The following is a 141,927-nucleotide window of genomic DNA, read 5'->3' as shown; positions in this document are numbered from 1 at the left end:
CTGTTTGCTTCAGAGAGAACCTGTGACCTCACTGAGGAGTTTCTGTCTCTCTTTAGGGCTGGGTTACAAGCTCCTCTTGGAGGCAGGGGAAGGGTTGACTCAGTAGATGCTGGATGCCATTGCTCAGTGGGGACAAGGCAGGATTTGCTTTTGTGTCCTGGTTTTGCCACTCATATGTTACAGAGCATGGGGCCAGTCACTTGAGACCCTGGTTTCCTTTTGCATGCACTGGTGGCGCTATTATAAGATTAAGTGGAAGAACCATGTGAGCCTAGCATTGTTCTTTCTCCTCCCCACCTCCTCCCAACCTGGTGGGCACCATCTGCCAGGGATAACAATGGAAGCAGAGGCCTTTTGAGCACAGCAGTGAGGAGGGGATGCTGCTAGTCTGGGCAGGGCAAACTCATCTCGCAGCACACTGTCATGGGTGGGCAACGGAGCCACCTTTGTCCACAGTCCTCTCCACCCCACGGCACCCTACTGCAGAGATGCAAGAGCCTAGAAAGTATGTCTCTGTAGCTTGTAAGTCTCGGTCTCTTGAGATCTTGGAGGGCTGAGAAGTCAAGAAGGTGAGCGGACCTGCAATGAGAAGGGTCCTGGAGGTTGGGATGGTGAAGGGCCACTCCTGAAACTCCAGTTCCTCTCAGGGGCTCTGTGCCCATTAGAAGGGTCACTTGAACCTGAAGTCCAAGGCACATCTATGCATCCTTCCAGATGTAGATGGAAGACCTTTTATGACCTTGAAGCAAGGGCTGTGCTGCCCCTTCCTCTGCAGTAGAGGGACTGTGGGTGTCAATGCTTCCATAGAAGGACTCAGCATAGTGCTCCATGCTTGCTGGTGGTTACTGGAGAAGGAAACTTGGAGAATAAATTTGAGGCTCCAGTTTTACCAATTGCTCAGGGAGCAGTAGGCAAGGAAAAGAAAGTTCTTGCCATTTTCTTTTTTAAACTTTTTAAAAATTTATGCATACAAGAATTGGGGTGTAGGCATGAGGTGTGGGGGTGAGAGGATTCAGCAGAGACAGAGTGGGGAGCAGAACAGGAGGATCTACTGAAATACACTGCTGAGGGGAGCAGCGGCTGAGACAGAAGAGGTCTGCTGTGGGTCAGCTGACCATGTGGGTCAGCTCCCTGGCCAGGGATTAAACTCGTGCTGCAGTGGTTAGCAATAGCTTGATAGCACTGAGACTTTAACCCCTGTGCCACCAGATAGGCCCAGTTCTTGCCATTTTCAGTGACTTCTAGCATCTTCATCTGTGATTGCTTTGGAGAGTGATTGAATCCCTACAGTGGACTGCCCCAACCGAGGAGTCTCCTCCTGTCCTTGAGGATTCCCCTTGGCCCACACTCTTCCAGCTCTACCTCTGGCCCCTGCTTGTGGGACCCAACCTCAGGCATGATAGACAGTTTCCCCAGCCCAGCCTGACCACTGGGCTCCAAGCAGCAGCAGCACTTCTGAGCTTGAGAAGGGTTGGGTAGCAACTCTGCTAAAGCCAATGCTTGACCTGGAGCCCCAACTGCACTAACATGAAGCCTTGGGCAAGGGACTTAAAACTCTGAGCTCATTTTCCTCATCTGTAGAGTGATGGGCAATGATAGTGTTTTCCTTGTAAGTACTATTCTTTCCAGTCCCTCTTAATTTGAAATTGTAAGCAAGAATAAACTAAATACCACCTGTACCCCCAGACCCCCCAAAATCCAAATATCAGTACCCAGAAAGAAAGCAGGTAGAATCTAGATTTTTAATCTTCCAACCAGCCTCTCGGAGCTTGAGGTGGTAGAAACAGCCCAGGGTGGGGGCAGAGCTGTGCAGATGGTGGTGTGACACTGCATGCTGCCCACTGTGCCTCTTGGGCCCTTAGGCTTCCCGGAACAGTGCAAGGACTGAGGTGGGTGATCTCTAAGGTCAGCCTCACACCCTCTGAGGTTCCCAGCCCCAGAGCCTGAGCCTTGTTCTTTGGGAGGCAACCACAGCACCTACAAGGGCTGCACTTGCTGGGCTCTGGTTCAATTCCCAGAGGAGGTCACTGCCCCAGAGGAGCCCCTCGTTTGCTGGTTTGGATGCTGAGAAGGGCCTGAAGCAGGAATTTTTGGCCTCTTAATTCCAGCCAGCGTTAGATGGAAGGGCTAGGACAGCAAAAGGGCTGGCAGAAGCAGTGGAAATCCAGCCTGGAGATCACCTTCTGTGGCCTTTCTTGGAAATCCACAACCTCAGCCCCCTGGGAAGTGATGGGTACCTGAAAGGAAGCAATGACCAGGGGCCCAGGGAAGCTTCCTATTTGAAACCAGGTAAGGAAGGGATGAATTCCATGTGGGGGAAAGTATGGTAGGAGGAGGCCCCGCAAAGGCAAAAAAGCAAGGCCAAATGTACCTATCACTGACTCAGTCAGTCAATAAACAGTGATTCAGCGTGTCCTCTGTGTGTGGCACTGGGTAATAGCCGTGGGGGTGTCACCAGAGGGGTCAGACGGGGCTGGATCAGAGGACTTTATGATTCATGAGTAGTGTGCATGGTGTTGACCTCAAACAAGAGGGCAGTATGGAGCTCAGTCCTGGGGTTTACCAGGGCTCCCAGGAGGTGGTCTGCAGCTGGCTGCTCTCCTTGTCAGGCAGGAGGTATGTCACTTCATCCTTGGGCAGTGAACTGTCCCCAATATCCATGTCATCATTCCACAAGTCTGAATGCTGGTACACTGGCTGACTCTGTAGTGTGCCCCAGGCGTTGACTCTCAGCTCAAATGATGGTTTTCTGGAATCCTTGAACGATGGTGTGGTTGTGATCCTCCCTGTCTGCAGACAAGCAAACTGAAGACCATTTGGAAGTGCCTCACCTGGGTCACCAGCTTCAGAGTCTGGGAGCTGGGATCTGAATCCTGTGTCTATCCCAGTAGGATGGCAGCCCCCAGTGTCCTCCTAGAGTCTTGGACACAGATGTACAATCCCCACGCTCTTTTCCATGCAGACTGAGCATGTAGACATTTTCCAAAAGGTAGACAATTGCAGGGAAAAGCAATTGTGCTGGTTGCCTGTCTCCACTTACTCGGGAAAACCCTCAGTGTTTGCGGCATCACCAGGAGCACACACACCGGCCTCTCCTTCCCCGGATGCTTCTCCTTGGCCCCTGATATCCTCCGATGTCCTCCTGGATCTCGACACCTCCATTTCCACCGAGTGACTCCACTCCAGGACTTCTTGGTGACTCATGCAGAGGAAAAAGCGAGGCCCTGCCGAGCCAGGCAGAGCCCAAGGAGTCCTGGTAAAGGCCTCTCAGTAACCAGATGACCTTGAGCTCATTTCAAACCCCCTGAGCCTGGGCTCCCTCGCCTGCTAAAGCAATGACAACCAACTATTCCAAACACAACTTACAGGTTGGTCCTGAGAATTGAAGGAGATAAGCCACGTGAAGCACCTGACTCTAAGCAGGTATTCAGTAAATATGATCCTTCATGGGGGAAGGACGGGGGACTTTTGGGCACCTAAAACCTGCCATGACTATGCTTCATCCTTCACTTGAGCTGTATTATCTCCATCAATGCAGTCCAACCAACACTCCTAGGAGGTATTTTTTAGATAAATTGTTTGGTGACTTCCCCAAGGTCAAGGTAATCAGGAATCTGACCCAGAACCCCCAAGTGCAGACCATCTAAGACACCCGGTAACGATCGCACTTAACTAGGGTGACTGGAAGATCCTTCTCTAAAATGTACTCTCGGGCCTCCCCGGTGGTGCAGCGGTTGAGCGCTGGGTTGCGAAGCTGCCCGCGGCTTCTGCAGCGCCGGTTCGATCCCTGGCTGCTCCCCGGCCACCAGAGGAGGGTCCCACATGGTGCGCAGACCTCTCCTGCCGCCCGCTGCTCCCCTCAGCAGTGTACTTCGGTCCTTCTGCCTGCTCTGCTCCCCGCTCTGGCTCTGGTGAATTCTCTCGCCCTCCCGTGCTTCTGACTGTACCCAGTGCTTGTATAAACAAAACAAACAAACAAATAAACAAACAAATAAATAAATAAATAAAACATGCCTCTATTAAAAAAATAAATAAAATAAAATGTACTTTCATTCCCTCTTTCAGTACTTCCTCAGAGTAAGCAGACCCTTCTGAAGGGGGCTTCCAGCCCTCATGTTTGCATTTCCACCTTCTCCTCAGCATTCAGAACACGGCATTGTGTTTGTGCCTCATGGTTTCCATGTGTTACGTGTGTTTGCACATCTATCTCTGGCACGAAGCAATGCTCTTTGAGGGCATGGACAGAATCTTGTTATATTTCTTCCTTCATGATTCCTCTCCAAGTAACTATTACCACAGTTCTCTGCACACCATAGACTTTGATAAATGTTTGTTGACTTGAGATGTGTGTTTGGCGGAGGGAGTCGAGAGACCACTGGCCACCTGGCCCCGGGGAAGTCACTGAACCTCTTTGGGCTCCCCCAGTTTCCTCAGCTCTAAAAGGGAATAATAGCCTCGATATCACCATGCAATGCTGTGAGGAGGAAATAGAAAAACCAGATACAACATCCACACAGCAGCTACACATGTTACGTACTTAGCATTACAGCACCCAAGGGTGAGGGCTGACAAGGTAGAGGGTGGGGATGAGGAAAAGGGTAGCCCCAGGAGATAAGCAGAATCAAGGAGGCTGCTAAGGAACAAACTTGCTTACTTTTTAGGGCATGAGAGAGAAAAAGGAAGGAGATATTTTAAGGAAAGTTCAGTAAAATGGAGAGGCGCCAAAGAAACGAGTAAGGCTTCTGGGACAAAGGAGGAAAGGAATTGGTAAGACGAGAGGGGAGCCAGGACCAGGGTCCCAGGGACTCGGTCCAGAGGGAAAGAAGGGCCCCCCGGTGGGTGAGGCACCCACCCAACCAAAATAAGGGAAAAGACCGGAGTGTGTGTATGTGTTGGGGGGTGGCTGGGAGGGTGACATTACAAACTAAGGTGGCTGGGGAAGGAGCAGTTTCTGTCTGCATCCAAACGGAGGCTCTGAAAGCCAAAACGAATGAATAATCCAGGCGCTGGGCTCAAGGTGGGAGGCAGCTGTTCATTTATGGCTTGAAGAACACTTGACTAAGCCTCTTCAGCTAGTTGAAGAAACTCTTCCGAACTCAGTTTGGACTGAAATGTGTTCAGCTGGCCTACGTTCCTCACCAAAGACCCCACCCAGGGGCAGGCGGAGAGCAGTAGAAGCTGAAAGCTTCTACTACTCAGATTCATGGATGCAGTCTGTGGAGACTGCACCCCCTCTGGGTCCTGGGGTGAGGGAGCAGCAGAAAGTTGTCAGAGACAGACCTTTGGCAGTGATCCGGGCCTGTTTCTCAAATCAAAAGGCCTTTTTGAGCTTCCAATATAGTCTCTGCAGTGGAAATCCAGATTTGCTCATGAGGGCATCTCCCTGCCAGAGGTGGGGGGTGATGGAGGAGGATGATCAAAGTTGGGGCTTCTTCTTTTTATAACCTAGAAACAGAGGGCCGCTTGCAACCTTGTTTCCTCCTCTGGACATCACTCAGCGCTTTCCCCACAGTGAGAGAGGAAGGAGCTTGCCAAGCGGCAGGAGCCAAGTCATCAACCAGCCTGAAGGGGCAGAAACGGTCTTTCTGGCCTTGGGACCCAAGCGAGATTGTCCAAAGCAATTTGCAGGCTGACTTGAAAGGTGACAGGGCATGGAGGTGACTGGGGAAGCAGAAGCTCCTTCATCCACAGAACCTGAAGCAGACACGCTGCCTGTTAACCAGAAATAGGACTGGGAGCTGGGAGGAGCAGCTCCTGTCACAGATAAGAGAGGCCATGGACAGATGTGCAGATGTCCGTATGTCCCTCTCACAGCAGTGCAGGCCCAGGTGGTGGGGTGGGGTTTGCTTTACTTGGCTATTCAGGGACCTGCGAGGCCTTGGCTTTGCCATCTTCCACACAAGGCTGCCCCACACTCCCACATCCTGCTGACAGGGAAAAAGCATGGAGACGTCTTTATGGTCAGGCTCAGAAGCCACACTCACCAGCTCACATGACCCGGGTCAGAACAAATTCCCAAGTACACAACTACACTGCAAGGGAGGCTGGGAAATAAAACCTAGTTGTGCGCCCAGGAAGGAGATGACATGGATGTGGTGGTCTCTCAGCAATCCCTGCCACATGCCCCCAATCACGCAGGACATTCATTGAGGGAGGGCTGGGAAGAGGCCCCTGAGAAATGAAGAGAGCAAAGACTTGGAACAATATCCCACCTTGGGGAGATGTAGCTTAATCGGTGCCCCCTTCCTTAGTATTAGGAGTGAGGGGCCTTGAGGGGAAGGCATTTGGTAGGACTCAGGAAAGAATGGACTCTGCATGCTAGGAGACCTGAGCTCTTGGTCTAAAGCTTGTTTTGAAGAGAGGACAAGGGCCTGGTCACTCGGGATTGAGCCCTGGGCCCAGAAGAGGCAAGTGCAGGAGCTGAAGGTGCAGCCCAGATTATCGGTGTTGTGAAGAAGACTGGGAGCCGAGACTCACCGTCCTCACTGCAGCCCCATGTGCAGCCCCAGAGCCATGAAAGACAGCTGGGGTGCCAGACCTAGGAGGAGGAGTACCCCTAGAGGTCAGCAGGTCCCCTGCTCAGGAAGGCCAGGCTGAATGCTAGAGCAGGGAGCCTCTGGCCTCTGAGGAAGAGGAGCATAGAGCAAGGAGTGGGGACAAGGAAGGGCACCCCAAGAGAACAGGGAAATGGAGCCAAATCACTTTCTTTTGCACATGGTCTAAGACACGTGACTCTTGATTTTAGTGCCGATACTATTACTTCGGGTGTCATGGGCTATGTATCCAAAAGAACTTTCTACAACGGTGGACATTTTTCTCTATCTGAACTGTCCAGTACCATAAATACCAGGCACATTTGGCTATGGAGCACTTGAAGTGTGGCTAGTGTGAAAGCGAACAAACACTTAAATTGTATTCAGTTTGAATTAATGTTAATTTAAAATGGCCACATGTGGTGAGCAGCTCGAATACCGGCCAGCGTAGAGGTTGTTTTAGTCCCGAGGAAGATGGATGTGGGTTACCAGTCATTTCAGCTGCACCGCCCCACTGTCTGCCCGTTACGATGCCTGGGTCCTCAGCTCCATCCCGGCTTTGCCCTTCAGGTTTTGGTAGATTTGAATCCCTGAGGGTTTCTCTTGCTTTCATCTCAGAGGGACTGAAACAACCAGCATAGTGGGGGGAAGAGGGAGTAGCCAGAGCGTCAGGCAGCAGAAAGGCACCACAGCATCTTGGATGTCCTAGTTCTGGGGCTCCAGAAGGGGCCTGGCGCTGTGTTCTCGCCCTGGGTCTCAGGCTTTGGACTTTGGTCACTGCTGCTCCATCAGAAGGAGGGTCTGAGCACCGACCCTGGTGCTGCTTTCTGCAGATATTCAAGAAGGTGTCGCAACTCAAGGGTGGGAAATGTCATTGCAGCTGCCACTCACCTGCTCTGGACCTGGACTGTCTAAATCATAGACTGATGCTAGCTATTCCCTGCCTTACTCTCCAGCCTCCCCCCGGCTTCACTTTGAACCATCAGCACTTTATTCCTTTCTAGCATATTCTGCCCTGGTTCCCAAACCAGCTGAACTATCTCTGCCTCAAAATTTATTGTCACCATCGTCCACTCATTACTTCAAAATCTTGAAGGAGAACATAATCCACAGACATGGCTACCTGTCTCTGTCCTGGAGGATCCCCAGAGCCCAGAGCAGCCTTGCCAGTGCTTAAAGCTATACCTGAGTGCCCAGAGCCTGCTCTGCCCTTAGGACCCCTCCTGCCCACCTCTTGGCCCAGATACAAAGCCAGAGGGATGGGGCCTACTTTGATTTCAGCATAGTTTTCAACATAGTTTTTTCTCCTCTCTCTCCTTCCCTCCCTTATATTCCTCACTGGATTTCATCCTCTTTCCAAGATATAAGATGGTCTGGTCCCAAATTTTATTTGAAGTTGGTAAGAGGGAGTTTCCGAGAGAGAGAGATGGAACACAGTGTGGCTGCAGGATGGTCCAGAGTTCTGAGTGGGGTCTATTCTGCTTCCTGCTACTTTTTCTCCCGCCTTGAAGTCTGCCTCCCCACCCCTGTCATGTGCCTGAACGAACGTCATCCTCAAGTCCTGGCTCCAGCCCTGCCTGGGCCCCTGCCCCTGATTTTAATAGATTGCCCAGACCTTCTCAGAATGGGCACCAGAAAGCTCTTTCTAAAGGCAACACTAAGGTGTCGTGTCCTGTGTAACATCTTCCAAGAGACCCTCAGTGTTTCCCCAATGATGACTGGACTCCGTGGTGTGACTTAGAAGGTGCGTCATCATCCATTCCTCTTCCCCAGCCCCACACTCTAACCAAACCAGGGGACCCACCCTTCTTTTCCCTCCAGTTCATGCATGAGGTGGGATGGTCCACGGAAGCCTTATTCCTTTGGGCACAGCCCAGGTTATTCCCAGTTCCCTGTGACCAGCCCTGAGTTTCCTCATTTCTGCTCAACAAATGCCCTCCCTCTACACCTGCTTTCAGCTCAGCTCAGGTATACAGAGCCTCTGGAAAATATTCCTTGTCTCCCTAACACCAGACAGGGGTCCTTCCCAGTTCTGTCAAAGCGCCTATGTCAAGTTTTGTAGTTTTGATTTCCTCATCTATCCCCACACCTACCCCTAGCACCCAGCACCCACTTGCACTCGTTCATATCAGCAGTTGAGTGAGATGGGCCACTCTGCCCACTGGCCTGAGAGGCTTCTCCCTGCCTGAAGCCAGATTGCAGATCCTGACTCATGCCAGACGAGAGGACAAGCGCAGGGCCTACGGTTGATGTGGTTTATCAAGTGCTCTTCATGGACTGTCTGGTATTGAAAGCTGTTGTTTCCCATGTGTGGCCTCGACCCCCAGCTCCCTCCTCTCTTGAAGGATAGAGACCCAGGTGGGTCTGGCATTATCTCTTTCACAGCGCAGATGCTCCATAAATATTTATTGGATGATTAACTCCCAGTGCTCAGCTCTCAGGATGAAGCTGAGCTCAGATTAAGTTTTGTTGTTATTTTATTCTTTGTTGTGTGCTGGTCTACCGGGTAGTGTCAAGGACGGTCTCAGGGACAACTGGTGTAAACCACTTCTCCTTACCCCACCCCCTTTCATGAACCTAGTGTCAGAGATTTCAAAGCTGGGGCCAGCAAGCTGTCCCTGTCCCTGGACTGCTCTCTTGGGGCCAGCTTCCCACAGCCTCCCCCATCCCGGGGAGCAGCCAAGACGTCTTATTCATGGATGCTCCTTCTGTGCAGGGCTGTGGTGGTGGCTGTGCTTCCACTCTGTGACTCGCTCAGCCAGGGCCTGCCAAGTTTCCTCCTCCACACCTGATGGTGTACCTGGCCGGGTTCTCAGCCCCACTCTGGATTGCTTTCTTTGGTTCCAAGTCAGGCTGCCTTTCCTCTTCTTGGAAGGAACATCCATGCTCCTGGGCCACCATCAATTTGTTACCCAACTCCTCTGCTCTCCCCTGGCCTCCTCCCAAGGTGCATCTCCCAGGGCCCACGCGGGCCCTCCTTACACCATCTTTAGCACTAAACCAACTCTTGGCCTCATTGGGCCTCAGTGGCGTGGGCAGGCTTTGCAATACTGCTGTGGATTCCTTGAGAGCAGTCTCCGGGGCAAGTGCAGCGTTATAGTCTCCCCCATTCTCCACATTCTCCCACAGGACCTTGCACATGGTGAGCTTTAATGCCTCTTTATTGATTCTTCGGGAGTGGAGGCTTATTACAGGTTTGCAAAACTTGGGTTCTCTTCCATTAGGACAATAGAGCTTGGAATTTCTTCCCTTAGGATAATTTGCCAAGGTATATTCTGTCGGTCGCAGAATATGAATAGGTCTTGTAGGATAAAGAGAGCCACGATCAACTAAAACACCTTGCTTAGAGCCCTTATTATGTTAATGTACTGTGGGATTTTCCAAGAAGAAAGATGTGGGACCCTAAGACACCGCCCTCCACTCCCCCAATTCCCCAGGTTAGGACTTGCCACACAGGACTCTGAGATAGGTACTTAGGATGAGAGAGGACATCTACCTACCTTGGGCCAGAAGGCAACTGGTTAGGGCAAAGATGAGCATAAGATCAGCAAGTAGGATCTCCCTGGTGGCGCAGGCGGTTGAGCGCAGCGCTGTGAAGCTGTCTACAGCCTCTGCAGTGCCGGTTCGATCCCAGCTGGCCGTGGAAATACCCACATGGCATGGCAGACCTCTCCTGTCTTGCCCACTGCTCCCCTCAGCAGTGTATTTCTTTCTTTCTTTTTTTTTTTTTTTTTTTCTGTGGGACCCTCACCGGTGGCCAGGGATTGAACAGGCAGCCTCGCAACCCAGCGCTCAACCGCTGCGCCACCAGGGGAGGCCCGTCAGCAGTGTATTTCTGTCAGTCTGCCTGTTCTATTCCCCGCTCTGTCTCTGGTGAATCCTCTCACCCTTCTGCACATTTGGCCTGTACCCTGGCTCTTGTATGCATAAATAAATAAAGCTTTAAAAAAAAAAAGATCAGCAAGTAAAGCCAACCTCACAGAGGTGCACTGGGGGTCACAGGGCTCTCACACAGCAAACACCTGTTGGGGGTTTCACTAGGTGAGGAGCATATAAGTCTCCTCCCTCTTCTATCTCCTCTCAACACCAGGATGGCTGTGGGCTCTCATCAATAGTTTAACTAACGACCCTTCATCAAACTATCGTCCGCTGGGCCACAATGATCCAATTCCAGATACATAAATTCTCAATAAGCCAAAGACCTAGGGATTTTCTAAGCCAGGGCTTAAAAGCAAAACTGGGGGCTTTCTATGAGGCAGGCCTGGCTATGGCCAAACAAACTTGGCTGAGAAATTTTTTTGTATTTCCTAAAACAGCTCCTGAGATTGATGTATCTGGGAACATGTGTTGTTATGTGCCTGGAGGCACTGCTTGTCTTTCTCCTCCAGGGGGACCCCGCTAGGGTCACCCCTGGGCTGGTGTGGTCTCTGAGCGTCTGCCCCATTATGTGACTCTTCCAACCTTCCCTTGGCTGTTGAGACACACATGACCATTGTCCCCTCTGGACTGATAACAGAAGGTGGAGAGGGCACTGAGACATGCATTTGAGATTCTGCTCTGGCAGGTGCTATTTATGGGACATCTGTCTCTGAAATTGGAACATCTATTTCATAATGTTGCCGACAGGAAGAAATGAAAGGTGTGCTAGAGCATTACATCACAACCGTGACTCCAATGTACAGGTATTGGCTCCGTGGCCCTGCCTAAAGAATGGCTGTGGTTTCCCAGGAGCTTCCTGGAACCACACACAGTTCTCAACACTTTCTGTAGGCTAATTAGTGTGCTCACCATGATAGTCTTGTAGGATTGGTTATTCTAAAGATCCATTTTTATTTATTTATGCATATAAGAAATCAAGACCAGAGGTGTGAGGGGTGAGAGGATTCACCAGAGACAGAGTGGGGAGCAGAACAGGCAAATCTACTGAAATACACTGCTGAGGGAAGCTGATGGGGAGACAGGAGAGGTCTGCTGCACCATTTGGGTAGTTCCCTGGCTGGGGATCAAACTCATGAACTCATGCTGGAGGTAGCTTGATAGTGCTGAAACTTAACCCCTGAGCCACCAGGCAGGCCCAGGATTGGTTATTCTACTCCTCATTGTATAGATGAGGAAATTGAGGGACGGAGCACTAAGATTTACTTAAGTTCCCATACCTAGAGTGATCAAAACTGGAACTCAGACAAATCTAAAGCCCACATTCTTTGTTTTTTAATGTCAGGGATTAAAATGAAGATTCTAGTTCTAAACAAATTTAACAATAAAGCATACTTCACATGCAAAGACACATTCTATGCAGTTCTAATGAATGAAGATTGACAGTATTCATGGTAATCTTTAAAATTCAAAGCAGTGAGTTGGTGTTAAAAGAAGTGTAGCTTAGTTCTTGGTGTATCAAGTCTTTTTTCTCTCTGCCTCCCATTTACCTCCTCTGGAAAACAGGGGAAATTGCCATTATTTCTCAAGGCTCTTGCAAGAAGTAAATTGACCTAGAATATGCCGAAAGCAGCTACAGCAGTGTCTGGCTCTTGGCAGACACTCCATAAGTGTAGCTAAATGAGATTCTTTGTAGCTTATAATCTAGCTATGACACGCAGGAACATGCTGTAGATAGACGGATTTTTAACAATGAACATAAGAAGGGTGGATGCATCAGTGCTAGTTTTTATAACTGTGTTTTAACCATTGGGTTGGAAGACATGACAGCATGTCATGACCCAGGGGTGAGGGCATACACAGGCCAGTCACATCCACTTACCAGCTTTGGGCCCTTTGGAAAATTTACTCAGCCTGTCCACGCTGATTTCCTCATCTGTAAAATGACAGGGTGTTTGTGAAGATTAAAAGAATGAATATAAGAAAAAACACTTAGAATGTTGATTGGCACAGGCTAAAAGCCATGGAAGCACTGTCCCCCTGCCAGCTCTCTCTCACTCCTCGGAACCCTTGCTTTTCTCATAAATGCCCCAGACAGGTTTGGATAAATTTTGGATTGATTGATTGATTGGCTGATTGACAGATGGGCACATGTTTTATCCCTCTAAGCAATTTGAGGGCAGAATGCTGATGCAGCCTGCACAGCACTCTCATCAAAGCAAGCTCTTTGTAGAATCAGTGAAGAAAGCAGTGAATAAGAACACAGCCCTGGGGCCCAGTCCTGAGGGGTTGCGAGCTTCCGAATCCATACAGCTCCCAGCTGGGCCCCTTCACTAGGCCAGCACCCCTGGGTCTCGGTGATTCTCTTTTCTTGTCCTGGCTCCAGAGGTCCCAGGAAGAGCACCTGTTCTCTGAAGAGGGTGATGGAGGCCAGAGGGTTTCATCTCCCTGCCTCCCCCGCCAATTCTTTGGCCAGTAGCCAGCATGGGAGGCCACAGATGCACTTGTGTGACAGCAGATAAAGGTTCAAAAGCACCTGTGCTTTTTGATGTGAGAAAGTGCTCTCCCCTCATTCACCGTCTGAAAGTCCATTACTACCTTCTGGGCCACACCTCAAGGGAATTAGCACCCCAAGTCATTAGTCACAATGCTCCCTGCAGCTCAGGGAGGAAGAGTAGGCAAGGCCTTCAGGGACCTGGATGAGGTGGAGGAAAGTAAGCACATGTCTGGGGCCTGGGAATGAGGATTGTTCTCTCTTCTCTCCAGGGTCCTGGTAGTCAAAGTCTAGTTCACAGGGTGACAGAGGAGAAGGTGCCCCAAAGATCCTCAGAATCTAACTCTCATAGGGGATGACCAGAGGTAGCAGACAATGCTGTTGTCATATCTGTCCAAGTCCATCCCTCATTCCTGTCTTCCCAGGCTCCCTCCACTGAGGTGCACCACAGGGGCCTTTCTGAGGGGTGCAAGGAGGCTGGCGTGGCTGTCCCAGCTCGGGTTTTGGGAACAATGAGACTCGATTTCAAATGTGAACTCTGCCAATCACTGTCCGTGTGCTGCCAGCCAATTTCCCTAACCTCTCTGGGCTTCAACTTCTAATATTACTAATGGTACTATTACAGTATTCCTGATTTCACACTATTGTTGAAATTGAAGAGATCTAATTACATTAAGTCTTCACTGAAAATAGTGTTCAGCAAATTGTTATTGGGGGCAAATAGTTCCAGGTCTAGGCATACTGTGCAGTCCTTGCCTCCTGTTACCACGTAACTGAAAGTCAGCTAGAGGCACAAGGAGGACCCCGAGGTGGGGATAGAAAAGCAGGAGAGGAGTCCATCCTGTTTGGGTGACCTGGTAGAGGGCCAGGCAGAGCTGTTTCCAGGGACTCAACTGACCCTCAGGTCTGTGCATATGTGTTGGGGGAGGGTGTTTGCAGGCCAGGCGGAGCCACCCTCCTGCTGAATAGGGCCCCTGTGGATAGCAGTTTCCCTCCTGCCTCCCCCATTCAGTAGCTGCCTTTCTCCAGAAAAGAATTTGGAAATAGCCAGGTGGGATGTTTCACTGGGGGAAAGAAACACAAGAAACCCTGGAAGGCTGACAACAGTAACAATCAATAACAATAGTGAACTTTTGAGGGCTGATTCTTTGCCTGGCACTTTGCCATTATTTTCTTTCATTGTCAGAACCAGAAAAGAAAGGTGCTTTTATCACTCCCATTTTAGAGACAAAGAAACTGAGGCACAAAGAGATCCAAAAACTTATTATCCAAGGTTACATAATTAGCAAGTAGTGGTGTGGGGTTTGAATTAGTCTGACTCTTAAGCTGGCCTACCATGAGTTCCATATTTTACTGACTTAACTTGAATTTCTGATGCTCAAAACAACCTTATTGGTGAGATATTCCCCCTTAACTATAAAGAAACAAAGTTAGAGATGATAAGTGACTTGTCCAAGGTCATGCAGCTGGTAGATGTGGAACCAGCGTCCAGATCTGGAGCCAGTGTGTTTCCTCCCTTCCCCTCCAACCAGTGACTCCAATTCAGCAGCACTTGGAAGGGGCACTCCGAAAAGAAGGGAAACTGACCTAGATAAGATAAGGTGGTTGGCACTTTACGTAAGGCCCCTCATTTAATCTTCACATCTGTTTCACTAAGAGGGTATAATCTTTAAAAAAAAAAAAAAAAAAAAAAAGGGTATAATTCATCCCAAGAAAAAAATCAGACTCAGAGAGGTGCAGTGTTTTACCCAAGATCACACAGCCACAAGCAGTAAAATCAGGATTCAAATTGTAGATGGGGTGTACTACCCATAACACTCCCTCTCCTGGCTTTGTGATTTTGCTTTGCTCCTAATCCAAGACCCATTTCTCTACCTGCTCCCTGCTTCAGGGGACTATGAATGGTATCACAGAGCTCTTCTGCCCTCTGCCTGTCAGTTTTGGCTAATTAACAGCAAACTGGCAGGAGATCAAAAGCCATGAGGGAGGGAGGTCAGGGTATTTGTTCTGATTACTCCTTCCCTGCCTTGTTTTGATTTTCTGACCATAGCCTCTTCTGAGAGCTATGGCATCTGCTACAGAAGCAGCAGAGAACATAGAACATTCTATAACTACAGCATCCCTATGCAAGGCTTCAGCTTTGCAAATACATTTGGTCAAGTACTTCAGGTCTAGGCCTGCAAATAGCTTGCTGGTCTCTAGCTGCTTCAACATTCCTGGGTGACTCTCTTAATCTTGTGGTACCTTTGCAAGTGCTCCCTTCGTTCAGTCACCTTTATAATCCCAGCTGAGCGTCCTGACCTGGACGCTGTGTCCTGACCTGGACGCTGTGAGCTTCCTGACCCTACTGTGTCCTGACCTGGGATAATGGGCCCAACCAAGCCTCTCAAGGATGTTCCTCTGGAGGCTGCTTGCAAGGAAGATAATAGTTTCCTTCCTGGTCAGATCAGCCCAGGGCTTTCCCAGACTAATGAGCGAATCGACAGGACAGTGGGTAGGGTCTGGAGGCGACTCCTGGCGCTGTCCTACCTCTGTCCGTCTGACAATGCCTCTTGGGGCAGCTTAGCCTCTCCATGCCTCATCTTTAATATGTGGGGTTCAGCTGGAGGTCCTCTCTGCCTCCTCCCAATCCTAACAGCAGAAGGGGAAAGGGACTTGCTGACCCAGCTCCGCAAGGCCACGGTGTGTGGACTTGAGTGTCTGCTCTTGATCCTGATATTAAATCAGTTGCTGGGCCGCTGCTTTACTCTGGAGTGTTTTCCTTCACAGCTCAATAAATATTTCATCAGTGGTGACTCAAAAAACCACCCCCCTCCATGCCATTCCAGACAGCTTCTAACCTAGAAACTGTCACTGCTTTTTGACATATTCCGTCACTTTTCCGCCCCATCTTCTCACCCGCCTCTGGCTTTTCTCACATGAAAGAGCTGGTGGAGAGGCACCGTGCCCCAATATTCATGGGGAGAACTTAGAAGGAAGCAGGCCCATTACAGGTGGAGGAGGGCAAGTGAGGTTGGCTCTCGCCACCTGTGCAAGCCCCACACGGTGCTCCGGAGGTCAGGCTGTCTGCTAGGATACAAGCACTTTCGCTGGTTCAATCCGGAATCCATTCTGGAAACTGGGCCCCAGAATAGCTCTTAGCTGGGCCTTGCGCTGGCCTGAGAAAGGCAAGGTGCTTCTGCCTCACCCACCCCCAACACCCCTCCCTGAAGGTGGACTTGGAGGCAAAGGTGAGGGAGGGAGGGGTAGCAGTCAGGCCCAGGAGATGAGAGTGGGCTGGAGACAAAGCCTGCAGGTGCATGGTTAGGGGGTGATGCCCTGACAATCTTGGGGAGGGGGGCCAACAAAAAGAGCCCGAGGGTGGGCCTCCCCGGTGGCGCAGCGGTTGAGCGCTGGGTTGTGAAGCTGCCCGCAGCCTCTGCGGCGCCGGTTTGATCCCCGGGTGCTCCCCGGCCACCGGAGGAGGGTCCCGCATGGCGCGCAGACCTCTCCTGCTGCCCGCTGCTCCCCTCAGCAGTGTACTTCGGTCCTTCTGCCTGCTCTGCTCCCTGCTCTGACTCTGGTGAATTCTCTCACCCTCCCACGCTTCTGACTGTACCCAGTGCATGTATAAACCAAAAACAAAACAAACAAATAAATAAAATAAATAAGACATGCCTCTAGAAAATTAAAAAAAAAAGAGCCCGAGGGGGACTTCTCTGAAGAATGGCGCTCGCCCAAAGCTCTCTCAGCCCCAGGACCATTATGAGAGGAAATGTAGCTTCTTCCTTTCTTCTCCATCCCTCCCTGGACACATACATTCTTCCTGTCTCAGTGTTGGGAGGCCTTGGCTTGAGGAGGTGGGGGGGAGGCCCCCTATCCCAGGGGCTCAGCCAGGCAACTCTGAGGAAGGAGTGATGGGAGAGAGCCTGGGCGAGCGCCAGAGAGGAGCCTGAGGAGCAAAGGCGAACGGGGCTCTGCCATCGGGATGGAGCATGTGCTGCAGCTGGATGTGACGGAGGCTGTTCTGAGGGTAAGGCCTGGAGGAGAGGCTGCTGCAAGGGCTCCCAGGGATAGGTGAGCGGGGCAGCTGAGCTTCAGGTGAAAACAGACAGACACGACTCCTCCAATTCCCCTTGGTTTTTTGTTGTTTAATTGAGTAATTCCTGGCCATGGGGCAACTCAGAGAATTTCTCTGGCTCACACTGCAGATTGTCACTTAATTGCCTTAAGGTTCTGCTTGGTGTTTTTCCTTCTGAATTCCCTGAGATGGCCCCGCTTTACCCTGACTGCCATGGGGTTGTGTCTTGTTTTCTCTGCACCCAGTGTTCCAGAGATCCCCAGAAATGCACACCTTTCTGAAAACCCTCTGGGGTTTTCAGGCCAGACCTAGGAAAACTGATTCCTGGGCTGTGACTCCAGCACTGAGCCTGCCTCCCATGTGCCCCCCAACACAAATTCTCACGCCGTGTCTGAAAAGGCACCGAAATAGAGCGTGCTAATGGAAACTCCTTAGAAAAACATGCAGGTTCTTCTTTAGGCCTTGAATTTAAAACGCAGGCTCAAGGGAGGGTGAAATCCTTGCCAATTTAGGATGAATGTTTATCAGGTAGTTTTCATCCTCCAAGAGACTGATCTGACAGACACTGTAACAGCCTGGAGCTGCTCCACCAATGAAACCTTAATATCAAACATGCCACTCTGAGCACAAATCTCCACCCTTTCAGCTTTTCCCTAAACCTGACACTCTTCCTCAGCCCTTAGGTCACAACCCCCTGAACCTGTCAGTTCCTCCTGAGCTCACTCCCTTTTCCTCAATAGGTCTCCACAACCTGGTTAACCTTTTTTTTTTTTTTTTTTTTTTTTTAGTATTGTGAATGTTTTTTTAAAGATTTATTAATTTACACATACAAGAACTAGGGTACAGGCCAGAGGTGGGGGGTGGTGGTGAGAGGATTCACCAGAGCCAGAGTGGGGAACAGAACAGGCAGATCTACTGAAATACACTGCTGAGGGGAGCAGTGGGCGAGTCAGGAGAGGTCTGCTGCGCCATGTGGGTATCTCCCTGGCTGGGGATCCATCTCGTGCTGCAGAGGCTGTGGATAGCTTCATAGTGCTGTGTCTTAATCCTTGAGCCACCAGGGATTGACCATTTGACCCAACCTTCACCAGCCTCTTGTGATCTGACCCTGGATTACTTTTCAAGGGTTGTTGCACCAAAGTGCTGTAAGCTGGGGAGCTTAAAACAGTGGCAAATATATTGTCTCACAGTTCTGGAAGCCAGAACTCCAAAATCAAGGTGCTAGCAGTGAGATTCCCTGTGATGCCTCTGGGGAGAGCCTTCCTTGCCTCTTCTAGCTCCTGGTGACCCCTGGTGTCCTGGCTGGTGACAGCATGACTCCGGACCTGCCTCTGCCATCACATCACCTTCCTCCCTCCACATCTGTTTCTTTTTTCTGTCTTAATATGACACCAGTCATTGGGTTTAGGACCTATCCTAACCCAGTACGATCTCATCTCAGTTCTTACCTCAATCACTTCTGCAAAAAACCCATTTCCAAACAAGGGCCACATATTAAGGTTCTGGGCACACATGAGTTTTGGGAGGACACTCCTCAAACCGCGAGAGACCCTCCCACTCCTTTCTCCTTGGCCTGTGCTTATCTTCCAAATCCCCAACTTTGGCTCATAACCACAGCCAGCATCTCTCCCTTTTTAACCCAGTTCTCAACTCCTTCCCTCTTTGTTAGGGCTGCTGAATCCAGTTCTCAGCTCCTTCCACTCTTTGTTGCTCTCTGGAGGTTCCTCAGCCAAGAGAAGTCCCCTTCTCCCTTCCTCCCCAGGAACCAGGCTTCATTAAGGTAATGGAGGTCACCCCTGACCTCCATGTGGAGCCCTACAAATGCGTGTGCCTTTTCATCTCCCCACCTGCCTCCCTCGTCAGGTCACAGGTGTCCCTCCTCTTCTTGGAGGCTAGTTCAGACTGTCACCACACTTGCCTGGTCTACGGTGAATTTTTTTAAAAAGATTTATGTATTTATGCATACAAGCACTGGGGTACATGCCAGAGGTGTGTGGGGTGAGAGGATTCACCAGAGATAGAGTGGGAAGTAGAACAGGTGGATTGACTGAAATACACTGCTGAGGGGAGCCTCAGGCGAGTCAGGAGAGGTCTGCTGTGCCATGTGGGTAGTTCCCTGGCCGGGGATCAAACTCGTGCTGCAGTGGCTGCGGGTAGCTTCATAGGTTGTATCTTAACCCCGTGCACCACCAGGGAGGCCCTTACAGTGAATTAATCTGACTGTATTTTTCTGATTCTGCATTCATCCCATTTTTAAGTCACTCATACTGTTCTGCTGCTTAAAATCCATCCATCCACCCATCCCTTATTTATCAGTCACCTGCTCTGTGCCAGGCATTATGCTCACTCTTGCCTATTACACTGACATCATATCCTACAGCCAGTGAGATCACTGCCTTTTGAGAACTTACAGTGGGGGAAGAGTTTTCATTGGCTGTGCCAAAGGGTGAAGTTTATATTCTTTAGGTTGTGGATAACTCCCTAACCTGCCTTTGAGCTCTGTCTTGCACAGCCCCCCATTTCTAGCCAACCTCATACAGATCCATGCCTTTGTCATTTTCCTTTGGTTGAAATCCTTCTGCCTCCTGTCTGCAGAGAAACCAGTTATCTTTAAACACTAGGTTCTACTATCACTGCCTCTTATAAGACTTCCTCAGCAATCCTGTCCCAGACCCCATTTTTTTTCCCCGCTATGTAATTATTGCATGAATCATACTGCCTTGTGATGATTTGTTTACGTGTCTGTCTCTCTTTTCCCTTGAAATCAAGTACAGCCTTTGTCCCTTTTTACATCCCCTGTGTCTGGAATATGCAGATGTTTAATAAATGTTTAAATGTTTAATTAAGGAGGTAGTGGAGGACCTCCATTCAGCTGAACACTGAACCTACCTAGAAGTGTTAGAACTTCCCCACCTTCTGCTTCCCTGCACCTGACTCACAGTTCTGTTCTGTATTACTCCTTGCCAAGAACTGTCAAAGGGGCTAATGGAAGTGTTAGGGGTTGACCTGTGCAAACAGGAAATCCAGTCCATTCATCTGTTGAAATCCTAACGCTCAGTATGGATTATTTATTATTTATTATTAACCTTATTTGTAAACAGTGCTGTGGTAGATATAATTCATTAAGATGAAGTCATAGAGGTATAGAGTGGGCCCCAACACAACATGACTGGTGTCTTTACAAAGGAAGGAATGTGGGCACATGTACTCACACAGAGAGAGAACGTCTTGTGAAGACAAAGGCAAAGATCAGGGGTGTGATTCACCATGAAACACCAAAGATCGCCAAACTGCAAACCAAAGCGATTTATTATTTCAATGACAAAATAGGTTTATTCCGAAACAAACACTAGAGAAGAGGGAAGATTGGAGTGTTCCTTCATAGCAAGACCCACTTGTACTTCCCAAATCTAAGGTTAGGGACCCCCTCCAAGATTGTCAAGACCTCCTGCTCTCTGCGCTTGGAGGGTAATAGCATCACCCCTGCGGGAGCTGCAAGACATGCTGGGTCCTGCAGTTCTGCTGGGTTCTATGTGCGTGGTACTCTCTTTCTAGCCTCGATCCCATTGAAATAGGGTTTCTGTGTATTAACGTTCACACCAACAAACCACCAGAAGCTACAGGAGAGAAAGACCTAGAACAGATTCTTCTTCATGCCTCTCAGAAGGAATTAACTGTACGATGCCCTGACCTCAGACTTGTAGCCTCCAGGCCTGTGAAACAATAGATTTCTGTTTGAGCCTCTTGGTTTGCAGCATTTTATTAGGACAGCATAGAAAACTAACATGGGAGATAAAAGTGCTCAGAGAAAGCACCACCTTTCATTTCCATAACAAATCCCTCATCTTTCATACTCATGTCCCATGAGGTCCCCCATGAGCCATTGTGGTGGGACCCTCTGTTATTATCCCACTTGCAGATGAAAAAAAACAAGCCCATGAGGAACAAAGTAATTTGGCATATGCTTTGCCCTGTTTTTTTTCATGGACTCAAACAGACTTCAATTTTGGTCTCTTTCCACTACCACATCAGGTTGCCTGGAGGCACTTTGAAAAGTCTAAAATATTGGGCAGTCTGTGACGTTATTACCACCATTCATGAAAAACAGCATGGGGGTTTGTCTTCACCAAGAGAATCCCCCCTCTGTGGCTCAGCCCACTGCTTACTCAAAGCAGCAATGTGGGTCCTGGTACATTTGCTTTTAAGGCCCCAAAAAACCAGCAAATGTTGGGCCATCTGAGGTCCAGGGACCACAGGGGTGCCCACCTTGCCCAAGTGGAGGGCCCTGGCTCCTGCTCTGTCCTCCATTACAACCAGGCTGCAGAGCTTCCCCCTAAGGGTGGCATTTCTCCCTCCTCCAGGAGGAGTCCCAGAGACTAGCCCAGGACTACTCTTAGGCATAAGGGTCACATCTCATCCACAAATACCCCACATCCCCACCATTGCCTTGGGCCCAGAGAGATCTCCCTTTTAAAGCTGCTATCACCAGCTCTCAGCCTGGACTCTCCTGCACCCCCGACTGGCTGCAGAAGGAGGCAGTGCCCGGTTGCTCATCCCCTCTGCCCCTGATCATAGCAACCAGATCATTTTCCCTTTAAGGGTTTTCCTGAGGATCACTGCAGGAAGATAGAGATTGGTGATAAAAGTAGCAACCGCAGGGATATTTCAAAGCTTCAGAAATGCTCCTGACCTTCTTTGGGCCCCTGATTTTTGAGCTACGTTGACAACAGCAATCCTCTTACTTAGAATCTTGATCTTTTTCTTTAGGAGGTCCCATCAAACCCATGTTTTTCTGAAGACAGGATGAAGATGCCTCCAAGGAAGACCACTAACTGCCAGCCTGGGCTGCTTCGAAGGCAACCTGTCTGTGGGGGCATGTGATTTCTGGGGCTTTCCAGATTGAAAAATACTCATTCCCCCATAGTCTGGAATTTTTCAAACATTACTTGGGGACCCTGTGATTTCCTAGAATGGTTTTTTTTATTTAACTTTTTAGTGTGCTCATCCCTCTGCACCTTGGTGAGGCTTTGGATCCTTTTCAGAAAAAGGTCTCTAATTTTGAAAATACAATCCGTACGATTATAGAGGAAATCCAGTCCTTTGGCAAAGATAACAAATTTAATTTTTAAATTTAAAAATAAATCAAATTTTAATTTTTGTGATGTAATTAATTATATATGTTTCATCGCTGTTATATTAAATAGTTACATATAACGTCAACTCTAATAACTATTGTAATTTGAAGGAGCGGTAAAGTATATGGTTTTTCAAGCTATCTAAAACAACTGAAATGTGTTATGAAAACACCTGGGATTTCTACTGGTGAACAAAAATCACAGGTATTGTTATTGCTTCTCTGACTCGTTGTCTATACCCATAGTTGAATTAAATGTTAAATTTTGGTTAGTGCTTAGTGAAAATAAAGATGTATTTTTACCCCATTCAAGTTCATAGACCAGGTGATGAGCTCCATCCCTAAATCTGTGCTTCTCAAACTTTCTTGTGCCTGTGAATCACCTGGGATCTCCTTACAATGCAGATTCAGTAGGTTGGGGTGGGCCTGAGGCTCTGCATCATTTGCTATCTCCCGTGATGCCAGGCTAATGGTCCTAGGGGAAGGGACATCCTGGGTAGGAAGGTGCTAGGTGATGGTTACCACCCAGAATCATTATTAGGAATCTGAGAGCAGGTGCATCATGTGCCCTGGGCCTCAGAGTGGGAGGGGGTGGTTAGGCCTCAAAGCACGTCAGTGAACTATTGCCTCATGCCAGCCTTTCCCGGACTGTGGTCACAGCCCTTCCTGTTCCAGCTTATCTCTTGAAGAGAATACAGAGGACACTCTGCCTGGCAAAGCTTCAGGACCTCCAGTCTCTTTAATGCTCCAGCTCAAGCCTAAATATAAGACTTCCCCTTTGACAGAAACCAGCTGGGCCAGTATGATAAGGAATAACAAATGAAAAATAAACAAACAGTAAAATAGGACCTTGGAACATGGGACATGACTTCCAGGCCGCCTACCCTCTTGGCGATGGGCTCCAGTGACAGGGTCTGCTACCCTCTCTCAGGCTGCATCCGTAAGGTGAAGCACTGCAGGAGGTGCCTGGTGTTCGTGGAGGGTTAGTGATTTGCCCAAAGTGACACAGGTAGCAAGGGACCTCGGAGACCCAGGTGTACCTGAACCAGCATGACAATCCCATCTGAGGTCAGGCTGCTTGACTGAGGGTTCATCAAAGTACTCTTACATTCCTAGGAAGTGGCAGAAAGATATTCCCAGAACTTAGAGCTTAAGTTATTTTCAAGAAAGTGAAACAGCTAAAAATTACCAAAAATGGCTACATTTAGCCATTTATAGAAGATATCCACTCTAAGTGATGCCTTGTAAAGACATAATGAGGAGGGAAATACTCAAATTCAAAAAAAAAAAAAAAAAGGTGACCAGCACTAAAATGCAGCTACAGACCTGAGGCCCAATCAATAGTTCTCGAGCTGCCTGAAGAAAGGGTGTGGTGACTGAAGGTCTGTGGTTGGCCAAGAGTACAGAAAAAGGGCTGTCAAAGGTGAAAACCAGCCTTTGTGTCTCCAGTTCCACCTGCAAGAGACACTTGGTGCTGGAGACAGATGCTGTTGTGTGCCAGGGAGAGCACATCCCAGTTTTCTAAGGCCTTGATTAAGTGTCCCTGTGTTCTAGTCTCACCAAACAACCTGCTGATGTTTTGTTTTCTAGATTAGCTTGATGACACAAAGGGGCTGCCTGGTAGGAATTGTCGCCCCTTTTTACATTCGGTTCTTTCATCTTTTAAGAGTTTAGTGATAGTGGGTCCATCCCTCTTGATCTCTGTCCCCCAGTTTTGTGCTGGCCTTAGGTTTATCGGCAGCTCATAAATTCAGTGATTATAAGTCAATACCTCTTGAGTCTAAACAGCCACAAGCCTGCTTAGAACCTCAGTTCTGGAACTGCAAAGCAGAGAAGGGCCATTCCCCTGTCACAGTGATTCAACCTAGTGAAGGTGCCTCTGTCCTGGGATAACCCAGGACAAATGTCAGTAGGGGCAGGGTGGAGAAATCCTGGAGTCAATGATCTAAGTTCCCTTCAAGCTGCAAGAACATTGACCCTTCAGTTCACTCCTGGGCTTTATCCAAAGATGCAAAACATGGATTCAAAGGCATATGTGTGCTCTCATGTTCATTGCATACAGGACATCTGTAACGACACCCTCAGCCTTCTGCCTCTGGCCACACGCCTGCAGAATTGAGTGAGGTTCACTGGTCACTTCAGTGAGGTCCTGCCAGGTGCTCCCCAGCTGTGGGTGCAGGGCTCCCCCAGCCAAACAAGAACTAAGAGAGAACCCAAATCACACAGGACCACATCATAAGCACTCCAGGGCAGAGGGAAATGAAGAACAGCTCTAATCCTTTTTCCTACTCTTGGTCAGACATGTATGAGTCCTGTCTAGTCCCCCTAAGAGGAGAGGTAACAGGGAGGTAACAGGTGGAGTTGGGGCTTGGGGGGCAGGAGGGTTCGTAAATGCTGGAGGCGCTCTCCCGGAAGGGGGAGTCACCTGGGTGGGGCCAGGTGCTGCAGCTCCTCTGGAGGGATGACAGTTTCCCTTTATCTCTTTCTCCCCCCTGGGATGGAGGGAGTGCCTGAGATAATTTACCATTTCATGTGGGCAGATGGCTTAATTGAGCTAAATCGAAAGGCATTGGGGAGTAGTTCTGAGAGTGTGAATAACTGGGGGGTGGGACCTGGGAGCCACCTGCTGGATGTATCTTTGCCCTCTGCAAGGTCTCCTGGACTGGCATCGAGGCACCGGGGTGCAGGATGCCCACAGAGACCCACTGGGGCATTCAGTATCCTGGTTTCAGCAGCTGATTCCTCCTGCAGCCTGTCAGGCAGCTGGGCAGGGCCTGGTCACATGTGGAACAAGGCCTCGGTTTTGTGGGCAGCTTGCAATGTCTAAGGGCAGCAGGAGCTTCAGGAGCTGGCATTGCTGGACTCCTCCATCCCCACAAGACTGATTGGGCTCTGACTGTTAAGTCACCTAGGGATGGAAGCTGAAAGAAATGCTGCTTGGTCAGTTTTCTATCTTCAGGTAAAATGGAGAAGTCTTGACCATTGTCCCCTCAAGCAGGTAGTTGCAAAGTGTGGCATCCCAAGGAATGCAGAATCCCATTTTACATCTGGAAGTTTCTGAGTAAAATAAAATGCTGAAACAAGCCAAGGTTCAGTGAGATGACTGACATAAAACAGGCCAAATGAACCCAAAAGGAACAAACAAAAAGGTTTAATGTGTATTACCAATTGTGGAAAAGAATTGAGGCGCCGTCTGGGTAAGATTGAAACTCCTCAGTACCATTAATATTAACAAGAAGAGGGGGAAGGGACTAGAGTATGAAAATGTGCTTTGTCTTGCCTGACTTCTAGACAGACACCCAATCACTTCCGCTGCCCTCCTTGGCTCCAGTCCATTCTGTGAATTGGGCAGGTGAGTGCATTTCTCACAAAGTCCTCGCCCTCAGGGACTTCATAGTCCTGGGCCTCTACAGGCAAGGCCAAGAGCTTCTGCTCATCCTAAATGTTATAGATAAGCAAACTGAGGCCTAGAAGAGGAAGCAAATGGCTCACCAAGTATAGCGGAAGAGTTGTGAAAAGCCCATCTCATCTCATTTCTTGTCCTTCCTCCTCCTAGTTTCCTTCCTGTCCTCCTCAATGAACCAAAGGCCAAGACTTTACCCACCTCTATGATTATGTCTGAAGTGTTGGGGGCCCCCCTTCAGACAGTGAACTTCCAGGTGGCACCCCTTCCCAGCTGGTAGCTTTATAGCCTTCCAGTCTTCGGGAACAGGCCCCAGGGGCCGGCTCGCATAATTTCCTGGGTGAATTCTATTTCCACAGCTCATTAACCTATCCTGTCTGCAGTTGGTAAGCCTGGGGGGAGAAACCAACAACAAACCACCCTCCTTTCAATCCCCTCCCCACCTTCTAAACACCTTAAAATGATTGTTTTGGCCCAGAGCCAGGGAAGTGATGAAGTTTTCCAAACCACAAGGCAAAGTTTCTTGGCTCATTAGCTTCATTACTTTGCCAACCAGAAACCCCCTTATCACCCCCACGGGGAGCTGAGTCTGCCTCCTCAGAATCTTATGCCCTGGGAAGATCGAGGGACTTGGGCGTGGATGCTTACCTAGGGCCCTGTCCTCAGCACTGTACTGTTTGCTTCGAGGAGGGCCCCAGCAGGGGCTAAGCTGGGTCCCATGCAGCTTGAGACAGTAAGCCAGGAGCCTGGATGTGGAGTCGGGAGACAAGATTTTCCATAGTGGATAGTGGATATTAGGGCGGGATATGGTGGGGGAGTGAGCCAGGGATGGCAGAGCACTAGACCAAGGAATGGTGGGGCAAAAAGCCAGGGAATGGTGGATAGATTTGCTACAGAAAACACAGAATGTTCAATTAAATTTGAATTTCAGGGAAACTATAAATACTTTCTTAGTATAAGTATGTCCCAAGTAGTCCATGGGATAAATTTATACTAAAAAATTACTGTCATGATATACATTTTAAAGTTAATTAATTAACAATCCTCTATTTTTTTAAGATTTATTTATTTATTCATACAAGAGCTGAGGTACAGGTCAGAGGCGAGGGGGGGTGAGAGGATCCACCAGAGACAAAGCGGGGAACAGAACATGCAGACTGACTGAAACACACCACTGAGGGGAGCAGTGGGTGAGACAGGAGAGGTCTGCTGTGCCATGTGGGTTTCTCTCTAGCCGGCCAGGGATTGAACTTGTGCTGCAGAGGCTACGGATTGCCTCATCTTGCGGTGCTTAAATCCCTGCACCACCAGGGAGGCCCAACAATCCTGTTTTTATTTGCTAAATCTGGTTGCCCTGGTGGAGGGGCAGACAGGCAAGAGACAGTGCGACAGTGGGACAGACAAGGGAAGATTGTTGTCTACAGGTGTTGGGGTCATACCCAGGGGATCATGGGGCAATAGATCAGAACTGTACCCCACCCCAGGCCTCTAAGTCATCCCCACCCCTAAGGGGTTTCCCAGAGTCTATTTCCTATCTGTGCCAACTCCATGGGACTTTTTTCTGCCTTCCCTAGTATCTCAGGGCCTCAGTTGACCCCCTACTACTCCCTCCCTGCTCAAACTTGGCAGAGAGATGGAACACATCTTCTCCCACCTGCCAGTCACCAAGCACAAGCACCCACACTCTGCGTGCAGGGCTTGTGAGTACCGGCTTGGAGGCACGCTGGCCTGGGTGTGAATCCAGGCTGAGCCACTCACCAGCTGTGCATCCAGCCATGTAACTAAGCACACTGAGCCTTGGTTTCCAAGAAATGGGGGCAGGGGGTTAAAAAGAGAACCAACTTATTGTGATTATCTAGTGGGTTAATGTTTATAAAGCTGTTAAAATATAGCATGCAATAAAAGATTGCTTAAAAATGGCTAAAACTCTTTCATCACCACAGGAAACCAGGAAAAAGGATCATTTAAAAAAATAGTAAATGTGGGAAAATTACACAGGACCGACTTCTTTCAAAGCTCTCACTCACAGCATTACCCTTCTTTTAGAAATAGTGGAACCCATACTATATCTGAGTTGAGCTCACTTACTCTTCTTCCATTAGACTCTTCCTTCCCCTGGACCACTCTATCCAACATTGGCCCAAAAGATGAGCTATGGCTTAGTCATTTCACTTCCTGGAGCCAAGCAGTGTGCACCTTGGTGACACCATAGCTGGGAGGCTCTTCATTCATTTATCAGACCTTTGAAGCCTCTCTGATGTATACTGGAGATAGACTAGTAAACGAAGCAGACCTTGGAACTTATGCAACTAACAATCTAGTTGAGGGTCTCATCTTATTGCCTCTCCCAATTGCTGCCATGGTGCAGAGATTGAGGGGCAATTGGTTAAAATTAGAATGCCATCTTTGGTCAGCTGGAAGCTGCTGTTCTGTATTTAGCCATGCTCCATTTCAGTGGGAAAGTTTTGTGATTGATTAGTGATATCTGCCATGAGTGCGAGAGGGAGACATGGTCCCATGTGTGCTGCTGATATTCACACTGAGCAGCTCCTTGAATTCTAAATCCTGGAATAAAAGCTCACAGCTTCAATCCTGTTATTCCCTTTGGGAGTCCTGTCTCCATGGGGAAGTGAAGAGCTTTTGTCCCCAGAGGAAGGGAAGGTGAGTTTTCAGAGTTGTCAGACCTAAGTCCCAAAGGAGCAAAGAAATGGACATGAGATTGTGGGGTAAGGTTGCATTCCTGGGCACCTGATAGGGATGGATGACAGATGGGACAGATAAAGAGAGAAATCTGGCACTGAGAAAAGTCCAATAACGAGTCAAAACCTAGTTGACTGATGCGGTTGCACCATCGCAGTCTCTTGCTCTGCCACATCAAGTTTCTTTGATTAGGAATGTCTTCACTGGTGGTGAATGTTCTATGGATGACAGAAAAAATGGCAGCAGATAGCCCTGAGTCTTGGCTTCGAAAGTGAACCACAGGAGGTAGGGACAAAAGTAGGTACACTGGGTTTCAATTATATATGCCCATGTGGGGTTTTACTATGTATGCAAAGGGCAGATAATCTGTATGTGTGTACGTGCCATAACACTGGCTTACAGGGCTATATGTGATTCAGAGGAATAGGTTTTACCTCCCTAGATGTGCACCTGCCTACCCTACACATCCCAGAGCATCTGTATCCCTTTATCATATACTATGGGCCCCCTTCTCACTTTGCTCTCATCACCACTTTCCCCCTCTAGCAGCCTCATTTCTGCAGTCATCTTTAAACTTTGTTTTGTTTTAATTTTGTTAGTTCCTTTATTTTATTCTCTCTATTCCACAGATGAGCTAAATCATCTGGTATTTGTCTTTCTCCCTCTGGCTTATTTCATTTAGCATCATCCCTTCCAATTCTATCATATTGTCATATGTGGCAGGAGTTGATCTTTTTAATAGCTGCATAGTATTCCATCACATATCTATACCACATCTTCTTAATTTAGTCATCTATCATTGGACACTTAGGTAGTTTCCATAACTAGGCTACTGTAAACAGTGCTGCAGTGAACATAGGAGTGCATATAGTCCTTCGAATTCGTGTTTTTGCATTCTTTGGATAAAGTCAAGGAGCAGAATTGAAGGGCAGATATAATTACAGCCTGAAGGAGACTTAGAAATTTGACTCCAGGATTTTTCAACACTGCCACTACTGATACTTTAAGCCACATAATTTTTTGTTGTGAGAGGCTGTCATATGCATTGCGGGATGTTTAGAATCATACATAGATGCCAGCAGCACTCCACACTCCCCTATATTATTACAACCAAAAATATCTTCAGAGGCTGCCAACTGTCCCCTAGGGAGTAATGTCACCTTGGGTAGAAAACAACTAACTCAAATCATGTCAATTTATGGATAAAGAAATTGAGGTTTAGAAAGGTAGCCTGCCTAAGGAGACTTTGGTTTGTTCTTTGGTGACTTTCCCTGGAGAATTCTTCTGTAACAACCCCAACCTCCTCACCCCTACCCCCGCCCCCTGCAACACATACACACAAAGACAGGGCCTTGTAAATATGCACTTAACATGATTTTATAACTTAAAGTACAACTACGTAGAGTGAGCCCATGTTTAATAAGGAGCACTGGCCCCGTGCCTTCTTCTGGGGGTGCTGGTGCCCAGACCATTCATTATTGCTTCAGACTTAGGCCTTCCTGGGATCTGGTTTAGAACAAAATGTCCCAGACTTTAGAGGAGAAGACACTGTCACTCTCAGCTCCTGTGGCAGTTTTGCTGACTCGAATGTCAGAGTGTACAGGTCTCGGTCATGAAGAGCTACGCAATGAAGGATAAGGCTTCGTCAGACAGGGAAGAGCCAAGGTTAGCAGGAGACGGGCACGTCAGGGATGCCAGGTGACTACATACGAAATGTGCTGGGCTTTCCACTTCACCCATAAATCTCATTTTCTCTTTCTTAAAGAAAAGAATATCCCACTGTTAATTTGTTAGAGCCCAGAGTTGCCCACGGCATTAACAGTGGTGGAGGGAATTGCTTTATTTTTCTATTATCTTCCTAATGCAGGCATCAAGACCAGCTCCCACCATGCTAGTTCAAATTTCCAGCTAAAAAGCAAGCAATTTCAAAGGCATTTTGCTGGCCCTGAACATTTTAATGATGTGTGTTTTTTCTTGACTTCACTTATAATATCACCCAAGCCCCTGTGATTACTGAAATAGTGAAAAAGATGGCTAAATTTAGATTTGCCCAGATGTGGGGGGAGGGTTAGGTAATGCTAAGAGCTGAGGCTTCAGAAGCAAAGAACAGTTTACAAGTCCTTTGCAATTTAGTTAAACTTGAGTCTCTAATTGAAAATATGTGAGCTCTGTTGGTAAATACACATGAGCTGGGGCTCAGTTCTGTTGAAAACTATTGGGAAAACTGCCTGTTACTAACTCACTTCTGCAGCTCTGCCCCTGCGGTTCTATGTTTGTCGATCTTTAGTTTGTTTTTGGCCTGGTGACATGATGCATTGTTTCTGCATGAGATATTAAGCTGCTGGGGCTCTTAGGACACTTGTTCTATGCTGCACTGAATATAAAATGTCCTGCTTTCTCTGCCTGAAGATGATGCTCTTGCATTTAGATACACTACAGGCCTCATTCATGCCAACTCACCTCCTATGAGAGGGATGATCAATCAGAATTGTCTTGAGAAATATCACTCCCAAGCAGCCCAGAATCAGGAATTGCTTGAATGATACTGAGGCAGAATGTGGAGGAAGGAGGCGTATGCGTTCAATGGTCAATTTATTGTACCACAGGAGCCAGGGCCTGGATCTCTGCTCTAGATTCTTACTAAGGAATTCAATTACCCATGGGGATGGGTCAGGTCTCCTCCACTTTCTGCCTAAATAAGACACTGATGTTTGTTCATTCCTGTTTGCTTGGATACCTTGAAAAACATCACATTTCTACAAACTCATTCTTCAGGTCTACAGGTCATAAACCACAGTCAATGCTTAATGGCAATTTAATCCGATGAGTGAGAATGTTGAGACAACTGGTTTTGTTATGCGGTTTTTCTTTCAAGGGAGTGACTCTGTTAGCCCCAGGTAACCTCTCAACGAAACCACTCCCCCACACCAGAGGACATGTGCTTTGAGTGCTTTCACCAATATGGATTTGAGAGACTTCACCCACACTTCTCACACTTCCCCATTATCCTCTGGTGACTCAGATTCACACACATTTCCAGGACTTGTCAGTCAGGGCCAGGTCACCATCAGTGGACATCAAGGTGCCACAAGTTCAATCCCACAAGTTCATTTTCCAGTCACTTCTGGAGCTGCAGGCTTACACGAGTCATTGCAGGCTGGCCAGGGGCCCAGAGGGATGATAACCCAGGGTCTCTTCACCTCACAGAAGTGATGGACACAGATCAATAACTCTCAGAAGGAAGACCTAAAAAGGCTTAGTTGCAGCACCAAGCACCAAAGTGCTGAGGTGTTTTGCTCCCTCACTAAACTGAGAGAAGAAACTAGCTAATTTCTTTGTTTCCTCAGCACCAAGCTCAGGGTCAAGCCCATATTTGTGCACAGTAAATGCTTATGGAATGAACCAAGAAACTAGCTGAGGAGACATGGCATCACCTCCCCAGGGACCAAGCCATGTCAATGACAGATGTGTTCTAGTTCTAACGAGATTCCTTCTTTTGGCTCCTGGGCTCATTTTCTCCAGGAAACTTTCTATACAGTCCATAAGTGGAGCTTTCCTCCTTCCTCTCCTCACTCAGCTTCTTAATGGTCTCTCATTCTGCCAAGGCAATTGTCATGGGAACTGTGGAAACTTAGATACCACCATGAACTTCAGGGCCATCCCTTGGAGATTTGGGAGTAATCATTTTTATAATACATGAAATCAGATTACATGAAGATAAAGACATTTTAGGATGGATTTACCAGACAAAAAAGCAATCATGCCAGCCAAAATAAAGGCAGTAATTATTGTAAGGTTACAGGGTAGCTCATGAAAATAAAGTACAGTCCAGGCTCTTAGAAAGCAGATGTGCACAATCTGACTCTTGGGGCTGAAGATAGGCATTCTTTTTGATTCTCTTTCTCTGGGACTTCTCTGCTGTCTCATCTATTTTACTCTCTTCAGCTTACTCAAGAATCCTCTTTGCTTCCTGCTAATTCAGCCTGATCACATCTTTGGCTTGTGGGTCAAGTCCCCAACCTATAACCTTGAATTCTGATGTGGTCTAGTTCTGTAGCACTAACTTAAAATTCTCAAGAGGGTGAATCTGATTGGATACCACCAGCCAGTAGTTTGTTCAACATTGAGACAGGATTGGATTCAGGTTCAATGAGCCATAGCTGGAGAATCTCATGAAACAAATACGGCAGCTTGAGCCTATCCCTTCAGTGGGATTTGTAGACCAAAACAAGTATGGGGGCAGAAGCGCAGGGGATAAGAAAGGTGTCCAGGTATCCTAGAACAAAATGACTATGCTCAAAGACTTTTCATGTCACCAGGGGTCTACAACTTTAGGGGACACTGGCAGGAAGACGGGATGTGTCTTGACCATGGTGTTGATCATTGAGAGCAATGTTGGATAATTATGGGTGACTGTGTGGTATAAACTTCAGGTCACTCTTAGTCTTTTATGTGTGCGCACAGCCTCCTCCTCCACCACCAGCTGCCTCCCTGAGTCACTGTACAACTGTCAGCAAGAGGGAAGATTCCCAAAGCATGTGGCGGGGACAGCCTCCTCCCCCATCCAGGGGCCCACCCCCTTCTGCCATACCCTAAACTAGAAACAGCTCCACATGGTTGTCTGCTTTCTGGCAAAACTAGGCCTAAATGTTTCCAGGAGCAGCTAGCCCACTTTTATTGGAAGGTTGCTCTAAAGAAGAAGAAAGCTATCCACTTGTACCCCATTCTTAAGCTTAAACTCTGTAACCAGAAGCCATATAACTGCAAGTATTGGGGATAAAACAGACCTGGACTCAAATGAGTCTTGCTTCCTGTTCTTTACCTTTTTGCTCTTTAGGAAAATTTTTCTAGATTAGATTTTCCTGAAGAGATGTCAGGATTCTGGACCCAAAATTGCTCTTCAAAGAGCCCAGGGAGCCGGGTTCCAATTTGTCTCTAATGCTTTAGCCATGTAACCATAGGGAGTCCCCCCCCCCGTCCCCCCATTCCTACCTAGACCTCATATTTTTCACCTGAAGGAGGAAGGGATTTGGAGCAGATAAAAGCAGGGCAGCATTTACTGGGGTCTTCCTCAGCTGTTCTCACCTCAGTGGGAATACAGCCTGAGCTCACAGCCACCCCATCTCCGAAGGTTTGACTTCTCTTTTCCCTTTTTTTAATTTGTCCATGGTCTGGGCAGCTTCTGGCCCTTGACATCTTGCACAAGGGACACAGAGTGCCTTTTATGGAGAGTCGTTCATTGTTTCATTTTTCTGCCCATTGCTACTTGCCTCCAGGCCCTCCTGAAAATATCCTTCAAGAACATTCCATTCAGTCCCCAATGTCTAGATCTACAGAAACTGGAACTCGCTAGCACACCAAGACTTCTCCATTGTTCCTGAACATGTGTCATGCTGAACTAAGGCTCATCTGCAGGGGAGGCAAGATGCATGTTGCCAGGAGGCTTTGGCTAGGCCTCCTGTGGGCAGGCCCTCAGGGCCCTGCCTGGCTGCCACCCTCTGCTGCTGTGTGGCTGGGTGAGAGGGCCCAGGCTGGTTTTGACAGGCAAGCTCTCCCTACCTAGCAGCATCATTTCCTCCATCACATAGTGCTTTTGCTTGCTTTGATCACCCCACGGCCCCCTGCATCCATTCCTCTCAGAGTTCATTTGCTCACACCCTCCAATGAATAGCTTAAAAGCCTAGTTGCCACCCTGTGGAGGTAACTCACAGGACTCACCAGTACTGTGGATTCCGGGCATCAGGCTGTGGGCTGCATCTCCATCCACCATGGTATCCATATATCCTCATCCAAGTCCTTGGCTTTGGTTTGCTCTTTCCAGGGGGAAGCAGCTGTTCTTCCTAACAGCTCCCTCTTGACACTGCAAGCCTCATTTCTCCCCAGTAGCTTGGGCCCTAGGGGTCCTACTGGCCATCCCTGGCACTGGAGGGGAATGACCTCTCTGCATTTGGCTTATTCCTAAAAGAGTGAACCTATGCAGCAGGCAACTCCCTATGAGAGAGGGAGCAAGAGGAGACTCTGAGAACAGCACCAACAAGGGATGAGGGCCAAGGTAGACCAGGTGCTCCACATCACTGAGCTGATTCAACCAAGTAAGAGTGTTCCAGGTGAGAAGGATGGGGCCTCAATGGCTCTGTCTGGAAACTGTCAAACAACCTGGGAAACATTCATTCATTCATACATGTGGTAAAAACTTACTAAGCTCTGGTGTATTCTGTGTGGGCAATGGAAACAGATTCGATTTCCTGCCTTCCAGGACTGCCACTTAAGGGAAATAAACACAGAAATAGACCATTGAAGTACCATGTAGCACATCTTTAGAATGGGAGGAGGGTGGGTTGGAGAAACTGGCAATACTAAATGCCGGTGAAGGTGGAGAGGAAATGGATCTCTCATAATTGCAGGTAAAAATGCAAAATAACATAACACGTTGAAAAACAGTTGGGCATTTTCTGAAAAGTTAAATACATACTCATAAATCCCATCCCTACATGTTTATCTAAAGAAATGAAGACATATGTCCACATAAAAACTTCGACAAGAATGTTCATAGTGGCTTTATTCATAGTTGTCTAAAACTGGAAATATCCTTCCACTGATGAATGGATAAAAAACTGTGGTACATCCATATTTTGGAATAGTACACACCATCAAAAAGGAACAGATCAGAGATACACGCAACCACATGGATGAATCACAAAAAGATTGCGCTGAGTGAAAAAAAACCAGGCTCCAGATTCCATGTATGTGAATTTATGGAAAAGGCAAAACTAGAGGGGCAAAGTAAAACCCACCCAGACGGGTGGTTGTGAGAGGCTGGGGGTGGGAGATGTGGTTGACAATAAAGGCGTTTGAGAGAACATTTTGGGGTGATAGAACTGTTCTGTATCTTCATTGTGGTACTTCTTACACAACCATATGTATTCGCCAAAATTCACAGAACACACACCAAAAAGGGAATATTTCACTCTGTGTAAATTATACCTCAATAAAACTGGGGGTGGGGGGCGGAGTTTAGATGTTCTTCTATATAGGAAGATCTGGATGACATCTGATTTCTCAGAAGGTAGCCATTCTTTGGGCAGGGGAAGGAGGAAAATTAAGGAAGCTGACTGAATTTACAGGGCTACCCCTTGCTAAAAGAAAAAGAACAGAGAGTAGCTGAGGGTGTGACCTAACCTTCAGACAGACTGGAATGAAGCTTTGCAGGGCAGGGAAGGAAGCAGGAGGCAGAGTGTTTAGAGGGTATGTTTTTGTAGGGTTGTGGGAGGAGTGGTGGCATCTGGGTGTCAAGGACAAGGAGGCAGTGGGAATTGGACAGGCCTTGTCACCACTGAGGTGATGTATGTGAGCGCAGAGTTGAGCCGGAAATGTTACTTAGGTGCCTCAGAGCTCACCATTTCGCTTCAAAGAAAACCCCTAGACAGCAACTGCAGTATAAATAGCAAACAAGCAAACAAGATATTCTTCTGCAGCAGAATGAAGCAAGGATGTTGGCCTTGAAGCAGCCTGACGGCCCGATGTGGGGGCCAGCAGCAGTCCCCCAGGACCTCAGACCTCCTAGCTGCCCTCTCAGCTCCCAGAAAGTCAGTGACTCTCTCCCAAGCAAAGCCCGCCCCACACAGCTCTGGGCCGGCTGCAGCCAAGCAGCCTGAGTGATGAAGAGCAGCCCTTCCCCAAGGATGCTGTCCACAGAGGCTCCCGGGCTGCTTGCTAAATGGAAGCCAGAGACCTCTGGGGCTGCTGCAGCTTGTTTTGCTGCAGGCCCCTTGGCAGATACTGTTTGTTCAGCCTGCCCAGCAAGCCAAGTGGGGTGGCCCAGGGGAACTAACTGGGGGATGGTGAGGGGACCTTAAAAGAGGCAAACACCCCCATAACAACCATGCATCAAGGTGTGAGACCCTTGGAGGCTCGAGGGAACCCATGATTTGGGGTATTTTCTTTTATTGAGGTCCTTTAGGATATGTGCCAAGGACTTTGGGGGGGAGAAATTGGACCCCATCACCAAGAGTGAATCTTACCAAAGGGGACAGCAGGGCATGGAAGAGCAATAGCTGTGGCAGTCAGAGAGTTACAACCAGAGGCTGTTGCCATGGGGTTCGAATCCCAGCCCTGCCCCAATGGGTTCTGCATCCCAAGGCAAATTTAACTTTTCTGAGTCTCCCTTTCCTCATCTGCAACTTGCAATAGTCACAGTGCCTACTGTCAGCCTAAACACTCAAGAGGCAATTAAAAAGGCAAAGCGGGTTTACTTGGGAATCAAAGACTTGTCATTCAGGGTACAAGAATTCAGGTAGAAAACCTTAACTTGCCCCCAGGAGGGACAAAATCAGAAAATTCTATGGCAGAAAAGAGGAAGGTGAGATAAGTGGTTAAAGCTCTTCCTGGGATGGTGCTAGCGGCGTTTAGGAGACACCCATGGCAGGTTTGTAAGTCTTTGCTTTCAGCCCTGTTACAGGTTCTCCTGTGTACAACCTCTAACACGTTCTGTCCCGGACCCTGGTGACAGGGTTGTCTACCTTTCTACCCATGAGGCTGGGAGAGCACCAAAACCCTCATGTGCCAGGAGACCTACACTTCTTCTGGGGTTTCTGAGACAGGTTCCTCGTGTGCTAGTGTGTCTGTGAGAGGATCAACTGTGTTTTCCTTTTGAGGAGCAGAAAAATCACTTGTGAAAGTGTTGAAGGCACAAAGAAGCACAGAACCAGAAAGCTAAATAAAAAACAAAACTTTGAATGAAATGAAAAGCAAGAATTCGTTAGTGTTAATAAGCTTAAACAACCTTTGGCTATACATAATTGGCTCTTGATTTTCTAGAAAAGATGAAAAAGGAACTTGACTGATTCTATCCTTCAGCTAAAAGTCCATAATTTTCAGTTCTCTCTGGATGTTTTCCCAAACAACTGCTTTCTTGATGGTTTCTTAGAGCAATTGCTTTTGGCCCAGTGCGAAGGTCTTGGGCTCAGTATAAGGAGACAGGTAATGCAATTTCTCTGTAATGGTTCCTCAGCTCCATTTTTTAAATGACTTCACAGATGTCAACTTCTCACACTACTTTCCAGAATGTAAATGCTCAGGGCAAGCCTGGCCAAGAGTTGGGACTCAATCAGGATTACCAAAAATGTGTTCTCAAAGGATCTCCAAGAGGTCCCAGGCATGGAACCTGGTTCACCCTGCACTGTGGCTGCTGCCCTCCTCACTCAGCCCTGCTGTGTGCAGTGTCAGCCCTGCAGCTACCAGCTTTCCAAGGTCCATTCAGTTCAGTGCGGCAGAGACTCACCCCTGCAGCAATAAGAGAATCTGGATGCAAGGCCTGTATCTGCATCCCTGATTAGCACTACTTCCTTGCTCATTATTTTTGCCCCTATTCCATAAAGCTGTTAGGGGGGTTGAGTGAATTGTGTTTAAGCACCAGAGTGGCTGCTTCTGGCAGGTGCTCAGTTGTGCTTCTTCTGTCCGCATGCCAAGCTCAGGAGCCAGTTCCCTCTGTCCCTAGCAATCCCCTTGCATGCCCAGCCTAGGATCTGTATTTTCAGAAAAGTCTCCTACCCTCTCTTACTCACCTCCTGGGCCTCTCTCCTGGCTCTGAGTTCATCGCTGGGATCCAGACAGGTTCTCCAGTGCTAACCGGAAGGTGGTGTCTGCTTGGTCTCCCCAGACCAGTGAAGGTTAACATCTGGACAGAAGTATGGTATAATTCAAAGGACTCAAGCAACCAAGACAACAGTGTGGGCTGACCATGCCCCATGAGGCCCAGGAAGAGGGGCCTGGATGAGCCTCTTATGCAGCCCTTTCTAAAAACCCTGTTGGGCCCTTAGGCCCTGGCCATACACCTCTTCTGGCAGCCTTGAGCCTGAATGCTAGGGGTTTTCCTCTGAGTGGGAGGGCTTGGTTGATCAATCAATTGATTGATTGATTTTTGGTGTTGCTGGAGATGCAGGAAGCCTTAGAATTCTGCAATTTCCAAATCTGTTTCCCAAATGTTCCAGCCCAGAGAAACCTAAACACTGGAAAGGAAAGATTTTTCTGGGGATTTTCAAAGTGTGGGGGTGATGGAACAGGGTAAAAGAACTTCTAGTATAGCATCAATAAATTATGTTTTGATATTGCAATGGCTTTTGTACTTTATTTTCTTTTTTTAAATGTCAAGCTCCTTTCACAATTGCAACCTGCTTCAGTTGTCCTAAGGGCAACTCGAGAGATTTTTATGTTTTTTAATTCATTTGACCAGGGAGAATGGGGGCCTTTGTACTCACAGGGGAGGCAAAGCCCAGGGGGTAAAGAGATGGCTGCACAGTAGCCCTCAAATGAAGATCCACCCCTTCTCCCTTTTCCTCCTCAAAGTATGTAAGGGCTTGGTTTGGTTTTAGGAAGGTAGACTACTGCCTGTAGGTTTTAATTTGTTTCCCTAAGTAGTCTTTGGAGGAGTTGTTTCTTATCCTGTCTGTAAAAGTAGATTTTGAATGATCAGTTCCCCCCTGTGAACTCTTCCCTCTAATCTGGCCACTTCTGGCCACTTTGAACCCCAGAAACAACTGTGAGTCAGATGATGGCCCTATTTGGAGCGACCCACATATTTCTGGGCGTCTGTCTGTCTGTGTTGTCCAGACACGCTCCTACTTACCCTTGGTAATCCTTTCTGGCCTCAGGGTGCCAAAGTAAATATCAGTCATTCTATCTCCAGCAGCAATCTTAGATGGCCAAGGAAATGTCAACATTAGAAAATAAACAGCCCTAATATTAGCCCAGACGTGTGGACATGTTCCTCTAGCAGGTGTGGGGGGAAAACCTTAAATTCTCATGTATTTTTAAAACATGCCTCATACACTCAAATCTCCCGGGATGTCATGAAATGTATTTTAGCCCAGAACAGCAGCTATTACTGTAACTCTTACCCAAAGGGATGAGCCAGTATCTAGACCATGGTTCCCTGCACTCAGGGAAGCTGCTGCCCGCGAAAGAGGCTAACCCTGTAAGGTGGAGATTCTAGGGTCACAGTGCATGGGCATGGCCCTTAACATCCAAAAAATGCACGTGACAGATGCAGGCAGGTCACCACCACGCAGGCCCCAGCTGTCCCCTGTCGCCAATGAGTGTTCACTGAGTACAGCAGTAATGCTTCACCGAAGGCTCCAGGCCCGTGGACAGTGCCTCTGCTGTTCTCAGCGTCCACTCTGGGTGCCAGGCCACGTGGAGGCCCATAGTCTGGTGCTCACCATTTTGAGTGTCCAGCTGGGGACCCAGGCAGGTCATCCTCATTGTGATTAAGGGCTGGTATGCCCATTGTGCAGAAAATTTCTCCAAGGAGAAACAGCTGAGGGAGGATGTGGCCACTAGGGCTGAAGAGGAGGAAGAAGGAGAGAGTATCTGTGGGGGAGCTGGGTTCAAACTGAGACCTCAAACAAGTAGGGGGAGTGGCCCCTGGTAAGAGCCAGGAGAGACAGGGATGGTGAGGTCGAGGGAGAGCAGGTGAAGGAGCATGGTAGCATCTCACAGAAGCTCGAGTTCATCCTGTGGCTGCGAGTGAGCCAAGGCAGAATAAGGAAACATTTCAGGGGAGAGAAGAAGAAGGGAAAGAAAAATAAGCAGCCACTGAGTTTCTACTCCCATGGGATAAGACAGCCAGCAGTATAAGGCCATCTACCCTAAGCACCACAGAATTGTTGTTACACCCATAATAAATAATGCCCAATAATAATTGACAGAATTTATTATTATTATATATTTTTAAAAGGTTTAATTTCTTTTTGTTCCTTCAAATTGTTTTATTTTTTATTGAAGTAACAATGTTGGTTGACAATATTGTATATGATTCAGAGGTGCAGCTTCATACTTCTTCAGAGGTCACCACACTACACCCACCACCAAGGCACCCAGAGTCCTTCACGCTCTGTTCTTTGCTCCCCACTTCTACCTGCCCCCTCTGGTATCCTCAGTCTCCCAGATTTCTAGGGGCTTGTTTGATTTAGTTTTGTCTGGGCCTTTGTTTTTTGTTTTTTAAAGATTTATTTATGCATACAAGAACTGGGGTACAGGCCAGAGGTGCTGGGGTGGGGGGGTGAGAGGATTCACAAGAGATGGAGCGGGGAGCAGAACAGGCAGATCTACTGAAATACACTGCTGAGGGCAGCAGCGGGTGAGACAGGAGAGGTCTGCTGTGCCATGTGGGTAACTCCCTGGCCAGGGATTGAACTCATGCTGCAGAGGCTGCGGATGGCTTCACGGCACTGTGCTTAACCCCTTGTGCCACCAGGGAGGCCCTGGTCCTTTGTTTTGTTTCTCTACAGTCCACATATAAGTGAAATCACCTGATATTTGTCTTCTCCTGCTGCCTTATTTCCCTTAGTATCATCTCCTCCAGCAAAGTCTGTTCTTTTAATCCAAATCTAAGACTTTAATAGTTTTTTTTATTATATACTATAGAATTATTATATTTTTAGAATTTTACTAATATGGAATAAAAATCTATGAACATTCCTCATTCACAATTCTTTTTTAAATGTACAGATAGGAGAAATTTAAAGGTATTGCAAGCAGTACTTTGGGAAAAATTGTTGTGACATTGGAAACATCCAAATACCTGTTTACAAATGCTCTTTCCTTAGTGTGAATTTATTTTTTTAGAGATGGTAAACATCACCTTTATCTTGAAGGGAGAGATCAACAGTGCTCATTAAAAAAAATCTAGAAGTCTTTTTTCATCACAGAGACAGACAAGAAAGATGGAAAATTTGTATTTGTAAGAAAAACATGATTTTTAATCTTTTAATTTTTGACTCTGGAGGACTTGCTGTGAGGAAACTGGAGACCCTCTATGTGACATGAAAGATCTTCCCAGTTACTCCATATCATATTATAAAGAGTTGTAAAGATGCTATTATATTTTACAACCCTTTTTTTTTTATAAAATGAACATCGTGACAACATAGCATTTTGTGGCTGTCTGGCTTTTAACTACTTTGCTGTCAGGTGAATGAATATCAAATGTGATTCTATCTTTGTAATCTCACCCCAGTCTCTTCTTTTTATTTCAACCGATAGCTCTCCCATAAAGCATTTTTATTATGGAAGTCATTTACGCTTCTCCCACACATCTTTCCTTGAGAGGTTCAAAAATAGTTCTTTCTCAAGTATTTCTAGTATTTAAGCAAAATCTAGCAAATTCCAGCAACTGAAGTGTGGAAAATCTTGATATTATTAATCAAACATATAGCAAACTTCCCATAAGGCACACTTTGTTCTAATATTCATGCCTTAAAATTTTCAGTTATGTTTTCTATGTAGCCGATAATGTCTACTAACAAAAGATTGCATTGTTAATTTGCCATATTGGTTTTTGTATATTATTTGAGCCATTTTTCATGGTAGAAAAAGCAAGTGTTTCCCTAAGGGCATGTGGCTTTTTGTGGTTTGCAACTACTAAGAAACACCAAAAGATTCCTGTGTCATTTATCATTACATTTAATAAAATTTTGTTAAATACTGGGGTAAATATTGTTATGACTTAAGCATTAATGAAATAATTGAGGAAGTTTATGTTCACACTTTAAAGTCTGAATACTTAATTTTTAATTAGCTTACTAATTTGGAAGCTTTCTGCTATTTTTCGTTAATATCTCAAGGCAAAACCTCTTAGGTCAATAACTTTCATCGACAATAATACACATTAACCATATTTCATGGAATTATCTTGAAAATGTTGAATTTTGTGGCCAACTTTCAGATGTAATAACATGGTTATCACATTTGTCTCCTATAATAACATGGCTGTTAAAGAATTTATCCTGAAAGAGAAATACCATTCCAGATATTTATTTTCTTTGTGGTTCCTAGACTTGCATTGTTGATATTACCTCTAATCCAGATTTCTTTGCTGGAATCTTTTAGATCATTTGATCATTTTCTGAAGATAATAGAGTAGGCACTCAAAAGATGCTTGTTGAATTGAGAAAAATCTGACAGATAATATACCCATTATTTCCTCCTTTCGAAGCCTTAAGATCTTAGAAGTCCCAAAGGATTGAGATCAAGGATCTATGGGGTGTCAGTGGGGAGAAGTCTTAGGTCCTCCATGGTTTGAAAGGAGGAAGGAGAAGATTCTGTGGCTGGATTTGGGAGGATCAAGTTTTTAATTCTCACGGCTTCTTCAGCCAAGAAGCATTCTCTTGTATACCACATTTACTCATCTCCTGGGAAGAGTAGAAATAGTCCTTGGGACTTAATTCTTCATTTCCCCCAGAGTGATAGATACAGATGAACAATCAGCCTGGTCTGACATGTGTGCCCAGGCCTGCTGGGAGTTCTGCTGGGAGAATTCAGCTGCAGCTTTCCCCCTCGATGAATGGGGTGGTCTGATCGGGGCCCAGCCCAGTTCTACCCTGGGAAGAAATGAGGCTGGGGACGAACCCAGACAAGGAACTGCATGTTGGCTCTCAAGTCTGCAGCCTCACCGAAGGACATATTGGCAATCTTTAGGCATCAGATAGGATTGCATTTGGCTTCCTGGAACAGAAACATGTGTTGGCTTACCCAAACAGGGCATTTATTTTTATCATACAACATGAAGTCAGGGGGTAGGTGGTCCAGGGATGTTGTCATGCAAGTCGTGAGGGATCTCAGATCCTTCCGGCTTCATGCTCTCCCCTCCTAGCACGAGGTTTTCCTTCTCGGGAGCTGATGTTTCATTCTCAGGCATCTGCTTCTCAGTCCAGGCAGGAAGAGCGCAGGGGTGAGACTTAATTTCGGAATGGACAACCCTCCCAGAGATGTTTGCCTAGATGTATTGTCAGACCCTATGGCCATCTGCAAGCAAGCATGAGTGATCAGATTTCTTACCTAGCACATTATCACTCCCAAATAAAATTGGTGTTTCTTTTGTATAGATTTAGAGGAGAGTGGATTCTAGGGTACATAGGAGTGTCTGGGCTCATCTCGTGAATGAACCACCCATTCTTTGATTCCATCGTGAGCAGACCCTTGCTTTTTCAAGGACACTTCTCAAAATCCATCCCATCATTATTTGGACAATGTGTCATGAAGCACCTCAGAGGGACAAAGTCTTGGAGGGGGTTCCCTGTCATGCCCCAAAAACTGGCTACAATTCACTCCTGAAGTATGTCCTTGGGGTGGGATGGAGCTAGGGGGATGGGAGTCAGGATGCCTAAGCCCAGGCTTCTGCTTACTAAAGGGCTCTTCCTTGTCCTCTGCCCACTTTGTGGGTCCCTGAGGAAGCCAGCTTCCGTTCATGAACAGGGCCCACTATGAGAAGCTGTGCAAACCCTGAGGTTCCCCTGGGGACCCACAATGTCCACCTTGCTGTTCAGCCTGACTCCAAGGGGGTGCAGCCCAGCCGCTCAGAGTGCCCAAGGCCTTGGATCTCAGCGGGAGGAGATAGTGTGTGGGCGGCGCTCCCAGACAAGAAGAGCTGGGGGCTGGTGGCAGGGGAGGCTCAGGGCTGGGGAGCTGGCTCTGTAGGAAGCTACTGTTTTCTCCAGCTCCTTGGTGGGTTTGCTCTCTTGATAGCTACAAGATCTATAGATTTTTGTTCAAACTAAATTGAATTTATACTGTTTGTTCAAATTCTGTTTTAAGAATTTTTACACTGTCTTCTTGGAAGTGGTATGTTATAAGTGGCTCTGGGCATGGCTGTTGTGGATGATGAGAAGGAGGATGGATAGTACTTGTTTTTTTCTGGTCATTGTGGAATAAAGATATACACACTGAATAAAATTTAGAAAAGCACAGAAAAATTGTAAGAAGAAACAAAATCCTTCATAAATCTTAGGACCCATATATAGCAGATATGTGTGTGTATGTGTGAGTATATATATATATATAAATATACACACACGTAACTGTGTGTGTGTGTGTGTGTGCGTGTAGTATCCCCAAACAGTGTCTAGCAAAGTGCCTATGGTCTTTAATTGTTGCTCTCAATATCAATCTCCCAATCTTTATTTCTATTACAATTCCAATTTTATTTAAGGTAGCAATGTGCCCGGGGACAAGATGACATTTCTTAACCTCCCTTGCAACTAGCAAATGGAACTTAGATGGATTTTCAAAAGACTCCTAAAGGAGGGAGGGGGCAGACTAGGCAGAGAGGTGGGTCCTTTTTTTCCTTTCTCATCCCCTTTCCCTGCCTGGAGTATGGACGTCATGGCCTGAACTCCAGCTGCCCTCTGGGGTTTGGGGACTGAAACTGTGTAAAGACAGTAATGCAGAAAACGAGAAGGACTCTCCTGCCCGAAGACATTGTTCATCCAACCCAGAAATATCTGCCTCTGGACTTTTTTAGGAGAGAGTAAACCCCTAGCTTGTTTATGTAACTGTGGTCATATCTCCCTTTACAACTAAATGTATCTTTTAGCCAATCCAGTGCCTGGCCGGCATGATCATTCAGCGGAAGCTTGGGTGGCACCTTTCTCTAGAAAGAGCTCTGGGGAGTAAGAGGAGACGAAATAATCCTGACCCCGTTTCACCACCAGCTCCCTGAGTGACCAATTTTGTGCTCTCTGGGTCTTTGTTTATTTCTGTGATGTGGGAAGGTCAGACTCTAAAAGATTCTTTGGGTTCTTCTCCCTCTGAATCTATGGACAGGATAGACCTGGGTGCTCTCGGCCTCACCTCTTACCAACTATCTAACTGTAGGTGGATCACTGAGCCTCTTGGAACCCTGGCTTGTTTGTCTCAGCAGCCTAGCCTACCAGGTGCACAGGAAATGTGTGTTGAGTGAATAAGGAAAGTGGGGAAGGGGCCATTGTCTTGGCGTGAGGATAAAACCAGCTATCCGGGGCCATCTGGGAGAGTAGGTTACCAGCGTGGCAGCCCCAGCCCACCCAGAGCTTGTATTCTGGGCATCTCCCAGGACTGGCCTCTACGACAAGATGGCTCTGTGACCTTCCTCCCCGAGTAGCTTCCAGATGGTTCTTGGATGGACAATATCCTTGGGCAAATGAGCAGGGGGAGAACTAACCCAGCCCTATGGTAAGTTTGAGGAAGAGATAGACTCAAGCCCAGAGGCAGAGTCAGCTCCAGAGACAGCACCTTCCACTCCCTCTTGTCCCCTTCCAAGGATGCCTGGGACTTCAGCCATCGTCTGCCTTCAGGAGAGGAAGCTGTGGCCATCCAAGGGGCTCCTTGACTCCCATTGGCCCAGAGCTCTACCTGTGCTGCTGTTTCCTGACAGGAAGTTCGGTTGCCCTGGCACTCAATCTCCATGGCAACCCTTGCTTTTGAGACACTGAATGGAAACTGCTGGTGTGGGGAGGCCAGTAGCAGAATACTGATTTGTCCTGGTGTCTGTAACAACGACTGCATCTCAATACCTTTCCAGATACCCAAAGAGCTAAAAATACATCTGACTCTGTCTAGGGCTCTCCAGTCGGTCTCAGCATCTAAAAGTGCATCTGTGCTGACTCTGATCTGCTAATATTAGTTATCTTAGGCAACTTGGGTTTTGGGGGACATGGAATGGGGTGTTGAATACAAAATTGCAGCGCGCAGGTCTGGAGGGGTTTACTGGAAACACTAAAATGGGGGAGGGGGTGAGGAGCTTCTCCTGAGAAGATATCAAGGAATTCTGGGGGCACAGCGGGCAGAGACAAGCTGAATCCTAACTCCCTGCAAAGCCCCAATGAATTTACTGGTCCAACTCAGATGATCCAGACATTGTTCATTTGCTCATTCAACAAATATGTGTTAAGTCAGACTCTGTTCCCAACTCTGTGCCAGGCACTGGGTTTAGAGATGTGAATAAGAGTGTGCAAACATTCCCTGCTCTCACCAGAGTTTACAGAATGGTTGAGATCCAGGTCACCTCTGAAAGTGCAGACACACGCGTATAAACCTGATGTCTTCTCTGTTATGCAGGAAGCTTCTTCAATTCAGAGCTGACTTATAACTTGGGCAGTGCTTCAGACACATAGTAGATGGCGAGCTAACAGGATGGGGTGTCATGGGAAGACGTGGATGGCATTGCCGCTGCCCGTGCTGTTCAACCCGGTGCAGCAGCCCCCTTTGTGGGCCCCCCAGAGGCTCTGGCCAGCTCAGCAAAATGTGGGCTTGGTCCGTGGGGCTACTATATTCGGGATGGATGAGGTGACTGCTCCACTGACACCTGCTGAGGGAGCTCAATATAAAGTGACAGGTTGAAATAATTCCTAGTCTCCTTGGCAGGATCTTCAGAGAGTCCTCCCTTCCCCCTACCCACCTCATCTACTTCTTCCCGTAACCACTGCACATGTCATTCAATTAATTCTGCATTTCCCAGAGCAGGAAGCTGTGCTGAGTTTAGAGCAAGCAGTCCATGCCAGGGCTACTGTCAAAAAGCAGGTGTCACACTCAGCCCCCATCCCAGTTCCAATCCTGGCCTCGTCCACAACACAGATGGAGGGATGAAAAGGGACAAGGACTCTGTTCTTAGATACACAGTAGGTGCCATGCAGGCACCTGAGAACCACACCAGTGCAGATTGCCCAAGGATGCTACCATGGCCCCAATCACCCACTTGTGCCTTGAGGGATCAGATCCTGCAGCTAACTCCTTGGCTTGGAGCAGAGAGAAGGGGCTGGGCTCCTGGATGCATTGCCAATCCTTCAAGCCCTCTGGCCAAGAATGAGAATTGTTCCTCAAAGCCTAATCCTCCTTTTTGACAAAGCAGCTCCAGATATACCCAAAGGGGGCAACCACTGCTTGAGGATAGCAACTCTGCTTCTTGATCTTTCTGCAGCTCTGCTCTGGGCAGAGCAGCAACAGCGACTCCTTCTGCCCTGATGATGGTCTCCTCGGGAGGCAGTGGTTGGGGTCTGGAGGCATACTTCCCCTGCTTCAGGAAGGCAGACTTCCCCTGCTTCATTCTGTTGCTGTCTAGGGGTTGATCTGTCCCTGTCCCTACTGATTTGATTGATCACCTGTCCCTACTGGTAGCTCTCTGTAGGGCCACGGGGTGGGTCAGGCACCCTATAGAGCAAAACCTGGCATGAACCTGGAAGACCTGGCACTGGAACCTCGGAGCAGGACCTCAGCCTTCCCAGGTGCTGTGCTCATTCCTGAGATGCTTCTTCCCTTGCCCAGCCTCTGATTCAAGTTGCCCTTGGAGCCAGTCTGTTGACCCCCTCCATAGGGCCCCAGCAGGACCTTCTCCTGGCCACAAGCAGCAGGAGCAGTGGAGAAGACAGCCCATCAGGGACAAGTGGTGAAGTCTGTGCCCAGGCAGCAGAAAGCACCCTACACACGGGTCAGAACATCCAGGGCAGGTGCAGCTCTCCCACTAACCAGCTTCTGAGTCACCTTAGCTTTGCCTCACCCCTCAGCACCTGCATACCCTCCTAACAAGGGTCTCAGGAACACCCAGCAAGAAAAGAGATATTCAAGTGCTTTGGACAATAACATATAGACGTGTGGACTTTAACTATGTGGAGCTGACATCTCAGGGCTGGAAAGTGTGAATCTGGGACGATGGTTGTTCTCTGGAGCAGGCAAGAGGGACAGGGACAGGCGTACACGTCGGAGACCAGCCAGGACACATACTGGAACCTTAACTAAGTGGCTGAGTGTTTCGGAAATGCAATAGAGATTAGTAAGGAGAGGAAGGAGGAGCCAGGCAGGGCCTGAAGGGTCAGGGGAAGGCTTGGTGGAGGAAGTCATTTGAAGTTGGCCTGCACAAATGGACCATGAGGACATTCAAAGTTAGCCAAGAGGATGGAGGTGTGAGAAGTGTCCTAAAAGTGGAGGGGATCTAGTGAGCAAAGGTGGGCGGTGTGAGGGAAGCCAGCCTGCCTCAGGCGGCCAGGGAGATAAGATTAGAAGCAGAGGTAGGGCTTTGGGCTTCAAGCCCAGGTCTTTCCCTTGGCAGTCCTTCGCCTGGCTCAGCTTAATGAGCCTATCAGAGTCTCAATTTCTTCACCTTTGAAAAGCCGATCACAATCCCTACCTGAAATGACCACGAGCGATGTGGGGATTATGAGAGGCAGGCCACGGGTCTGCTGCTCACTGGCTGCAAGTTAATGTCTCTGCATCGCCGATTTTTCCATCTTCAGAGTGGTGATTGCACTTCCTCCTGAGGGTGGTGTTAGGACTGATGAGAGGAAGTACGTACAGTACCAGGCGCAGAGTGAATGCCCAGCGGGTGTGGTCATGTGCCAGACCTGCTCCAGGGAGGTAGAGCACTGGGAAGTTTCTGAGCAGAGAGGAAGGATACAAGCTGCCCATCCTGTCCCTTGGAGCACAGGGAGCGATTTCTGAGCGCTCCATATCGCAGTGGGGAGAGCCAGAGGGGAGTACAGCCTCTCTGCATTCCCTCCCAGGCTTGAAGGAGTGAGTCAGTCAGGCCAGTTGCAGCCCTGTGGGGTAGACTTTCACCCCCTGAGCCCAAATGACCAACGCAATAGCTGTAACCAAAGCAGGGAAGGAATTCAGACAGGGCTCTCCGCTGACAGCCCGGGGTGGATCGGGAACCTCATTTCCTTGTTGGAAGAAAAACTATCATTTTCATTTAAATTTAATTTTCTCAAGGACATACAAAATCACAGAACCTGGACATCCTTACCCAGCCATGAAGCCTTTGGTTTCCCCAAGCACTCCTGCTAAGGCTTGCAAGGGTAAATAAATACACCCCAGCTGCCAGGGCCACTGGGTTCTGGGTACCTGGATGCAGAGTGGGGCTGGTGGGTGCAGGCTGCACAGACCTCAGGTGGCTCAGAGCTGGGCCAACCACTGCTACTTCCTGTGACCAGTTCCCAGAAGAGTTACAGCAACAGCTGCACAGCCCATCATGGTGGACTTGGTGTCAAAATCCCCTGGCGTGAGACCCTTCTAAGATCCTTGCAGTCAGAGAGGAAGCCTGGAGTGAGTACGGCCTACCTAGATCAGGGGTAGAAACGCTGGTGTTGAATTTCCTTTATTGATGAACTGAGTGGCCAGCAAGGGCTTTGACCTGTCAGACCCCCGTTTTCTCTGACAGCACAAAGGGGTCGTGCCCTGCCCTGCTCCACTCAGAAGAGCCATGTAAGGAGCATTTGGGTCAATGCTGTCGTCCTAATCCTTTGCAAGTAATTATGAATGACCAAGGCACATAAGTGCCTCCTCCTCTCTCACACAAATAATCCCTATTCCTGGCCCTCTAATTAAATTCAAATCCTTTCTGCTACACGCTTCCAGCAATTCCATCTCTGTGCAGAACCCAGAAGAACTGAAAGTTGCATCTTGAAGAGATTGGTACACCCATGTCCGCAGCAGCAGCATCCATTACCTTTTCATGTTCTTGGCCGGCAGAGCTTCAAGCCCTCTAATAGTCCTCTAATCAAGCAGGACTTGATTAGAATGTGCTGGGTGGAGGCACCCTGAGGCTCCTCACACAAGGGCCTGCAGGAGCTCTGGCCAGGGAGATGCCCCACTCTGCTCACACTCCCCTCTTCCCGGTGTGAGCAGCTGTCACACCAGATACCTGGTGCTTCTCTCCCTTGGCCTGCTGCCCACCTCCCCTCCTTGCCTGCCACATGGCCTCATCCACCCGCCCTGACGTCAGAGGCTGTGGATCGTGAGCCGAGTCTGCAGGTGAGGCCGCGCTTCCCAGCCATCCAGGCTTAGCGCAGGAGGTGGGAGCAGCCACCTGCTTCCTGCCTGCGGGCTGGGCTGGGCCTCCCCTACTGCAGCCTCTTTGCTCCTCCAGAGCAGCCCTAGTGCCGGGCACCTCAGGAGAGGGTCTTACTTTCTTCCCTCTTTTCGCTCAGGTGAGGCTGGAGACCTGGTTCAGAGCACATGCGTGTCTGTGAGAGCGTGTGTCACAGGATGATTGTGTGAATGAAGGAATGCGGAATTGTGTGGAAAGAATCAAAAATAATTTGTCCCCTCGGGATTCGGTTTTCCTCAGGACAGGCAATCTCTCCCAACAGTGAACGTCCCTCCTCCTCTTCTGTGGGGCAACCACGTGGGCATATTTCTCCAAGAGGATAATTCCATCGCTTTTCCTAGGAGTTTCCAACCCCAAAATGGCTCGGGCTTGCGCAGTGGTGCCAAATGTGGCACACAGATTATTCTGAGCAACTCACAGCCTGGTCTTACACAAATAGTGAAGTCGCAGAGGATAATTCTGGTGTTCTCCTTCTTCGTTCCTGTCTTCCCTGCTGTCATGGATTGAGTGATTCACTCATGGGTTCATTCATTTGAGCAGCGCTGGGCACTGGAAGACGCAGGCTTTGCAAAGGGACGGTGGGAACTGAACCCGGGATCCTGTGGCCAGGAGGGCATTAGCTTGTAGAACAACAGTGTGAAGTGCAGGTGGCCCACTCTAGGGAGGCCCAGGGAAGTGGAGGAACCTCTCCTGGGGGTATGGCCAGGAGGACTTGTGGGTGCAGATGAGGCTTGAGCTGAGTCTTGAGGGCCTTAGCCAGTGAATGGGGGAGCCTGGTGATGTGAGAGGAGGTAGGGCGGGAGGCCAGGGAATGAGGAGCTGTGTCTAGGAACCATCTGGAAGCCAGTGTTTCAGTTGACAAGAGATAAGGGAGAGTGATGACCCATGCTTGTTGTCAGCAATTGATTCCTGCTAAGGTGTTAATTGTTAATTAAGGGAGGTGTTAGCTGTAACAGCTTCAAGGTGTGGTCTCTCCAATGAGGACTGCATTCATTTTTCACCGCCTGCTGCCCTAGCAAGAGCATTGCTTTGGAAGCAGGGGCCCTGCATTCAAAACTCGACTGCCCATCATGATGCATAACCTTGAACAAGTCATTCAGTTTGTGGACATTTCAGGAGAGACAATAAACTCCACTCCAGAGGGCTGTTGTACAGATTAAATGAGATGCCGTAGACAAAGGGCCTCACGCCGAGATGGCGCAACACAGGGGCTCAGAGATGTTGCTTTCATCTCAACAAATTAAACACAGAATTACCATATGATCCAGCAATGCCATATATATTCCATACCCAGAAGAAACAAAAGTAGGATGTCAAAGAGATATTTGCACACCCACGTTCCTAGCAGCACTATTCACAACAGCCACAGAGTGGAAGCAAGGAGAGTGTTCGACAGACGAATGGACACACGGAAAAGTGGTGTGTGCATACAATGGAACATTTTTCAGCCTGAAAAAGAGAATTTTGACACGGGAGACAACACGGATGAAACTTGAGGACATTATGCTAAGTGAAATAAGCCAGTCACAAAGAGACAAATGCTGTCTGGCTCCAGGTACATGAGGTACCTAGAATAACAGACACAAAGTGGATGGGTTGTTTCAGGGGGCGCGTGAGAGAGAATGGGCTGTGGTAGTTTAATGGGCACAGAGTTTCAGTTTGGGAGAATGGGAAAGTTCTAGAGATGATGGCACAACAGTGTGGAGGTACTAATGTCTCTGAATTGTACACTTCAAATGGTTGCAATGGTGACTGCTGTTGTGTGCATCTTGACACACACACACACACACACACACACACACACACACACATGCTGTTCTGATTCTCCTCCAGGAGCAAAGCCTCTGCCACGTCTCTTTTCTTTGTAAGGAAAGCACTCAAGGGCAGGCTGCTGTAACACTCCTAAACAGTCACCAACCCTGAACTTGATGCCTAATTACCAGCAGATCCTGCCCAGACTCCCAGGGGCAGGGAGTGGGGGGGTAGAGATTGATTAATCAATGTTTTGTTGAAGCCGAAGAGTCGCCTATCAGGCTCATTGGAAGGCAGCTGGCTGCGGGCTGGAGCTGGGCAGAGGCAGGGGAGGCGGATTAGAATTCACCGAGTGGCCACTGTGCGCTGGGCAAAGTGCTTAGCAGGTGCCAGGCATACAAATGAAAAGCTCTGCCCTCAAGGAATTCACAATCAACTTCTACCCTTACCTGCCAGCTGGCCTTCCCCATTGTGGAGCTGGTGAGGAGGGTTAAGGGGAAGAGACACCATTTTGCAATTGTCAGCCTGGCGTCAAGACCCAGAGATCTTCCCAGAGCCCCCCCAAAGACCAGGCTTCTAAGGCCAGCACTGCTACTGACCTGCAGTACAGAAGTGCCTCCGTGTCGAGAGGCTGTCCAGAGCCCAGACCAAGGTGCAGCAAGGGAAAGCAAACCTATCTGGGCACCTCACTTTCTGCAACACTTGGGGGGCCTGGGAGGACCCCCTCCCCTTAGCTGGCTGAAGGAACTTGCTTTGGCCAGCATTCCCTTGGATCACAAATCCCTAGAATCAGGGACTGTTCATGGGAGGCATATAAGTAGTTTGGGGTCCTTTAAAGAGGGCCCTATGTCCATCCCTCCTCCTCCCACCCCCCCCCCAGGCATATGGCAGATGGGGAACCTATTGAAAAGTATGGTTGGCAGTTTAAGCATAAATCCTGATCCCAAGCAAGTGGTTTTTATTCATTCAACATTTTATTGAGTTCCTACTCAATACCAGGCATGTTAATAATTCATTCTCTGCTCTTCAGCTGGACAGAAGGTAGAGATCTAAGCATAATTTTCAAAGAGTTAAAAGCAGGAATCTTAGCCAAATACAGAACGAACATATGTCAAAGATCTTACTGCACTCATTAACTAACCTGGGAACCAATAAGATGATAAAGCTGGTTCAAAAAGCATCCGAGGAGCTGGGACTTAAAGGGAAGTCACACCAAAATATTTTTTTCTTAAGCTAGAGACCAATCTGGTACATGTCCTGCAGAGCAGTAAAGGTGGGGTTCTCTCTCCTGCAGGCCAGAAATCATTTGCATCTCTACCAGACAAAAATCAACAAGTTAACACATAACCTCACAGTCTGAGCCCTTCTCGGGCCCAGCAAACGACAGTCAGGCAGTGAAACCGCTTCCTAGAACAACGCTGGCAAATGGGCACATAATGCAAGCCACACGCGTCACTCAAGCTTCCAGTAGCCACATTAAAAAAAAAAAACCAGATTAGATTAATTTGAATAATATACTTTATTGAGTCCAACGTGTCCAAAATATGGTCACCGTGACATGTGCCATTAGCTACGTTTCAAGTGCTCAGAAGCCACGAGTCGCATTCAGCACACTTCCAGAGACTTAAGTCATCTCCAGATAGGTCTGTAAACAGTTGGAAGGAACATACCATCATCCTCTTGACTTTATCTAGATTTCAGAGAGTTTTTCCTACCAGATCTATGCAGGTCCCTATGACCTAGTGGGCAGGGGTCCAGGAAAGATGAGCCCAAACTGTGGGCCCTCAGAGGGGTTTGTGCGAGGCAGTCAGGTCAATGTCTAGGTCAACTAAAGCTCTCAGAGCAGTGGAGCAAAGGCCAGGGGCGCACAAAATTCTGTTGGTGGGATGTGGTGGATCAGAAAAGACTCCACAAGGGAAGAGTGGGCTCCTCAGGGCAGAGGAAGAGGGAAACAGAGGAAAAAGTGTGACAAAAAGCAGGACAGTGCACACATTCAAAGGCCGCTCCTACCTGGGTGCACAAAGGAGGGGCAGGGAACGTGGCCTGCAAGACAGGCTGTGACCAGACACTGAGGGTCAGGGCAATGCTCAAAACATCTTACTGGGGTCCGTAGGGCGCCGCTGCAGGGCCTTCAGAAAAGAGACTGGTGTTTTCTGGAGACCCCTCAAGGAGTTGGGAGCTGTGTGGCCGGGGAACCCCCTCCAATTCCCTACCCTCTCGTCACCCCAGCTGTGGAGGGCGATGAAGTCTGCCTCACGCTTGGCAGCTAAAAATATTTTGGAGGCATCAAGTTACAGGTGTGATGCCCAAATCCAGAGTGAAAAAAAGGGTGGGTAAAAGTGGCTTCTGAGGTCAGGACGGAGTGAAAACTCCTGGGGTGTGAGGAGGGCTACGAGATGACATTACTGGCTGGTGGTTTAGTACTGATGTCCCGGCAGCTCTGGGCCAGGCCAGAGCAAAGAGAAATCTCAGCCCACCATCAATGCAGCCACTGGCTAAGCAAGGAGAAAAAGGGCCGGGAGCAGGCTGCACCCCCATTATCTGGGTGGAGATAAGAGCCGGCTTTGGTTCCTCTTGCCATTTATGTCTGAAAAGCTCAAGAGTTCTCGGGCATTCCCTGACACCTGGGCTCTTAGTCCTGCAAGAGGCAGGACAAATGCAGGCAGGCAAAACTGGAACAGTACAAGAACCCAAATTTTCTGAAGCATCCTCGGCCCCCCACCTCTGCAACTTTAGTTCTACCTGAAGGGCACAGAACCAGCCACTTCAGGTGGAGACCTGTGGCCCACAGGAAGGCGAGAGGCAGTGTGGGGAAGGAGAGATTTCAGGACAGCTCTGCAAGGGGGCATCATGCGGGTGGTGTCTGCACAGCGGGGGTGAGGGGCCTTAACCAGCTTCCTTTTGGCCTGGTGTGTTTCTAATTGGCCGGTCTGGGAGGGCAGTCGACTCCAGGGTCCTATTGCCACGTGGGGTTATGTAATCAGCCTGCATGGGACGAACCACCCAGTCGAAACAGGAAAACTCTGATCTAATCTCCTTGGAGATAAGACTTCCCTGTGCTTTTTGCCATGAATTGATCACAGCCGAGGCTTCTGGTAAGTCTTCTGATGAAAACTGAAGCCCAGAGCAACAGAGGGAACGGAGGCATGGCTTGGGGAGTGGTCCCAGGCCTGCTGGGACCCTGCCCCCCACCACCCCAGCCTTGTGGTTAGAAATGAATTCTACAAAGTATCAAATGTGTGGTTAAAGCCCAAATCCAGTGTGATATCCAGCTGTGTTGTAAATACCAGATGCGCACTCAATGCCTCTTGGCCTCAGTGAGCCCTGCTTACTTAGTTCTCCCTCCTCTGTCCACCAGCCTTAACCCTCCAGCCTTAGCCCCCCATGCAGGGGGTGTGGCGTGGCCTGTTATTCTGCTTAGGTTTCTACAAAGCTCCTGTAATGGAGTCTACCCTCTAGATTTGGGAAAGACCCTAGAGCTCACCCAGCAAAGACAAGGGACAGCAGGGAAATTAAGTCTCATGAATATCAGGTACTGAGCTAAGTGGGAAGGATCAGAATCACTTCTGAGCCTCACGAGAACCTGCTAAGGTGGACAACATGACCCCCTATTGTACAAATGAGAAACTGCAGCTCAGCGAAGTCAAGGAAGTCTCCAAACGTTGCACATTAAGTGGTGATGGTGGGGCTAGAGCTCCGGCCCCCTAATTCCTGTCCATCTTCAGTCCCACGTAGAGCTGCTCTGAACTCTGGAGGATCCATGAAGCAGCAAGACCCCACGATGAGGTGGCTCCCTGGGCCAGGCTAAACATGCAGCAGCCTGGGGCCACTTGGCTTCAGCTAACCTCACAGCCCCAGCACCAACTTCTAGACAAATAAGTTACTAGTGTGGGCAGGGGGTGGGCACAGACTCCCCTGAGAATCTGATGAAAGCTCTGGATTCTCTCTAGAAAATGTACAACCCCCCTCCCTACATACAGACAACCTTGGCTGCAATTTTAGGGGGTTCATGGGACACAAAAGTCAGGAAATGCTCTGAGTGCCCTGGGGTGCCTCCATGGGGAAGAAGGGTTTGGAAGAGTGGAGGAAAATGGAAACCAAGTAGTTGTGTGAGGATGGGGGGCAGGGGGTTGAGGAAACAAAGAGGGGGTGCTGCTGGTGGAAGGGAAAGAGCCAGCCATAGCAGATGGAGTTAGCCTGACGCTACCCCATCCATCCTCGGCAGGTGGAAGGTTGGGGTTAGGTGGCCTGGTGCCCCCCAGGGTGAAGCCTAATAGCACAAGTGAGCTCTGGGGGCTGACAGAGGCACGGCCCCCTAGGCCAGTCCTGCCCCAGCTCAGAACTGGATTTTGTTCTAATAAGGGAAGTGGTATTCCATTACACAGCTCAGATTCCCAAGTCTCCATTTGGAAAGTGGATTAAGATCCATTTCCCTGAAGCCAGCAGCATCCACAGTCAGAATAAGAACCTGAGTGGTCTTGGTCTCAAAGTAACCCAAACCTTCCACCTGCCAAGGATGGGGTGGCGTCAGGCTAACCCGGCCGCAGAGCCAGCCTGTTAAAAATAATGATTACATAAAGAAAACATCCTCAGAAAAAGAATCCCGACTAATCTGGGCTGGGCTGGGCTGGAACAAACGCCTCCTGTTCTGACCTACCTCTGAGGTGAAAGGATCTATTTCCTCCTTGAATTGCTCCCCCAGTTCTGTTCATTCACGTGCTTGCTCAGCAGACACCCAAACAGAGTGTTTTGGGTTTGCCCAGCTGTTCTATTTCCAGCCTCTTCAGTTCATGTTCGGCCCTGAAGCCTCTGTCCACAGTCAGCTCTGGGCCCTCCGCCTCCCACCTCCCCCTTCCAGCTTTTGCCTCACTTCTTTCTCCTCCGTCCTGGTCTGTCCTCCACAGTTCCTTTATGCCCCTCTTCCTCTCCTCCCCTCCTCCACTTCGCCCCTTCTTATTCCTTCTCCCCCTCCTCTTCTGGGACCCCTCTCTCTAGCTCTTCCCTGGCGCCTTCTCTGACCTCACTGCCACCTGGCTCCCACCTCAGCGGCTCACAGGTGCGTGTGCAAAATACTTGGGTGCAGCCCCGGACCCCGGGGCCTTGGGCAGAGAGGAGGAACTGAAGGTGGAAGGTACATCTGAGGTGTCCCCAAGCACAGGTCTAGGGAGCAGGCAGCTCCCCTCATTTCTCACTGACTTGTCACTGCTTTGGGAAGCAAGTACACAGGTGTCACTGCTTAGGGGTCAGAGGAATGGAAATGGCTGTCCCCTGAGCATTCATGTCCCAAGGCCATGACACAAGCTGGACATGGCCTCCATCTGGTCATCCCATGAGGGATTTCTGGAAAAGGGCTTCTGGTGCTTTCTGTTGTAGAAGTCAGGCTGCCCACTTCCACTCCCCTGACTGTTCCCCTAAGTACAAACCAGGGGGGCACACTGAGGAGAATGCCATTCACCTCCTAAGTCTGGCAAGCTGTTTCCCATACTCTCTCTCTGCTGACTCCTCTAGGCAAAATCTGCAGGAGCTGTATGGCTATTCCCACTTTAAAGATGGGGGACCATACTCAAAGAGGCTAAGTCATTTGCTTGAGGTCACACAGCCTGTATGTGGCAAAGCCATGGCACCCAGACTTAGTGTTCTGGGCATAGACAATGGTGGTGCTTGAACTGGGAGGCCACACCCGGTGGCTGTGTGTGGCCATGAAGCCAGTGCCGGGGGATAGAGGCCAGAGCCAGGCTGGATGGGTTAGCTCAAAATCAGGATGAAAGCTTTCTGTGAGCTCCCTGTCAAGCTCATCTCTGGATAAATTTATACTAGAGTATGGATGACTGACACAATTCTTTGCATTGATTAGAACATGAAGAGAAAGTTGAAGAGAAAAGAGCATGCCCAAAATGTGTCTGTGTCTATGCGGTGGGGGCTATAATGAGGTGGAAGTTAGTGAGAACGCCTGGCAAGGGTAGAGAAGCTCAGGAAGAGAGATGGAGACTACCGGAGACCAGTTTTCCAGTCCTGTCCAGGGAAATCCAGCTCGTCACAGTCCAGCACACTGAGGCTCAGAGTGAGAATGGTCCTACCCTCACCACCACACCCCCAGGAGCCCCTGGGACTGGCTGCCACCTCTACGGGGATCCTGAGAGAAATGAGGTCCCTAATCGATTTGGCAGGAGGACAAACAGTGCCGTCCCCTCAGGGAGGAGGCAGTCCGGAGGCAGGAGGCAGCGGGGAGTTGGGGAGTTGGGGCTGATTCTAACCTCCATTCCTTGGTGCTGTGGCCGTCTAGTGCACTGAAGAGATGGCCTGGGTGGGCCCTGCAGGCTGACCCAATAGCAGCCTGGGAAGGGTTAAGGATCCTGGGCTTCTTCATGGTGGTAAAGGTGGCACAACTCTGCTCTCCATAGCAACTTGGGAGCCGCCACCCCTGGGAGGGCCACCATGGCAACTATTGGTGCAGGAGCAGTTCCTCTGGGCCTCCCGGCCTCCTGGGCTGGTCCCTGGTCTTCCCAAGGGGTAGCTGGCCGGGCTGTGAGGAGGAGGAGTCCCCCTCCCTGAGCCCCTCTGGGCCCAAGGGCTGAGGGCATGGAGGAAAGTCTGTTTTTGTTTCTTTCCCTTCATTTGTTTGCTCTCAATATTTGATTACTGAAGTGGAATTTGTAGTAACTGCCCTTGACCCTTAGGAGGAATTGGGGGAGAGATGCTGAGGGGGAGTCCCCAGGAATAGTTGGAATGGGGTGGTGCGTTAAGGAATCCGGCTCTGGTGCCTGCAGAGGCCTCCTCGGGGATAGTCAGGCCCCAACAGCTCCAGGGTCTGTGATTTAAGGGCCCAGGATGCCACGGAGGAGCCCCACTGTCCCACTGAGCCCTTGTAAGGCCAGGAGATGCAGGGTTCAGGAGGGTGTGTGGGGGAGAGGCGGGGGGTGGGGGGGCACTCGAGGGCCATGCTGGGTCCACTAACTCCTGCCTCCAGGTTTTCCTTCCTGCATCCTTCACCTCACTTTCTCTTCCAGCCCTCTCTTCAGTACCCCCTTCACTCCCCCTTTCTTCCCCTCCTTTATCATTCTGCCATCTTCCTTTGCCCTCACATTCTTCATCCACTCAAACACCTCCCTGAACGCCTACTGTTGGACACGGAGAACCTGGCTGTGATGGGGGGAGGCGGGCGGGATGAACCAGCGCCTTCAGGTAGCTCACAGCTGGGAGAGGGAGAATTTTACAAGGACCATGTAGAAATGGTTAAGCTCCAAAAGGAAGAGTTACAGGATCTCTCCTCGCAGCCCTCCTCATTATTCTGACAGTTTCTCCGACAGGAAATGCATAATGTAAAGAGAAAAGCTTTCACGTTATTCTCCAAGGACTCCCAGGAATGCTCTAGACGTGAAGGGCAAAGCCTTCTGGAGACTGAGCTTGGGAGACAAGAGAGGAAAGGACTCCACAGCTGCTTCCACCAGGGCCATCTCTTCCATTCATAGGCTTGTCCATTCATCCATTCCAATTCATAAAATATTAACTGTGCTCCTAGCACTGTGGTAGGCCCTAGGAACTCACGGGAAGTAGGCAAAATGAAAATAGTTACAAGAGTGATAAAAACTGTAAGAAAACAAGCCCAAGGCCTCCACGGTGGTGCAAGGGGTTAGGACACAGCCTATGAAGCTGTCCGCACCCACTACAGCACGAGTTCGTTCCCCGGCCAGGGAGCTGACCTACATGGCGCAGCAGACCTCTCCTGTCTCGTCCGCTGCTCCCCTCAGCAGTGTATTTCAGTCAGTCTGCCTGTTCTGTTTCCCACTTTCTCTGGTGAATCCTCTCACCCCCCAGACCTCTAGCCTGTACCCAGTTCTTGTATGCATAAATAAATCAATCTTAAAAAAAAAAAAAAAAGAAAGAAAGAAAACAAGCCCAGAGGCGGGAGGGGATGGGGCAGCCTCACCAAGAAAGGAACATTTCAAGTCAGGTCCTAGGGGTGAGAACTCAGCCTAGGGGAGGAATTGAGGGGAGGGGTGTGCAGTGGTTCTCAAGAGGGAAGAGCACTCACCAAACACTAAGGTGGAGGGGAGCGAGGCCTGCACACAAGTGCACAGGCAGGGAGGGCCGGGCAGCAGGGCCTGGAGGCCACCTAACTCTGAAGGAGTTTGGATTTTACTTGAAATGCGGTGGGAATCCAGTCACTGAAGGTTTAACAGGGGTAACATGATCTGGTTTCTATTTTAAGCAGCTCTCTCTGGCTGCTGGGTGGAGACTGGGTGGGAGAGGGCAGATGGGATCCAGCGGATCCAGGGCGAGAGGATGGCGCCCTTGCAGCCCAACTGTGGTGTCTGGGTAGAGGCCATGAGATTGGGAGTATGTGAGATACATTTCAGAGCTAAGAAGGACAGAGCTTGTGAGTGAGCTGGAAATGCTATCCTTTTTAATCTACTATTTTTCGGGCCTATATCCCCCGTTGAATGTAAGCCCCATGAGGGCAGGGATACTGCTGGTCTTACTCACTACTGGTTCCCAGGGCGCAGTATGGGCTCCTAATGATTCACGGCATGACAGATGAGCGAGCAAAATAAGGAATGAGAGGGTAGGAGTAATGATGACACCCGGTTTCTGGCTCAGCCCCGGATGAGCCAAATGTTGGTAGCGCACTGAGAAGGGAGGACCAAGCAGGGGAGGGGTGTCAGGTAAGCGGTGGACCCCTGCGGGGGGGGCCAAGCAGGCAGTATGAGCAGTGTGGAGAGTATGAAGGGCAAGGAGGGGCTATTTGGGTCACTGTTATATGCCCAGCAAGTTGAGTACTGTCTGGAACAGATGATGAGAAGAGACTCAATATGTGTTTGTTGAATGAATGAATGAACGCAGCTGAGAGTTCTTGGCTGGAATTATAAATGTGGCTGTAACTAGTGCTTGGAAAGTGTTTAAGCCTATGGGAGTGGATGAGGTCCCCTAGGGAAGTGAGTGGAGAAAGGAACTCCCGCCCACCCCAGTCACCCCCTCTCCCCATGGGAGAAATTGCTGATTAAGAAAGCAGGGGCCCTAACTCAGCAAATGGCAGAGCCCTGCATTCTGGGATACACTTAGGGAGTAACTGTAGATGCAGCCAAACATGGCAGGGGGAGGGGGCTGGCCCTGCAGTCCTGTAGAGAAAGGGGAAGCTTCTAGCCCCAACATCAGGCCTTGGCCCGCTGCCCCGCGCTCCCAGCCATCTCCCCGGCTCCCTCTGCTCAGCCTGAAATGCTGCAGTCAGGCCCAACTGAGGTTGCCCAGGAGAGAGCAGATGCCAGAGTGCCCTGCAGTCCTTCCTGGCCTCTAGAGCAAGGCGTGCAGTCAGGGGTGTGGGTGTGGTTCCCACAGCCCCAGGTGACGGGGCCAGCTTATGTGCCACCTGTTGTGTGGGTTCCTGAGTGTGAGCTGGGCAATGAAGGCAGGGGCTTGCTGTTGAGCAGTTGGGGCCCCGGAGGCTGTAGGGGTAGGAACTGACGACATGTTGTCAATTCAAGCCCAGGGCACCCACCCAGTCACGCTTGTCACGACGCACCACAAAGGCTGATCACCCTGGCGCGGACCCACAGCCGGCTGGGAAGAGGCCAAGGGGCTGGGAAGCAGGGGATCCCACGCTACGGCTAAGGGCTCTGAGGGGCTCATGCTGGGGAAGGGGCTTGTCTGACTCCTGTGCCAAGAACCTGTGCTCTGGACCTGCCTCCACCGCTAATTGGCTGTGTGGCCCCATGCGAGTGAGAACAGCTTAGAGATGGGAAAGGCAGGGCTTTAAATTCAACCTCCCACCCAGAGCAGAAATTCTTTCCCCCAGCCTCTATAGGAGGTCAGCGTCTCCCCAAACTCCCAGGAACTGACTTCACCACCCAGCAGGGTGGCGCTTTCCCATTCAGCAGTTTTGTTAGGAAGCTTCTCTTTCACCGTCCAGGAGGCGAGGGACTGAGGGTGAAGGCTTCCCTGCTAGCCTGGTAAGGGATGTGCCCAGCGGTGGGGATCAGATCTGTAATGGTTAGGGAACCAGGACCAAGTAAGGTTCTCCCCTATTTGAATCCAATCTGCCTCCCTCACATTTCCCCCTGCTGGTCCCGGTTCTGCTCTCTTGGGATCAGAGACTAATCTAAATCCACTTGTCCTCGATGCTTTTCAAATATTGGAAGGTGAGGATTGTGTTTCTTTGTCAGGCTAAAAGGCTGCTTTCCAGGTCGTTCCCCCACCGCAGTCACCCCCATCTGACACCGGTGACAAGACTCAGTGAGGTGCAGAGGAAGGAACTGAGTCCTCCCTGCACTGGGCATTAGCTCCTGCTCACTCATCAAGCTGAGAAGGCATCCCTCACAGGGGAGGGCCCGTGTCCCTCACCTCCTCCAGCCTCGGCCTGCGTATCTGTAAGAGGGGAAAACGTTACCATACTATGAGGAGCAGTGATGAAAGAAATCAGGTGACATGAAAACTATTAAAAAACACAAATCCCTACCCTAGTGGTTAGCACTCAGAAGCTCTGTTCTTTTTAGAGAGCAGCTAAGCCCAGCACTGGGCTTTGCTCCTTGGGTTTGAACCCAGCCACACTGCGTGGGTTTGAATCTCAGCGTTGCCACTTGCTGGCTGTGTGACCTTGGAGAAATGACCTGACATTGCCATGCTGCAGTTTTCTCCTCTGGGGAATGGTGATGATGATACAACCAGCCTTGGAACGTGTTTTTAGAAGCATTAGATGAACTGCTAGGCACCCAGGAAGTGAGAGTTTTCTAGAGCATCCCCACTGTCATTTCCCAAAGGAGATAAGGCCTTCCCTGAAATAAGACAATTCATCACACCTCTTTGAGGCCCCCAAACCAAACTGGACACCTGCTACCAGGGTGAGTTGTTTCTTATTACTCCCCACCCCCCAATATCTACTAACAACGGTTATGTGCTACGCGCCGTCTCACATGCTATTATTATTCCCATTGAACAGATGTAGAAATAAAGGTTCAGATAGTTAACTTGCCCCAGGCCCCACAACTAGGGAGCAATGGAGCCAGCATTCCAGCTTCAGTCTGATTGCCAGAGTCTGCCTTGATGCCTCCAGCATCCTGTTCTTTTAACCAGCTCCCTAGTTTGGGCTCAACTCCAGCTTTGGGGACTAGAGGAAGCCAGAGCTGCTTCTTCCTTGATGGCCCTGCCTGCTACTTGGAGGTGGGAGGAGGGGCTGTCTCCAGCTTCCCATAGAATCTCTGACCCCGCTCCCACGCCGCCACCCCCCCCAGGGGTCTGAAAGTGTCACCAGGACCCCAGCTGAACCTCCTTGTTTCCCTTAGATCCACCCTGGCATCTGGTACCCCAGGCTATGGCCTGGGTTCTTAGGCCCTGATCAAGAAACAGCTCCACATTGAGCTACAAAAAAAAAAAAAAAAAATCAAAAAAACAGCCATTCTGGACGTGGGCCCTGATGCGTAATATCATTACGGAGCCAGCAGCGCATCCCATCCCATTATCGCTCCGCCAAGCTGCTCCGAGGCGAGCCTGGCTGCAAATGGCTTTCTTGGGGGGGGGGGGGGATGCAGCCCCTACTTGCCCTCCCCTGCTGGAGGAGAGATTTTATCTTTAATTGACAACTGGCTGCCTGCCACGCCTGGCCTGGCCTCACCTCCAGGGCCCAGGCTAGCAGCCCCATTCTCTCTCCTGCTTAGCTTCAGGAACAGTTTCCTTGCTTCTTCCCTCCCCTCAGTGCCGCCATTCCCACCTCCTGCTCCCCTGGGGGCTCTTGTCCTTTCTTGCTGTGACAGGACATGTTCAGAAACCTGTGCGGAAAAGCCTGAGAGCTATGGGAAGGGGGGGTGACACTGAGCATCCACTCTGTCATGTGTGGACGCAGGACAGGGGGTGAGGTCTGTACAGTCTCTAAATAGGGGTGATCATTATCCCCATTCTATAAGAAGCTGATTCAGGGCATCGCCCCAAGTTACCCAACTAGTAAATAGCAAATGGAGACTTTGCCCTGAGGCCCCTGAGTTTACACCTGGAGCAAAGGCCAAGACTCAGGAGTAAGAAAAGCGTAAGGGGAGGCTGCAGGACCCCCTTTTCAATGATTGTTAGTAATTTCAAGATGGCAATGGCTGAGCAGGCAGCCAAGCATGGGGCCCTCTTAAGAGCGACAGCACAAAGGGTACAGTGTGCACCCCCATGTGAGTGAGGGGTGACCAGTGAGCATACCTGATCATCGCTCCCACCACCCCTTCCTCTGGGCCAGGATGCCCTCACTCCCCATCTCTGGGTGGCCCTAGTGGCAGCCTCAGTTCATCAGCCATGCAGTCATCGCCACGCCTGGCATCCCCCGGGCCTTGGCCCACATAGAACGGAGCCATTTCAGGGAGGAAGGAAGGGAGACGGGGCATTCCCTAGACAATCGGGTCTTCTCGTGTCCTGCGGGGGCGGGTGGTGCACAGCTCAGACCTGCCCGGGAGCCAGAGGTCCTAGATCCAAAGGTCCTAGAGGTCCAGAGGTCCTAGAGCCCAAACCTCTATTTCTCCACCTCCTGCGACCTGGGGCAGGGACCTCCCCACTGAACAGAAGTGTCCAGCACTAAGTCAGGAGCTCAGCTGCCTCTGGTGAGTCCAGGGGTGGAGAGAGTGACAGGTGTGTGTTGCCTTGCTCAGGTACTGGGGTGGAAGCCCCAGGAGGTCCCCGCAGACACAGAGCCAGAAAGGAGAGGCAGAGGCAGTCACGTACACACAGGGTGCTCCAGATGTCTTTATTGGGGCTCGAGCACAGCATGACAGTCGAAGGCATGCGGACAGGGCAGCAGGGCCCGGCCTGGGCACGCCTGAGACACACACGAGGGGACAGCTTTAGAAAAGGACTGACTGACACCAGGGAGGGGCAGGGAGGGCTGAGGGGGAGGGAAGAAGGGCCAAGGGAGGGGCAGAGGCCAAGGTCGAAGGGGCCCCCTGACCTCTGCTATTGCACACATCCTCTGGCCACCGGCCAGGAAGTACAGTATTGCAACTGGTCTCCGCTCGCCCGAGGCTTCCCCTTCTCAGACCCCTGAGCCAGATGGGCAGACAGACCCCTTCCCTGCCCGTCTGCCCAGCAGCATCTTTGAAAACAAATGGACAAAGGAGACAGAACAAAATAATAAAATAAAACAAAAAGACAAAACGCCCCCTCTGTCGAGGACACAGGTAAGGTGGAGGAAGGAGTAGGAACAGCTGCAGAGGAGCCCCTGAAAGTCCCCCACAACTGAGGCATGGGGTGGGAGGTAGAGCCCCAATCTGGGGTGGGGTGGGGCTAATGAAGCAGTGACCCTCAGGAGCAATCTGGCCTCCAGCAGGCCACCTGCCCACAGGGGAACTACCCCTAAGAGGGAGAGTCTGTCTGGGACCACCCAGCTGGACTGGCAGTCCCAGGGACACTACTCCTGGGACACTCCACTCACATTCAGCAGAAACAAGGGGCCAGTGGGGGGAAGGGAGCGACAGCCTGGGGTGGGCCAGGGGCTGGGGAGACACAGCCTAACAAAGAAAACAGACCACCAGTAGCACGTGCACTACACACGAGAGTATAGTATGTATGAATATAGATACTATATGTGCATATATATCTCTTCAATGTACAACAGAACAGAACATCAGGCCCGGATGGCTCCAGGACCCGAGGGTCACATGGGAGGTTTTCCGCCAGTCCTGTGCAAACAAGGATATCTGAGTCCTTCCCAGCGAAAGATTCTTGCCTGGGTTCCAGAGTTTCCCTAAGCCTCTGGCTTTCTGTCTGTCTGCCTGTCTCTCTCACGCTGGTGCCGCTTTAAGAGAGGGTGAGGACTTCGGCCTGGGCATAGTTGGACGAGAGGGCGTCTTGGCAGGTCTCTGTGTTTAAAGAGCACAGGTGTGAGACACTGGGACGCACGCTTTCGGCTCAACACTGCCTTCTGGGGTTGGGGGGGTGGGGACAAGGGGTTCAGCAAAAGAGAGGGAGAAACAAAGAATAAGACATTAGAAGGAAGCCAGCTACCAGCCCACAGGATGTGGGCTAAGGAGCAGGCCAGGAGCAGGGCTGGGAAACATGGGGGCCCAGGGCTAGGAGGCCAGAAGAGCAGGGATGGGGCAGGGATGGGTTGAGCCCCTTCATCACCCCTCTGCTGACCCAGCAGTGGGCCAAGGTGTCTCCTAGGTGATGTGACAGCTCATCTCCACACCTGCTCAGGTAATGAGCTTCAGGACCCACTAGCCCCCAGGTGATCAAAGGTCCAATGTGAAGGGAAGAGAGGCCATAGTGCTGCAGCCTGGCATGGAGGCAATGGTAAGGTGCTTGGTATAGACTGTAGCCCACAGGCGGTCCCTAGACCCCTTTCTGCCCAACTCGGACTCCCCTGACATAGCACCACCTGCCATCACCACCAGGGGCTAGTCTATAGGCCCAGAGTGGGTAAAGGAGGCTCTGGAGTCTGCCACCATGCCGTGCCCAGCCCCCCTCCCTCAAGCTGGCAGGAACTGAGTCTCAGCAGCTAGCAGGGGAATGCAGACAGGGAAGGTCAGGGAGGATGAATGTGGCCATGTCAGGAGAGGCCAGAAAATAGCATCTTACTGAGAAACCCAACCCAGAGAACCCATTTTGGCATCCCATCCTCAGCCTGAGTTATCAGTGGCCTATCCCTTCTCTGACCTTCCCAGTGCGGGAAACTAAGCAGCTAACACAAGATTTCAGAGCGTGATACTGGCCAGGACAGAGGAGGTCCTCTCTCCCAGGGAGCTCTGAAAGGGCGGTCCAGCCCCAGGGTACCTCCAGGAGCCCCAGTCTTCGGGCAGGGATGCAACCTCCCGTTTGACTTCCTCTGGGCTCTTGGCTAAACAGGTATTTGCCCTCTAGTTCCAACTCAGAGCCACAACCTCTCAGGAGCCTGAGGGGGTGAGAAGAGGCCTCTGTGGTTGTCAGTAGCCCTGGTACCACTAGAAGTAAGTTAACCACTTCTACCTGGGCCGCTCCCCTGTTCTGAAGAGGGGCAGGCCCCTGCTGTGTGAGAAAGACTTCCAGAAGTCAAACATATGCCCACAGGCCTACGTCCAGATCCAAGGTAAAGCAGATTGTGGGTGAGAAGGACCTTCCCAGGAGCAGGGAGGCTGACGGCCTGGGTGAGCCTGAGGCCTGTGCAAGCAGAGCCCAGTGCACAGCAGGCAGCTGTAAATGCCAAGGCTCACTTTGTCCTTTCCTGGGCCCTGGGAGGGTCCAGCCTCCTCATCTGCCCCCTTGGCCAGGTCCTGTGTCTCCCCTGACAGAAGCCACCAGGTGAGGAGGGACACGTGGGAGCCACCTCCCAAGGCACTAGGGGCTCCAGCCTGGCACTCCTGCAACGTGTCGCCCAGGGACATCTGTGCCCACCATAGGGGTGCCGTGAGCATGCCCATCCCTGTAGGAGGGAAGAGAGGGAAGGAGGCGGTGGGTGCCGTGGAAACTTGGGCTCCTGACAACTTGAGGGCTGCCACAGAAATAGCCGCCTCGGTTCCCCAAACCAGGAAGGCAAGTCAGAAGAAAACAGCAGCGGCTCCGGTGCTACTCAGGGCACTGGGCTCATCGTGTCCCGGCCACAGCCAGGGCCTGAGGTCAGGACGCTCTGCAGGGACAGGACTAAATCTGTCCCATGAAGAGGTGGCTGGGCTCTCAGACCTGCTATGAGGGGAGGGGTGCCCCGGTTTCCCTGTCCCCACACGGGCCTGTCGCTTTCTGAAAGGCAGTCACGAGGCTACCTCTGTATCTTCTCAACCCTTAGCAGGACACCAAATAGCAGGGCTGGGGAATCCAGTGCCCACCTGGACTAGACCTTTCTGGAAGGGACATTCCCTGTCTGCCCAAAGCTGAAGACGACACTGGAACGGGATGCTCCTGGAGCAGGCTTCTCAGAAACCCCAACCCCATAACGAGCCATCTCATCTTTCCATCCCATTCATGTTCCGAGGCGGCCCCCAGATCCCCCCGACTCCTGCCGACTCCCCAAAGCCTGTCTTGCCATACCCATCTTTGCTCACCCTGGAAGGAGCAGATACGGACCTTCCTGAATCATTCCCTCACAAAGTTGCATAATCTGACTCTAAAAATTGCCAGGCGCACGACTCCGCTGTCAGGTCTAATTCCCATCAGGTGAAACAGGAAATGTCTGCGCGAGGTACTCCCGGGGCTGGGGAGGGCTGGAGAGCCTCGCACAGGCGCTTCTTGGAGCAGGGGTCCCCTGCGCCTCGCCCTCCCTGGGCCCGGAGCAGGCGGGGGGCAGGATGGCTTCTGTCCCCACTTTCCCTCAGCTGCCCCTGCCCAGGGTGCACCCCTGCTCACTCAGTGACTCACAAACCTGTTGTACCCCCAGGCTCGTTAGGTAAATGAATACACTTAATTATAGAAATTAGATGAGTCTCCGGTTCTGGCAGGAATACAGAGCGCAGAGGCTGGCGGAGAGGCAGGTGACTCAGAAGCAGGGCTGGGAGTTTGGGGGAGCGGGAGAGCGAAGAAAAACTGTCGTGGAAGCAGCGTGGTGAGAGATGCCACCGCTCTGTGAGCAGATGGGAGGCCGAGCGCGGCCGCTGGGTGTCACCCTCTGAACCTGGGGCCTCAGAGGGGAGGCATCCCCTGTCAAGGTAGTCTGGGGCTCCCACTCCAGGCACCCCAACCTGTGCCCGCAGACCAGAACAGGTGTCTTCCCTCAGGACGGCACTGCTCCTAAGGCTCATGCACCCCCCCACCACCACAGAGGCTCCCCACGGGAACAGCCTTATTCCTTGCGTGTGGGATGGACAGACAGACAGACAGAGATGTGCAACTGTAGGTTGTTTGGTGACTAGCTGAAGGCCACGAGGAATGCATATGCATTTGCTGTGATTGGGCAGGACCCTGAGAGAGAGCAGTGCCCAGAGAGGAAGGTCCTGGGTACCAGCACTTCCAGCTCAAGATGGAGGCAGGTGGGGCAGAAGTCCTGAGAGGAATCTCCCTGCCTCGCTTTCAGGCTCCAGAGCTGAACATTTTGGGGAGCCGGCTGCTGTGGAGGAGAGGCTCAGAGGCCTGAATTCTCCTGCATCCTGCCCGGCAGCCCTGGGCCCCAGGGAGCAGGGGGCATGTGAGTGTGCCTGTCTGTGCCCGGGGCTGGGGAGCCCTGGCTGCGGCTACGGAGCCGAGTGTCCAGGCGGCGGGCTGGGGAGGGGGTGGAAGGGGTGGGAGAGCAGCTTTCTCTGAGGGTAGGGCGAGCTGTGTCGCGATGCCAGTGGAGACAGCCCCAGACTGGTTCCAGCAGCAACTGCTATGTTGTTTAGACTCCGGGACTGTTCACAGCCTTGGTGAAGAAAAGGCACAGGGGTCAGAGGGGAGCGGTTCCCGGCCTGAGCAGCTCCCATGGGATGGAGCCACACTCCAGGGGGGGCTCTGCTGGGCACACAGGCAGGCTAGCCCACCTGGGAAGCTCCCTGACTTTCCCTGGTCTCAGGGTCCCCTGGGCTCCTGAGAACAGACTCCAGGGCCCTCACACCCAGCTGACCTTTGCCTTGTCACTGTCCCCAGGTTAAGTTCCCTCCAGCTGCACGGAGACCCCAAAGCCTCCAACACACTCCTTTCTGGAGCCTAAGAAGTCCCAGTAGGTACCGGCCACCATCCTCCCAGCGAGCACACATGCTGACTCCTGAGCAGCTACAGGTGAGGGGTGCATCTGTGCCAGTGGCTGGAGGAGGCCGGGCCCACGGGCTCCTAGTCCTGCGTGCAGCCCGAGCGAGCACAGAGAAGCGTGCGGTGTGGTCTGGTGTAGGGAAAGTTGCCGAGTGCGCGCTGGGAGTTTGGCGATGCTAATTGCCACACTTGCTTAGCAGGCCCTGTTTCCCAGCAACCCACCTGTTCCCTCTCGAAGGTCACTCTAATTGGCTGAGCTACATACTTGTTGCCAAGAAGCAGTGTGGAGGCATCTTGGAAATAGAGCAGCTGGGTCCCACAAACACCCAGCGATACGGTGGTGGGACACAGGCACCCCCATCCCATGCACGCACACGTGCAGCCCTTTCCCCAGATGCCATGGGCTCCCCAGGCCCTCACGGTCCCTCCTCTGACTTACATCCTCATAGCCTCTTCCACTCTTCCCCTCACAATACTGGGATAAAACCAGGGGTGCTCAGCACTCAGCTCTATTGACTCAAGGTCTACTTGGGGGCTGGGGACCCCTGTCCCACATTCTAGACCAGCTAAGCCTGCTCCAGCCATAGAGACGGGGTCTGAACAAGGACACAGTGGAAGTTACTGTGTGGCTGGGTGGGAGCAGGGGAGACAGGCACATCGAGAGGCTGAGGACTGGGGTGCACAGTGGCCAGGGGGGACCAGAGGACCCTGGAGAGGGTCTAAGTAGTCTGAGCACATTCCGCCTGCAGCATTCAGCTGGAGCCTCTGGGTCATCGTCTTCCAGAAGCCAGATCCCTGCTCCTGCCACCCAAGAGGACGCAGGCCCTGCAAGGCTGGACACACCTCTCACGGGCCTGGTTAGGGCGAGGATGACCTGGGAGTCCTGTGGGAACAGTGGCACCGACAGCACCAGGAAAGGGCCTGGGCAGTGCCCGGGAGGCTGACAGATGAGCAGGTCGGGGACATCCTCGGGAGGACGGGGCATCACAGGCTATTCTCACAGCAGCTACTGCCCCTAACACAACCCATCCTGATGTGAAGTTTCGGGACAGTGGGAAGAGTGCCAGGGGTGGGGGTGGAGGGGACAGAGATTTGGCTGCAAAGAGGGCTGGTTAAGAAGCAGCCTGAAAACCCAGGGGAATGTTTTGTTTTGGGGGTGCTCAGTGTTATCTGGAAGCCGGGCAGGCCACTAGGGGGGTTAGGTCACAGGGCCAGCGCATGTGACTTAAGAAAAAGATCAGGAACTGGGCAGGGGTGCTCGGTTTTGAGAGCTCTGGTTCTCAGCCACTGTCAGTTCTCAACTGCCTCGATCATTCCTGGCCCCTTCTGTGGGCTCCACCACCCAGCCTCTTGTTTGAGGCCAGCGGATGGGGTCTCAGCCTTCCCTGTCAGATGGGCATGGGCTACAGCTGGAACCCTCCGAATCCTTCAGAACAGCCCGCCAAGGGGACCCTCTCTCCCTGGCACTCCCACCGCCTGGTCGCCTTCCGGCTTTGCCTCAGAGGACCACATCCGGGTGCCAGGAGAGCTGGGCAGCCCCTCCTGGGCTCCAGGACCCCAAGGAGGCGGGAGGATGTGGGCCTGCCCTCTACGCTGAAGAGCTCGAATCAGCACCTCTTCCTCACCCTGACTCCTGACCGTCCTTGGTGGCTCCTTCTTTGCGGAAGCCCTCATTTTTCTAAAGGACTAGGGGAAGGTGGCAGTGACCTGGGGTCAGGCCCGAAGGTGGCAGAAACCAAAGAAAGAGAAGGTGATCTGGTGTCCCCTTGGCCTCATCGTCCCTGTGGGCACCTGGGGGTGAAGGGCAGGCTCTGTGTACTTCTGGGGATGCGGAAGCCTTTCTAATTCAGGGACTGAGAGCTCAGGGCACCCTTCCTAAAAGCGGGGGCGCGTCCAAGGCAGAGGAGATGGTGGCCACGGCCTCAGGGGAGGAGGAGACCTCACACTTTGTGGGGCACACTGGGGAGGCGCTACTCCGTGTGGGCTCCCCACCTGCCCGGCCTGGGGAGCCATACCTTTGCGGACACTACCATCGGCACAGGCATAGTCCCCCGCGCTGAGCAGGAAGCAGGCAGCGGCTTTCTTGTTCCTGTCACGGGTGCCGGCGCGTCGCAGGGCTCGGCGTTCCTCGGGGGTGGGGGCAGAGGCCAGGGGCTGGGTGAGGCCAGCTCCCTCCTCATCTGACAGCACCGCATTGGCATCGCCGTTCTGCTTGGAGTCTAAAGGGGGCAGACAGAGGAGGCTGCATGAGGGGCTGCCTAGGCCCCCCTCCTCAGGCCTCCCGGGGTCTCTCACCCATACCCAGAGAGCAGAGGCCTGACTGTGAAGGAATGCTGTTGGAGCTGGGGTGGAGGCCTGAGGACACAGGGGGCAGGGCCAGGATGCTGTGCTGGGTCTGAAGGCTGCCTGGGCCAGCATCTCTCCCAGAAGATGGGGCCACAGCCCAGAGTGCTTGAAGTAGGGACTTCCCAAGTTGGCCCGCTGCTGGCAACCCCATGAGGTCAGCCCAAGGCAGGAGGCAGCCGGCTTCCTCCTTGGGGCTGTCTCAGGCTGACTCTTGGATGAGTCTGCATTGCCGGGGATAAGGCCTGGCCTGTGTGGTGAATGGGGGCGCTCCATGGTTAAACCAACAGGGCAGCTCACACAGCTGCTTCCTGGACCACCTGAAAGCACCTGAAAGTTATTCTTGTTTACCCAGCAGCCAAGCAGAATCAAGCACCCAAAGGATTTAGTCTTCTGTTCTCAGGCACCTGCCCCCCCCCCCCGGCTTGTCTGGAGAGGACTCAGAGGGGAAGAGGCCCCAATACTGCTGTGGGCCCCAACTTCCAGGCCCCTGTTCATCAGGCAGCAGCACAGGTGAAGGTGGGCCCTTGGATCTGGAGAAGGGGGCTGCTCAGCCTGAAGGCAGTGGCCCCAGCACTGGCCAGGAAAGCCCTAACTGCATCCTAGCAGTTAGGGTCTGGCTCAGAGCATAGCTGACAGGCCTAGAGGTAAGCATGACTTGAGGAGTGGCCTAGGGACTTGTGCATTTTGCTGCTAGGTTCCCTCTGAGCCCTGAATGGACCTCAGGGTACACCTGTGATTCCTTGGGGCACTGTTTGGGGGATTTCTATTCAGGGATAAGGGAAGGGGGTACCACTCTGGTGGGGGGACGAGATGAACCTGACGGAAACACTTCCATCAGGGTCTTTGGAAGACCCAGGCCCCAAGAGACCTTAGGGAATGAGTAGCCCCAGCATGTACACTGAACACCCAACAATGGGGCAGGTACCTCCTGAGCCAGGTACCTCCCCTGCAGGACGAGTCTACTTTGCTTCCAGAGCCTTGCCTGGAAGTGCTCCCTTAGTCTCCTTCATCCTCCTGCCCCTGCCAATGCTTGGCACCCAAAGGGAATCCCAAACCTCTCTCAGGCACCTATCAGTTAGGTTCCCAGCCTCCAACCTAACTCCCTGTTGCTATGGATTCAGTCAATTTTCTCTCCTATTTCTTTATGCAAGCTTTCTGGGGTGGCCTTTCTCATGCTTGAAAAATAGGCTCAAGCCCCTCAGACACCCCCCTTCCAGGCTGCAGATACCAGATTCTCCCCTGTTGCCAGACACTCCCTTTTCATTCCCTTCCATCCCAGTTAAACCTCGAGCCCAGGACTCAATCTAGCTCGTATGGAACAGAAGGCAGCCTCCCACTGCTGTTACGTTATCACATTTATTAGGCCAAGAGACACCAGACTCGAACGTTCGGGAAGAAATGATTCATGCGTTGATGCACCTTGGGAGAACAGCTGCCCTGCTCTCTCGCTAATAATGACAGCGCCTGATCTTTGTAAAGTGGCTTTAACTTAAGCACTTTCCTATCTGGCATTCATTTGAGTCTGACTGAAGTCTTGGGGGTAGAATATTAACACTTCCATCATTACAGGTGGGGAATCTAAGGCCAGAGCGGGTGACCTACTGGTCTCAGGGCCCGGTGGCCAAGATGGGATTAAAACCCAGGCTTCTAATTTGCAGCCCGTTGCTGCACAATGTGGGTGGGAAACCCACGCCACAGACCCTGACGCATAGGGAGTTACCAGAGAGCCAGAGGATACAGCTATCCGCCTTAACCCTTTGCCCTCTGTCACTAGAGGCAGGGAAGCTCGGGGCAATAAAGCACAACGTCAAATCCCGAGAGCTGAGGTTCACCTGGGGGGCTCCCACAGCCAAGGGGGGCGGCTTGCTTTCCAACCCCCAAACTCACCTGCCCGTTTCCTCTCGACCACACCTTCTTCCGGGGCAGGAGGGCTGGCGTCGCTGTAGGTGCTGTCCCGAGGCGAGGTCTCCTCCGACTTGCAGTAAATGGGGGATTCCAGCTGGGGCGGCCGCGGCACGTGCTTCTTCCGTTTCTTGGGCAGCTTCTGCTTGGCCATGGCCAGCGAGTAGTACATGCCGAAGTTGTTGACGATGACAGGCACCGGCATGGCAATGGTGAGCACCCCGGCCAGGGCACACAGCGCCCCCACCAGCATGCCCGACCACGTCTTGGGGTACATGTCTCCATAGCCCAGCGTGGTCATGGTGACCACAGCCCACCAGAAGCCGATGGGGATGTTCTTGAAGTCGGTGTGGTCGTTGCCCCGCGGGTCGGAGGGCCTGGCGCCGATGCGCTCGGCGTAGTAGATCATGGTGGCGAAAATGAGCACGCCCAGGGCCAGGAAGATGATGAGCAGCAGGAACTCGTTGGTGCTGGCGCGGAGCGTGTGGCCCAGCACGCGCAGCCCCACGAAGTGGCGCGTGAGCTTGAAGATGCGCAGGATGCGCACGAAGCGGACCACCCGCAGGAAGCCCAGCACATCGCGGGCCGCCTTGGACGACAGCCCGCTCAGCCCCACCTCCAGGTAGAAGGGCAGGATGGCCACGAAGTCGATGATGTTGAGCAGGTTTTTGACGAAGTCCAGCGTGTCGGGGCAGCACACGATGCGGACCAGGAACTCCAGCGTGAACCACAGCACGCACACGCCCTCGATGTAGGTCAGGATGGGCTCCGTCTCCACCTCCCGCCGGAAGCGCACGCTGGTGATGTTCCCCACGCGGTGGATCTCAGTTACGTTGCGATCTATGTTGAAGGCCTCGTGGGTCTCCAGGCAGAAGGTGGTGATGGAGACCAGGATGAAGAAGAGAGAGGTAAAGGCCACCACCTGCGGTGGGAAGGAAAGTGGGGGCAGCTGTCAGGGAGGGCTGGGAGGGCCAAGTGGCTAGCAGGAAGGGCTAGGTGGGCCAGGCAAGGGCAGGGCAGGTAGGGGTGGGTGGGCTGGGCCAGGCAGAGCTAGGTGGGCTGGGTAGGGACAGGGCTGAATGGGTCAGGCAGGGCCAGGGGAGGACACTCTCTGCTCCTGGAAGGTGGGTCACCAGGCAGTCCGTTCGATGGTGGGGGGTGAGATTACAGCACTGTCAGGCTGGAATTCCTTCCTCAGAGGGTCTTTACCGTCGGCTTGGGTGCTCTAAGGCAGCACTTCCTAACCCCTGTCACTGCACAGAAACTCCAGGCTGCTCCTGCTGGAAGGAACTGAACCCACTGCCTAGCCCTGCCCACTTCTAGCCAGATGTGTGTTAATGATTCTTTAACTGGCACAGAAATCATCTGGGAATCTTGTTAAATGTGATTCTGATTCAGGAAGTTAAGGGCAGGGCCTGTGAGTCTGCATTTCCAAAGAGCTCTGGGCTGAGTCTGCTTGGGCTCCCCAAAGTGGCGTCCCGGACCAGCAGCAGCAGGAAGGAGTGAGAAATGCAATGCTCAGGCCCCATGCAAACCCAGTGAATGAGAAAAGCGAGGGTCGGGCCCAGCCTTCCAGGTAATTCTGATGCATGTGAGAGTGTGGAGTCCACTGCAGTGTGGGGTATGTATACCCAGAGGCTGGGGCTAGCAGGAATGACCTGGGGCCTCCTCCTGCCAGCCAGGCCCTGCCTCCCCACGCCCCAAGTCCCACTCCCTCTCTTTTACTTCTCCCCTTAGGATTCCCGGCTGACGCCCAGACAGTGAGAAGCCTCCGAAGGAAGACAACAGACTGCAAGGCAGGAAGAGCGTGGTCTGCCCAAATAACCAGCCTTCCCCATCCTGAGAACTGACATTTCCCTGAGCGCCAAAGAAAAATAGACCGTACCCCCTGGGGTCCAAGAGAGGCAGCGGCTGATCGGCTGCTGGGATCTGGCTAGAGTGGTGACAGTGCAGAGAAAGGGGCTGAGTGTCCCATGGTCATGAATGGAGATGAAATGCACGTAATAACACCCATTGTGGAGGCTTCATCTGTTATTCATGCAATGCCACTCACCACCATCAGGGAGTTCCTGGGGTCCCTGCCCCCACTACTGCTGCCCTGCTTGGTGGATAGGGTGGGCCTAAGCAGATGGCTGAGCCTACACAGGAGGATGAAAGGACCCCACAACCACTAGGAAGGCCCCATGGCTACCCCACCCCAATTTCCACCTGATCATGATGCCGCCCTCTCGGCCTTGCAGAAGTACTTTTCTGCACTACACTGCAGTCTGCACTGCAGGGAGGGGGGCATACCTTGTTTTTAGTGCTGCAGAACACCAGTAGGGAAAACAGGGGTCCTAGGGAAATGAAACAAAAAGCACCTCCAGGGTTCCAGAAGCAGGAGGAGCAAGTCTATGCAGGGAGCTGAGAGTAGGAGGCTTCAATAGCTGCTCCCCCGACCCCGGCACAGCTGGGTACTGTGCATGTGTTACTACCTTCAGTCCTCCCAGTGACCTGGGAGGTTGGCCTCATCATCCCATTTTTTTATGAAAGTGGAATTGAGGATCAGAGAGGCTTATAAATTTGCCTGCAGTCACACAGCATGGAAGGGACGGAGACTAGACTTGAACTCAGCGCTCTAGCTTTGCTTCACCCCAGGCAGGGTCAATTCATGGGAAAGACTTCTTGGAATGACTGATAATGCTTCCAGGCTGCGCTGTGCTATTTCAGCCCTGAGGTTAAGTACCTCTGGCTGAGAGCAGACACCATGTACACCAAGACTTATCTTCCCCCGGGGTATGGATGGGGGGATCGGATAAGGCACAGAGGAGTGGGGTGAGGGAGTGAACCACAGAATCGCTGTCCCACTTAATAACTTTGCCTTGGACTTCTCCCCTGTGAAAGTAAATTTCAAGTTCCTTTTCTGGCGTATTCTTCTTCCCCTGAGAAATGGGGGTTATCAGGGGATTACAGGGTGACAAGGGCCTGCGGGTTCTCCATGGCCTTCCGGAGCAGAGCTGGAAGGGATGTCTGCCCACAGGCCACAGTGAGACTGGGAACCCAGAGTCCTGGCGCTGCCCCCCAACCCCAAAGCAGAGAGGGCTGGGGGAGGGATAGGACGGCACATCCCAGCTCCGCCAGGAAGCATGGGAAGCAGGAGTTTGCTCTCTCCGAGGGGGGAAGTTAGCCAGGAGACTCGGCACACCTGGGAGCTCAAGTGTGAAGTTAATTAGTGATTTGGAAAAACAAGTTCAAGAAGAGCTGCCAAGGGGCCGAGATGAGGGCACCAGAGAGGGAGGGGAGGGCGCACGGCGTGGCCAGGGCCAGGCTCACCAGAGGGCCCACGAGCCTGCCCAGTGCCTTCCTCACCGGACACAGTGCTCGTTCTGCGGCAGGTCCAGGGGCGCCAACCAGCCCTCCCCCATTAGGAGCAGACCCCCAAATTCCAGCTGTGTTCATTCGCTTTCTCAACCAGGAATGGCCCCATCTCCTTACTCCTACCCCTCACCTTCACCTTCCCAGAAGATAAGGGCAGGTAAAGAGGGGCCGCCATCCCTATTTCTCAGCTCAGAGCCCTCCGTCCTCTCATCAGTCCAAGTGGAGACAATCCACAGCTCCCCGTGAAGCCCTGAAGGGCCTCAGTCTCCCCTGAGGCCGCTCCAGGCCTGGCAGCAGGCACCAGGCAGGGACCCCAGGAAGTCACAGCCCGAGACACAGGGGCCTGGGCTCTGGGAGGTGACCCCACGTGTGTCCTGAAATTATACATTCCTATGCAAGGCCCAAATTATTCCCCAAACTGAATTATTTTGTAAGTGGGGACCCAGCCTGCCACTGGTGCTTTTCCCCAGGCCTTCCTTTCTGGGGGCAGGGACGCTGGTTGGGACATAAAAGGCTCAAGGAGGGGTGGTGGGGTTGCAGCAGCAGGCTTCACATTCCAGTCTCCTGTTCAGCCCCCACCGCACCTTGGGCAGAAATAGTAGTGAATAGCTAAGCCTGTGCACCTTGGGCAGAGTTAGCAGTGACTAGCTAAGCCTCCGTCCCATCGGCCCCTGCCAAACACTGGCCTCGGGGGACTGAGGCCAAGGAGAGCTAAGGAGCCCTGAGGTCACCCGGACTGGGTTCCCATCCCAGCCCTGCCACTGACCAGGTAAATGCTCCCAGTTTCCTTGTTATACAATGAGGACAATAGGCTCTGGACAGTGGGGCCTCTCCCCACTTACCTCCCTACATGGATCCCCCCCCACAATGTTACTCTAGGGTTAAATGCTCCACATGAGCCATGCCTGGTACACAGTAAGTGCTCTGTACATGGTGACAGAGTGGAGATGGATGGTGATCTCTGCATGCAGTTTCTGAAGGCACGTTGGCTGTGGAGTCAAAAATAGCACTTTTTAGAAGTGAAAGGGACTTGGAAGGTCATCCAGTTCAACACCCTTTCTGCTGTTCTGTCGATGAAGAGACTTGAGGCCTGGGAGAAGGCACCTGCCCTGGTCCCATGGCTGAAACTGTCAATTCTTTCCACTGCCTGAGGACACAGCACACGGATTCTGCTGGAGAGAAAATGCCCCAGTGGAAATTGCTCGTGAACTGGTCCTGCCTGCTGCGACTCCTCTCCTGCTGGCTGGGAGGAGGCAGAGGGGCCTCTGTGCCCCTTTCAGCTTTCTGCTTCCCTTGGCTGGCCATGTCCTGCTGTGGCCCCACCATCCCCAGAGACCCTGGTGTTTCAACTGTGGCCAGCCCTGTGGAAAACTGAGCATCTACTATGTGCCAGACACTATTCTGGGTGCTGAGTAATAGCAGGAAACAAAACAGACACCCCTGTCCCTTAGACCTTGCATCCTACTGCAGGGAGATAGTGTGTTAGAGAGAAAAATGAGAGAAGGGAGCAAAGAGTATGTGGATAGGGGAGCAATTTCAAATAAGGTGGTCAGGGAAAGGCCTCGGTGCCCTCAGAGGCCTGAAGGCGTGAGGAAGGGAGTCATAAGAAGATCCATATTTTGAGAGGCAGCGAGAACAGACAGTGCAAAGGCCCTGAGGCCACAGCAGGTTTGGTGGGTCGAGGGGAATGAGAGTAGTACCCACCCCGTGAAGCTGTTGTGAAGAGTAAAAGAAATGGTATTTGTAAAACTCAGCACAGAGCCTAGCGTGTCTCAGGAATCTGGCACAGGCTGGGTCGGGGGGAGAGGTGACAGACACCAGTCATTGGAAATGAAATACAATCAGCGGGGGCAGGGGAGGGGAGCCAAAGGAGGGAGGGCCAAGGAGACAGATGGACAGATAAACATAAGAACGCTCATGCCCAAAAACCTATATTAAGGATGAAGTGTAGGAGAAGGGAAATTTGAGAACACAGCCAAAGACACTTGCAGAGGAAGATTTGTGGGGATGGGATGAGGAGCTGAGCCTTCCGGGGAAGCGAGAGCCTAGTGCCCAGCAGTGCAGGGCTGGAAAGAGTGGGCAGTCCTGGGAGCTAAGAGGCAGGCAAGGAGAGGGAGTCTGCCAGGCAAGGCGTTGCTGAGTTGTCTCTGGGCTCCTGGGGGAGGTCCTGCGCAGTAAAGGCTAGTCCCCTCTTGGGGCTCCCCTAGGACCTGGCCCTGGCCCCTCCCCACCAAGTCTGGAACCCCTGGTTCCAAGCCGGCACTTGCAGCTTCTCGGGGATACTAGGCTGTAGAGCCAGTAAGGTAAGTCCAGAAGTAAGTCCCAGCCAGTAAGTCCCAGCCCCAGAAGGATTCAGTGCAGCCCAGGTCACTGGTCATGACTTACCCAATCTAATGCAATTCTTGGTCACTGCCCATGTGCGCCCCAAGCTATTCTATCTCTGCCCTGGCCAGGAAATTCCCCTCGTCCCTAACTCTGCCGGGTTAGGCGCTACCCACAAGGAGAATTTATTTATATAATTATTTATAACCTGCCTCCTTCTGAAAATTGTTTAAGCTAAGTCATTATCCAGCAGAGCCCACCCAGCTTGAATAGTATTTCCCCCTAAAGCTTCCCTGTACCCCACACCCCAACCACAGAGGGAGGTTCAATCCTTCCTTCTCTCACCTCCTACTGAACTTTACTTTTTTAAGACTGCTGTGGCTCCTCTCGTGATCGTGCACATCACTGGGGCTTGTCACCTGACTTCCCCCAACTGTCACCTACTGCATCTGACCCGGCATCTTTGGGTGCAGGGACCACCTCTGACTCATCTTTATATTTATAGAAACCGGTCGGTGTCTGAGATGTAGTAAGTGCTCAATAAATGTTTTCTGAATGACTGCACTGCAGCCAAGGTGACCGCCTGCTCCCGGGGAGGCTGTCGGGAAGAAAGGTCAGCCCCACTCAGTGGGCTAGAGGGGACAGAGGGTCAAGCTGACTGCTGGGGGGTCCCTGCCAGGAGTCAGGTGACCATCACTCTGCTTGAAAAAAACGCCAGCAGGTGACCGGGCCACAGGTCACTGGCAGGCCGGCTGTGCCGGGAACAAGGATGGCATAAGCGCCCCTGCCCCAGCATCACAGGCTGACCTGGCCCCCAGGCAGAGCTGAGGGGCTGGAGGGGCTCCCTGTTCCCAAGGCAGGTCTCCTGCTTCTGTTCTGTTCTTCCTCTACCTCTCCAAAATAGCCCAAGTTTATTCCATCCCCTTCCCCCACCTTACACCCCACCCCAAACGGTGACAAACAGAAACACCTCATCATCCAGAGACAAGATGTTCAGAGGCGAATGTTGGTCTGTGCAGAACAAAACACAACAAACCCAGGAAGAGGCTGGAAGGCTGCGGCAGGCTGGGTGGGGAGGCTGCGGCCCTTGGCCTGAAACCCCTCCACACCTCCATGCTGGAGCCCTGGGGCTACTCTGCTGGGGCGGGGGGAGCGGAGAGGCAAGGGCGCCAGCCCCTCGGATCAGGGTCCTGTCCCTGCCGAGCCCGCCCGTCAGTCCTGGTCCTCATGCTCACGCCAAAGCTCGTCATGCCCACGCACCCGTCGGCCCGGGCGATGCCCAGGCCAAGGTGGCCGGGGACTTCGGAAGGGATGAGCAGGAAAGGCGCCCCGGTTACCACCCTGGAAGGCCTTGGTTCCACCCTCTCCCTGTGGAGGGAAACCTCGTCTCCTCTCCCAGCCACACCTCCTCTCTTCTTGTCCAAGGAAAGCCCCGGAGTGAGAAAAGAGCACTTGACCAAGCGCTGACAAGAGCGGCTCTGCAGAGCTTCTTCCTGGAGGGAGAGCGGAGGGAAGGGAGGGGAGAGGCAGGAGCCGCCGGAGGGGCCGGGCGGTGACACTGCACACCCCTGGACTCAAGACACCCCTCGTTCTACCAGCAGGTGTGTGACCTTGAAAAGCCCCTCCGAGTCTCGGTTTCCTTCTCCGGAAACTGAGGTTTGTCATCCCTGCCTCGCAGGGGCCGGAAGAGACATTTGGAGAAAGCCCGGGGGCCAGCAGCCCACAGGATGGCGGTGAGGCACAAGCCCCAGCTCCAGCTCCTTCCCGGGCCAGTGGGGTCCCTGTGGGTCACCTCCTCTAGTCAGAAGGGAAAGAGCATGGGAAAAACTCAGTCTAGGCGGTGATGTTGTCAAAGAAGAGCTGCCATCCTTAATAGGGCTGCTCACTGAGCTCAAGCCAGTCCCACCACTGGGACCTGTGGCCACTGGGGGTGAGGGAGGGTAGGGGGGGCTCCCATTCAGCAGCCTCCTGTCTACCCTCAGGAAAGGAAGAAAGCCTGATTCTATAGCTCTGGATCCTGTGCCCCCCAATCTCCCCAGCTCCCCAGAAGGCAGCTCTGCTGGTGGTGAGCCCTCACAGCCTGGGACTGTGGGGAGGTGGGGGCAGGACGGGCCTGCCCTTGGTGCCTGTTCCCAGGTCAGGCTACAGAAACCTGGCATGGGCCCAGCCACAGAGAAGGGAATGGGGTGAGCACCACACCCCCTGATGGGTAGCGAAGCAACAGGCTCCCATAATCAGCTCTGTTCACTTTCCCCTGTGTCTCTCTTCCTCCCGTCATGGTGCACCCCTCAAATGACCAGGCTGCTGAGTGAGAAGAGGCGCCTGGGGCTCCCTTACACAACCTCAGTCAGAGCCCAGGCCCACCCAGGGCCCCTTCCAGGGAGCCAGCCTCCCCAGAGTGAGAACACTCTGCATAAACCCAGAGGACAGTGTGGAGGTGGGGAAGGCGCAATATTGGCCAGGGTTGAACAGAGAGGGCACCCCAGAACCCCAGACCCACAGGCCTGGAGGGATAACAGCGTAAGTGTCCCTTCTGAGGCCCCTGTCGGCTCCTGGGTATCCTGAGGTCATCCACGGGAGGTGCAGAACTCAGACACCTCCCAGGCCAGAGTAAGAACCCAGTGCCGCCTGGAAATCAGCCTTGTTCAGGGGTAAGAACAGGTTGCAATTGAAGAGCGAGGGCCTGGGAGGTCAGAGCCCTGGCCCTGAGTCACAGCCCGCCTCTACCTAGCTGTGCGAGCTCAGAAGAGTGGTTGACCCTCCCACAGCCTGTCTGAAAAATGGGGATGATCCTTCCCTTATAGGTTTATCGGGAGGATTAGAGATCACACAGCAAAGACCCTGCAAGGAGTGGTTATTGATTTTCAAGCTGATGTGCTCTCACTGTGCCCCAGGAACAGCTGGAGGCCTGCCTTGTCCGTGCTCCTTCGCAGGTGAGTCCTCTTTTGGCAGGAGCTGTTCGCATCAGCATGAACAGAAGGGGGCTGGAAACTAGGGGTGACTGGTTGGCTCTGCTATTAGTTAAGTATCTTTTACAGGACACTTTACTCTTCTGAATCCCCATTTCTTTGCTGCTTCAGTGGAAAGAATGAACCCTGTCCAAGCTTTCCACCGCAATTGGCATGACTCCCTTCCACCTGGGAGCAAAGCACCCCGTGCTCCCAGAGGACTTCAAGGGGTCAGCCAGCCCTGCACTCGCTCGAAGAGCTCCTGGCCGGGCCACTGCAGTAAGCCAAGGAGAAAATGAACTCAGTGATGGCACAGCCTCTTGAATTCACGAGAGAAGACCCTGAACAGGTGGAAAGTCCCCAGGGACCTCCGGAAGCTCAGAAATAGGCCCAGCTCCCTAATCACTGCATCTCACTCACGCCCGCCGGCCGTCTTTCCCAGCCTCTATTAAGCCAAATCTGCCTGCTCTCCCTCCCTCAGCTGAGCAGGAGCCTGAGTTCTCCGGACATGTCTGTCCCCTCGTGCACGCAGCCAAGAGCGGACACTGACAGGGCTGGGAAGGTGTGAGAAGTCCTGGTCTGGGGTGGTGGCGGGACTGCAGAGAAATAAGGGCAGCTGACCCCTAGCCCTGCTCTCAGGTCTGAAAAAGGTCCTTGCCTTCCAGGGGCTGCCCTGGGACTCCTACGCCCCAGCCTGGCCATTGAGACCCCTACTTCCTCCCCGCTCTTCCAGGCAGGTGAGGTACCTGCCCTGGTCGAGCATTTATGGCCCTCTGGCCCCTCCCAGCAGCCCCATTTGCCCATGTCTTGGCCTCCCCTGGGTGGAACTTTCCCTTCTGCCATAGGGCTGTGGCGAGGCCCAGGAGGTGGCGGGCTCTGAGACTCATTAGCATGACGACTGGGGATGCCAGAGGTGACAACCAGTTCCACAGCAGAGGGCAGTCCCCAGACACAAACACTTCGCTTGCTCTTTCCTGTCTCCCAAGTAGGCCCCAGTCAGGCAGGTCAGATCAGACAACAGCCCCAGGGTGCTCTTTTCTAAAGAATCTAAAGCCACCATCCTTCTGGGCTTTTTCAGTTGCCCAAGCACATGCCCCCCTCACCCCCTTCCACCTAAGGGAGTTGTGGAGACTAGGTTGGCTTGGGATGGGGTAGAAAAGGACCAGTTCTTGCTTGAGTTAATGATGCTCGTCCCCCTCCCCCTTCCCCTCATCCATTTCAAGCAGTAACCTAAACCAGGGCTTCCTGGGAAGCCAATTTGTGCTGCAGCGAGGAAAAAAAAGCAGCAACAACAGATCCAGGGTTGTCCCCAGGCAGCTCTGCAGCCCAAACACGGGCCGCGTCTCGCTCTGCCCTCATCCTGGTCCGGACGCCTCAGGGGCACACACAGACAGGCGCCGGGACCTACCTGCTTGGAGAAAAAGAAGGAGGCCTCTCCCAAACCTGGAGGAAAGGGGTGGGCTCTGTCCTGGCGCTGCCCGTAATGAGTTGAAGAGGCAGAAGCCCGTGTCCCCCTCTCTGAAACTTGCAGTTCTGAGTACACTGAGCTGCTGGGAAGCTTTAAAGGAGGTGGCGGGCGAGGACGCTCAGGCAACGGCCTGGCCTGCCCGAGCAGGCGCCCAGCAGGCACCCAACACACTATCTTTCTTCCCCTAAACCCTGCATGACCCCAGTGGAGGCTGGAATGCCAATTCTCCAGGTCTCTGGCCTGTGGCGAAGTGGGGGGCTGATGGAGACAAGCAGCCTGTGCAGACCAAAAAAAAAAAAAGAAGGGGGTGGGTGAAAGAGCTCAGCTAAGGGCACCCCACTTGCTGAGAGGGGATGCGGCAAAGCAGGCATCTGGGATTGGGTCCAAGTAGTAAGTCAAGTGTGTGCAATCTTCTGATGAAGAAAGCATGGGAGCGAGGGGGTGTGCGCTTGCCCTGAGCACCCACGGGCGACAGGGGGCCCTGCAGGAGGCCGCGGTGACTCCTCCAGGCCCCTACCCACCACCGCCGCCACGACGTGCCCCCTGGCACACGCCCGCGGAGCCCTGACGCAGGCTCGAACCCCTCACTCACCCTGGCCGCCCGGGACGAGTAGGGATCCTCGAAGAGCGCCCACATGCGGGGCTGCCAGCCTCGGCAGCCGCCGGCCCCGGCGCCGGAGCCCGCGCCTCCCTCGTGGGCGCCCAGGCGCTGCAGGGCCAGCTCCCGCTCGTCCTCGCAGGCCTCCTGGCCGGGGCCCGCGCCCGCGCCGCCGTCCGGGCTCTCGAAGATGTCCAGCGCCTCCTCGGCGTCGCGGTGCTGCCGGTAGGTCATCCAGCAGCACGGCTCCACGTCCGTCTCGTCGATGCCCCAGAAGGTGAGCTCCTCCTCGAAGAGCGGCCCGCACACGTCGGCGGGGCAGTGCAGCTTGCCGGTGCGGTAGTAGTTGAGCACGTAGGAGAAGACGCCCGGGTGCCGGTCGAAGAAGAACTCGCAGCTCCCGCCGCCGCCCGCCCCGCCGCCCGCGCGCTCGGGCCGGCCCCCGCCGTCGGGGTCGGCCAGCCAGGCGAGGCGGGTGCCGGGCAGGGTGCGCAGGGTGCTGCGGTAGGTCTCATGTCGCGTGCCGCCCACGTTGAGGATGATCTTCTCCGACGCCTCGCCCTTGGCCATCTCTTCCTTCAGACATGTTTTGGACGGAGGCTTGTTCCCCGACTTGCGCCCGCGGTAGGAGGAGACACACACCGAGCTGATCATAAGCAGCGCTGCGGGGCTTCGGCTTGGGGCGGCCGCTGCCCTCCAAACACCCTTCCCGAGCAGGCAGCGTCAGCGGGGGAGGGGAGCGCGCGGGAGGCGGCAGGCGGCGCGCGGCGGCCCCCTCTGCGGCGTGGCCCTGCCCCTGCCTCCCCCCGGGGCGCGGGCGGGCGGAGTTGGGTGTCTCGGGTGCACAGGTGGTTGGGGTTCGGGCCGGCAGCGCCCGGGAGGGAGGCGGAGGGGGGCGAGAGGAGGCTCCGGCGCGGGCGCCGAGGAGGCAGGGCGCGCGCACTGGACCCTCGGACGCCCCGGCCCGGGCCACGCCCCCGCTTCACCCACCCGAGGCGAGGGGCGCACGGCCCGGCGCGCGGCGGGATCGGGACGCGCGCGCGCTCTCCGCGCACGGGCCGCCCTCGGCCCCGGCCCGCACCCCCCGCGCCCCCGCGGCAGCAACAAGTCCTCGGAGCGGCTCCGGGCCGGGCCGGCGCTCTCACCGCAGCGGCAGCTCCGCGGGCCCGGGCTGCGTGCGGTCACCACGCGGCGGCGGCGGCATGTGGCCTCTTCGCCCCATTCATAAATCCGGCGCAGGACCCGGCGGGCGGGCGGGCGGGCGGGGCTGCGCGGAGCGCGGCGTCCGGGCGGGCGGGGGCTGCGCAGGGCGAGGCGGCGGCAGGAAAACAAGCGCGCCCGCCGCCGCGAGCCTCGGGTCCTGCGTCCGCCGCTCGGCGGGGCTGGGCCGGGCGCGGCGCCGCGGGGGCCGCGCCGGGGCGGGGCGGGGGCCTCAGACGGGGCGTCCTGCGCGGCGCCGAGCCGGGGGGCGGGGCCGCTCCGGGGAGCCGGGCGCGGGGCCCCCGCGAAGGCGCCCGCCGGGCGGCCGAGGACACCTGCGGGCTTCCCGGGCCGCGCCGGGAGGGAGCCTCAGCGCAGCGCCCCGGCGCCGGGCTCCTGCGGTCCGGCCGCGCGGGGAGCCGCGCCATCCGCGCGGCTGCCCATCTCCGGGCGGGGCGCCGGCCTGGGCGCGCGGCGGGGGGCGCGGGAGAGGGAGCCTAGCGGAGGGGGCGCCTCGGCGCCGGTGGGCTGGGGCGCTGGGGGCGCTGGGGGCGCCGGGTCTCCCGCCGGCGATGGCTGCGCACGCCACTCTGCCGTGGCGCCTTTTCCTCTCGGCCCCGCCTCGCCCGGGCGCGCCCTCCGCGGGGCGGGGTGGGCGGGGCGCGGCGCGGGTCGGGTCGGACCCCGCTTGCTGCAGGGCCGCGGCGGCGGAGCTCAGCCCGGGTCCGCGGAGCCGAGCCAGACCCGGGCGCGTAAGCGCTCGCCGCCAGCGCCCGGCCCCGCGCGCCGCCCCTGCGCGCCACCGCCGCCACCCCCCCTCGCCCCCCTCGGCTCTGCTCCCCGCCTGGCTCCAGCGGCAGCTCCTCCCACTGCAGCCGTTCGGGGGGCCGGGGGGGAGTGGGCTCCGAAGCGCTCTGGACCCCTGACCTCGAACCTCCGCTCGCCCCTTCTGGTGGCCCCGTCGGCCCCTCCCCGCCAGGCTGGGCGCATTGATGCGGTTCCATTGCGGCGGGCTGGAGGCCAGGGAAGAGAGTGGAGCGACCGTGTCACGAGGAGGAGGCTGCCCCCTCCTGCCCCAGACTCCGTCTTGGGGCCTCCTGACCACCCCGCCCCCATCCTAGCTGTTGAGCCCCAACTAGGCGTGAGATGCCGGCGTCTGGATGCCCAGGCGCCCCTGTGCCAGTCACCAGATCCCCCACGGTGGAATGGGGGTACCCTGGGGCCCTGGGCAGAGAAGCGCCTCCTGGTCTGGGTGGAAGGAAAACGTAACCCTGGCGCTGTTATGAGTGTGGGGTGGGTGGCCCTGGGAGATCATCAGGTTAAAGCCTCGGCTCATCCTTGTCTGGGGGCCCATGGGAAGGGCCCAAGTCTTGCCCCACTGCTGGTTCTATTGTTTGATTCATTGCAATTTGACGTCGCATTTTTTAATCTCACCCCCCATATGGAACCCTGAACTCTTCCAGACCTGCACTGCTTTTTCATCTCGATGGCGCCCACAGTGCCTGCCTGTCAGAACCTGTTTGCTAAGTGATTGAAAAGCTGCCATCCCCAAGACATTAGTCACCAGCCGGACTTCACTGGCCCCATCCCAAGAACAATGTTCAGATTAATTTGTTTTTATTTATTTTTAAGTCCAAAGCTTCTCCTACATCTTTAAATTGGTCTTTTTTAAAAAAAACAAAAACAACTTCAGGCAGCCCCCGTGTCCATCTGGATGAGGTAAGGAGGATTTTAAGGCAGATATGCAAAGTAATGGACACACCTGCCCTGGACACCTGTGCACTTCCCGGTTTCCAGATCAGGCAGCATCTGGCCATCCCAGGAAAAACAAGAGGCGCCTGGGTGCTCTCCAAGGAAGGGTTAAAATGCAGAACAAATGCACAGGGTGCTTAGAAGCAAAGAGGTCAGACCCTTGCCGATCTGTGGTAACATGCATCTCTTCTGTCCAGTCACCCCAGCCCTCCAACCTGATGTCTGCATTTAAGACTTGAGCTGGCTTTGAGTTTGCTGCAGCACAAAAGAAAAGTCCCAAATGTCATGGGGAAGAGAAGAGCCAGGTCTGGCCAGAAACCGGTTAAGGAAGGAATTGGCTGATGTCCATTCCCATCCAGGTAGGGTCCTGGCAAACTCCCCTGGGTTCTCTGCCCCACTTTCCATTCTTCAAGGGAGAACTTGATGGGGGTAGGGTGGAAAGGGGGTTAAAACATCCAGCACCCCATGCCTGAGTCATTTATTCATTTAATAAATATTTCTTGAGTGCCTACTTCGTGCCAGGAGCTGTTCCAGGTGTACAGTCAGGGAACAGAAGTCTCCCCTTACCCCAATAAATCTCTGTGGTGTCACGGAGAGGGTGTTTCTGTTCTGCATTGTTTGTGGATAGTGAAGAACGCGTGGGAGAGAGGAAAGGAGAAAGCTCCCAGGAAAAAGAGGAGGCCTTGGGGGGGGAGTCAGAAAGCTGGGGTGGGGTAGGGGAACCCACTTGAAGGGTCTAGCCTAGAACTCATGTTACCTGGTCCTTTCTGGACTTTTCTGGGGGGTGTCCGTGGGCTGCAGTTGACATCACAGAGCTTGTCCCTGTCGGTTCTGTGTATATGAGGTCATGCTATTTCCCGGGAACCCAGAACCCCGGAAAGGAGAGAGCAGCCCCCCCTGCGCGGCCCGCAGTGTGACAGCCCCAAGTGGATGGGTGGGTGCTGCCCCCTTGTGGTTGTATGAGACATTGCGCCGGATCGCCCCCTCAGCTCTGCGCAGTGGTTGTCAAGAGAATGAAGAGCTGATTTGGGGTTTCTTTTCAATTCCAGGACCACGCGTGTCTCTCTCAGCCTAACTCTCGCATCCAGGACTCTGTGCCCTCTCTGCATTTTCCATTCCATGAATACCTTGATAACTGACAGGTTTAAGCAAGAACATAAAAAGGTCATAGTTGGAAATTTCTAATTTTGCAAGCTTTTCCCTCCAAGATCACCTTTTCTCTCCCTTCCTTTCCTGAGAGTGTTGATTTCTTCAGGAAAAAAAAAAACATCTGTTTGGGGGCCAGTTCACACCAAAGCATTGGCCATGGTGGGTTTCCCAGAATAAAAACATGGCAAAATAATAGGAAAATAGGGTAATGTTTGATTCCAGTGTGACACTGATGGGGAGGGGAGTGCCAAGCACCTGTAACCTTTCCTGAACCCTCAAATAGGCCCTTGCTACCTGAGCGCTGAGGCTGATCCCCCTCTCCCCCATGGGAAGCTTGAGAATCTGACATCAAAGCCATAGATAGACCTTTCCCCCCCTGGGGCCTTTGTGTGGAGCTCAGCCACTTTGGAGTGACAGGAGCCATTCAATCTCCTCTCCTTGCACTTCTTTCTATCTTTCTTGCACTCTGCTTGTTTTGAGGGGCACCAGGCATAGGAGATGCCCCATGGATCCTCATACTTACCTGCCCCCCTTTTGGCTTTCCAGCTCCCACCAGGCACCAACCCTTCCCTTTCAGGTCCAGAAAGGAGGAACCAGCATCCCTTCCTAGCCTGCGCTGCTCCCCAAACCCATTGAATTGTGAGAGTAATAGGACAGAGTAATAGGACATTGCCCCTCCTGGAGGGGAAGCTGGAAGCCTCCTATTCCCTACCCACTCATTTTCTCCTGTCCCCCACCTGCAGCAGCCCGAAGAAGCTTGCAGGTTCCAAATCTTAATGCTGAGAGCCTTCCCAGAAGCTATCTGGAGAGAACCCAGTCCTCCGGGCCTTTGGATGTGAGCTAGATGGCTCTGCACTAGCTGAGGCAGGGCTGAATGGCTTTGAAAATCCTAGTAAATGTGTATTTGGGATTTTGGGGAACCCCCAAAGATGGTCTTTAATGGCCCATTCAAAGAGGGAAAGAACCAGAAAGGTGCAAGCCTGGCTAGGACCAGACCCTCACAAACCATGAAGTTGAAATCAACAGACTGGGAGGGGCCTGGGAGCCAGATCACAGGCATAATTCTCCTGGGGAGATTTCAGGGGTAAGGAGCAGCAGTGAGCGTTGGGAGACTGAGCAAGGACTGGGGTATGGTCAGGGACAGAGAATGATAGCAGGGCCCCTGTGGTGTCTGCATGTTGAGCAGTGACCATAGGAAGCAGAGGCCTGGGGCCGGCTAAGAGGACCCCCATAGCCCTCCTTGCTCAGGGCCTCTGGGCTAGTGACCCTAGCCTGGGGCCGGAGACACGCGTGTGCTCACTCACGTTAGCTCAGGACTCAGCTGGCAAGACTCCTTGGCACTCAGCATTTCTCCATCTAGAAAAGTACAAATTCCTCCCACCTGGGCTTAATTCCAGCAAAACTGGTTCATTCCATTAGAGTAGTTAATTAGTCCTGCTGGGGCCGGTGCCCTCCGGCAGTGTCCTGGGGAAAGGGGAAACAGTTGTCAGCAGAGGCAGACCAAACTCTGGCTCCTCTGCTCTTCCTCAAGCCCACAGAGCCTTGCTTGCATGGGCCGGCCCTGGAGAAGTGGAGAGACACGGGCGCTGGCCCGCCCTGACCCGGGAGCCACAGGGTGGATCTCCACGGAGTCTCTCTGCCCCACAGCTGGCACTATGGCTGGCACGAAGAAATTTAATATTTTGTTTGTTGTCGAGTGACAGACATAGACTTTGCCTCATTTCTTGGGTTCTTTCCACCTGAGAAGATGTGAGCAGTGTGCCCAGCTCTGCTGGGTATGCGGTGGGCAGGACGTGCCAAGTTCAGATGTGACCATCCCCATAAGGCAGGAAGCCCTGCCCGCTGCTTCTGTGCATGTCCCAGCGCTGAGCCAAACCTGTACCCTCAACACTCGATTCCACCTTGATGCATGGAACTAATGAGGTGACGGCTTGGAGGTGGGACAGGGAGGAGCCTCCCCGTCAGTACCTTGCTATGCTGGAGGGCACCCTGGACTGGAAGGTCAAAAACCCAAGTGCTGGCTTCAGTTACCCCCTCCCCCCTGCCTGATTGTGGGCATTCTGGCTAAATTGTTTCCCTGCCCGGGGCCTCAGTTTCCCCAGCTATTCTATTTGCATGTTCCAAATCTTAATGCTGAGAGGCCTCCTAGGAGCTATCTGGAGAGAACCTTAGATAATCACTAAGGTTCATGTTCTGGTTACCATCACTCTGAATTGGGGGCCCAGTAGCCCCTCAGATTTAGTGGCATATATCCAACAGTCACTGTAGTTTGCTCATGATTTTGTGGTCAGGAATTAGGTGAGACTCAGCAGGACAGTTCTTGCCTCGGGTCCCTCATGCAACAGCAGTCAGCTTACCTCCTCGTCAGAACTTCCTGTCCTGGGCCCCAGTCTCAGCTGATAGCCCCTAGGAGTCAGCTCCGGGTGCCAGTGACTGCAGATCCCTACCACCCTGGAACTGACACCTTATGTGGGCAGCCACAAGGCGATTCACCCCTCTGATCCTTGCAAATGAGATCTGTGTGCCCTCCTCTTAAATTACCTGCTGTGACCCAGAGAATACGGCAGCAGTGACACTGGAAACCGGCAGCTTCCACTCTGTCTCTTGAAACGGTCTCTCTGGGCCTGGCTCCTACCTGAGCTATGAGGTAAGAGGTCTGGCGTCGGAGAGGAGCTCTGTGGGAGACAGCTATAGGTGTGTTCTGGCCTCAGGCCCTGCTGAACCCAGCCTCCAGCCCTTCACACTGAGGTCAGCTATTTTAATGACCGAGTCAGGCTGCCTTAGACCCTCCAGACTTGTCTCTCTGCCAGCTGAATACCACTGAGTGGCCTCAATTGCCACCAGATTAGTTGCCCAGACCATTCCTGACTGAATTAATTCTTCACCTACAAAACCATGAGACATAATAAAATGCTGGTTTTCAGCAACCAAGATGGGGTACACGACACACAGCAATGTGCATTATCTCATGCAATCCAGCCATTCCATTCTAGCTATTTTATAGACAAGGAAATTGAAGCTCAGAGGGATTAAAACATTTGCACCAGATCTCCCAGGAAGCTGGAGACCTAACGGGCATTTGAACTTAGGAAATCTGACTCCCTAGCTCCCAGACCCTGGTTAGGTTGCTGCTTAGTGAGTCTCCCTCCTGCAGGAGGGCTGATATTTCAACCAACATTACCTTCAACTAAACAATTGAATGAGTTTATAAGAAGTGACATGCCCAGCACGAGTCTACTCCTCTCTTTAAAGGGGGAGATTTGGAATCTGGAGGGTGGGAGAAGAGGGACCAGAGCGAGGGAGCTGATTTTCTTATCTTTGTGGGCCTGTAACAGGGTGGTCCCCAGGAAAGGGGGAGGTTCCCTGCCCCTCCCAAGGGAGGGTGGAGCTGAGCAGGAAGAGGAGAAGCTGCAGAAGAGACTGAGGAAAGAAGCAGGATGGAGCCAGGAGACCTGGAGGAGGCGCATGGAGCCTAGAGACATGTGAAGAAACTGCGCTTGTCTTTTGGTCGTGGACTGGGTGACACAGATGTGGGTGAGACCCGTGGGGAGGTGACAATGGCAGCTTTTATCTTGATGTTGATTTTGCTCTTTTCCTTCTGGGCTTGTCTGATTGTTTCTGACCCTTTGCTGTGGGTCCCCACTGGAAGATGCTTTAGACTTGTGGCAGGCTTTGGGGCCTTGCTCTGGGCCAATCCCATATGGATGGACTTTTACCCACGAGGGGGCGGGTAACTTTGGGTGCTTCACTTAGAAACTAGACTCTTTGCCTTACCTGTATTGTTTCCTAGTTTTATTAAAGTTCCTTCCCATTAAAGTCTCCTATGTTTTGTGTTGATGTGGCGGATGGCAGAACCCGTTTAGAATAAGCAGGTTTGCGGGGCTTGGGCTGCCCCTCTCTCTGTCCTATAACAGGCCCACAAAGATAACCAGCATAGAACTGGTTCGTGATGGATGCTTAATGTTTGCTCAAGGGATAAACTCATCCTCAAAGGAAAAAAGTGATGGAGTTGCAGAGGAGGTAAGTGGACGAAGAGCTGGAGAGAAAGGTTCCCCTGCCACCTAGTGGCTACTCCTGGAACAACACTTTTCTATGACCCAAGAAAATGGAAGCTTTCTTTGGGGACCTGGTTCTATGTGCCTAAGGTCAGGCAGCTTCAGTCCAGGCTGGGGCGGAGTACCCTGGCGGTGGGGGTGGGGGTGCGTCCTCCCCCAGAAGCCAGACTTCTTGCTTCTTCCAATGGCTGTGCTCCTGGAGGCTGAAGCAAGAAGTGCTTCCCTGACCACCAGCTTACTCCTCACACAGCCGAGCCTTCCGTGGGTGTTAAATACTTGGGGATGAAATTTGAGAAGAATAGATAATGTAGAAACCCTTATTTCATCTTTACCTTCCACTGAAGCTTGCAAAAGAGACAGCCACCTTGAAGAGAGGGGCCACTCCCTCAAAACTTAGAATATGGCTTCTTACTCTCCCAGCCTCTACTCACCTGCCCTCACAGAGCTGAGAGGGATGGCTCTTCCAGGCAGTGAGGCCAAGCAAGAATTTCCCCACAAGGCCCTATAAGTGGACACCAAGACAGACTTCCTTTTCCTCACCTGGAAAAGCCTGGAAACAAGCTATCTTCCTCCGAGAGCTGTTGAAGAGCTCACACAAGGTTAGATGTGTGAAATACAGCAGGTCCTCGAGGACCTTCTTTCCTTACGATGTTGAGGAAGGAAGTCATTTGAAGACCTGATTTTGTTACTTGTCATTTTGCTTTATGCCACTTTCCAAGAACCTATTGACAATATTAGGTGAGGACTTACTACACTTGGCACTCAGCAAGGCCCATGACAAGCCTGTGAATTGTTCAAGTCCTAGGGAGAGACCTAGAGAAATAAACCCCCTTCCCTTCTCCTCTTCCCACACCCCTCAGCCATTCAGCATGCACAATTCCCACAGCAGTTCTCTATGACCCAGCCCATCCACAAGGCTACCCCTAAACTGCCCTCAAGGCTACCCCTAAACTGCCCTCAAGACCCTAGGCCTACTCGAAACCTCTCCCTGATCCCGAGGCAGGTCAGAAAGGCAAGAGGTCTTTGGTAAGAACAGACACTTTATTGTACACCGTGGGGAGGGAGGTATAGAGAGGAAAGAGGGGCTCCGGGGTGATGATGCTTTGCCCCCTCCCCTGGGCTGAGTGGTCTTGACCAGGCCTCTGACCAGCCGTGGGGCACATGGACTTGAATTGTTCTGAATTCGTGCCAGAACCTAAAGTGCTGCCTGCCAGGTGTGCTTGGGACTGTACAAAGCAGTGCTTGGCATGAGAAGGGGCCCTGGGCCCTCCTCCCCCACCTGTCACCAGGCCCCAGTGAAGAGGCAGCAGGCCCCAAGTTCCAGGGCCTAGCGGATGCTCAGGGATCACATGCATTCCAACCTGTTCAGTCGCTCTCTTCTCCACAGTGGGGAATGGCCTGGGGGTGGCTCTGAGGGGGCAGAAGGGCAGCCCCTGCCTGTAATACTGCAAGCTTATTCATGGCCTGGGACTCCGCAGCTTCCAGCCCCAGCCTCGCGGTTTGGCAGGTTGACTTGGGAGGGCTTCTCCTGGCACTAGGAAAGCAGCAGTCCCTACAGATTTATTGCTGGAGGGAAGAGCCAACCTTGCTGGCATTACTTGGGTGCCCCACCTGTTCATCCCCATCTGGGCCTCGAGCTTCATGTTGCCTCAGTGGAGAGGGCAGAAGGCTCCCTGAGCAAGAAGCTGGTGACTGAGGCTGGTGGGCTGGCAGGGGCAGGGACCAGGGGCTGGCTCTTCTAGGCATGCCCCAGCCTGGCCCTGGAGTCCACTCTGTCTCCTGTGGGCACTGGAAGGACAGCACCAAAGCCTGGGGTGGGGGGAGACGTTGTGTGGGAACATGGGGGCTTGCCCCTCCTCGGCCACTTCCTGCTCCTCCAGGGAACCTGAGGCTGGAGCTTACCTGGGCCTGCTGGCCTCACCCCAATCTCCAGCTCCCCAGCAGAGTGAGCAGAGGTGTGTGTGTCAGGAGCACAGGGGAGGGGCAGCTGTCCCCTCCTCTGTTGGGACCATCTCAAGGACAAACGCAGGGCAGAGGCAACACTGAGATTTTCTTCCGGATGAAGAGCTTGAAACTCCAATGGCAACAGTCAGAGGCTGGCTGGAAAATAAACTGGGGGCTTTTCCCCAAGGTCCCTTCTTCCTGGTTTCTGGCAAGTCCAGCGGTGTGAAGGCAATGAGTCACCAGCCCAGAATATGTCCTTTCCCAGTAACGGGGGGCTTCCCGTGGGACCCTGCCCTGAGGCCTCTCTGACAGAGCTGAGGGGAGGGAGCAGGAGGGGGAGGGCAGCATGTTCTTCAGGAATGGGGTGAACACTGGGAATCACAAATCAGCACCCCCACACACCCACGCCCACATTTGTACACACGCGCGCACACACACGCACACACATACTCACTCACCAAGCTCTGGGCCCTACATCTAACAGCAGAGACACAGCCAGGGCAGCGCCTGCCTCCGGCAGAGGCTAGAACACTGCTGAGCCACAGGACGAAGCAGACAGCCCAGCTCAGCCCCCTGTCCCAGGCTGGAGGCTGGGGCCTGGCCCAGCCACACGCTACAAAATTAAAAATATATCAAATATACAATGAAAATAGATCTGTACAGCACTGAGGATGAAAATAGTCCACCAGCCACGGTATAATATTGGGTTTGTCATTTAACAGCATTTACACCCACATGTACAGATTGAATATACAATAGAAATAGAATATATAGAAGAGTATATATAGTAGGCTGTCTCTCCCGGGCCTGGCTCTTCCTGTTGCTAATTCTGCTTGGGATCAGGCACGAGGCCAGGTAAGGGGTGTCGTCAGGTGAGAGGGCTAAGGCGGATGTTGTGCCCAAAAGCTCAAGTCTTTGGGGAGAGGTGGGTCTCCTGCTCCCCTCACGTACTCAGAAGGACAGATGGGGCTGAGACCACTGGAAAGGGAGGTGTGAGGGAGTGATGAGTAAGGGAGAAAGCAGGGTAGAGGCTGGAAGCCCACCCAGGGGGAGACCTAGTGACTAAGGGGTGGAGAAGGGAACCCTGGGCCTAGTCTGTTCCTCCTGGAGCTGGGAAGTCAAGGACCAGGATGACTCGGGACACTCCATGAAGAGGCCTGGACCTAGGGCAGCGGCCTGTCCCTGCCTCACTCACCAGGGCTCTCAAAGATGGAGGATTGCAGTCCCAGCCAGCCTCCCTCCCTCCCCGCCTTCCTGCCTCCCATCAGTCCATCCCTCCCTCATGGGTCCTCCCATCCGTCCATCCGTCCATCCATCCATCCATCCATCCATGCATCCCTCCGCTGGTCCATCCATCCTCATGAGCCCATGCATCCCTCCACTGGTCCACCCAGCCTCCCATCCATCCAGCCATCTCTCTGTAGACATTTGTTCTCCAGTCAGGTTCTAACCGCCCCCCCCCCCCCAGTCTGTACTCCAAGGGCAGCCCCTTTTCAGGGGAGACCCAAGGTAGGGGTGGGTGGGGATGCTGCAGAGGCTGGGCCCCAGGCCAGAGGCTTGGCCCTTCCACTCAGCAGCTTCCGGTTCCCATGGCGCTGCCCAGGGCCAGGCAGCCAGGGGTCAGAGGTGTCCACACAGGACACGCGCGTGAGGTGGCTGTGCTTGCACAAGGAGAGCGAGAGGTGGCCCATCTGCCAGGGATGCATCTGCCTTTCCCCAGGTGCAAGGCTTCTGGGTGTGAGCTCCTGAGCTCCAGTGACCCCCATTTCCAGGGAGAAGCTGCTGCGAGTGAGAAAGTGGGCCCTGGGCGCGGGTGTGGGGAGAGTGTGCTTCACTGTTGTGCTCCAAACCATCCGATTGTGCTGTGAACAGTCGAGTGTGCTCTGGAAGCCTCTGCACACACTGTCCCTCCGCGCAGGGAACCAGCTGGAAGCCACCAGGCTGGCTCCAGGATGGGAGGGGCAGATGGGGGCACGGCTAAGCCCTAATGGAGACGGGGATGGGTTCAGGCCCAGTCATCGCCTTCCCAAGCAGAGTCAGGGGCACATCCACCCCCTCCCCGGGCACGGACATGGGGTACTCCACTTAGAGGCCGCAGGGGAGCCCCTTAGAGGGCACCATCTGCCTCACAAAGCAGAAGCCACCCCAATTCTGAGCCCTGACACCTGTGTCCCGCCCCTGGCCATAAGTCAGGAACCTCTGGGACTCCCCGCCCCCCCATCCAGGTGTCTCTCACCCGGCAGCACACGGGGAATCTGAGACCTCAGAACTGCAGGCGGGTTCCAGGGAGGAAGAGAGGGAAGAGGGACTCCTATGTGGCCACTTGGAGTCTCCCCTGCACTGGGAGGCCAGGACTTCTGGATTATTCCAGTCATTCGGCTGCAATTTGATGAGATCTCAGAGGGTTCGACTGGACTGGGGCTGGGACTGGATTGGTGGACAGAGTTGCTCCCAGCCCCATGAGGGTCTGAGGAGTAGAAGCTACTGGGACGGGGGTGGAGGCTGAGGCAGGGCAGACCCTGTCTCCTTGGGCAGCGGGCCTGGAAGTGGGCTGTCTGGGTGTGGGGGGAGAGAGACCGGCAGGGTGGGGGTGATGGTCACAGCTCTGATTCAGGGGTGCTGGCCAGGAGGTAGCCACTCCCATAGCGTCCATTGGGGTTGGTGCTGTTCTCCAGGGGCGACGTGCTGCCCGGCCCCAGGTAGGAGCGGTGGGTGGGCATGGGGGAGGGCGCCTCGCTGGGCACCTTGCTGAGGATGAAGCGGGTCTCGTCGTTCTCCTCCAGGTTGGAGATATCCTTCATCATGCGGCCCTTCTTGTAGGACACGGAGAGGGTGTTGGAGCCGTCAGAGAGCAGGTGGAAGTGCCGCAGGACGAACACCACGGGGATGGGCAGGGTGGCCACGACGATGAGGGTGATAAGGAGCGCCATGGCCCAGTTAGGAAAATACAGGTAGCGCTCGGCAGCCTAGGGCGGGAACAGGGGTGAGGGCTGCGACCCAGGAACTCGGGACCCTCTTCCTGCCCTCTCTCCAGCCCCACCCACCATCCTGGCCAAACCCCAGCAGAGATGGGGGTCGTCGGGAGATGCTACTTGACTTAGGGTCACCTTGGTTAAGGGCCTGAGCCTGCTTCTACGCCTGTAAGATGGATGGGTGATTCCAGTCGACATGGAGGGAAAGTAGGGGTTAGAAAGCCTGGACAAACATGCTAAATTTCCTGACCCTTAGTTTCCCCATTTGTGCTGGAGGGATGATGCCACCTCTCTCATTGGGTTGCTCTAGATGTTACAGGTCAGGTATGAACCCCTTGGCTGGGCCTTGGCACCTCATAGTTGTCCTGTAAGAGTCTATTTCTTTCGCCTGTTGCATTAAAGGAAAGATGCCAATGTCCCTGGGCTTGGGGGCCCCCACCCCTCACCTCCTCCTTGATCCAAGCGCTATAGCCTGGGGGCGTGACCCCCAGCTGGATAATGCTGGCCGTGGTGAGTACAGCCATGCACAGTGGAGACACGAACTTCCACATGTAGAAATAGAAGCGGTAGGGCCGGAAGCCCAGCATGTCCGTCAGCTCCTGCATGAACCTGTCAGTGACAGCAGTGGTCCAGCGGTTGGCACCCTCACAGTACCGGCCCCCTCCCCCATAGCCACCACCTCCAGGAAGCCTTCACTGCCCCAGTCCCTCCCTCCTAGGCTCTTCTGTTCTTCATATTCAAGGCGCTCGTTATATTATTCGGTGCCCAGTCGGTCCCGAGGAAGGCCTGCCTCCTGACTCCCCACCCAGGGATATGATACATCCCAGGTAACACACCCCGGCAGGCCCACCCACACTGGCCTGCTTCCCTCTTCTCCCTGGCACAGCCCCACACAATGAGCCTGGCTCTCGACTTCCCCTGCCAGAAGAAAGGTAGAAATGCACACCTCTAGTATCCAAAGGCAGAAGGTGGCCCTGCCTGGGTCTCTAACCAGAAGGTGGCCCTGCCTGGGTGGAATTCAGGGAGGCCAGTAGGCTGGGCACATGAATAGCATTAAAAAAATCATCTTTACCTCGATCACACATAGCTGAAATTTTCTATTTCTTTCATTATAAATTCAAGCAATTACAGTAGCAGTAAATCTGCCTCCAATTCATTAAATCACAGATCACTTCTTACCACATTACATTTGTTGCAATGTGAAACCTACAAACATCACTTACGATCATCACTACTTCCAAATCACCACTGTCATGAGACCCACAGCTACATCATGTAACTGAATGTAATTAAAAGAAAGTGCAACACACAGCTAGAGTTGGTTTAAAACACTGTTTTGCTATTTTTCAACATAGTTTCCTATATAATCCTCTGTTTTGCCTTATACATTTAAAAATAGTATTCTAAGATGGGGTACAGGGGCTTCACCAGGTGGGAGAAGGTCAGAGCCCCATCTAGTGCCTCTTCCAAGCCTGGCTAGTCGTCCGACCCCTCCTAACCTCTCCTGGAAGCAGGTGCTACAGCAGGCCCTGTGAGGGAGCCTGAGTGTAAGACCAAGTTCAGGCATCAGGGAAGGACCTTGCTGAGCGAGTGGAGGGACAGAGTCCTGGGGATTCCTGGGACAGATGTGTTCCTAATGCAGAAGGAGATCAGGGGCTGACAGTGAGAGCACTGGTCCCAGGCTCAGGCCAGAGCACACAATCTTTTCTAGTAGCTGAATTCCCTCCCCCAACTCAGCTCCAAACTTGGGGCCGAAGCCATGCTTCCCCTCACGTCCCTGTGCAGACTGCCTCCACGCCGTGACTCGGGCTGCTGAAGGCGAGGCGCTCCTAAGAGCAGGGGCTTCTGTGGGCCCATCAACTGTTTAACAAGCGGAACCGAAGAAGCACTGAGGTGCTGTGGTCATTTGCCACAGTTATGAATGATATCAGAACCTACACCCAGGAGACGCCGCCACAGCCTGCCTCTCACCAGCCAGCCAGCCTCGGGGAGTCATGTCCTCTCTCTCTGAGGCTCAGTTTCCCCCACTGATCTGCAAGGGCAATTTTAGCTCTGACTTTCTGACCATGTTGAGCTCCTCCCCACTCACAGGCGGCTCTGGGAACACAGGACTTTCCAGGGAGGGATGACAGGACAAATGCTTCCCCCCATCCCCACCCATGCCCCTCACCCCCTTACTTCTTGGTTCCATAGATCCAGGCCACAGCGATGTTCTCTAAGATGACGATGACCGTGAGCGGCAGGGTGGCCGAGTAGTCATCAAACATGGTGACAAAGTAGTTCCCGGAGCGCTGGACGAACAACAGCCCCACGAAGAATGCAAAGACACAGCAGCCCACTACAGAGAGCCGGAAGGCCGGTGTGGGGGCAAAGGTGCAGGGTGGGCAGGGCCCATGGGGTCTTGGGGGGCACCCAGGTCCCTCCCATGTCACCTCCCCCCGGCAGGCCTGCAGCCCACCCTCGAGCATGCCCAGCCCTGCAGAGGGGAAGGCGGTCCAGTTGCTGAGGCTCTGAGCCCCCTCTACTAAGCAGGGAGCTTCCCTGGGTGGGGGTGACAGGGCTGGAGATGGGTGCAAAGACAGCATGGAAGGAGGCCACCCCTACCAGAGATGACTCAGCAGGCCCTAGGGTTGAGGGAAGATGAACCAAGAAAGAGGCCTGTCTCCCAACTCAGCATTGCCAGACTCCCAGACAGCCTATTCCTCTTCCTCATGAGTGCCCTTCTCCCTGGTAGGGCCAGGCCCCACCATATCCCAGATGGGGTTGGGGGATTGGGGCCTTCTGGGCATGGAGTCGTGAATGACCCGGTCAGAAGCCAGTCATTCTACTGTCAGAGCCACAACCTGACCCTGTCACTGAGGACAGCCACAAGGCTTGTGGGGGCTGCCAATGGGGGTTACCTGTGAACATCTCCTTGGGCACCTTGAAGGTATCGATGATGGGCGTGGTGATGCCCGCCATGGTTCCAATCATGCTCCCCAGGCCCAGGTTGATGAGCATCAGGAAGAACATGACAGACCAGAATGGGGAGGCGGGGAAGTGCGTCATGGCCTCGGTGAAGGCAATGAAGGCCAGGCCTGTGCCCTGCACGGACTGAGGGTGGGAGTAAAGGGCAAAGGCTCAGTGAGGGCCCACATCCAACCCACAGCCCCCTGCAATGCTGCCCTTGGGGCTTTAGGAATAGCTATTCCTGCTTTCACAGGCACCCCACCCCCAACTACATTCTGTCATTTTTGATCACTGGGTCCTAAACTTGAGTGGGCATCTGACTCAACTCCCCAGAGAAAAAAACACCAATTCCAGAGTCCCCCTATGGGACCTGGAATCTACGGCGGTACAAGGACCCCAGGTGATTCATATGAAGATGCTCAAGACCCTCCTCCAAGAAGTCTTCCCTGATTTCTCCAGCCACAACTGTGGCAGCTCTCAGTTCTGACATCTAGGCCTCAACTGCAGTTGCTCAGTGAAATCACATTACAGCCTTTAAAATCACCCAACTGGACCTCCCTGGTGGCGTAGGTGGTTGAGTGCCACACTGTGAAGCTGTCCGCAGCCTCTGTGGCGCGGGTTTGATCCCGGCCAGCCAGGAAGAAACCCACATGGAGCAGCAGACCTCTCCTGTCTCGCCCGCTGCTCCCCTCAGCAGTGTACTTCGGTCAATCTTCCTGTTCTGTTCCCCACTCTGTCTCTGGTGAGTCCTCTTACCCTCCCGCACATCTGGTCTGTACCCTGGTTCTTGTATAAATAAATAAATCTTAAAAAGTAAATAAATAAAATAAAAACACCCAACCCTGGGTCTTACCCCAGAGACAGTGATTTGATCACTCTGGGGGTGAAGCTGGGTATTGGGGTTTTGAAAACCCCCAGCTGACAGTGATGGGCAGCTATTGGAGAGAACCACTGCTTTAATTGAAGCTTGGGATCCTGCTCACAGTGAAACTGACCACATACCACCCACTGACACCACTTCTATGTTGTCCAGTAATGTCCAGGAATCATGAGGGCCATGTCCTCCACCTGTGCGAGTGTATGCTTTTGTCATTCGCATGCTCACGTGGAGGTTCTGGACTCCCACGTCTGCCTGCCCACCTGTTCTGGAAAGGTCAACCTGACCCACCTTGTCCAGCTCATCCTCCAGAAGGCAGGGATCAAGGCCCAGGGCTGAGAACTGGTCCTCCTTCACTGTCATGATGACCTTGTACATCTCCGAGTAGTCCTTGGTGGTCAGGTGGGAGAAGTTGACATGGGGAGGGATCAGATCCCGGCTCAGGACGTTGGTGTTGAGGTATCTCAGGATTTTCTCAGCATTCCTGCCGGAGAGAGGGAAGAGGGCCAGGTCAAAAGGCCATGGTGGGCAAGATCCCGGAGGCCCCTCCCAGACATCCAGGGACAGGTGAACCTCACAGCTGGGGGCGGAGAGGGCTCCTCTGAGGCCCCTCCCCTAGCTTGGGTGCCTGGCTCTGTCCATCCACAGCTCGCCTGCCCCTCCTGGGAGAAGAAAGGGCAGAGGGGAGATGCCACCTACTCGACCACACACTTCTCATTCATGATGTTGGCCTTGAAACCCAGCACGGCGAACACCACGAGGGTGGCCAGCACCGAGGTGAAGAAGTTGATGAAGGACACCAGGGCGGCATCGAAGTGGCAGTTGTTGTCCTGCTTGTTGTAGCTGGAGAAGGCGATGACGCCCCCGAAGCCCAGCCCCAGGGCGAAGAAGACCTGGGTGGCTGCCTCCCGCCACACCTGGGGGTCCAGCATCTTGTCCAGCTATGGGAGGGGGCGGGCATGAGACAGGGGAAGAGACACACAGACGATGATTTTATTCACCTGTTTTGGGGCTCCCACTATCCCCCCTTTTAGGCAGCTCAGCACAGTGGGGAAGAGCTGTGGCTGTGGGACCCTGGCAAGTCCCCAGCCCCTCTTATCTGGGTTCTCCATGTGGAAGACAAAGAGACGCCTAGCATCCAGGCCAGGTCAAGACCTCCAAGTTTGGGCCTCCCTGGTGGCCTAGGGGTTAAGTCTCAGCGCTACCACCATGAAGGCCTCAGTTCAATCCCCAGCCTGGGAGCTGACCCACATGGTGCAGGAGACCTCTCCTGTCTTGCCCGCTGCTCCCCCCAGCAATGTTTTTCAGTCAATCCACCTGCTCTGCTCCCTACTCTGTCTCTGGTGAATCCTCTCATTCCCCGCACCTCTGGCCTGCACCCCATTTCTTCAATGCAAAAATAAATAAAATCTTTTAAAAAAAAAAGATCTCCAAGTTAGTGGAAGCTGAAAAGAAAGAGGATCTTACAAGGGAGGGTGAGAAGCAGTAGCAATAAGAGGAAAAGCCAGCGCGGTCTGGATCGCAGGACACCAAGAAGGAAGCCCACCCGGAGGAGGGGCCAAGGCTACGCAATGGAAGATGCTACAGCAAGGTGTCCAGGCCGGCTGATCAGGCTGTTCCAGGAGGGCCTGGGGCCAGAAGCCAAGCAGCAGGGAAGGGAGTTCGCAAAGCAAGAGGGGAAGAAACAGAGGGCAAGGGGAGCAGAACAAACCACCCCCAAATAAGTCTTTTTGGAAGAAAGATGATTTTGAGCTGATTATTCTGAGAAACAAAAGTTCTGGAATCAGAGTAAAAGCTCCCCTTTCTTTTTTTATTTTTTACAGATTTGTTTTTCTTTATGCACACAAGAGCTGGGGTGCAGGCCAGAGGTGCGGGAGGTGAGAGGATTCACCAGAGACAGCGTGGGGAACAGAACAGGCAGATGTACTGAAAAATACACTGCTGAGGGGATCGAACTCATGCCACAGTGGCTGGCGATAGCTGATAGCGCTGAGATTTTAACCCCTGCGCCACCAGGGAGGCCCCAAAGCTCCCCTTTCTTAAGGAAAATTTACATTGGACAACAGCTATTACCAGAGCTGCTTAGAGATTTATTCACCTGATATTGAGCTGCCTGGCAGTGCAAGCTTTGTTTATCAAACCATTTCCTCTGCTCACCCCCACCCCTAATCGCCTTCCCCCTTTGCACCTCAGGCCCCTGCCCCTTCCCTTAGTTCAGCGGTGGAGAAGCCTCAGCAGTCTGGCTTCTGCATCTCCAATCTTTAAGGGGCTCCTGTACACATCATTTTCCCCCTCCCAGTAATCTGTCTTTTATACAAGGGGTCCTAGCCAAGAACCTAGAAAGGCAAAGGAAAATTCTTTTTCCTTCCCTAAAGAGGAAACGCGGATAAGCAAATCCACTAGCCTAGTCAAGAGAGGAAGGAGAAAGACAGGGCTGTGTCTGGAGGAGGGATAAAGTCAGTAAAGGGCGGGCAGCTGTCTCCCATGGGACACCCTTAAGCAGCCCATTTGAGACCAGAGGAGAAGGACAGGATGGAGGAGCTGCAGACAGGTTTGTACAGTTGGCCCTTGAACAACTGCAGCATAACTTATCGTCACCCTTCTGTAGCCTCGGGTTTCCATTCCCAGGATTCAACCAAGTTTGCTGGAATCCATGAATGCAGAACCATGGATAGAAAAAAAAAATCCATGTTTAAGCGGTTCTGAGCAGTTCAAACCCATCTTGTCCAAAGGTCAATTGTCCATTTCCATGTCTATCTTCCGAGCCAGCTTTTGTCTTGCTAGCTTCAGTCTCCGAGGTAAAGTTGGAAGTGAAATCATCTGCTGGAGATGAGATGTGTGGGGAAGGGAGGTCAGGTGAATGCAGTTTTAAATGGTCCTAGGGGAGCATCTAGAAGAGTGGAGAAACGAGCAGGGTTTTCCCACAGCGCTGAGGGCCGTGCTTGAAATGTCATCTTCTTTACAAAAGCACTTTCTTTATCTAAAAGCTCTGGGGCTAGACTGCTTTTGGAATTCAGACTTTCATTCTAATTTTATTTTAGGAAGGTACCATGGTGCATATGCCACGTAATCACATAACACTCCCAGCGGGGGTCGGGGCAGCACCCTGTAATCAGACACATTAGTATTTTTGCAGCAGAAAATGAATATTCACACCAAGAGAACCAATAAAGACTATAAATAGGCTCACATCTGTTCGGGTCATTTTCACACCAAATGAGTTCTGGGAGAAAGAAAAAAAAAAACTTGTTTTTCACGACTACTTGGGTTTTTGTATTGCGGATAAGGATATAGGAGCCTATCCATGCTACTAAGAGAAATTTGGAGATTACAGAAAAGGAGAAGAGCATAATCATACTCCACTGAGAAAGGACTTCTGGAGCTCCCCTCTCTTGGCCTTTTAAAAATATGATCCTCTTGGATGTTCCAGAAACAGGCAGAGGGCTTACTCATGTCTGGAAGGCATACTGGTTTTTCTGATGCTTTGGATGTCAATCATGACGGTTCCACCAATCAGCTGGAAACCAGGACCAAGTGGGTGGGCTCTGGGTCGTTGGATGAATTTCAACCAGAAAGAGGCACAAGATTTTCAGAGAGCATGGGGTGAGCTGACTGGGCTCTGCTCACATTCCTTTCATGTTGAAAAATCTTTGATGGTTCCCCACTGCTACCAAATATTTTTCCACTCTGTTCTGAATTCTCTAAATGAATTTACTCTTCAAAAGCAACACTGTCTTTCAAACTTCTGGATTTTGCTCCGGCTGTTCCCTCGGCTAGAAATTCCCTTCCTCCTACTAACTTTCCGGTCAATGCCTATGTATTTCCCAAAACTCAGGACAAATATCACCTCCTCTCAGAGGCTTTCCCTGACTGCCTCTGGCAGGGGTTCTGGGATTCTCACCAAGGGTGCAGACAAATACCCACATTACAGGCTAATGGGCCTGTCTTCCTTTCAACACTATGCGCTTCTCAGGCCCATCTGCTGTTCATTTTTACAGAAGCAGGGCTTGGCACATGGCAGAGGAGGAAATAGTGGGGGGCAAGAGAGAGGCAGACAAAGGCTGACCGGTGTCCTTGAAAAGAGATGAGTGGGAGGGACCAGTCGAGGGCTATGAGGTTGTACTGGTTTTTTTGTGCTAAGATGCAGTCTTCTAGGACAGGAAGATCCTGAGGCTCTTAAATGTCTATTTTCTGAAATGTAGCTGTTTTAGTGCTGGCTTCGTTTTCTTTTCTTCTGTTTTTTGGGGGCAATTTTTTTCCCTTTTTGGTCTATGGAAGTCATTATCAATGTTTTTACGAAAAGGTCTGAACCATTTGTGAGACCCAAACACACACCACTGTTAGGATTTCCATCACTCCCTGGACCTAAAACCACGAACTGGATAAACTGCTAGGTCCAGGCGAGACCAGGGTAAATTCTCAGGGCCAAGGGTCAGAAATGGAGGCAGACACCCCAGGAAGGACGCCAAACCCCTACTGCACCATCGGACCTGGCCCTATAACTTGGGGGATTTCTCGGAGAATAGGAAAAGATTGCCTTATGTGCAGTGACTTTGGATGAAAACAAAATTGTTTGTAAAATAAGATTATATCTATTCGTCCTTTTTCCATTCAAAATATGGAATATTCATTGTAAAATGGCCAATGTCACCCAGCTTTCAAAATGATCCACACACAGCTTCCTCTATACCTCATCGTTCCCCCTTAACCCTTAAAGTATTTGGAAGAAAATTGATGGGTCTAAATCTGATATTAACAAGAGCTCCAGAAAAGCATCTAAAAATGCCAAAACTTGACCTTTGAGGAGAAAAGGGCCTCATGAATGGTTGCTGAGCACACTCCCTTCCAGCCTGCTGCCTGGAGCAGGCTCTCCTACTAATGGGGATGAGCACAGGACCCCAGTGCCCACCTGGGGTGAAGGTGAGTTGGGCACCCTCATCACTGAAGGCCTTTTGTTCCTTGAATTTAAAGGGGTTCCTTCAGGATTTCTGGGGTAATGGGGCATAATTTCAACAAGGTCCTGATCACAGTGTCAGCAGACAAGGAACCCCAGCCAGACCTCAGGAAGCCTCGCTCCCTGTCCAGACAATAGGATGTGACCTCAAGAGTGGTGGGAAACTGGCTTTCCCCACGAAGGACAGGCCTCACACCCTCTCTTGGGGTCCCTACCTGAAATAGGGCAAGGGCTGCCTGCATTTCCTTGCACAATGGCTGAGTCACTTCCTCACACAAGGAACAAGGTGTTTCACGGCATTTGACTCAGCAGCATGAAGATGCTTTTGGAATTCGCAAGCAGCTGCTGAGCCCAGCCTGCGCAGGGCTGACGTGAGCACAGGCCCTTGCGTCTCAGTACCTGCTGGTGTGAGAGCCAGATGGGGCCGTGCGACAGCAGATGGCACTGCAGCGCCGGGTTCCCACTGCCCGGAACAGTGTCACCTTCAGGAGAGATGAGAATAATAATAGCTAAGGCCTGCCCAGCTCGGGGGCGCCAGGAGTCCTACGTGCCCCACTGAGGATGCTGTGAGGGAGCTGCCGTGGCTTGCCCCATCTCGCAGCAGAGGAAACCAAGGCCCTGAGAGACCAAGGAACTCCCCCCTGGACTGCTGAGCTAAGAGCTGGGGTCTGAACTGGAGCATCTGAGTCCCCAGTCCACCCTCTGGTAACAGTGCTGGGCTGCTGCCTCATGCTGTTCAAGGAGCCTGCCTTTGCTGTGGGAGCCAAGAAGTCACCCCAACTTCTACCCCTGGGTAGAAGGGTTTACCCACACCCTTGACACCGTGACCTCTGGCTCATTGGTCAGAACCCAGAGGCAGCAGAGCCAGGGCAGATGCTCCAAGCCACTGCAGCTCAGGCTGCGCCCAAGACTAGGGTGGCTTTCATCTTTTGACAACTGTAGGTGACAGTTTCATAAGCTATGGTTCAAAAGGCACAAAAGGGTCCACAGGAAAGTCTCTCTGCATTCCAGACACCCAGTCCCCCTGCCCCAGATGGAGCCACAACATCAGTGAAATTGTGCACATTCCAGCAATTGTGACTGCAACAGGCCCTTGAATGGCACAAGGCCTTGGGCGCGCACCCCCACAGCTGAGAACTGACACTCACTTAGAGCTAGCCCTTCATGTCGCAGTTTCTTAACCAAGGTTCAGCCAACTGACATTGACATTGGCTGAGTCCTTGAATGTGGAACTGAGGAAAAAATCTGCATAAAAGTGGATCTTCAGGGTTCCCTTGGCCCTCCCTTGCCTGGTTCCACCAGCCTGGGAGTCTCACTTTATTTCTGTTCCTTTTCTCCTTAATAAACTTTTCCCCTTTCTAAATAAATAAATAAATAAATAAATAAATAAATAAATAACTAAATAAATAAATAAATAAATAAATAGTGGATCCTTGCACGCAGATCAATTCCATGTTGTTCCAGGGGCCACTGCACAGACACACATGCGTACCACACGCGTATGTACGTACACACCGGTGCGTGCTTCTCCCCGTTCTCCACTACCATCCACACCAGAGTTATCCCTGGACCAAGTTCTGCACACCCTGGGGCCACCACCCTTCCCCTGGCCTCCACGCTGCCTCTGCGTGCTGTGTGGGGAACCCCAGAGTCCCAGGGCTCCTGGCAAGCTGGTCCCTCTGAGCCTGCCCTCTCACCATGGGTCCTGCCCTCGTTCCCAGCGCGGCAAGACACCCACGACCATAGGCTGGCCTCACCTGGGCCTGGCTGGGTTTGTCTCTTGCCCTGACTCAAGCCTCACCCCTCTCTGCTGCTGGCTCCAGGCTCAGCAAAATCAGCAAACCTCAGCAAAATCCCCACACACACACACACCCCTGCCTGGCCCTTTCCTTCCCCTTCCGGCTCCACTCGGCGGCTCCCAGCCTGGCTGCACATTAGAGTCGCCCAGGGAGCTTTTATGAGCCGCTGCCATCTGGGCGCCACACCCAGGGATGCTGATGAGCTGTGCTCTCTTGGCTCGGGTTCATGGATGGGGGTCCCCCCTGTGCTCACAGCTCCCAGGTGACCCTGATGTGCAGGGGAGGGCTGGGCAAAGCCCCGCTCCCCCTGCAGCCCTGTCACCAGCAGGCTGCTCGCTCACACACCCTTGGACCATGGGTCTGGAGGTGGACAGGGCTGGCCGTCCTTCCAGGCTCATCTGGCTATGCACCCCCTCTTTCCAGCACCCCTGCTGTCATCATTCTGGGTGGTTTCAACATCTACGTGGTTGTGCCGTCCAACAATCTGTCGCTTGGTCCCTTTACCTCCTCTTGCCTGCTCCTGTGGGTGTGCATGGCCTTTGTCATAACGGCTGTGCCTCAGCTAAAACCTCAGCCTTTAGGGTCCCGCATTTCAAAGCACCCATCTTTCCACCGCTGCCTCTAGTTATCTTGACTCCCGAAGTTCTTCAACCCTCTGGGATTCCAATCCTTTGTCCTGCCTCCCTTTCACTACCCCTCGCTGTGTTTGGGCCCTAACTCCCCTCCCTGACCAGCTGGGTCAGAGGCCCATCCTTTTAGCACTCCCCTGCCATCTCTCCTCACCCCGGTGACGGTGACGCCCCCTCCATCTACACTGGGACTAAGTCCCACCAGGCTCGCCTCAGGCCCGGAACAAGTGGGATGGGGACAGGTCATTTACCCTCTCTGCGCTCAGTTTCTCCACATGTAAAAGGGCCCTTGGGATCACGCCCAGGGCACAATTTCATTGAGTCAGTAGACACAAGGCGTGTCCATGCCTGGCTCTCCAGCAGCACCGTCCACTGCATAACACGAGTTTGTTTTAAGGACCTCACTGGTTGTGGGAAACAGCCTGCTCTCACAGGTGTTAATACATGAAGAGCAGGGCCTCCTCGGTGGCACAGCAGGTTGATCACCTCGCTGTGAAGCTGCCCACAGCCTCTGCAGCGCAAGTCCGATTCCCGGCCGGACAGGGAGATTCTCACATGGCGCGCAGACCTCTCCTGTCTCCCCGCTGCTCCCCTCAGCAGTGTGTTTCAGTCAGTCTGCCTGTTCTGCTCCCCACTCTGTCTCTGGTGAATCCTCTCACCCTCCCGTGCCTGTACCCCAGCTCTTGTCTAAATAAAAAATAAAAAATAAATCTTTAAAAAATAAAATAAAAATTTTTTTTTAAAAACTACATGAAGGGCCTCCCCTGGTGGTGCAGCGGTTGAGTGCTGGACTGCGAGGCTGTCCACAGCCTCTGCAGCGCCGGTTCGTTCCCCGGCCGCTGGTGAGGGTCCCACACACACACAAAAAAAAAAATACATGAAGAGCTGCCCACCGGGGTGCTGGGAGCTGCCCCTCTGTGGTCAGCTCGCCTCCCGACCCCACCCTCCCAGGAGCCCCTCTGCTGCTCCCAGCATGGATCCCTACCTCTTGCACAACTGCTTCGTGTCCACTCCTCCAGGGGTCCCCACGGACCCCCCCTCCTCCAGCCTCCTTATTCTCAGCTGATGGCCTCACTTCTTACTTCACAGAGCACAGTGACACCACCAGAAGGGAACCCCCAAATGAGAGGCTCCTCACGAGCTTCTCAGGTGCCAACACTTGCGCCCATCTCTGTCCTTGTGGGGATGCTGTCTGCCCCAAGCTGAGACCAACTCCATTTGGGGGACTGTTTCCATCTCTCCTGATTATTCAAGGACTTTGCCAACTACCCACCCCTCAACAACATTGATTTCCTTCTCTTTATTGGATTTTTTTAAGTATATAAGTCAGTAGTTTGTAGCCTTTAGCTACAAAAGCGTGCAGCCTTTAGCACAACTGATTTTCAAACATCTTCATCACCCAGAAAAGAAAGCCTTCACCCCTGGACAATCACTCCCCACTTCTCCACCGATCTCCCCACAAGCGCAGCCTTCAGCCATCCTGTCTCTACAGATCCACCTATTCTGGACATTCTGAGTAAATGGAATCATGCAACACGGGTCTTCTGGGACTGCCTCCTCTCTCAGCTGCATGCCTTTTTGTGGCCAATCAATAGTCTAGTGTGAGAACCCACTACCCTTTATTTTTCTATTCATCTGCTAATGGCCATTGGCGTTGTTTCTATTTTTTGACCACTGATGAGGTATGCAGGAACACTCGCGTGCAAGTTTTTGTGTGGACATATCTTTTCAGTTCTCTTGGACATGTGCCTAGAAGTGGGACTGCTGGCTCATATGCTATCTCTGGCTAACCTTTGGAGGAACTGCCAGACTGTTCTCCAAATCAGCTGCAACATTTTACATTCCCACCAGCAGTGTACGAAGGATTATTTTTATCATCATCTATATTCTGAAATAATGACCTTTCTTCCAAGGCCCGCGACAGAGCCCACTCCATTTTTCATTTCAGTGCTTCCCTTGATAGCCAAACTCCTGGAAATAAATGGTCTCTGTTATTTGTCTCCAGTCCCTGACTTCCCATCTGTCTTTGAACCCATTACTATTTTTTTTTTTTAGAGGCATTTTTTTTTATTTATGTTATTTGTTTGTTTTGTTTATACAAGCACTGGGTACAGTCAGAAGCGCAGGAGGGTGAGAGAATTCACCAGAGCCAGAGCGGGGAGCAGAGCAGGCAGAAGGACCGAAGTACACTGCTGAGGGGAGCAGCGGGCGGCAGGAGAGTACCGCGCGCCATGTGGGATCCTCCGCCGGTGGCTGGGGAGCAGCCGGGGATCGAACCGGCGCTGCAGAGGCCGCGGGCAGCTTCGCAACCCAGCGCTCAACCGCTGCGCCACCTGGGAGGCCCTGAACCCATTACTATTAGACTGTGTCACCAGACTCCCAAAACAGCCCCTGTCCAGGTCACTAATGACCCCACCATTGCCAAGAGCACTGGTCATTTCTCAGCCCTCACATCTATCTAACCTCTCAGCAATATGGACATGGCTGCCCCTTCCCTCCTTCTGAAATCATTTTCTCCATTTTGTTCCCCCTCTTTCTCTCCCCTCATCTCCTTCTCCCTCCCTCCTACCTTTTCCTTCCTCATTGACTACCCCTCCCCAACCTCTAAACCCAGACCCCAATGCTGAGTCCTCTCCCATGTCCATCTTCACGCTCCAGGTGACCATCACCAGGTCCACAGCTTTAAACTCTCCAAGATCCCCCAAATGTACACCTCCACTCACCTCCAGACTCCTCTATCCAGCCACCCTCAGCATCTCCACTCAGATATCTAGCAGACATTTTAAACCGGCCAGGTCTAAACCAGCACTCCTGAAAGTCCTCGCCAAACCTGTTCTTCCCTCCATCTTTCTCCATCTCCATGTCAGCGCCATCCTTCCGGTTGCTCGGGCAAAGACCTTAGCGTCACCCTCCACCCCTCTCTTTCCCCATACCTCACATCCAATTCAACAGCAAATCCCGGTGACACTGTTTTCTAATAAGTGCTCAGTCTGGCCACTGGTCAGCTCTTCTTGAGCCCTGTCATGGCTGCCAAATGGTATGACCCCTGGGAGGTCATTCACACTGTGCTCAATATGAATGGAGCAGTGCACAACCTGGGCAGCTGTGCACAGTGATCCTGGCACTTTGATGGCACCATTTCTAGGGATTTAAAGTGATTCCAGGTTTCCTCCCCAACCTGGAGCGGAAAAGGTCATAGCTCTGCAACAACACTCCGCTGTGTATGAACTGTCAGGTTATTGAGAGTGGGTCCTTCCTCTTCACAGATGACTTGAAGGGGTTTGTAAATATGAGCCTTACCCAAGCCATCACCAGTCACTTCACCTGCCTCAAACAAACAGTGGCACAGGCTGTGAATGGGGATCCCTGGTAGAGGAGTTTGACCTCTATGGCCTACTCAACACATCCCTCCAGGGTCAAGAGCAGGAGCAACCCCCCACAGAATTGCCCAGCAGGCAAAGCCTCATCTTGTGAAGCTGAAGATATGCAATTCCACTCCTAAACATATACACCCTACAGAAATGTAAAGTCCTGTGTAATAATGTCTATCATAGCTTTATTAGCAGTGATGAAAACTAAAAACAACTTCATTGATCAACAACTAGAAAATAAATTTTAGTTTAGTCCTGTAGGGGAATACTACACAGCAGTGAAAAATGTATGTACTAGAGCTACATCTGTCAATATCAATAAATCTCAAAAACAGCAATGAGCAAAAATAAAGGCAAGTTGCAAAAGGCTGTATATAATATAATGCCACTTATGTAAAGTTTAAAAGTATACAAACATGCTACATATTGTTTGTCGATACAACATACGTATTACAAATTTTTTAAATGTATTACTAGCAGGATAAATATTGTTCAGAATACTGGTTATCTTTGGGAAGGGAAAGGCATGGGATCAGGTCAAGCCATAAGATACTTTTATGGCCTCTATAATATTTTATTTATTAAAATGTTTATTATGTTATTCTATGTGTGTTTATATGCCTAAGGAAATTCATCATTAAAAACGATGTTTTAAAGAGCATCTGAATCAAGTGGGCAGCAGTGCGTGCTGGGGCAGGCAGGCAGACATCTAACACACAGATGCCACTGTTCCTGCTCCCTGGCCACCCAGACACCTGTGTGACTCTGCACACTTATGAACATCTCCAGCATAAATAACTTCCTCACAGAGTTCAGTAAAGCATGACTGGGATACTCAAGTGAGCACGTCAGACTCATCATGATTCTAGAAGTACAATTAAAGTCATTCATCAAGACAGTTGGCTGCTTGTGGTCATTTGCCCCCAAAGAAAGCCACTTGCAGTTTTTTCCTTCCTTGTGTGATATCACAAGTTCACCGCCTGAGGCTCAGCGTCACACTCATGGCTCGGGAGACTCACAAGTGCTTCCTAAAAGTGGACCTTCATGGCTGCTCTCTAGAAACCTCAGATGTCATTTCCAAGAAAATCACGGGCTAATTTATGCTCCAACAGGTGACTATGGAGTCATGTGTCTTCTGCCCCCAAATATCAGGAGCGGGTCACAGCTGCAGGGGAGGCAGGAGGGAGTGGGGACTTCAACACCCTCTAGATCTGCATTGTTCTTCCTGTGTTTCAACTTCCTGATAAACACTCATATGTGCGGGCCCTTGTGTGTACATGTGAGCACATGCTGTATGGCGCTACTGAGCAGCAGGGTGGAGGGCCTCAGCCTGGTCTGGCAGGGATCTTACGCATGCCATGGACTGGTGTCTCATCAGGCCCCTGCTGGTTGATCACTGATCAGCAGGCATTGATGGTGGACCCCAGCCTGCCCAGCCAGAGTTGTTAGTGTGCATCACTGGAAGCAGCTCACAGGGTGTGCAAGCTGGAAATTCTTATTCCACTGGAAATTCTTATTCCACAGCTGGCTCAGGCCAGCTGTGCCCAGTGGTCTGAAGGGGACGAGAGCAGCAGGCCACATGGTGAGCAGAGACCACCGTTTGGAAACAGGTTATCTTTAGGAAGCCTGTGCCTCTGCTGCTGCCCTGTGGGATGTGCCAGGTGGTCCTGCCCATCCCCCTCAGAGGGATGAAGAGAAGGCAGAGCTGGATTTGGTAAGGGTGAAATCACCCTCCAGGTGGTCTACTGTCTTTAATAAAATAGTGACCTTGTTCCCTTCATTTGGGTACCAGGCATTTTCCTGGCTCCTATTCTCACAGCTACACCCATGAAATCCCCCAGGGCTCCCTACCCGCTGCTCCTGCCCCGCCCCCTACCCCACCAGCCAAACCTGACTTCCCACCATTGTTTCGAGCAGGCCCTGCACTTTTCTGGTCGTGCTCATTCAGTTCCCTTTGGCTGCCAAGTCCTACTGCTGCTCCCTGACTCCCACCTGCTCCCTAAGGTTAATCTCCCTTGTCATCTCCTCCCTAACATGTCTTCTGATTTCACTAAAATTGAGGTGATGTCCCTCTCCTGGGAACCTTGAGGGCAGGACCCACCCCTGCCTCCCACATATCCCTCCAAGGCCTGATACATAGCAGGTGTGCAAGAAGCTGACTTGCCCAGTGGGGCGTTGGTGCCCCCAGCGGCAGGAGCCAGGACCCTTACCTTTGGTGTGAACATGTGCAGGATGCCATCAACAGCCCCTCGCAGCAGCAGCCCCCGGACCAGAAAGCAGGCCAGCACCACGTAGGGGAAGAGAGAGCTGAAGTACATCACCTGCAGAGAGGACAGGGACCCACTGTCACGCAGGGCCCCTCCTGCAACTGGCATCTCCCGCCCTGCTCACAGCTGGGGCACATAAGCCTCCTCTGATGGCAGCAGAGAGCAGAGCCCTGGAACCGCTGGGCACTGGGCCAACCCCACCGCATGCCTGGCCTCGAGCCAAGGCAGAAGCAGGAGCACAGACAAGCTGGAGTCAGCATGGCTGAGCCTGAGGCCGCTTCCCCCTTTTAAGGGCCGGTGCGGCTGTGCCCACAGCCTCCCCAGCCTTAAGGGCCGCCAAGGGGGCGAGCAGCCTTGGCTCTCTCCTCATTTTTCATGTTTCATGCCCGCTTTTCTGTCCTGACTCCAGTGGACCCCCCAGGCATCTTGCCCATCTTCAGACCTCCTTTGACAGAGGCATCGGAAGGTTCTAGAAACAACTCCCAAGCAAAACATAAAGAAGCCCTGCCTCTGTGCTCACACACCGTGTGCTGTTTGCTAATGCATGTGTTTCTTGCATATTTTTGCTTAGCCCCAGGTGCCTGGCACAGAGCATCCCACAAAGATGTTCACAAAATGTTCGTGGCACTGGAACAAAGAGGGTATTTGGACAGGATGGTGCAGAGGTTAAGAGCCTGCATGTTCAGACCTAGACCAGCTGATCCTGGCTCTTCTGACACCAGCCTGTGACCTTGGGCTGTTTACCTGACTGCAATATGCTTCATTCCCTCATCCACAAACTGGGTATAGTATTTCTCAACTCATGAGTTTGCTGTGGACCAAATGTGTTCATCCACATGGCCGTGCCTAATAAGTACCACTAAGTGTCAGCTGCTATTTTAGCCCCTGGAGAAGGAAGAGGCATTGCCTGAGACCAGGCTACCTGTCCAGGGCTTAGCTTCCTGGCTCAGCTCATCTGGTCAAGAATGCAAGCCTCAGCCAAACAGCCAGGATTCTAGCTCCAGTTCTGGTGTAACAGGGTGGTCCCCAGAAAAGGGGGAGGTTCCAGGTTCCCTGCCCCACCCAAGGGAGGGTGGAGCTGAGCAGGGAGAGAAGAAGCTGCAGAGGAGGCTGAGGAAGGAAGGAAGCAGGATGGAGAGCCAGGAGGAGACTTGGAGGAGGCACATGGAGCAGAGAGACACGTGAAGAAACTACTCTTGTCTTTTGGTCGTGGACTGGGTGACACAGATGTGGGTGAGAGACCCAGGAGAAGGTGACAATGGAGGTTTTTGTCTGGATTTTGATTTTGCTCTTTTCCTTCCAGACTTGTCTGGTTGTTTCTGATCCTTTTCTGTGGGTCCCCACTGGAAGATGCTTTAGACTTGTGGCAGGCTTTGGGGCCTTGCTCTGGGCCAATCCCACTTGGGTGGACTTTTACCCACGAGGGGACGGGTCACTTTGGGTGCTTGATTTAGAAACTATATTCTTTGCCTTTCCTGTATTGTTTCCTAATTGTGTTAAAGATCCTTCCCATTAAAGTCTCATTTGTTTTGTGTTGATGCGGTGGATGGCAGAACCTATTTAGAGCAGACAGGTTTGGGGAGTCTGGGGTGCCTCTCTCCCTGCCTTGTAACACTGGGACTGACTGGCCGTGTGATCTCAGGTGAGGTACCTTGCCCTTGCTGGCTGAAAGACAGGTAGATTTGGTTACAGGATCTCTGGTGTCCCTTCCAGCACCGGCAGGCCACTAACACTGATACGTGACAGAGAAAGGGCTCTATTTGAAGAGAATCTGAACTGCTAAGTAAACGTGTGGGGGTTTGGCTGCTCTGCACCCTCAGAGGTAGGTACAGAGCCCCTCGGTCTCTGAGGTCCCCTCACGCACAGCACCCACCTGTAACAGAGTGGGGCACCAAGCCTTGTAGTTGTAGACAGAGTAAGCTGCTGGTTTTCACCAAAAATTGCTCAGAGCAGGCTGTTCTGGGGATTTTGCTTGGAACCAGAGGATCTAGATTTCCTTCTCTTAAAGTGTGCACAGCAGGCCCGAGTTATCCCAGCATGGAGCCAGCTGGGGGTTACAGCTGGGCTTCCCACAAACCCGCTCCTATTTCACCCCTGGTACACAGGGACGAAAACTGCAGCAGAGACCCAAAGCAGCCCACATGGGTGACCCAGAGTTCTTAGCCCCTGCCCTCTAAGCTTTTCTGTTGACCCCTGTGAGTCTGGTGCACCCCAACTCACCTTCCCCGAAGACTGGATGCCTTTGACGACGGCCATGCCCACAATGCTCCAGGCCACAAGGAGGCACAGGGTCATCTTCCAGTTGAGGCCCCCACTCTCTGAGATGGAGTTGGAGATGTCCAAGGCCTCTCGGTACCAGAAGTAGGTAGTGGCTGAGCTCTTCTCACACTCCGCTTCCACCACTGGAGCAACAGCAAAGGCCAAAGGCCTCAGTGGCACCCCCTCTGCCAGACCCCACCACGGTAGCAGGGGCTGAGGGGCGGCTGAGAGTGGGCTACAGGGAGGGGCTGTGCTCGTTCTGGGTTAGCCACTACCTAACAGATGCTGAGGACCCCCCCAGGCTCCTGATGGGACCTGAGAGATTCCAGGACACAGCGAGCTGGCTCAACTCCCACCCCCAAATCATCCATGGAGGGCAGGACGGGCTGGGCAGAACTGGTATAAAGACCTCCCAAAGTTCCTTGGAAAAGCTCCTGAACTGGGGGCTGGAAACTCCAATTCCCATCCCAGATCCTTGATCAAATCAGTGGTGTGACTATGGGGAAGTTGCTTCTGGGCCTTATTTTACCCATATGAGAGGTGGGATGCATCATCCAGCACTTTAGATTGATAGATGCAAATCAAGGCTGCTCTGGATAGGATGGTATTGGAGTAACCCAGGGAGTGTAGTGATAACAACTAAGCAAAAGTCACAGTTTACCCGCTCACTATTTCATTCAATTTCCTTAAGAACCAGGAGGGGCAGACCAGCAAGAGACCGTCAGGATCAGAGAGGCAGTGGCTTAACCAAGGTGACACAGCAAATCGCTGAAATCCCAACCTGTGCCTAAGCCTCTCAGGCTCTCTGGACTCCTTCCTGGGACGGGGCTGGCTAGGAACCCCAGCAGCGTCCTCGGGGGAGCCATACTTACCTGCCATGGTCCCATTCCTGACAACAGGACATTCACTCCAGGGCAGAGGGTACTGGAAGGACTTGAAGAAGTAGAAGATACTCCACCCGATGATCACATTGTAATACAGCCCGACAAAGAGGCAGACCTGAGGATGGGGGTCCACAGGAGGGAGGGGTCAAGGAGGCTGGGGGCACCCCGCCCCCAACGCCCACCAAGGGGCTTGGAGCAGGAGGGGGGGCACAGGGATGAGAGTGGGCCTCCTCCAAACCCTCCCTTCATCTGGTATTCAGAGAATCCACAGAGGAATGTCTCAGATATTAAAGTTCTCTCCTTTAAGCAATAAACTCCTACAATGCTAATCCTTTCCAGTCTGAAATTCTAGGACACTTAAAGCATTTCCCCATCATTTCCTGATGACTCAGGATCACAATTCCAGAGCTGCCCCCCAGAACTAAGGAGGCAGGGACTGCTTTGGACCCCCGACTGGTGGATGCTCCTTATTGGTTCCCTATGTCCTCCTCTTCTCTCGGGACACCCCTCTCTCCTTGCTTCTGTCAGCAGCCTGTCTCCAGAAAGACGTCGCGTCTCATTTCTTGGAGACATGATAACTGACTAGCCCTGGTGGAAATATATTTAAAATAGGAGTGTGTGAAATCTGACTGAGGGCCCGAGGTTTCTTTAACAGCAATCATTTTCTGTGAAGGGATTTACTGCATCCACTCTGGGTGTTTCCAGGCCCTTCTATCTCCGGGGCAGGGCTATGTTAGGGCCCATGGCAAGAGGTTCGGGGTGAGGATCCTTTGCTTCAAATTCCCCAGAGCCCCAGTGTGCAGGCGCAGATGCTCCTGCAGCCTGCCATGTGGGGAGTAGAGAGAGATGCCCACCTCCTTTCTTTGGGTGCTTTCAGTCCCAGGGGAGACGCACTCACACACAGGTGATGCTCCACCAGACCCAGCAGACGGCTGTGTTCAGTCGTGTCCCCGTGCAGAGGGCCCAAAGACAGGGCTGCTCTGACCCTCTCCTGGGCTTTGCCTGAGCCAGGTTCAGGCTGGCCCCCCCGCCAGGGGTGACAGAGTCCTCAGTTCCTTCCAGAGTCAGTCCTAGGTGTGGGCGTGGGCACCTGCGGTTCGCCCCTAAAGGAGGCTCAGTTTCCTTACCCAGAGCGCTACTCCTGGCCTCATCTGTGGCCCGATGGATGAGCTGAAGCCCTCACAGAGATCCCCATCCAAGTCAGGGGGTCCCCTGTCTCCCACTGTTCCAAAGCCTCGCCCCCTCCAGCGTGGCCTCAGGCTCCTGCCTCAGTCCTTTTCCAGGCCTGCTCGCAGGCACAGCAAAATGACAAAATGACATGGAGCCCTCAAGCCCCAGGGCTGCCTTTTCCTCTGCCATCCACTTGCCAGTTAAAATCCTCTTTAACCAAAGCAAGAGGAAGGGCCTCTTCATGGAGGCCTGGAGAGCCGACGGGCTGGTGAGCAGAGCAGGGATCCAGGGTGGTCCCCATGTCCCAGCAGAGCGCCTGCTGAGACGTCCCCCATCTGCCCTTGTGAACATGCCCCAGCCTTTCCTCCTTAGCATAATTCCAGATATTGCAGCCTGCTTTGGGGGTGCTGCCAACTTGCAGCTTAGAAAATATGTGGTGCTGAGATACCAGCTGGAAGTAATTCTCACTTGAGAGCCCCCCTCCCCTTCCTTGACCTGGTCCAGGATTCTTTGATTCCTGTACCCTCCTTCCCAGCATCCAAGAGTGGCCCAATGCCCTCCCGGTTGGTGCCCAAGGTCAGCCCCCGACTCACTATGCAGCTGGAGAAGCCGATGCCTCCCAGGCGGGGGCACACGTAGTGCCACACGCCAATGCTGCCGCGGCGGATCCTCTGGCCCACAGCCAGCTCCAGAAAGAAGAGGGGGATCCCGATGATGATCAGCAGCACCAGGTAGGGCACCAGGTAGGCACCTGGGAAGAAGGGAGGATGTCAGAAGGAGACAAGCCTGGCAACGAGGGTCAGAAGAGGGGTGTCCTACAGACCTGACCACATCACCCATCATCCTCAAACTGCCACCAGCCCTGTGTCCCTCCAGGAATGGTCTGGCTCACCTGGGTGACCACCATGTACTGGCTAACCTGAGCAGAAGTGCGAAGTGCCAACTACCTCCCACTCACTCACGAGGACAGACTCAGAGACAGACAACATCACGCCTCCCAGGAATTCACATGTCGAGTCACACGCAGACACACTCATCTCGTGCCATCCTCTGTGCATCCCTGCTCACTCCACTTCCTGCCCAAGAGAGGAACCCCTCACCCCAAAGGAGAAGGTCCCTGCTCACTCGCCAACTCCCCCCCACCGCAACCCAGGCACAGACCCCAGACACAGTCCTCGAATCTGAACTAGATGCTGACACAGCAGCCCAGCAGCCCCAGGGAAAAGGAGCCTGGATGCTCTCCAAGAAGACAGGGACTGGCCAGCATCGCCATTAATCCACAGCTAATTGAGGGGAACGGGAGAGAAATTAGCAGTTCAGGAAAGCGTAACCTGGAGGATCATAAAGGAAAGACTTAGATCTCGCCAAAGATTCCAGGTGACAAATTAAAGGCACTGTCCCGGGCCTCACTGCAGATGCAATCTCGATTCCAAGTGACAGGGCATTTAGCAGGAGAATTAAAGCCGAGTCTGGATACAGACGAGTGCTCCCGCCAAGGGCCGTGCCAAGCACCTGGTCCTATTAGCAACGCTGTGGGCAAGCCCTGCCTGTCTGTCAAATGGTGTCAAGCCAGCCCCGGCCACCAGCACCCTCATGGCCCCCTAGCACCCCCAGACCAAGCCTCGGAAGCTGGGACTATCTGGCAGACCCCCAGCCACACTGTTCTGCCTTCCATAATGTGACCTCCCCCCAGCTCCCCAGAGTGTGCCCGATATGCCAACAAACCCAGGGCATGGGACCTCTCCTGGGCACAGGACCTGGCACATGACAAGTCAGCGGTTTATTCCAGGTCTGCTCTGTGCCAGGCATGTATGTGCAGAGGGGGCTTGGAGGAAACAGTAGGCAGAGACCCTATGCCGGGCAAGCTTGCAACCTGGAAGCCAGGACCCCCGGACTCACACAAGCAACATCAGAGCGTATTGTATACACACAGTCACACGCAAACGTTACACAGCACCCACGAGGCACACACATCCTGAGGGGGTCGGGGTCCAAAGCAGTTAATCAGGAAAAGCTTCCAGGGAAGGCAGCAAACTGAACCTTCTCCAACAGCATCAAGATCATTAACGCATGTGCACACAGGCACAGGCCCCCCCAATCCCCCCACCCTGGAATTCAAGTCTCTAATCAGCTTCCCAGCAAGGTGCCAAAGCCCTGAGGACATCTGATCTTTTAGCCTCTTTTCTCCCTTGAGCTCAGACTTAGGAGTGGAAGAGGAGGAAGTAATGGACAGGAAGGCAAAGGGACGCAATCCCACTGGTTTTGGCTTTGCCTGCCTGTCTTTGGGTGGGGCAACACGTGGAGGTGGACCTCAAGGTGTCAGAGAAGCTGGGTGGCATCTCCCATGGATGTGTCTCTCCTCTCCCCAAAGATCCCGGGAGCCACACCTCAGGGGGCCCCGGGGCACCCACCTGACTTGGGCTCCCCACCCTTCCCAAGTATGAGCTAATGACAGTGTGGGGGTGGGGGGTTGTGGTCTGCTATGCAGAAGTTTTAATTAATCAGAGGGGTTTTTTTCACCCCTTGCTGAAATCATTTGGAAAGGCTTCCTCTTCCACCTTCGAAAATTCAAATTGGGGACACAACTGAAGGCTGTCCTTTGATGTCTTGGTGGCTTGGGGTTCTCTCAGCTCTCTGAATAGCTGAGACACCAGGAAACAGCAGAACGTGGCTACAGAAAATTGGAGGCCCGCGTCTCTGAGGTTCGAGACTCTCTAACAGTCTGCCTTGGTCTATCTATGCTGTGAGTCTTGCTATCTCTGGGCTTTGGAAGTCCACTTTGGCCTCAGCCTATTTGATGGGCACTGACTAGGGGTTAGGATGCCGAGCCTCCTGGGCTGGAATCCTGACTGCCGCTTTCAAGCCGTGTGACTTAGGGCAAGTGACTTGATCTCTCAGTCGCTGTTCTGTCATCCATGTAAAGCGGATGAAAATGGGGGATAGGACCACATGAAATGCTGACTGATGTACAAAAAGGGTCATTTCATATTCTTCATGGCTTCAGGGCCATTCTGAGGGTTAATGAGTAACTTGCCCACAGAGGGACTCAATGTTAACATTTGCCTCTTTCTCAAAAAATGAACAGGAGAAAAAAAAAAAAAAAAGACAAGTGGAGAGAATGGGGAATAAAGAAACTGTCAGCATCTGCTGGAGCTAAGCAGAGATCCTGGGCTCCCATCCGGGTTAAGCAAAGTGTGACTGGGTCACCCCCAACTCAAACCACAGAGCTTTGACTCTCAGACCAAATAGCTGTCTCCTGCCCATGATCATCACCCTTCTTCCAAAAAATAACATTTAAAATGACTTACTAGAAAGCCCATAAATATATAGGAGAGGTAAAGGTAGAGATCAAAGGGCATTCTGGCAATCAGAGAGGATAGAAAAATGAAGGCAGAAATGTGGACCGGAGAGCTCAGAATCCCAGAGCTGACGAGGCTTTTCTTCTGGGGGCTGTTGGTGATGTCTGGTGCCATGGAGACTGTCTGGCAACCCTGGGAACGGCCGACTTTGGCGAGAACACTGCCTTGGAGGGTGGGGGGCAAGAGAGGGACTCTGTGATGCAGCACTGAGCACCAGGCTCATCTTTAGGTTCATCTAAGTCACAAAAAGGAAGTTGGAGGTTCCCAGCTAGACCCCCCAAATTGGATATGCAAAGCTGTCGCGGGGGCTCTGAGCTCTGTTCAACACCTCGCAGCACGCAAGGAAACCATGCTCATCTATTTGTATCTTTGCTTTGAACTGGTGTTAGGTCAACTCAGTGACCTGGACCTGGCCATGCCATCCAGACCAAAAGCTCTGTTGGCACTTATTTATTTATTGGGAGAACAGAATATTTCAAAGATGTGCTAATTCAACCTGCAGGCTCAGTGAGTGTTCGCACTACCCGCCTTCCAGTAGAAACTGCAAAGAAGGCAGAGCCTCCAGTTAGTCTCTCTTTTCAGCCAGAGACAGAGAGTGTCCCAGAGACAGAGTGTGTCAGAGAGGAGGGAGTCTCCCCAATGGGACTGTCCCTCTGGGAGAGGTTCCAGGGCAGCGAGAGTCCCACAGAGCAGGAAGGGAAGGAGCAGGGCTAAAACATACCCCAGGCAGTGGATGTGCTTAGGCTGGAGGGAGGTGAGGCGATCCCTAGGCCCGGCTCGCAGGAGCCCAGAAGCTCTCCCCTGGCTCAGATCTCACTCCCAGGCCCAGAGGTCTCAGCTTATAAACTGGAGGTTTTCAGTTTACTGGGTTTTTCTTTGTTTTTATATCCTGGTTTCAAAGCAACTTGCTTTTGGAACATTCCAGCCTGCCTTGGTGGTGCTGGGGGGATCAGGCCTGGGGGTTGGAAGTAGTGAATAGAAGAGATTTGATAGCAGGGGATTCCTCTGGGGGATTAAAAACTCAGGGGGCAGAGTGAGGGGGTCTTTCTCCCCAGGAGACCCAGGGCATGGTGATAAAGGCTCAGGTCCGGGGCCAGGATTCCCAGATTCATCCAGATGAAATGGTGCTTTGGTAATTCCAAGATGCTCAAATATTCACGGTTTTATGTATTTCCAGCTAATGCCAGGTAAATGCTAGAACAGTGCTCAGCACCTAGCAAGCATTTAGTAAAAGGGACCCAGCTGCTCCTCACTGAGGCAGGGTTCAGTATTCCATATGTAAAGCTCATTTACTTCTCCCCACTCTGGGAGGCAGGAGCTGCTATTATTACCACCCCTCCCACCTTCCCAATGAGGAGCAGAGAGGCACATAGAGATCAAACAACTCGCACACGGCCCCAGAGCTGACCTGCAGGGCTGGGGGGTGAAGGCAGGCAGCCCAGGCCAGAACCACACTCTTGGCCAACAGCCTTTTCTGTAGCTGTTCACTGTTAGCTGTTTCAGGGGAGTTTCCCTGGGGGGCTGAACTCCAGACTACAAAGCTATGAAAAGGGATCCTCCTTTTTACCTCTCAGTTCAGCCCACCTGGCTGACACCCCCAGGGACCAGCAGGACTGCCTCTTACCGCCTCCATTTTTCTGGCACAGGTAGGGGAACCTCCAGATGTTGCCCAGGCCCACGGAGAAGCCGATCTGGGCCAGGATGTACTGCAGCTTGCTGTTCCAGGCAGGCCGGTCCTCTGTGTCCAGCTCCTCCTCCGCGGCCTTCTGCTTGCCGCCTGCCTCGCCAGCCATGTTCAGGACACTCTGCTTATAGTCCACCGGCTCCTCGAGGGCCAGCAGGTCGGCCACCGACTCCGTGACATGCTCACTGCTGTGCTCTCGCTGGGTCACCTTGCTGTTCTTCGGCATTGGTGCCACCTGGGCCCACAGCCCTGCTCCCCACACACAGAGAAGGAGGGACTTGGCTGTCGTCAGCTCTTGCTCATCCAGGGACCTGTGAAAACAGGGGAGCGGGAGAGGATCAGCCACACCAGAACACAATACAAATCAACTCCCATTTACACACTCGGGCTGGCTGGTGCCAGGACTATGGAGCTCACCTTCCTCCCCATCAGGGGCGGGGTGGGAAGTGGGGTGCTAGGGACCTCAGTTTTCCCTTGGGCTTTACCTGAGCATCTGCAGAAAAGTAAACCTAGTGGGCAAAAGAGGTAAAATCCCAAACAAGAGCTGTCCATGATGAAATTGCTCCCTTTCATAACCGCAAATCCTAGAGTGTTCCAGAATGTCTGGAGACCCTACAGCCTCCCCTGCCCCTCCCAGGGTAGCTCCGGCTCTGGCGAGTCCTCACCTCTGTATTCTGTTTGGGCACGTCCACCTTGTGGGGCCCCGGGCAGCCAGCACCTGCCTCTTTTAAGGTCTCTCCAGTTCATGAACTAGAAGCTTCCTGGGGAGCTTGTTAGAAACACAGAATCTCAGGCCCACCCTCCCCTACTGAATCATTCTCTATTTTTAGAGGATCCCCAGGTGATTCAAAAGCACATTACATTTTAAGGGGCGAGAAAAAGGCTAGAGCTCTCACCACGAGTCGTGGACACAAGCTCCTAATGCTCCAAGCAGGAGCACTGACTGGGCTCAGCCAAGGATTCTGGCACTAAAAGCCCATGAGGCGTTTGCTTGGTGCCAACAAATCCTGGGTGATTGCTCAGCACTGACATTATCTGCAGGCCACTGCAGCCAAGAGCCAGTTCTCCATCCTTCAGTGACAGTTTTACAGCAGATAATGTCTGCACAACACGGTCAGGGAGGCCAAACCCTCCCTGCTCCTGCCATCCTTCATCCATCTTTCCTGCTTTCCCTTAAAGAAATAAAGGCCCAGGAAAATGAGGCCTTGAAGGATCCCAACATTCTGTATTTCAAGACATTTTCTCATTAAGGGGAGGCTGGAGGATTTAAAATTAAACACACAAACACTCCGGCCAGCCCTTTCTAAGGATGCTGCATCTTTCTAAGAATGCAAATTACCAAGCTCTGTGATTACTTTACTAAGGGAAGGAGCTGCCTCTGGAAGCCACACTCCTGTCTGTTCTCCTGCGGGCCCCCTGAGCAGCCTGGGTGAAGTCACTGTGCAACAGAAGCGTGCAGGACTGCCTGTCCTGCTGGACTTGACCCAGCCTCCTGGCTGACTCCAGCAAAGACCCCCCAGGGGACCTGGCTGCAGGATCCTCTTACATATGTGATAAAGCTGGGAGGGCTGGCAGATGGGGCTGACTGTCCACACTGGTGGCCGAGGGTAGCCACCTGCCTCAGAAGCTTGGATCATATCAGTGGGTGACACCTGTCTGCCCTCTTCATGAAAAGGGAATATGGGTCCTTAGTGACTGTCCCCTCGCACCCAAGGAACAGGGCCTTGGGATTTGGAGTCACTGGGGCAGAACCAGCTTGCCTAAAAGACCCAGAATTCCCTGTAAGAAATGAAGCTCTGGTTGAACTCCAAGGTGGGTCAGTTGAACATCCCTGTGACATGGAGGGTGCCTCAATGTGACCCCCAATTCTCAGCCTCCCCTGGGCTGCTGTGCTGTCCCTGCCCCTAGGAACTGTGTGCCAGGAAGCCTATGTTCTTTCCTGGCTGCCAGGATGAGCCCCTGCCCACATCAGCAGGTCCCTGTCCCCAGGACACACATATGGAGAAAACCCAAGGCACACACAACGGCTTAAGCTGACATCCTGCCCTATAGCTTACAAGATCTTCGATTCCACACCTAGGTACCTACCCAAGATTATAAAAGCACTAATTTGAAGGGAAATATGCATTCCTATGTTCACTGCAACACTATTTGCAACATATTACAAGCTATGGAAATAACCTCAGTGCCCCAAGATAGATGAGTGGATCAGGAAGATGCAGTATACATACGAATGGAATACTACTCAGCTGTAAAGAAGGATAAACTCTTGCCATTTGTAACAACATGGGTGGAACTGGAGGAGATTATGCTAAGTAAAATAAGTCAGAAGGAGAAAGATAAATACCAGATGGTGTCACATAAGTGGAATATAGAGAAACAAAATAAAGGGTCAAATAAAACCTAACCAATAACAAACCCTAGAAATTTGACTATAGAACTGAGGCTACCAGAGGGGTGTGGGGAGGGGACAGAACAAAGTGGAGAGGGAGCACAATGGACTATGGTGGAGGCCTGTGGGTGTTGCGGTGTGGGGGTGTGGTATGGTATGGTAACAACACCTAAGGGGGGAGATCTTGTACCTTTAAATCACAAGCAATATTGTAAACCATTGTGACCTTTTAAAAATCATGAACAGTAAACAAAACATTAAACAAAAACAAACTAAAACTGGGGAGAAGGGTGGGAATCCTCTGGAGTCTGCAATCACTGGGGTGCTTTGGCACAGAATCGCTTTCCAGCTACCCTGCCTGCAGTGGGATGGGATCAGAACAATCTGCAATACATTAGGTCTGATTTACTGCTCATCCTCCCTCAGCTGGAGAAAACCAAGGGGATTCCAGCAAGTCTGCAGAATTTATATTGATGCTGACCAATTGGAGAACATGCTTCTCCATAAATAGCTTGATGAGTGGCAGCTCTGGTCACCAACGTGGGAAAAGTCTTGTGGGGGAGGGGAGGGAGAAGGTATGATTGTAACGAGGAGGACTCAAGGACAAAATCAGCACATTCTGTGAAGTCAGACAAGGATACCTGCTCAGCATCATGGAAACCGCAGGCATCAATAGGAGCTGCTTCCTCCTCCTGAGACTCCCCTACTGTGCATGCGCATCCTGCATTGAGGGACAGGACCCAGGGCCTCCTGTGCCATCAAGGTTGCAGGACGCACAGTGGTGATGCCAACTTGCAAGCCGAGGCATTGGACAGCAAACTTCTGTGCCAGCGAACATGCTCACAGTCTGACCCTGGGAATGCTGAGGCTTGAGGGACCCTAGCAACGTTCTCATTTTATACGTGAGAAATCTAATGCGGGATAGGAAATGAATTGTCCCCAGGCACAGGGTCAGACTCAGCATGGGGTGGAAGACAGGGCAGCCGTGTGGACAGCACGGGCTTTGAAATCAGGCCTGGTTTTGAGAGCTCCCACTTCATTTGTGCACGCACTCTCTCACTAACTCAACACACATCTGAGTGCCTTCCCTGCACCAGCCTCTGGTCTTGGTGCCAGAGACACAGCAGAACACTAAATAAACAAGGTGTTTCCTCTGTGGAGTTGATAGAGAGATGATACTAGAGTTTATAGTGGAAGAGACAAATGCTGATGAAAGGACCATGTATAATATAATAGCCAGTGGTGATATATGCTATAAAGAGAAATAACATGGTGAGTGGTGTGGCCCAAGCTGGAGGGCTGCTCCACTGAAGCAGGGAAAGGCATCCCTGCAGAGGCCCAGCTGAGTAGAGGCTTGTGGAGTGAGTGGGAGAATGAATGAGTCAATCAGTGGCCTGGGAGTGGGAGCTGTCAAGCCCAGGCCTGTCTGTTTCAAAGCCCGCGCCCTAACGACTACAGGTTGGGTCTGTGGTGCTCCGGGTAAGCTGGGAAGACACCTCATTTTAATTATTAAGCATCAGTCCCCTTGTGGGTAAATAGGTTCTATTTCAAGATGGTCCCCCCTCCCACAGAGAGTTGTCATGACAATTCAGTGCCTAGACAAGGTGCTGAGCACAGTACCCAGCACTGGGAAGCTGCTTCCTGGACGGCCCTTGGGATTTGCTTCTGCTCCCCATGCTCATATATGGTGGCGGCAGCTCCCTCTTCTCCTCGGGAAGGGCCAGAGTAATTTTGCTGGGAGAGAAGGGGTGGGGAGTCATCTCATCCATTTTTGTTGGAGAGAATCAGCACCAACCTGGGGCAGCACCCCACAAGTCCAGTCCCACTCCCCTCACCCCACAGTCAGGGAAGCAGGTAAACCCTGCGCAGCTCTAGGTCTTAGGTCCCAAAGATCAGCAATGTTCTTTTTTTTTTTAATTTTTTAAATATTGACATATTTATGCATATAAGAGCTGGGGTGCAGGCCAGAGATGCAAGGGGTGAGAGGAGTGGCCAGAGACAGAGTGGGGAACAGAACAGGTGGATCCACTGAAATACACTGCTGAGAGGAGCAGCAGGTGAGACAGGAGAGGTCTGCTGCGCCATGTGGGTAGCTCCCTGGCCGGGGATTGAACTGGTACTGCAGTGGCTGCGGATAGCGTCATAGTGCTGAGACTTAACCCCTTGCACCACCAGGGAGACCCCTAGCACTATTCTTATTAATTAAAGCCATGACCTCTATTAAAGGCTACCAATAGTATTAATCCAACTACCACTCACATTTGTAATAGTTTGAAACCTTTTAAAATCACTTTTTACACAGTCTACAGGCTGTATGGGGCGGTGATTCTGCATAGGAATCGGACTGCCTGGCTTCAAATCCCAGCCTCACTGATAACGTCAGGCCTGGCCTGGCCCGCGTCCTAACCTCCGTGAGCTTCAGCTGGCAACGGAGGCGCCAAGAGTACCCACCTCACAGCACTGTGGGGAATAGGCTGCACAGATCTCCAAAGGGTGCAGCACCCAGTAAAAGCTCACAGATATTGCCTCTTCACCCTCGCTGGGAGAGCATGCTAGGCAGCAGGGCAGCAGGGCCCCGGGGGTGCACTGCGTGGCTCTCGTCACACAGCTGTCAGCACCCAAGTCTCCTCGATCCTGTGCACGCTCCATGTTTGCAAAGGAGAGGGGCAGCAGCGACTCAGAGTAACACTCACTGCCCCCACCCCCTAGGACCCTGAAGCTTGGAGTCCCTGGAGGGCAGAGGTCAGCTTTCAGACCAGGGCATGGGAATGCACCCAGCCAATGACCCCTGGGACTGCCTGGGACACTCATTACTGCCCAGAAAGAGCACCAGGCTCAGAGGGCAGATTCCTCTGCGCCTCTGCCTTTGTGGGCTGTGGAGCCAGCCATGATCCAGCACCAGGAGGCCAACAGGTGCCTGCCCTAAGCAACCACCAACCACCCTACAGAGTGGGACCACTGCCCTGACCTCCCTGGGCCTCAGTTCCCCTGAATGCAAAGTAGGTTGGTCTGGACGATCTCTAAGGCCCCGCTCAGATCTGCGTATGTTGAGGGAGCGTGGCCCCTCAGCACTCGGGTGTGAGTAGTGTGTGACCTACTCCAGGCACTGGGGCTGCGGGTCCTTCGGCCTGCCCGGGCCCTGCACTGAGCTCACTGGGTGTGGCAGGTCGCGCTGACAGCCCGCCCAGCAGTACACTGATTATGCCCCTGTAGTAGCTGGAGTGGGTTGTAAAGTTGCTTACACGAGCATGTCAGATGATGAAATTCCAGGGTGCTGTCTGAAAGGAATGCTTCAATTACTTACAGCACAATGCAGAGGGGCTCGAGCAGAGAAAGCCCTCCGTGCCAGATCTGTCACTTAGCAACAGACGCAGCTCGGGGCTCAGAATAGCGCAGGGGGGGGAAGCAGGACTGAGTGAGTGAACTGTGAATCCTCTTAAAAAGAGAAAAAATAGTGCGACTAGGAGGCAGACAGGTAAAAATATCTCCTGCCAGAGGACTGATGGGTCCACGACAATTTTTCAAGCACTGCACCTGGCAGTGGGCCCCAGGTGGGGGAGGTGCTCGCCCTGCAGCAGGGCGCCCTGCGCCTGGAGCGATAGCTCGGCCCACAGTAACCAGAGAAGGGGGCCTTCTGGAATGCTGAGGCCAGCCCCTCTGACCCATCTCCTGGGGCTGGGGGCGTCTCTTGGGAAGGTTATACCAAGTAACTGAAGGGAATCACTTATTTTGAGTCAGACCCACCTGGAGCCAAGTGCAGAAGTCGCCACCTGTGGGAAAGCAGGGAGCAGGCGACCACAGACCCCAGGGTACCCCACATGAGGAGCCTGGCTTGACCACGCTTGTGTCTCATGGGTCTGGAAAGAATTTTCTGCATTCCAAAGTGCAAATTCACAACAAGGGAGCCCTGAAGAGCCCCCAGAGATGGAGAGCAGGGGGAGAAGCCAGATCCCTTGGCCTTGAACCTTGGTCCATCTGAGACCAAGGAAGCAAGGTCAGGCTCCCTTTCACTCAGAGAACCCAACAGCTTCCTGATTTTGCTATGACAGGTCTTTGAGGCCCAAACAGTTCTCCTAATTACCTCAGAGCCTCTGGGCTTGCACTCAGCCCAAAACAGGTCGCACCATTATTACAGACACGATTGTCCTCCAAATTATTTTTAATTGTTTTCCTGAAACCACTGGAAGTCACCTGAGGCAAGCTGCCTCCTGACACACCCTGGCTTTGACTGGTGGCTGCTCAGCTTGGGTTTTCCTGACCACAAACAGAAGGGAACCCCAGCTCCATTCCTGGCCCCTCTCTCCTTCACCCCCATCCAAAGATCACCAAGTCTAGCCAGGTATTCTGATCTGTCTTCTCTGTGGCCCCCCTCTTGCTTCAGTCTGGCCTTCTCCCTGCAGATGCCTGTGGCTGGCTCCCTACTTCTCTCGGCTGCCCTTCACGTGGCCTTCAGAGGCAGCTTCTGGAAACACCAGTCACCCCACTCCCACTGCCTAATACAGATAGCCCACGGCCCTTCCTAAGACCTCTGCAGCTCCTCTTCCAGGTCCCCTGCACCTCCAGGCAAGCTTCGGCTTCTACTTCCTCCCTGCCGACCAACCACTCCCTCCACATAAATCTCTCCACATAAATCCTCTGCCTGTGACGCCTCCCAGTCTTTGAAGGTCAAGCTCCAGGTCGGCTGCCAAGCCTCTCCGACACCCTCGAGTGAGAATTAATGTCCCCTTCCCTCCTGCTCAGCACACTCCTTGTAATACCACTGTGCGCTTTCACCATCTGGCTTTCCAGGACAGCTAGCACATGCCTGGCTCCTTTTCTATCCAGGAAGCTTCCTGAAGGCAGGATGGAAGGTGCATGCAGCTTTGGGTTCACCCTCCTCAGCCCCCAGCCCAGCCAGTGCATGGTACTTACAGATGTTCGGGGGTCTCTGCCTTCCCACCCTTCAAGAATCTGCCACTTGGGTCAAAATCCTAACCACTGCCATCACCTTTGAAATGAAAGGACAGAGGTGAAAAGTTAACAGATCTAAGTAGAGCCATCAAAGCACAGAAGTTTGCATGCCCAGCTGGGGCTCCCTAATAGGGTGCAGCCCTGTCACCTATGTGGGGAGGACCCCCAGACTTGGAAGCCAGTTTTCTGTTCCTTATTCATGTGTAAAATAAGGAACAGTGTCACCTGCCAATTGCATCTGGTTACCACATGGATAGAAGGAGAAAGAGAAAGAAAAGCTTACTGAGCAGTCAAACGAATAGAAGCATAATTTTTGACTCCATTTCACAGATTTTGGGGGTTTGCATTTTGGCTTCCCAACCATATCTCCATCAACACCATCTGCGCTGCCGCAGTCGGATGCTGGAGTCTGACTGTCAGAGGTACTCAACACATGTGATACGAATGAAGTGACAGAGTGAATGAGCGAATTGATGCATGTCGAACTCCCCAAATTTTCTAGGGTATGATTGGATTTCCCAAATTCAAAATTTCCCCATTTTCTGGCACCATGTTTGCTCCCAGAACATGGAATACCCGGGTAGAACTTTGAAACTAAGAAAAACCAAGAGGCCTGGCCATCCTGCACTGGCTTTTTGCCTCTTTAAAGGAGTAATATTTGCGCATCCGTGTTCCTGCTTCAGACCGCATCCTCCTCAGCCTGGAGAAACAGCCGCTGGGTGGGCACAAGCTGGCCCAGAGCCCCCACGGGGCTGGTGGACCATTCCAAACAACAAACCCGCCAGAGGAGCCAGGGGTGCCTGCAGCCCCTCTCCCCTTCCCGCTGCATTCACCAGCGTGTTTTCCACAGACGGTATTTTGTTTTCTCAGTGAAGGAGGAAGGGAAGCAGGAAAAGGGGCAGATGGACCAGAGGGGGAGGAACTGGCACTGGAAAAGGTGGGCGGGGCCAGTGCCAACACAATCCTGGTTCTGTTTCATCCTTTCACGCGAGTGGGAAAGGCATGCCCGGGGGGCTGCAGGCAAGAGCCCCACCGCCCCACGAGGCATTCTCTCTTATACTAGAATTTAGGTGCTAAGGCAACCTCTGAAGGCAGAGTGGCATACAGTGACAGCCACACTGACAACCCCCGCCCCAGGGGGGCCTTCTTGAGGGTGGACTCCATAGTCGCACAATCTCCCTTAACCCCACCAACTGCCGCTATTCCCACTTTAAAAATAAAGTAGAGGCTCAGAGGGATTAATTGCCTATTAATTAATTGATTGATTGATTGATTGATTATGATAGAGAATGGATGAGGTGAGGCAGGGATGCAATAATAGACGAGGCTAGGACAAGGCCCAGTAGAGGGACTGAATGAGCCGCGTGGCTATCCTGGGAAAGCATACAGCACGGAGGGGACAGAAAGTGCAAGGGCCCTGGGGCCGGTCCAGCATGCCCTGGTGAGGGCCAGAAAGAAGGGCCACATGTCCAGAGTGTCCTGAGCACAGGAGGAGCAGGAGGGGCGAGACAGGGGGACAGCCAGGACCCAGAGCAGGAGTCACAGCCCTGGAGAGGAGTTTGGGTTCTCTTTCAAAGCTAATAGGAAGCTGCTGGAAGTTTTGAGCAGGGACGTAGCCCATGTGTTTCAAAGGGATCGCTGTAGCATGAGTGAAGAAACGGTGGTGGGGTGTGGGGTGATGGGGACGAGGGCCAGGCTGCTGGACGAGGCCTAGGTTTTAAAGAGAAAGGGAAACAGGGCGTCCCAGGGTGCCAAACATCACTTCAGGTCCCAGACAGGTAGAAGACACTTGAGACTGTCCGAAATGAGGGGTGGGGGTGGGGGGAGTCCAATGTGAACATAAAAAGCTTAAAAGAAATGAGAGGAGGCACAACTCCCTACTCCCCTCACTCATGGGGACCCCACAGTGGTGACATGTGGGTCCTCACAGCATCTGCTCGAACACTCTGACCTGGATTTTCTTAAAGTCACTGTTTTCTCTTGCGTCAGAGAGAAACAGAGGGAACCAAGGGTGTCCAATTACCTGAGACACCCAGCAGACCGCTGAAGAGCACTTGAAGGAATAACGATCTGAAGCCCTTAATTACAGTCCCCACATGATGTCTCTTTCCTGAGAGTGAGAAGGGTGTGTCTCCTTCCTCAGCAGCCCCCAGTGCGCCTTGGGGGAGGGCAGGGAGAAGACACTCCTCCTCTCGGCAACGAGCTGTAAGACAACACAGACCACAGCAAAGGGAGCAAACACGCTTGAAGACCTGCTGTGCCTATATATGTAAGGCCTCGTCCCCAAAACTTGGGATAAAATGGCTCTCATTTTATAGATGAAGAAGTCTAGACTCAGGGAAGATACTCTCATATTCAAGGTTACCCAGCCATGAAGTGGGAAAGTGGGGTCAAACTGTGCTCTCCCAAACACCCATATTATTATTTCTTGGACTGGAAGGTCCATGGTTATTGCACAGGAAGAAGGTAATGTTTGCTTATGTGTAGTAGCCCGTATTCTTTCTGACAGACCAGTGCTTTCCAGTCTTTTGCATGACCTGCCTCATGAAGAAGGACATACTCGGGGCACACTGGGGCTCCACCACCCCAAGACGCTCCAGGCTACCGCAAGGGGTGAAGGTATCATTATTTCGGGGCCACATACTACCCATGTCTGGGACTGCTTGGTTCTGCAGTGCATCACGCTGCCTGGAAAAATGAAACCTCTGACTCTCATTCAGCAAGGAGATTCATCTACCACCGTTTCTACCAGAGATAAGGAGCTTCCTCACCTGACCAGCTCTGCTCCCCATTCCTAAAACAAACAACATAATCCATTTGGGGGCGATGGGAGGGGGAGCAGTGCTGTCAAGAGATTTCTTTCAGCTCTTCCAAAGGAAGAGCCAGCTCCTAGCCAGCAGATGGTCTCCTGGGTGTGCCAGGACCGTGGACAGCGCCGTCAGGCCCTTTTGCGACCCAGGAGCGGCTCCTTTACACCCAGGGAAAGAGGAATCCACACCCTCACTGAATACCCACCTGGCGGCTCCTGCTGTAGCCACCCCTCACATCTCTTGAAAGGTAACTTTATCACTGTTAACTTGGAATGGGATTTAAAGAGACCAGAGTCTTATAATTAAAAGAGAAACTGCAACCAGCAGGAATTCTGGGTGTGGGCCAATGAATTTTATTTGTAAGTGAAAGAATAGGTGGCAAATTAATGGTGCATGGAATCCAGCAGAAATTCTAATTACACCAGTAATTAGAAGTGATGGAGTATCGTGAAAGGCAACTTGTTATTTTCAAATGTACAAGGCGTAGCCTCTGGAAGGTAGGAAGGCAGCTCAGTTGACAAACACAGCTGAGAGATGGATCCAGAGCCCAGGAGCTGGGTATTGTTTCCTCTGACCCCCTGCTTGTCCCCCTCAATCCACAAGAGACCACAGAGCAAACGGGGCTTACGTCTCAATTCCCAAACTGGAGACACAGGCTGCCCAGCAATCACCTGACCCAGAATTGTCCTCAAACAAAGCACACCTGGTTCTGAAATGAAAAATATGTAGTGCAGTATCCATCGTACATCTGAGCCCATAGGTGAGTTTTCTATACTCAGTGAATATCTAATAACAAACGTATATATTTAAATTGGCTTTCTTCCTAGATGAACAATTAATTCTTCCTAGATGAACAATTAATTACTCATGGGGAGAGCGGGTAGAGAGAAGTATCAGAGGACTCTGTGGCCACAAAATGGCTGCCCATGGAGCAAGAGCTTCTGGGAAGGCCTCTCTGTGTCCTCTGGGGATGGGGGGGGCGTTCATATTTACAATCCAGTTATTCATCCTCACTCGCAGATGTTCCCACAGAGCTCAAGGGTGGCTTGGAGGTGGCAGGCAGGTTGGGACAGGATGCACATGTTCCTCTAGGGATGGGGATTTCTCAGAGAGAGATGGAGAAGCAGGAGGAGTCAATACCAAGTTTCCCAGAACAGCCAAGGACAGGAGTAAGCAGAGCCCCAAGGGCAAGGACAGTGGGCTCTCCATGGGGCAAGACCAGGAAGCAAGGAGCATCCCTCTGAGCCGCCCAGGCCAGCCACTACTGCAAATAACCTTGAATGTGAGCAGTTTTGCTCTGGGGTCAAGGCCTCACAGGAACCACTGCAAGTCCCTGGCACACGCTCTCCACCAGAGAAACCTGACCCTCCACCCCGAGCCCCCAGCACACACTGGCCGACCTTGATTCTGCTGCTTCAGAAATCCTCCATGCGGCCTCTGACCTGCTCTGATCTCCCCGCACTGCCCCCGTGCTGCCCTCTGATTTGGACAAGCTCTAAGGGCCCGAAGTCAGAGATGGCAGCGGTCAGGAAGAGAAGAACAAAAAGGACAAAACAGAGTCTCGAGTCTTTTTCTGGAATCACCTATCATAGTCCCCAAACCTTGGAAATTTAGGCATCATCATTCTCTACCAGTTTCCTGTGGGTGGAGGCAATTCCCCCCTTTTTTGGAGTATTAACCTAAAGAACTGGACCCTCAGATTTAGACAACCTCTTCTGGGTAAATCGGCAAACATTTTTGAAGAACTGATTTTGGAGGGGCATCACATAGTTGTTAAGAACATGAAGTTTGGAATCTGACAAACCTGAGTTCAAATTCTCAGGCTGCCATTCACAGCTTGTGTGACCTTGGGCAAATTATCTAACCTCTCTGAACCTCAATTCTCACATCTCTAACTGCTCAGAGCAATATCTGTCTCCTGGGATTATGGTGAAGATTAAAAGAGAAGATGCATGAATAAAGCACTTAGCGCCGTGTAGAGGCCTCAGTAAAAAACCGGATGTTATCACCGTGCTCCGAGCATGGTGTGAGCTGCTCTATTCCAGAACAGCACCCGCCCCTCATAAAAGCACACAAAGCAGGCATTTCCCCATGATCACTGTCCCACCTGAGCTGGGAGCCAGTGCACCAGCAGTCACATCTAGCCACGACACTGTGCTTCTGACCTCTGGGAGCTTGGGGTCCAGCCAGGGGAGACTGAAAAGAGAGGGGCTGAGAGAGCTTTGCCCATCCTGGGGGCTCCAGACATTTGACTGTGAGGACTTCTTATAGTCCAGCCTGGGAGTGAATGATAACTCAGGCCTGGCTCTAGGGGAAAAGCCCAAATTCATCTTCCCTTTCAGCTATTCTGCCGCTTATCTTAGCAGCTTTTAGATTAATGATGAATGGTCTTGCAACAGCCAAGCTGAGCAGGAAAGGAGTAAGAGGGAGGGGAGATACACAGGCAGAGGAGTCTGCTTCTCAGGAAACCGCTCAGCTGTGTCTCTATCATCCTTGGAATGTTCTCTAGATCCAGTGGGGAGGGTATTGATTCCAGATGCACCTACCACACACAGGTCTTCATGCAGCACACAAACACATTTCCAGCAGCAGACTGGAGTCCCCTGGGTCAGCATGGCCTCTTTCTTGCTGCACTGGGGATCCCCTGGTTTGCTTTATTCTTGAGGTGCACCTCTTAGCCCAGGATCACATCTAGACATACTTCAGAAAGAGGAAGCTAAGGGCCCACAACCCTTCAGGGGGGACAGAGACACGCTCCTCACTTTCCTCTCTAGGAAAGGTCAGCCCTGCCTCTCCTGGACAGCTCCCATGCAGCTTGCAACTTCATTATGGATAGGACAGGTAGGCAGGAGGGTGACAAGGCCTGATCAAAGAGCAGGGACACCTGAAGTCCACTCAGTAGGTACTACAGCTTGGTTCAGGCCACAGTCATGAACAATCCCAAGCAGTCAAGGCCTGCGCTGGAGTCTCACCCTGAAACTACTGTAGGTAGTAAAGGGCACCCCACGAATCCCACTCAGCCCTACTTACACCTCCCAGAGCCCTGTCCTAAGGCGTCCCCACTCAAGGGCTCCCAGGGCAGACCAGAGGGCTGGAAATAGGTCAATTCAAAGCTGAGTTATGGGTCCTTCTTGACTATACGGGAAGGCTGCCATATTCAGTTGTTTCCACAGCACCTCTCACACCCAGGAACAAGGAAGGACAGGGAAAGAATCACCTCTAGCTCAAGCCTACAAAGAAAAATGTGGGAACAAACAATGAATGTGCATCTGCCAGGTATCCAGCACTGTGCTCAAAATAAACCCGTGAAAAGGTACCATAACCACCCCTGTTTTACAACTGAGAAAACAGAGCTTCCAGAGCTAAAGTGACATGCCCAAGGGCACCCTGCTGGCATATGGCAGAGCACTGGGTCCAGTTCTGACCACAATCATAGGCCCCCGCCCCGGTCTCTCCTCCAACCCCCTCCCCAGCCTGGCCTGTTTGCCCTCCCTGTGGTCAGAGCTTAGGACCCTTGCTCACAGCCAGGCAGCCTGAGCTCTGCTCAGCTCACTCTGAGGACTTGCCCCCCCTGGGTCAGTGGCCCCCAAACACATGGAACTCGTGCTATTCCTGCTCACAAGTCTGCTAAAGAACACCATTCAACTCACAAACAGCTGACACACGACTGCATGTGACTCAGGCCAAACAAACTCACTCCAATCAGAGCTGGTGGGCACGATTTGCCTCCTGCACTGAGTCACCCTCCAGGCTGAGCTGCAGGGAGTCACTGAAACTCACCACCTACTTAGCCACAGCTGCTCCCTTAGAGAAAAAGCCAGCAAAGGATCTAGAGCTTTCGATGGTCCCCATGGATGCACCAGGCCAAGGACAACCAAGCGTGACCTCAAAGCCCTTTCTGCCCAGGTCTACCTCACCTGCTCCTCCGGCTAATGCAAGCACAGTGTGAGACACAAGAGGCCCCCACTGTTAACCCTGATATTTTATGACCTTGTTCTCCAGACATCAATCTGTATGACCTGCGCAGCCTAAAGTTTGTGTTGAAACAATTTTTTTTTGAGCTGTTACAGGATTATTTTTCCTTCATGGACTTCCTGTTAAAAGGAGGCAATGCCCCCACCCCCAAAGAATCTTCCTTCTCTACACCATATTCCCCTGCTGCCCCAGCTCCCTCTGCCTTGTGTTCAAGGCTGACCTGTCCCAAAGATAACTTCAGTTGGAAATTTCCTAACGCAGAGTCCATTAAAATATTTCCCTAAGAAAGAAAGAGGAATGGAGGTTTGGTTTTTGTTTTTTTAATTCCACTTGTATCCTGTAAGGTGGGTGGCCTCGAGTTTTCTGAACACTGGGAGCGCTGGCAGGGCTGTTTGGGATTTAAAAGGAAACAAGCTTCCTTCCAAGGCGGCCGCGCCCCAGGGGTAGCAGCCCCGGGGTGGGGGGGAGCTGCAAGCGCGGCTGGAGAGCGAGGTGCGCACAGGTACAAATGTGGCAGAGGCCTCTCCCCTAGGAAGGCGCCCCCTCCAGATCTGCACCCCGCGCACGTCCCCCAGCTGCGCCATTCCGTTCCCAGCTGCGCTCCCCGCTCCCCTCGAAGGAGAAAGCGCTCCCCGCTAGCGCTGAATTCAGGAGGACCAGACCCAGAACAGGGAGCTGTATCTTCATCTCGGGCAGGAGCGCTGCTTCTTCTGCCAATGTTACTGTCAAGGTCACCGGCCTGAAGCTGAGCGCCTGGAGATGGGGTCTCCATCGGGCCGGGGCCTCCCCGTGGGAGCTGCGCCTTGAGCCCGCAGGAGACCTCCGGGCCTCCTCTCGGGAGCTCCGGGGCGCTGGCTTCTGCAGGTCTGCCCGGTGACCTCCCGAGTTCCCGGGCCCTCCTGCAAACCACCCGAAGCTGGAACCCTGAGTCCAAGCGGCGCGCGCCGCGCTGGGCACCCCAGAGGCTCGGGAGGAGCGCGGGTCTCCGGGCTCGGTCGCCAGGCAACGGGCCCCAGGCCAGCTCGGGGCCGGCGGGGCACCCGCGCGCAGCGCCGCCTCGCACCTCGGCCCTCGGGCCTCCCGCACTGGGGCGGGGCCCGGGCGGCTGAAGTTGCGCCGGCCGCGCAGGGAGGCCGGGTGGGGCGCGGCCGGCGACTCACCTGTCCCGAAAGGGCCGTCGCGCGGACTCGGGCCCTGCGCTCCCGCGGCGCAGCGTTGGTCCCCGACGGGCGCGGGGCGCACGACCCTCCCGCGCGCAGCCCGAGCGCGGCGGCCACGGCCCGGCCGGGGCTGGGAGGGGACCCGGGGCTGCGCCCGGCGCGCGCGACTCGCTCGCTCGGTCCTCGCTGCCCCGGCGCGGGTCCCGGCCGGTCTCCGCCTGCGGTGCGCGGGGGGGCGGCCCCGGGGGAGCGCGCGGGGAAGCCGGTGCCGGGCGGAGGGCGCGCGTGGGGCTGCAGGCGCCGGGCCCAGGGCCGCGCTCTCTGCGTCCCGGCCGCGCCGGCTCTGCGGAGCGGAACGGAGCTGGGCGGAGCGCGGCGCGCGCTGTTCCCTCGCTTTCCGAAAGGCCACCCTGGCGGCGGGGCGCCGTGACGCAGGCTTGACTCACGCGGGCCCGCGTCAGTGCGAGGCTCGGGGATCCGAGCGAGGCTCTGATGGCGACGCGGGCGGAGGGGGTGGGCAGGGAGAGGGGCCGTCCGCGGAGCCGTGTCGTGAGGCCCCTGGCCGAGGGGACCCAGAGGGATGGGCCCCAGGGGCTCAGGCCCTCCCCAGCCCTGCGCTTCTTGTTTCTTCATCTTTCCTGACCTCTCTCCACCTTCCTGGAGGATCTCGCACTTCGGCCTCCAAGCCTTCTCCCTGGGAAGGCCTCTGCGCGACCATCCTGCTTCTTCCTACGGTCCTGGACGGCCTTTCCTGGTGGACATTGCTCCTCTGCTGTGTGCCAGGGTTGGTGGGATTGAGAGGATCGCAGAAATGAGGGTGGCGAGTCTCTGGGGGAGGTGGAGTGGGGTTTGCCCAGTTGGACACAATACAAGCAGGACAGGAGACACCTACAAGCTGAGGCAGGTGGGGCACAGTGAAGGCATGGCAGGAAGCTGTAAGTGATACAGGGAAATTCTGGCTGGGCTTTGGGCAGCCCTTAGGGAGGAGGGGAGACAAGTCCCTGGCCTCAAAATGTGGAAAGGACTTCCCTCCACCCCCATTCCCCCTTGTGAAGGGACAGCATGACAGAACTGCAGGGGTGAGAGTGACAAGATGGGAGAAGCTATGAGGGGGTGATTGCTTGAGCTGGGGCAGGGGTGGGGAGGTAGGTGCCACCTTCCAGGGCCTGGGAGGGCTGTTTGGGATGTCTACGCTGTCCCTCCACTCTGGAGGACACCAGAAGATAGTTGGGAGGAATCGGTGGTGGAGACCGTCTCCATTGTCCTGAAAGGGGTAGGACTGTTGCCACGAGCTCTGAGGGCAGTTTCATGGATGCTGGCAGAAGACATGAGATGCCTGGGCCAGAGACAAAGGACTTTATTACCCATGGAAGAGCAGGCCACGTGAGCTTCACAATAAAATCAGTTTCCATTAACCCCTAAGTCCCATGGGAGGGACGTGGGCCTGGACCCCAAGTGTACTGCACAAGTTGAGGAACCTCAAGTCTAGGAAACCCCAATCTATTATCATGAACTGTAAGCAAACCTGGCCAGCCCTCACCCCAGAGGGAGACATCATCGTTATTATACCGACCAGCAAACAAACCTGCCCTTCACCGGGAGAGACACTATCTCTATTTTCCTAAGCTGTTTGCTATGCAAACACCCCTAAAAAGTCAGTCTGGAAGGAAAGTCATGAGGGCCTCTGCCCGTGAGACTTTGGAAGCACGAAGGGTTGCCATAGACATTTATACTTCCACTCAGTGACTGTCGCATGTTAGCCTGTTTGCCTGACACTGTTCTCGACCCTGCGGATGCAGCAGAGAACAAGACAGATGATGAACCCTGCAGTGTGGTGGGCACAGCGAGAAGCAGCCAGTGGTCAGGGGACATGGCACAGGTGCATGAGCAGAATGTGATGACTGACATGGGATGGGAGGCAAGAGGAGGGAAAGGGTGAGAAGTAGGTGTGTTTGGGGCAGGGGAGCATGCAGGTGGTGTGGCCATGGGAACAAGGACGGACTCTGGAGCTTAGAGACCTTGGTTTTCATCCTGACTGCCCTTTACTAGAAACCTTAAAAGCAAGTGGCATAATCTCTCTGAGCCTCAGCTTCCATATCTGTAAAATCAATAATGCATACACTGTAAGGTTGTTATGCTAGCCCAATGAAATCATTCCTTCAAAATACCTGGTGTCACATCTGTTTTAATATGTGCTTAATAAATGACTGTTAGGAGTGGAAGTATTAGTATTAGGTCTTCGAACTGTTAATAACAGTTAATAACCAAGAGATCCACCCCCACCTGTCCATGGGATCCCCTGGCCCCATACCTTCTTGAGACCTTCAACCACTATCAGTTATTCTGTTTCTCCTGTTTTGTCAACCTTTCCTTTTCGACTGGCTCTTTTTTAGCAACTTTTAAGCATATTCAAATATCTTCCTTTTAAAATGTCACTAAGTTGTGCTTGCTTTGGCAGCACACATACTAAAATAAAACTTCACTAAGCTGTCATCAACACCGTCTCATTTTCTTGCACATGCTCTGCTTCCATTTCCTCGCTCCCCGCTCATTCCTTCATACGCTTCTGACCCACAAGGGTCAGCAGTGACTGTTCCTCGATCCACGAGTCAGTCACCAGGCCTCATCTTCCTGATTTCTCTCCCCACTTAGACACCCTCTCTTTCCTGCCAGCACTATCTTCCTAGGACTTTGCATTCCCTGATTTTCCTGCTACCCTTCTGGCCACACTTATCTCTCTGCTGATCTTTAAATGTCCTTTCCTGGACCATCTCCTGTGTCAGTGGCTCCTGCATTGACATCATGTCCCCAACTCCTACTCCACCTTGCCCCTGGACTCCCTCAGATTGAGTCCAACAATGTGCAAGAAATCAGGTGAGCATTCAAAGATCTACGCTGTAAAACATGCAAGATTTTGCCTCTTGCTCCTCCTCCAGTGCTCCCTGGTTCCATGAATGTTCCAGCCAGCAAGAAACCCAGTACAATCTTTCCCACTCCTTCATGAAATCTTTCAGTATATCCTGGAGGCGTTGTCTCCTACTATGTCTAGAATCTGGCTACTTCTCTTTCATTCCACCACCATAGTTCTATGTCCAATGAGGAAGGCGCTGTTCACACGCCCTTCTTACTAATGGGGACACTAAGGCCAAGGGTGGTTGAGTCATCTGTTCAAGTCAGCTAATGGGTATATCCAAATCCAAAGTCCTTACTTTCTCTCAATTTTGGCATTTAAGCCCTTCAAATATAGGTCCTCCTT

General features: G+C 52.5%; 2 protein-coding genes across 5 annotated transcripts; both read right to left on the bottom strand.

The window, feature by feature from the left end:
• Positions 1-65,338: 65,338 nt before the first annotated feature.
• On the bottom strand, positions 65,339-84,934 carry KCNC4 (potassium voltage-gated channel subfamily C member 4; the record flags this gene model as incomplete). Of its 3 annotated transcripts, none has more annotated exons than XM_084241811.1 (4): positions 84,105-84,934; positions 73,403-74,339; positions 71,185-71,388; positions 65,339-65,400 (listed from the first exon to the last, which is right to left on the bottom strand). In XM_084241811.1, the coding sequence occupies exons 1-4, from the start codon at positions 84,762-84,764 to the stop codon at positions 65,339-65,341; spliced, it is 1,863 nt and encodes a 620-aa protein (XP_084097937.1). In that variant the 5' UTR covers positions 84,765-84,934. The 3 variants fall into 3 exon arrangements, with proteins under 3 accessions (XP_084097937.1, XP_084097938.1, XP_084097936.1); XM_084241812.1 differs by lacking the exon at positions 65,339-65,400 and adding an exon at positions 65,407-65,462; XM_084241810.1 differs by lacking the exon at positions 65,339-65,400 and adding an exon at positions 68,677-68,843.
• Positions 84,935-96,807: 11,873 nt separating this feature from the next.
• On the bottom strand, positions 96,808-123,610 carry SLC6A17 (solute carrier family 6 member 17; the record flags this gene model as incomplete). Of its 2 annotated transcripts, none has more annotated exons than XM_084242100.1 (11): positions 96,808-97,176; positions 97,629-97,791; positions 99,361-99,520; positions 100,083-100,275; positions 101,300-101,492; positions 101,708-101,949; positions 113,972-114,082; positions 116,249-116,430; positions 117,160-117,286; positions 118,935-119,092; positions 123,325-123,610. In XM_084242100.1, the coding sequence occupies 11 exons, from the start codon at positions 123,608-123,610 to the stop codon at positions 96,808-96,810; spliced, it is 2,184 nt and encodes a 727-aa protein (XP_084098226.1). The 2 variants fall into 2 exon arrangements, with proteins under 2 accessions (XP_084098226.1, XP_084098227.1); XM_084242101.1 differs by having other exon boundaries at positions 100,083-100,266.
• Between the last annotated feature and the right edge of the window lie 18,317 nt (positions 123,611-141,927).

The sequence above is a fragment of the Talpa europaea genome, assembly GCF_964194135.1.
Source record: "Talpa europaea genome assembly, chromosome: 9".
Lineage (NCBI taxonomy): Eukaryota > Metazoa > Chordata > Mammalia > Eulipotyphla > Talpidae > Talpa > Talpa europaea.
The sequence above is the reverse complement of the archived record's forward strand: the minus strand, read 5'-3'. Positions and strand labels throughout refer to the sequence as shown.